The sequence below is a fragment of the Natator depressus genome, chromosome 9 (genome assembly GCF_965152275.1).
Source record: "Natator depressus isolate rNatDep1 chromosome 9, rNatDep2.hap1, whole genome shotgun sequence".
In the NCBI taxonomy this organism is placed as follows: domain Eukaryota; kingdom Metazoa; phylum Chordata; order Testudines; family Cheloniidae; genus Natator; species Natator depressus.
The window spans coordinates 62834248-62978426 of NC_134242.1; the positions used below are offsets into that span (position 1 = coordinate 62834248).

A 144179-nucleotide genomic window follows, 5' to 3' on the forward strand; every position below is an offset into this window, starting at 1 on the left:
TGCGGCTGTGAACAGCCCTGTGAAGGGGAAATGTGGAACAGAGACTTGCCCATGCCGTCAGACCCTGGGCTGGGCTGGGCTGGGAGTCAGGCTATGGGGTTCCTGGGGCCTAGCCAGGAATAGTAGCCAAGGGCCAGATCCTGCACTCTTACTCCAGCAAAATTCCCCTGGCAGGCAATGGGGGTCTGTATCTGAGCAAGCCCTGTGCGATTAAAGCCCGGATCTCTTGTAGTCAGCTGGATCTCCAGGGTTCAGTGCTTCTTACATATACTGAAAACAAGCCTTCCTGTTTGCCTGCTTGCTGGCATTATTCCCGGGCTGTTTTGGCCAAGCAGGAGGCTCAGCACCACTCATAATGGAGGCCAGACTGAATGAAGGAGCCAATGTTCCCAGCATGTTTCAGCCCCGAGACCTTCTCTGGAGTGTGAAGAGCCCTTTTTACCCCCCACTCCCTGCAGCTTTGATCTGCATTATTTACTCTTTCTGACATTACCTTCCTGGAGGCCCCACTAGCTCATCGCAGGCTGCTGTGAATATAACAACCATGTACACAGCCACTTAATATAAGGACATTCCATCTTGGAGCTCCTGTGAGACCAGCTGCGCTTCTGTGGTTTATGATGGGTAGCCAAATATCACGCTTCACAGCATAAGGTGATCGTGGAAAGAGTCAGCGATAGCTGCCTTGCTACTGACCAGCCTTGCAAAATTGGCCAGGTGTGTTACTATTATTTATTGTTTGTGTTATGGTAGCACACTGAAGTCCCATCTGAGATTAGGGCCCCATTGGGCCAGGGGCTGCACTAAGATGTAAGACTCTCCTCCTTGCAAGCTAAACAAAGGAAGCGTTATCGGCACTTAACAGAGGGGGGAGTGATTCACTGAGAAATGAAGTGATGTGGTGAGGGTCACCCAGTGAATCGGTGGCAGAGCCAGGAATTAAGCCCAGAACTCCTGAGGCCTACACCAGTGTCCTAGCCACACGACCAACTTTCCTTTCCCCATACAAGCTGTGTTATGGCCTTTTCACCTTTGGCTCAGAGAACGAACTACTCCCAGAGACAGGATGTGATGACTGCTCTTGAATAATCCTCTCAGTGTCTCTCAGTGAAAGATCTCAGTGAAAGATCTCAAAGCGCTTTGAAAGGTGAACACGTATTATCCCCATTTAAGAGATGGGGCCACTGAGCACAGAGTGAAATGGCTTGCCCAAGGTCTCACGGTGAATCAGTGGCAAAGCTGGGATCAGCCCACAGGTCTCCTGATGCCTGCACGAAGCAGCACTATCTCCCTGTATGGCAACAGAACAGCATTGGCAATAGCGTAGAAGTCAGTTATTATTTATTATTATTATTATCCTAGCGCCTAGGACCCCCTGCCATGGACAGGACCCCACTGTGCTAGGCACTGGACAAACAGAGAACAAAAGATGATCCCTGCCCCAGAGAGTTTACAATCTAAGGGTACATCTGTGCGTCGAACTGGAGGTGTAATTCTCAGCTCCAAGAGACATACCTGTGCTAGCTCTGATTGAGCTCGTGTGTTAAAAATAGAAGCGTAGCCATGGTGGCATGAGCAGTGGGAGAGGCTAACCACCCCGAGTACATACCTTGGGTCTTGGACGGGATTGTACTCAGAGCAGCTAGCCCCAGCTGCTTGCACCGCAGCGGCTACGCCTGTAGTTTTAACACACTGGGAAACAGCTCAAAGTGGAGACAGACCTTAATTATAAGAAAAGAGACCACAGACACATGCAGAAAAACAGCCGGGGGAGAGAGGTGTATAGGGAAACAATGAGACAGCATTGGTCAGCGTGCAAGGCAGTGGTCTCAGCACACCAGCTGTCTAACCGTGGTCAAGTTTTTGTTAGCATCCTGGCAAAGGAGAGTTTTAAGGAGGGATGTGATATGATGCCCAGTTGCCTGGTCTGCTCTGGGATGCACAGGGCAAAAAGCTGGGTTTCAGAATGTCCTTTAGAGTGAAGGATCCCAATTCTGCAAGAGAAGCCCACTGCGCTCAGTGTGAATCCCATGAATGAGCACTTGTGAGTTGAGGCCCTGGCTATTTTGTGATGGGCCGACACTAGACCTGGACATAACCCAGGAGCAAGGCTGTGCACAAAGAGCTTCGCCCTATGGGCGGGGGGGTGGGGAGGGCAGTGAGTGATTATGCTTTCTAGTGCATTAGCACCCACAATGCACTGGGTGCGCAGCGTTGCTGGCATTTGCTTCTGGCACATTTTTGCTAGCAACAGCCTCGCTCCCCAGCTTTTAACAAAACGTTGCACGTGGGTTTACACTACACTGTGACTAATGAGTGACGACCTTGTCATGTCTCGTTAGGTGAAAGAGGAGAGCGAGAGCTTTACACAAGTTAATGAATTCCGGTTTTCTCCTTCCCAAAAGCTTCCGTTTGGGAACTCGGTGACGCACAAATAGGCATTTCCCTTTGATTTCTGGATACAGCCTTTGTCAGCCTGGCAACTGAACTTTTTTTGCTTTTGCTTTTCCCGTTAAGAAAGGCTCAAGAAGCAGCTGTTAACCCTTGCCCTGCCGGGAAGGAGGAGGCCCTACTCCACTCCTTGCACTAAATCGGGGGGAGCTAGGACCCTGAGTGAGTCCTCTGAGCATCTCTCTTCCTCTTCCCTGCCAGTCTCCCTCTCACTCGCTCTGCTCCTCTCCTGCCAAGGAGCAGGATAAGAAATGCCCAACTTTGACCCTTCTTTCCAAAAGGATCGGAAAGGAAGGATTAAAAGCCGGAGGGAGGGTGGGCGAGTTTGGGAGGGCTGGGGAGAGAAGCACAGAAGGAAGAAATAGAGAGAGAGAGATGGGCAGAGAAAAGGAGGGGGACAGAGAGAAGAGGATTTCAGTATTCTAGGCTGCAATAGCAACCGGTGGGGCTTGTGCTGTGCGCACACACACAGCTCTCACTGCACCTGTCTGCTGGGCACAGACACAGCTGGTGAGCTGGGAGAAGAGGGGAAACCCTTCTATAAAGAGATTGGGCATTGGGAATTCAACAGTAAAGCCACAGAGACAGTGCCCACACAGGCAGGAATGGAAGAAAAGCCCCTAAACTTGCTGGAGGGCAAGGAGACACAAAGGCACCAGGCTTGGCTTTCCTCCTCCTTCTGAACTTGGATTTTCCTGGGTGGGTTTCCCCTGCCACCGCCACCTTTAGTTTTTTGTTTGGTTGCTACAAGTGTTTTCTTTCCTGGTCCCCAGAGACTCCAGCTGCAGCACACCTGGACTGAGCTGGCCATCCCTTGGGGCAGACTGGGGAAGGAGAGAGGGGAGCCCCTGGGCCCCCCGTAAACTGGATAGGAAGGAATCTGTCAAACTGTAGCCACGCCAGCCCGAGCTGCCTCTCTTTATGTGGACACTGCGCTTCCCTGGGATCGCCTGGTTCGTGCGTTTAAGATGTCTGGGAAAGTTTTCCTGATGTACCTGACAATCTATCCCGCCCTACAGATAAGGTGAGAACTCTGCTTTCTGCTAATGTACCTACCCCAACCCCAAAGAGATTCTGGGATTGACAGCAGCCCCCTCACCCTGTCCCTAGCATCCACTCGCCTGCCTCCTCCTAATGAGCCCGGCTGTATTTTGTAGGCTCTGTTGCTTGTCTGGTCCAAGCTCGGACCCTTCTGCCTTCATTTCGCATGCCAGGTGGGGTTGGAGTCATGGAAAGGAAAGAAGCCTTATGGGACCTTTGGGGCTGAGCCACCAGTTCTGCTCCCTGCAAGGAAGGGACTAAAAGCATATTAAGCATAGTACAAAGAGGCAGATAGGTGCTTGGAGTGATGAGCAATTAACTAGGGATGCTCCCTTCCCCTATACATCTGGCACGGGAGTCAGGACCCCTGTGTTCTCTTTGTGCCCTGTCACCTGCTGGGTGACCTTGGATAAGTCCCTTCTTTTCTCAGCACCTCACCGCTCTCCCCTGTAGAATGGGGCATGACAGCTCGCAGAGACGCTGCCTGTCTTTATTAACAGCTGTTCTCCACTTCGGGAGGCTCAGGTGAAAGGCGCCAAGTATTGTTTTTGCATGAGGAATAGTGTGTCTCCCTTGCTCGGTTCAAGAGTCAGATGAGAGGGCCTGGAAGTGCAGTGGGGAGGGAGGAGATGGTCCCGGAGGTGGCTCTGTCAGACAATGGTTAACACGAATCTCCACATGGTGGGCTTTCTCATCTGTTTTCTGGCATTGGCTTCCAGCCGGGGTGGAAATTGCCTCTCTGGCCAGACGTGGCGTTTCAGGCTCCCCCCGTTCCCCGCAACCCCATTTGCTGTGCCCACTCTGCCCATCTGCCATTACCATTCCCTCAGCACCATGCCATGTGTGCCTCCGTGAACTTGCCACTGCTCCAGGCAAGCAGAGAACTCCCACCCTGGCTCCATCAGCATCCTCTCAATCCCCTGCAGCTAGTACGCTGCCGAAAGGGATGATTTCTGAAGAAAAGACCATTGCCTTGGTCCCATATTCAATGCAGAGGATTGGGAGTCAGGAGATCTGGGCTAGGGCAACAAAATGGCAGATGAAATTCAATGCTGATGAATGCAAAGTAGTGCACATTGGAAAACATAATCCCAACTACACTTACAAAATGATAGGGTCTCAATTAGCAGTTACCACTTAAGAAAGAGATCTTGGAGTCAGGGTGGATAGTTCTCTGAAAACATCTGCTCAGTGCAGTACCAGTTGAAAAAGCTAACAGAATATTAGGAACCGTGAGGAAAGAGATAGAAAATAAGACAGAAAATATCATGATGCTTTTATATAAATCTGTGGAATGCCCACACTTTGAATACTACATGCAGTTCTAGTCACCCCATCTCCAGAACCATATATTAGAATTGGAAAAGTTACAGAGAAGGGCAAGAAAAATTCTTAGGGGTCTGGAACAGCTTCCGCACAAAGAGAGATTTAAAAGACTGGGACTGTTCAGCTTAGAAAACTGACAACTGAGGGGGATCTGATCGAGGTCTATAAAACCATGACTGGTGCAGAGAAGGGAATAAGAAACTGTTGTTTACCCCTTCACACAATACAAGAACCAGGGGTCACCCAATGAAATTTAATGGGCAGCAGATTTAAAACACACAAAGGGAAGTACTTCTTCACCCAACGCACAGTCAACCTGTGGAACTCATTGCCAGGGGATGTTGTGAAGGCCAGAAGTATAACTGGGTTCAAAAATGAATTAGGTAAGTTCATGGAGGATAGGCCTATCAATGGCTATTAGTCAAGATGGTCAGAGACACAACCCCATAATCTGGGTGTCCCTAAACCTCTGACCGCCAGAAGGTGGGCGACAGGGGATGGATCACTCTGTAAATTGCCCTGATCTGTTCCTTCCCTCTGAAGCATCTGGCACTGGCCTCTGTTCTGTCAGAAGACAGGGTGCTGAGCTATATAGACCATGGGTCTGACCCAGTGTGACCATTCTTATGCTCCGTTCCCAGGTCAACTGACTCACTATGTGACCCTTGGACAAGTCACTTCTCTTTGTGCATCAGTTTCCACACCTGTGAAATGGGGATAATAATGATACTTTCACCCCACGCTACAGCGCCTTGAGAGCCTTAGGCAAAAGATACTGCAGTGCACAAGCACAGAGCAGACACACATTTCCTAACGGTGTCAGTATTGTTACATTTTCCTTTTTGTCTTAATTTCCTCTTTCTCTCTCTTCTGGTTTGTTTTGGAACCCAGCTGATGCTTCTAGCTACTGGGCAGGCTCCTCAGTTGGTGTAAATCCCTTTGACTTCAAACGACTCTTTCCATGCAGAGAGAGAAAAACGTTTGCCTTAGGTTCTTTTTGCACCTTTGTAACTCAAATCTCCTGCAGATGTGTCTCATCTCTGGCTGTGAGTGCCATCCGTTCCCACTGACTGCAATGGGAAGGAGGGGACGCTCAGTGTCTTGTAGGACCCAGCCACTAATGCACATGGGTCAAGGAGGCTGTGCATTTCTGCCTGCCCCTTTTCAGCAGATCAGGGTCTACTTCCAGGAGAGCACGGTTTGCCAGTGTGGCTGGAGGGAGCGCATGTATCCAGCATGCAAGATGGCCAGCCATGATCAGAAAGGACCCAGGGCATCCCAGGATGGGCACCCCATTGTTGCAGAACAGAGCCAGGAAGGAGGGTGGGAGCGTTCATCTCTGACAAACTCTACAGGTTGGCAGGTCCCTGTTGTTTCCTGGGCCCTTGATGCCCATTTCAATGGGACGCTCCAGTGGTATTGTGTGGGGAAATTAGGACTCTGTCCCACAGCCAACAGCTTGTAAAGCTTTTCTGTAGACAGCGCTGAAAGCCCCAAGCAAGGGTGTTCACGTTTTTACTATTCCTAACCCTGCTGGTGAGCTTAACGGCCGGATCGGGAAAAGAACATGTTGTCAGCAGATCATTACCCCCTCGGGCTCAGGGGAAGAGGGATTTTACTGGCTGACGCTAATTGGCAGAATAAGCCAACGTAAAGCCGATCAAATCCCATTACAAATGCAGTCTGGGGTGGGGAGCATGAATCTTGATACCAGTATGCTGGTGTGCCAATCCTCCGGACCGCCAAGGCTGGGAACATGAACATTTGCACTAGTGTGTGGATCTTCATGAACCCCAGTGCAATTGTACTAATGTGCAGATCCTAGTGAATTCTGAGGCTGGGAGCATGAAAGCTCTAAGCTAAGCATGGAGCTTGTGGGGTGGGAGAGGATGGCTGCTGGGGGGGAGTGTGGGAGGGGATTGAGTGTCACCAGATTCCCAGCCCATATTCGCTGGATTTTCACAGCTACGGCTTGTGATGAGTGGCTCTGTCACACTTAGCGCCCGTGGCTCAATCCAAGTGGGGTTCAGCCTGGATGTGACGAGTTGCTGGAGCTCAAACTGATTCATGCCATTTCTCCGCCCAGCATGAGCTGCAATGACAAGTCTCCTGGCACCAGCTGGATCCTGTGTTCAGCTAACTCTGCACGCCCCAGACCACCCACCCAGCAAAGGGGTGGAGGCGTCTTACGTGTCATCATTTCCTAGGGCAGATCCCCAGCAGTGTGAATGGGCACAGCTCCTGCCACTGAAGGCCACGCAGCTACGCCACATGACACCAGCTGAGGACCTGTTTAGTTTAGTGCGGCAGAGGATTGACCTCTGGGACAATGGGGCCCTGCAGCTGGGCCTTAGGCACTGAAGACAATAAATGTGCAGTGGGCTGAGTCACAGATTCTGCTTTGGGATGCTGCAGGTTGGAGCCCATCCCAAGCCAGATCAGAACCTGAACTTACCCAAAGTGCTAAGCTGTGTGAATCCAGGGGTCTGCGTTGGGCCCATCTTTAGGGGAGATCCATGTCGGTAGCAGTTAAGGAGCTTCTGCTTCTCCTGAAGGGCTGGTTAGGTTGTGTGGTATCTGAGATGCCCACCCATGATGCCACCTCAGAGAATGTGCCCCTAGGTGAGGTCCCCTTCTCTGAGGGATTCCCCACTGCCTGCACGTCAGAGCCCACGCAGATACATTCAAGACCCTGCTCTGCCTGCCCCTTTAATTTGGGGGCGAGGCATGTAGTTGTGGCAGGGGTTTCTAGATCCCCACCAAAGGGCAGCCCACACCTGGGGTAACATCATGCAGAGGGTTCTTTATCAGGTCCTGATTCAAGGTGTCCCCTCTGGGTTGGGCTCACCCTGGCCAGACTGCTTATTTCCTCCTCTCTGCCCATATCTGAATGTACAGAGACTTTTATCCCACCTAGCACAGATACTCAGTGGCACTGTTACATGTGGCAGGAAGGAGAGCTCGGTGCATGATATTTTCATTACACAGGAAGCCCCCCACAAGCAGATCCCTCAAGAGGTAAATATGCAACAGTATGGGATAATAATCACCCATGGACACCTAGGGTATGTCCACATTGCAGAGTAAGCCCAGGGTATGAACTCAGTCTCAAGCCTCACCCCCTTTAGTCTACACCCAAATCACACTAACCTGGGACTCTGACCTAGGATCCTACAGGGGTGGCGGATCCAAGCCTAAGTCAAGCCGGGAACCATGGTGCAAGCCCTATTGCTAGACACAGCCCCACTGGACTTGTGCTCTGGGAGCCTGCCAAAAGTATTCCACAATCCCATGGGCTGACTTCCTTTCTCCTCTGGACAGTTCAGTTTTCCCACACTGCACCATGAACAAAGGACCAGAGTGGCTACATTTGGGGAGGGCGCTAGGAAGTCTGGGGTATGGGTGATTGGATTCAGGCCCACATGATGCAGTGTAGACCCAGGGTTCAACAATTCCTAATCTAGGGTTACAAATAAGTGTAGACTCTCAAGCCCCAGGATAACAAACCTAGAATCTGCTACTTGACTTCTACTAACCCTGGGCTTACACTTAGAGAGAGCTGAGTGAATCACAGCCTTTTCTGTTTATTTCATTGGATTTTGGAGCAAACAAAACACTCCATGCAACCCGAAAAACAATATTTTTGTTTTTGTGTTTTCATTTTGTTTCATTTGTGGGTGGTTTATTTTAACCCATTCATTTGCTTGCTTGCTCATTTAAATGACTCTAACTAAATTTCTAAATGAAAAGTAGAAACAAAACATTTTGACTTTTGGGTGGGAAAAATCTTTGGTTTTTTGGCCGAAACTATTTGCTGAATTTGACCCAGATTCACAACCCAAAACTGCGTTTTGCGGTGAATAAACAGTTTGTCTAAAAAAAGTTTGCCCAGCTGTGCACCTGTAATTTAGGTTTGAAAGTAAAAACTACTGGCCATAAAAGCATGTGAAAGGGACTGGCCAGCTCAGGGGGTTGAGTCTTATACCTTCCCGTTGACAGCTTAAATCCAGTGACAGTTGTTCGGTACGATGTATCTACAGCACCAGGCTGCTTCCCGGAGGACAGGTGTCCACATCACAAAAATATCCTCATTTGTATCTGATGCTAAATTCTAATTGCAGCAGCACTGATTGGCCAATGAGTACAGAATTATCCCAGGGTTGGGGCACACTGGCTGTCAGGGTGCGGAGAAGCTTGCTCTGTCACTTCCCACGATAAAAACAATACAGAGCGCATATCTGGTGCTATGAATTCATAGATCTCAAGACACTTCATAAAGATGTGGAAGTAACATCGTCCATCTTTTGCGAGTGGGGAAACTGAGGCACGGGGGGAGTGGTTAAATGACTGTGGCAGTGATAGAATGGAGATCTCCTGACTCCCAGTCACCTCTTTGCTGGACTGCACCACATGGCATAACTGCTAGGGCTAGAATTTTTGGAGAGGCGCAGCTCCTCTAATTGAGGCCAGATTTGAAGAAGAGAGCAGTTCATTGTAAGCTAAGCCCTTGAAAATCTGGCCCTGAGCTCTTTGGGTTAGCTGGCCCCACAGGCTGAAATAGAGGCTCTTATTGTTCGGCAGCTATCAGTCCCCTTTCATGTGCCTGTCGTCTTCCACACAGCAAGTGGCTGCTTGAGAAAAGCAACACTCGGGATCACAGACACAAAGTAAATAACACTGTGTTCTCGTGCAATAATGTCACACGTTGCCCAAGAAGGGGATGTCTGACTTCATCCGTAAACAAGAGTGCATCTGATCGCTATCACACATGCCGCATGGGCCCGGTCGCAGGGCAGGAAGCGATTGTGTCACTCACAGCGTTTGCCATACCGGGGGGTTTCCTCGCCAGGTGTCTGACAGCCCCGCTGCCCACCCAGCTCCTCGCTGAGCTCTGACTGCTTCACTCTGCTCACCTGCTTCTCAGCTGCGTTGCTATGCTGAGAGGTGAGTGGTTTGACATTTCGATGAGCTGATGTGAGGAGCAGGGATCCAGCTTCCCCCTGCATCTGCAGGAGACATATGGGGGCTGGATTGTACCTGTCAGAAGTTGCCAGTCAGAATTGCTTGGGCACAAGGAGACACATCCTCCAATCTTGGGAACAGCCACGGCATGTGCTTGATTGCTAAATATTTGCTATGTGACATTTCCATTGGCAGCTGTGCGTGTGGCTTGGTGCACAGACGTGGCCTTCTATCTCCCTGTTTGCTCTGTCTTTGCAGTAGCTGCTGGGCATCAGTTAGTACATCTTCCCAGCCTGACATGGTAGGATTTGGGATGGCGGAGCTTGGAAACAGGGAGCTGAGAAAGGGTGTCATTAGAGCCACACCCTTTCCTAACCCAAACATGCACACAAACGCCCTCCTTCCAGATATTTTTGTCACAACCTGGCAATGGTGCGTAGCAACAGAAAAGGACCATTTCACCTGGAACTGAACTAAATCCTTCCCATGGATCTAATAACAAGATGCTTTACCTCTTAACAGGGGATAAGGCCAGGTCTGTACTAGAAAAGGGTTGCTGGAATAGCTATGCTGGAAAACCTTAGTGCAGATGCAGTTTATACCAGCAAAAATGTGCTTTCTCTGGTGTAGCTTATAGCAAACCAGGGAGCAAAATAAGTACTGGCAAAAGCTCTTTTACACTGGTATAACTGGGCCTGCTCTAGGGCTTTTGCCAATATGGAAATGCCACACACAAAACCGTCCAAATCACACAAGAAACCCCACTCTCCTAATTGACGTTACTGTGCCAGCCTGAGAGTAGAGTAACCCACCCTGACATAGCATATAGGAGCTCTGGTGGCAGCATCTGGTATAGAGTTTGGTGGATCTGCTACTGCCTTGCCGTTGTGGGACTTCGATCTTTAGATCAGGTGTAGCAGTGTGTCATCTTTCAAGTTAGAGGTCCTGGGGTCAATCCCTGCATGTGACCTGTTCAGGGATCCCTTACAAGAGGGTCTAAAGAACATTAAGTTGAGGTCTAGATGTAACCCAGGGTTACTCTGTTTTTTGCTGGTCTAATTCCTCTATTGCAGGGCTTGTTGTGAACCACCACCACACAAAGGATAGGTGGCAGTAGCTGGAGAGGCATAATGCCAAGGTTGCCTACTCTCTATTGAGTTATTCTACCCTGAGCTGGGCCAGGCTAGTGGAAGGAAGTGTGTAATTTACTCCAGCCTGTGCCTGTGGGGCTGCCTCTAGCCCAAGACCTTTAGTTCCAACTAAATAGGTAGGTGGCTCATTGCCAGCAGGTGATCCCTTCTTTCCCACTGCAACAATCTCCACTCTTTGCTTCTTCCTATCAGGCATGTTAAAAAGGCAAACAGCAGCATAATATACAACCTAGTCCAATCACTGCCTCCGCTTGGATAGGAAAGTGAATCCCAGCAAACTTGCAGACAACTCCTTTCCCATAATCAAAAGGGATAATAAGCAGTCAGACAGGAAGCGATGACACAATGTGTAAATACCTAAAACACAGAGGCAGGCAGACAGCTAAATGGGTCTGATCCTCTGATAACAGAAACACCTCCACCTCTGAGTACACGGGAAAGGCAGAGAGTTTCAGACAGGTCATGGAACAAGTTTTATATGGGTTTTAACACTAGGAACCCCTGATTAATTAACTGCAACTTTGGAAAAGAATAGTGTTTCCATTCAAGCCTTCTGCCAGCCTTTGCCTCCTTGCGTATTAAAAGGAGGTCTGCATTCCCAGGGCCTGCTTCCATATCAGCGTTGCAGGACTGTCGCTGGGATATATCAGCACAATGGCAGCTCCTGTGGAGAAGCCCTGTCCAGCACTGGAGAGAATGACACTGACATGTACAGCTAGGAGACATTCTTAAAAGTCATAGCAAATGTAGATGTGGAATTGCTTTGTAGTAATCGATTGGTACTGCGAGGTATTGATGGAATGAATAGTGTGGCCAGTTATTTGTTTATTGTCGTAGTTCTTCAGCAGGGAGTTGAGGATTTGGGGGTTATTGGAACTTCCTGGATGACTGTATTGATCTGACTTAGTAGGGAGCTGTGGGGAAAGGAAACAGGAAAGCAACCCAGGAGCTCTAGATAAAGGCAGCCTAGCACCCACTTGAAAAGAGAGTGGGGCAAACTGTTAGCTTCAAGGAAGAGGCAAGCTTGTCTTGCCAGGCCTGGAAGTGAACACTTTTCAAGGGGACTCTCTCTAGAAATGGTTGGTGAGTTAAGGGACCAGACTATGACAGCCAGTCTTGGAGATTATGGGGGGATCTCTGGGAATCTGAGACCTGCCAGGATCCCCGTGTGAAAGATGATTAGATACCTGGTACGCTAGACATGCATATAGTCTGCTTTATTCCCTTAAGACCTGTTGTCTCTTAAATGCTTTTGTTCTGAGTAAATAAGGCTTGGCTTTGAGAAGGCTGTCTGGTCAGTGTAATCACCACTGTCAGTGCTCTTGTGGGGAACAGAGCCTGTATCAGTCCTGCTAAGGTAATCTCAGCTAGTACTAGGGGATGCCATCCAGGGCCTGCCCTGACAGCGGGTGAATCGTGTGGTTCCATTTGGGGCCAGGGGATGGCTTAAAGCCTGAGCTCTGGTTATGGAGGGACTTGATGAGACAGGAGGGGTCTGAGGTGCAGTTCTCCTTGTGGCTAGGACACCATGTTCTTACTGAGGGCAGGACTGTGCTTTGCTAGGCACAGGCCGGTTGTAGGGATACAAATGTGCAACATGGCTCCAGAGGGAGCTCCAGGAGGGTGCAGGGAGCTTCCCCTCCATGGATAGCCAGCTCCCCTGAGTGGTTCAAAGGAAGGAATGGAGCCCTCCTGACCCTAGTAGCAAGGAAAGCTCCAGGCTCTCTCTCCTTGAGCACCTTGTAAATGCCTCAAGCTGACCTTGGAGTGAGGAAAAGAAAAAGGGCAATGGTAGGAAATCCAGCTCCCCTTCCCACTCCAGTTTGATCTACCCATTGCCCCAGGACATAGTGACAATGCTGGGCAAGTGTCTGAGGTAGACCTGGAGAACCTTAGACACAGAGAAACTCCCAAGGGTGGTGTATTCCTCTGAGGCGTAGTACTGCTCTATCCCTGTGATGGTGGGTAGCCTTGGTGCCATGGGGGCAACTCGCTCATTCTTTGCCTGTTTACTCCAGGACAGAAAGCATGGAGGAGTATGACTACGATTACCTCAGCATCAATAAAACCTGGGTCCTGACCCCCAAGGCACAGGAGACGGATGCCACACAAATCCTCAACTCACTGCTGAAGAACTACGACAACAAACTGAGGCCCGACATCGGCAGTAAGTGCCCCCCTCCGAGCCTTAGCCTTTGCTGGGTCTCCAGGCCCGTTGGTGTGTGGGGCGGGAGTACATTTTTAATGGTCGCTTCCAGGAAATTCTTGGTTTGTTCCAGACCTTGTGAGTTTCTTCGCAGCAGTGCCCTGTCAGCACCAACTAGGGGGAATCCAGTGCTGTGAGCTTCCTCCCAGTGGTGCCCTGTTAGCACCAGCTAGGGGGGAATCCAGTGCTGTGATCTTCCTCCCAGTGGTGCCCTGTCAGCACCAGGTAGGGGGGGAATCCAGTGCTGTGAGCTTCTTCCCAGCAGTGTCCACTAGTACCTGCAAAGGGGACTCCAGCCATGTGAGTTCTTCCCTGCAGTCCCCATTCCGTAACAGAAATAGCCTCAAGCTATTGTTCTAGAACCCCCGATCTATGCGCCCACATTCCAGGTCTAGAGCTGATAGTTCTCTTGGTGTCTCCAAGCCCTCAATTCAGGGGCTTTCATCTTGTGCCTGCCTGTTCCCCCCTTACTCCCATGTTCCTCCCTGTACACCCCTGCCCCTGGCTCACCCACGTCCTTTTCACTCTCTTTCCAGTCAAGCCCACATTCATCGATGTGGATATCTATGTGAACAGCATCGGGCCGGTCTCGGTCATCCAGATGGTGAGTGTTAAAGGCTACTAGGGCGAAGGGAGATTGTAGGGAGTGAGAACAGGGAATTTGGGCTCTTGACTGAGCCTCCCACCCCTGAAATGCCTCCAAGTCATTCCCATCCCTGTGTCATCTGTCATGGCTAAGGTGGCACGTCTACAGAGGGATCCAGATTTCCTTCTCCTTTCCTGGGGGAGAGGTGCCAGGAGCCCTGGGAGAGCACAGCTGATTGCTGCTGGAGACAGACAAGGCTGGGGCTTGGAAATCTTTGCCTGTCGGGTTCTGGTTTTGCAGGCCAAAAAGAAGGCTAGTTTGGATCCAGGTGTGATGGGGTGTGATGGGGAGTTCACCCTCCCCTCACACATACACACACCAGCCCTGAAGGGGTTAAGGTGGCTCAGATGAGGATCAATTAACCTTATAAACTGTACCTGGAGGAGAAGCAGGGCTGCTAAGGTCTAAGGGATGATGAAGCCCAGCTGGGCAGGAGCAGGCTGGGCTTGTATAATGCCAGAAAGTTGAGAGCAGAGAGGGGTTGCAGGGAAAGTGCTGGCAGTCACTCTCTGGGCACAGAGTGGTGGGTAGAAGGAGATCCAGCAGGGACCACAAGCCCTGGAATCCTGACCCTGATGGAAGGCGTTTACCCAGAGGAGTTGTGGGGAAGAAAGCCTGTGCAAGGAAGAAGCCCAAAGAATGAGCAGTGAGGGTTGAGATTGTACAGACTTTGGCTGCCACTGATAGAGTCCCTGGGCTGGAACCTGGAGTAGCAGGTGGGCCCAGGTTCCCGTACCAGCCACTGGGGAAGTGGGACAGACTGGGACTTGGCATGGAGGACTGCCTGAGATGGTACATGGACAGATTGTCTGGTGGGATTGTCTGGCAACCCTGGAAGGAGAAAATGATACAGTGACCTGGCCAGAGGGCTGAGTCAAGAAGAGAGAGCACCCCAAGATCTGGAGAGTGAGAGGGACCGTGGGGTGAGTGAGTGATGGAAGGGGGGGGTCTAGACTGAACAAGAGCTGATCCCCAGACCCAGGGGTGAGTGAACCCCATTACTCCAGGTCCCCCTTCTCCAAATGCCCCAGATACCTGCGCTTTGGATAAATGATCCTGCACCACCAAGTGACAGAGGATGTTCTGACAGTGATTAATGCTGTTGTCTTGCCGGTCTTTGATGCATGAACAGGCATCTTTGGGTGACCACTTCCCCCAGCCTGGCGGGAAGGAAGGAGATTGCTCTCATTCTCAGGCAACCTTCATACTAGTGAACTGCACTGGTGCTCCTGGGATGACAGTGTGTCACGATGAGATGTTAGGCTGTGTGAGAGAGCAGTGTAATTCACTGGGAGATAGGAATATACCCACTGGGGATAGTTGCTATGGTAATGGAATCATAGTGTGAAACATGGGTGCATGAGCTTGTAGGTTGCCATGTATGAGTTCTGGATGGATCAGTCTGAGCAGCCATAATTAATGTTAATATTTTAATTGCAGTAGTATGTACAGGCCCCACACAAGAACCAGGACCCCATTGCACTAGGCCCTGTAAAAACACACAACAGAAAGAGCGTCTCTGCCCCAGCGGGTTAACTCTAGGTGATTGGAAAATGCCAATTTATTTTTTTGGAGAAATTTTTAAAAAGTTCCTTTTCCCCAAAAAACTTTTCATGAAATCCATTCATGTGTTCAGTAAAGAAACAAACTGAAAGGTTTTGAAGATAGTTATCAGTAAAATTTGGGCCGGGGAAGGGAGGGAGTTTCCTGGAAACCAAAAATAGATTTTATTTTATTTTTTTGGCCAAAAAACAAATTGAAGCTGAAAGTTTGTAGTGGAAACGTTTCAGTTTCCTTTTTTTTTTTCCATTGGAAAAATGGACAATTTCCGCCAAAACAAAGATGTTCTGCAAATGGGCTCATTTTGGTTGAGCCACCATTTTGTGGCTGTGAGGTGAAGGTTGTGGGGTTTTTTTGTTTTTTTTAAGTTTTGATGAAAACTTTTGAACTATCTCTAAATCTAAGCCATAAGGTGTAGCAGTGTTTGCCCCTGGGAAGTATATACTGCAGATGGCAGCATGCAAGCTAGCCAGATGGGGACCTGGCTGTGCACTGCTTGAATAATGAAGATATTATCAGGAGGCTTAGGGAATGACTCCCTCGTCTTTATATTCAGAGGGCCTCTTCCATTGCTTCCCCTTGCCCAGTGCTTTTCAGGGAGGTGGCTCAAGGCAGGTGAAAGTTACACACCTAAGTAATGAGAACACCCCTCTCCCAAGAAGGAGAAGGGGCGGGGTGCAGCAGGGTGGCTGCCATGTTGAATTTCTTAGCTGCATTCCAGGTAGCCCCGTGGGTAAGGCAGACAACCAAGCCAGCACTGTCCAGCGCTGCTAGCTGCACTATACATGCTGGAATGTAGGCATCAGTTGAGAGGGACTTAGAGGGATGCAAGAGATATGAGGTGGGATGAGACCATATGATTGCTCCATACTGCTGCCACTATCTCAGGTGTGAGACAGAGTCTGCTGCTCACCGCATGCAGCCATCAGATCTTAATGTACTGTTCAGAGCCAGTGTGAGGACATGGTAAGGTCTGAGAAAATCAGCAAATAAAAATCCCTGATCTTAAAAATTACCAGGACCGGTCACTCTGATTCTCTGTATTCTGCCCATTCCTGCTCCATGTCCATTCCTCCTGTCTGTTCCCTGTCTGGTTCTGTGTATCCCACCTGTTACAGGAGAGCTCTCTGCCTGTATATACATGTAATAGTTAGTTAACAGATAAGTGCCAGTAGATGACACTCAAGAACAGGTAGAGTTTGTAGGACTAATAACATCCTTTGTGCACTGCAGATGCCTTTGTCAGCGCAGTACTTTACATCAGTTCTTAACATGCTGTGAGCAGTGGGATTTGTGAGCTCTTAATGCTGCCCATGTTTCCATGAGTTCCATTATATTTCCCTTAACAAAGCAGACTACATGCTGTCTGTCTAAATGGCTTTCATTTTACCAAGGAGAAAACAACAACAAGACAGACCCAAAGTAAAGTCTCCATAGGAGAGCATAGCGTGTGCATCTCCTATGTAGGCAGCAGCGACTCGTGGAACAAAATGAGTCCTCAGAAATGTAAAGGTGAGGGACACCTAAAACAAAAGGCCTCAGAGTGAAGCTACAGACAGCTGTACAGCTGCTACAGCTCCATTACCATGTGTCACCTCCGCCTCCTCCATCTCACTGTGTCCCAACAACTCTCCCTCTGTTTCATCTGCTAATTCTTTTAAGGCAGAAAGTTCCTTGGAGCTCCTGGGCAGCCCCTTCATGCCAGAGCATGGTTTGTTGTGAAGGTGTTCTCTAGCTGATGTGGCTTCCTTCCACCCTCAGTGCCTTGTTTGGAGTGAGGGAGAGGCAGTTGCAGAGGCCTAGAGCTTGTGTCTTTATTCACAAAAGCTGCACATTAATTTGCTCTCTGCACACCACTTTCTGCTGCAATCACAATGTTCAGATCCTGGATTTTGTGTATTGTGTGCAGTTCTGGTCTCCCATGTGGAAGAAAGATGAATGCAAACCGGAACAGGTGCAGAGAAGGGCTACTAGGATGATCAAAGGAATGGAGAATCCACCTTATGAGAGGAGACACAAGCAGCTTGGCTTGTTTAGCCTAGCCAAGCGAAGGCTGAGGGGAGATATGATTGCTCTCAATAAATACAGCAGAGGGATAAATACCAGGGAGGAAAGAGGAGTTATTTACATCGACTGCCAATGCTGGCACATGAACAAATGCATATAAACTGGCCAGCAACAAGTTTAGGCTTGAAATTAGATGATGTCTAACCCTCAGAGGAGTGAAGTTCTGGAACAAGCTTCCAAGGGGAGCAGTGGGGGCAAAAAAACCTAACTGGCTTCAAGACTGAGCTTGATAAATGTATGGATGGTATGGTATGAGGAAACTGTCTACAATGGTGTGTGGCCCATCGGTGACTGCTAGTACAAATATCCCCAATGCCCACAGATGGCACACTAGAAGGGGAGGGCTCTGAGTTACTACAGAGAATTCTTTCCCAGGTATCTGCCTGGTGGGTCTTGCACATATGCTCAGGATCTAACTGATCACCATATCTGGGGTTGGGAAGGAATTTTCCCCCAGGTCCAATCAGCAGAGACCCTGGGGGGTTTTCGCCTTCCTCTGCAGCCTGGGGCACAGGTCACTTGCAGGTTTAAACTACTGTAAATCATGGATTCTCTGTAATTTAGTCTTTAAATCATGATTTGAGGACTTCAGTAACTCAGCTAGAGATTAGGGGTCTATGATAGGAGTGGGTGGGTGAGGTTCTGTGGCCTGCAATGTGCAGGGGGTCAGACTATCTGATCAGGATGGTCTCTTCTAGCCTTACAGTCTATGAGTAACGCTCGGGGAATATCCTTCCAGATTCCTGGACAGGCTTTGGTAACAATCAAAGGAGATTGTTCCCATCCCATATCTTACACTCAGCCCAGCAAATGCTGAGGGAACTTGGGGAGTTCATGCCGAGTAGACATGGGGCCAGATACTCAGGTAATGTAAAGGAGCATGCCTCCACTGAGGTCATTGTTGATTTACACCATTTGAGGACCTGGCCTGTGATCCACAGAGCTGATCACTATATGCACCAATAGCATTGACATGTGAGAGTGATCCATTTCTGTCTGACCTCCACTTACAAAAATCCCCTTCTCCTGCAAAGCTCTACCCTTTCCCCAAGCAAGGAAACGTAAGTCAGAAGATGGGAGATGCAACCAGGAGTTTAGAGCATGAGCTCGGGGGCGGGGGGGAGGTGTTTTTAAGTATTAGTGCAAGTTTTTAATCCTTTTCTAAATTGGGATCCAGGAATGTGCAGAGTCTCTGGTGCAGGCACTGTGCACTCAGTGTGCATAAGGAGCATTAAGGCATGGCTGGCTCTGGGAAATAACCCACATCTGCAGGGCTCCAGCAGAGAAGTTGCTTTTGCTGGGCCGATTCACACAGCTGCAGCCTCTGACAAGCAGAACTTTCTGTGCACTAAATAATCACTGTAGCTAGGACTTCCATTCGGATGAACCATTCAGGACGAAGCAGCGGGGCCTGGGAAGCGTGATGCCGCCGGCTCCGCAAGACAGCTGTGTGTCAGAGTCACAGCTGGCCCCGTTGGATTTTTTTATAGTACATGCACATGCTGCTAACATGGCTTCTGGTCACAGGGAAGGAGGAGGAGCTGGGAATCCAACTTAGATCTGCCAAGAGTTTCAAAAGTGAGCCTAATATTGTTGGCTGAGAATGCTCCCACTTCCTGACATCTCAGGCTGGAACCCCCACAACTGTGGCCCCCAAGAACTCGAATCACTTTTGAAAAGCTCCGAGACTGCAGGGTAGGTTTGCAAAGGCAAATGTGGCAGGTAGGTGCCTAACTCTCACTGACCTCCAATAGGAGTCAGGTGCCAAAGTGCCACTTGTGCCATTGCAACTCTACCCGTGTGTCAGAGGAGCAGTAGCTCCTTCTTAGGAGTGATGAAAGGAAGTGAGACAGAACTTGTCCTGGCCTAAGGAGACTGCTTTGACTCTGTATGGTTCTTAGCTCTCCAGACTCCAGCAGATGCAGACTGCTTTTCACTAGGACTTTCTGTTGGTACTGTCTTCAGTGGCATTGGCAGAAATACACCACCCAAGCCTCTGAACATATGATCCAAATTCTTCTGCCGTCTGGTTTTAATAGAAACCATTCACATCTGATCTTTTACCTTTTCTGTGCTGCTGCTTTTTAACCAAGGAGCCTCTTCACCACTTCTCCCCCAAACTCTGAGCTCTTCCTGGTTGCCTGATCGCTCTCTGATGTTTTCCCATATGCAAAGAACAAACCATGTACTGTCAGTCTAGATGACCTGCATTTCAAAGTAAGGAAATCAACAACTAGACAAAGAACAAGAGTATGCCTGCGAGAGCATAGTGTGTGAGACTCACTTTGTGACCTTCTGCATTTGAGCTGGAAAACAGCTCTGCTAGCAGCAGACACTCCTCTAAATGTAAAGGTGCAGTACACAGGGACCAAAATGCTAACATCTTTCAGTTACATCACTATTTATAGCACCTTGGCTAAGCGTGTCAGTACCCCTTCTAAGTAGTTGGGCCACATGGAAAATAAGAGCCTACTACTGCTACTGGCTGATGGAGCTATTCCTTTAGCTCAAGTAGTAGTGGTCTGTGCTTTTGGTGCTGTAGCTTACAGGTTCAGTCTCTCACCGTTCTGTAATAGTTAACTACCTAGCCCAATGGGATCCTGATCCATGAGTAGGGTGCTATGGAAATGCAAATTAATTATAATATCCCCTTCATCCATCAATGTGGCACTATTTTATCAGTGGTGGGAGCTGTCATCTTATTCATCTCTGGTTCAACCTTCAAATGATAAATCACATCAGGGCAGAAAACTTATTTTGTTCCTTAAAAATGAAAAGGGGATTTGAAAGGCCCTGCTTTAGGTGTGAATTTAGGATCCTTCTCATCAATCATCCAGTGTGAACAGTGTTATTAATCAGGAGCTAGCTGAAGGCAGACAGGCTGAAAAAATGCAAACAAGCTTTACAGTATCCTGTACAGACTGAAAGGACCATCTATCTCATCTCTGTGTGTTGATTATTGGCTCATACTTAGAGTTATTTATTAACAATGGACAAACCTCTCAATCCCTGTACAAAAGAAAGAAGGATCTCTCTGAAATTTCACACACTACACATCAACCCAGGGGAGAGCTTTTCTGCTGAGCTGGCAAAAATCAGAAAAGGTATGGTAAAGATTTGGGGGCTGATCTTTTCCACTCCTGCCTTTCAGCTGGTAGAGTCACTTTCCCCTGTGTAAAGCAGATGTAAAACACTCTCAAGTCAGCATGGGACAGCATGGTGTAGCACACGGCGTGCTGGAGTGAGAGTCAGGATGCCTGGGATCTAACTCCGCCGCTGACCTGCTGGGTGACCGTGGCAAATCACTTCCCCACCTTCTGTATGCAGATTGTAAGCTCCCCGCGGCCAGCAGCGTCTCTGACAGTGTCTGTGCAGGACTAGCACAATGGGGTCTTGACATCAACTGGGGCTTCTAGCCACTGCTGAAGCATCAATAAGCACTGGTAGCATGTTGCATCACTTTGAACAGGCATGGCCCCAGGGGGAAGGCAGTGGAGAATCTTGCCCATGGGTGTGTTCTGAAAATGGCCCTTGCCCTTTTCTTGGCTCATCTTGTTTCCAAACCCCAAACACCCCATTCTGGAGTCTGGCTGAGCTGGGTTTGGCTCAGGATCTGAGTGGGGAAGGTTTCTGTGGGAGCTAAGGGGCACAGTCAGGGTTGGGTGGGCAGTGTAAATCAGGTGGGGGTGACGATGAATGAGGAAGTAGTGTATGGCAGTTGGGAACCAGTAGATCCCTTCCCTGTTCATTTCCAGATGGTCATCTTGTGGCTTGGATGTCAGCTGGACTCCACTGAAAACACTTTCATCCTTAACTCTTCTTTAGCGAAGGGCTTTGTTAGGTATCTTTAGGAGTCATTATTACAGCACATTTCTTTGCAAGGGGTGGCTTCAGGGCCTGGGACTCAGTGGGGTTGCTGATTTGATTGGTTTAATTCTGGGTCTTCCCCACGATCCACCAGGTGTGTGAGATTAAACTCCCTTCCTAGGACAGGCACAGATTACATAGGGAAGGAATGAGGGGTCTCGCACCCGCTCAGGAACATGGGGGAAGAGTCTGCAATGTACTTGCCCAGCAGAAATGAGCTATTGTTTAAGCTGTGTTGTTTGGTATGTCCTTTCTCTGGGGCATGCTGTTGATTTGATCTGACCTACACTTAAAGCCCCTGGGTGCACTGACTAACCAGTGCGATGAAATACAGCCTTACAGCAGGGCAAGATACCCCATGGGGTCATTTTCACCCCATAGGGTCATTTCAAACATTTCATTTGTTTGAACATCACCAGGGAGCCATCAGTGCAGGTGAGATCACAGGCAGGCTGAAGATAGAGTGGAAATGGCTGATAGTGAGCTCCCTGAGGGAATGGCCAGGATGGGCATGGCAGACTGAATAAGAATATGTGCTAAATCCCAATCAGATTGACTCCCATTGAATTCTATGGACCCAGTGTGTGGGCCCTAGGGAGGAAAGGGCAGAGGGAAACGGGTAAGGAGCAAAGACAATGAAGCCCCCAGTGATGATGAAGATGGAGGAGAGGCCAATCAAGGAGAGGCAGTCAGAGAACTTGGAGATGAAAGAGGGGTCTGACCTGGGAGCTGGAGGTAAGCTGGTAAGGAGAAGTTCGAGGAGAGAGGCTTGAAGGAAGAGAAGGGCCTTGTCACAATGTGACTGGTCCCTTTAAGAGGAAGGAGGCAAGTGCAGCTGTGCCTGGTCAGCTGTCTCCCAGCTTGCCCTAGAAGACAGGAGGGTGCCAGGGAAAGGTGCCTGGAAACAGGTGAAAGGCAGAAGGAGCCCCGGGAGTTGCCAAGGAAAGGAGCTGTTGGAAGATTGAAGGTGAGCTGTCACGGTGAGCTGCTGGGGGGTGAGTTTGGGGGAAAGCTGTTGGGAGGACTGGTTAGAGCTAGGGAGCCCTGCTGAGTGGCAGGGAGGCTTGTGCAGAGGCCCCTAGGAATGCAAAGAAGAACCAGTGTGGTCAGCGTAAGCTGGGCCCAGAAGCAAGGTGTTGACTCGGAAGAGAGGTCCCCAGGAGCAGGGTGAGACTCAGATGAGGAGGCCTGGGCAGTGAAACACTGGGGGGAGCCTCTTGCAGGAGACCTGATGTGGGGATATAGGAGAAGGTTCCTGGGAGAGAAGCAGGCCTGGGAGCTCTCAGGCAGATGGCCAGGGGAGTGGGGCTAAAGGAACTGGGACCACATGCTTAATGACTTTTGAGTGGGTGACCTGGGAATGGGATTGAAGAGCTGCTGCCTTGTCACCTTGTTCTCCTTTGGGGGTATGGGAGAACTTCTTTTTACCATTAGGGATCTGTGGACTGTGGCTTTTTATATGAATAAAAGGGTTGAAATTGCTGTTGACACTAGGTCTTTGCAATAGGACTTTGGAGGGGGAAACTGAGGCAGGTCACGCCTGAGCTGCCAAGCTCGGCTGCAGGAGTGCACCCATGTCAGGGTCACCCTGTAACATTTGGCCCCAGAAGTGGGAGTCCAAGACCCCTCCCATCCAGGAGGGAGGACAGGCAGAGGATGAGGCCACCCTCACCACCAGGGGTACATTTAGAGGACAGGCCTGGACGAGAGAGTGGAGACGCTGACGCTACTGTTAGGAGTTCAGGTAACATTGACAAAGCTGAGTCTCCGAGCTAACCACACAGCTAGGCCAGGGTTTCTAAAGGGCCCAAAGGAAGCTGTACACCTAGCTCGCATCATCTCTCAGTGGGATTTGGGCACCTGACTCACCTCAGAAATCCCAGCCTCCAACTGCATCTGGTGGGGCAAGTGTAAAAACGTCCTGATTCATTATTCAAGGGCACAGCTCTGCCACAGACACTTACAGAGGCTGTGCGCTGAGATGCTTGGACGGGGGCCAGGAACATGGCTGGCCAAATGAGCTGTCACAAACAATGCTGCTATTTTCAAAGCCGGCTAGGGGATTTGGATGCCCAGTTAGAGTCCCATTAATCTTGATGGCATTTGGGTGCCCAATTCCCCTTGGCAGCAGCTTTGCAAATCTCAGTATTATCTCTTTGGTCTCATTGTGAATCATTTGCAAAACTATAGTTGCTCTCTTCGATGGTGTTTGTGAGAACAGGCATTTGGGGGTGGCAGGGGGAGGAGGCTGTGGCCATGCGGGGAGGGGTGATGCTTTCTGTTGGAGACCTGAGGGACCAGGAAGTTCTGCTTTTTAATTAATTTTTGCTGATGGTGGCTGTTTGCTGGAGGGATTTATAGCTCTTTTGTTGTGCGATGGGTTTATCACTATAGATTACAGTGTTAACTGGTGTCAAGGGCACTTAGAGTCTTCCTTCCGGGGTGTTTAAAGCTAAAGAAATAACTCGGTAAAAATAAGAGTTCACTAAATAATGTGAGTGAACAAATTTCAGCCCCTGGGGAGTCTGCGAACTGTCTATGAGAGTTGGCGTGGATGGGAGGGGAGCAGTACGTTTCCTACTGGCTTAGGAGGGGAGCACGAGATAGAGAGAACTTCCTGGGCCATGGAATGCTGTGTCCTCACAGAAGACTCTGGCTCCGACCTCTCCCCTCTCTGGATCCTTGAGATACAACACTTCATTCCCCTGCAAAGCAAAGCACAAAACGCAACCACACAAGCACAGAGACAATCACACAATTATTGAATAAACACGGCAATAATAAACTTAAGCACGGCACCTCCCTGAGTGCACAAAAGTGATGGTGCTCCTTGTTGTAAGCCCCAGGACATGAGTCAACACAGCAGTGACTCATTGGAGGCTGGTGGCTCTTCACCATGGTATTTGCAAGGACAATGGAAAAAGGGAATGGAACAAGCCAAAAACCCAAACAGGTGGCATTTGACCATATGCCCTGGAGAGCTGTGCTGGGCATGGTGGGATAGGCGCAATGCTCCACACCAGAGCTGGTTGAAACGCTGGAAACATTGCCATTCTGAGTAGGTAGCTTCTTGTACCCACTTTGCACTGGTGCAAATGATCACACAAGATGCACAAGGGAGAAGCAGGCCTGTGAAATTCATCTAGGGCCAAATCCGGCTCACGTAAGTGCCTGCGACTTCAATGGAAGTTGGACTGCTTCCTCATGCATTATTCATAGCAGATTATTCGTGCAGCTCTCTGCATAAATGGTTGGATAGACCCCCACAGCAGTTAAATCTCCGAACGTGTGCTTTTTATAATCCTTCCATATTTCTTTAGCAAATAGTAGTGCCTCTATTACATCTATAATGCTGCACCTACTTGCAGTAGTTACTATGCAGCATGCAAACTAAATTGACTATGAAGAACATATTTTCCAAGATTTGAACTGCTGCAGAATAGATCTGCATCTATGGCGCACTTGTTAAAACACCGAGAGGGGGGGAAAGGCTCATGTTTGTTCATGATCAGCTGATGCGTAATTAACTTACAAACGTTGTCTTGTAAAATATAAATTAAATCCTCATTGGACACACTTTATCATTTAAAGTATAAGTGCCGCTTGAGTGAAGAAAACTCCCCACCAACTGCTTTCATATATATCTCAAGTAGTCAGGGAAGGAGAGTTTCAGAGTTAAAACTGACAAAAGGGACTGCTACGAAGGAAGGTCTGGTTCCACAAAGCTGACTTGAGAGGGGTCCCTTGTTCCGATCTCCAGGTGAAAAGAGAGATGGAAACAAACTCTTGGGTTATTTAGTCTGTCATTTCTGTATCGGAGCAATAGCTCGCTTTGAAGACAGTGAGTGTAGTGGTTAGAGCAGGGGTGGGCAAACTTTTTAGCCCGAGGGCCAGATCTGGGAATAGAAATGGTACGGCGGGCCATGAATGCTCATGAAATTGGGGTTTGGGCGCAGGAGGGGGTGAGGGCGCTGGCTGGGGGTGCTGGGGCTGGGGTGGGGCTCGAGATGAGAGGTTTCGGGTGCAGAAGTGTGCTCCAGGCTGGGATCAAGGGGTTTGGAGGGCAGGAGGGTAATCAGGGCTGGGGCAGGGGGTTGGGGCGTGGGGAGAAGCTCAGGGGTGCAGGGTCCCAGCGGCGCTTACCTCAAGCAGCTCCTGGAAGCAGCAGCATGTTCCTTCTCCAGTTCCTACGCGGAAGCGCAGCCAGGCAGCTCTGCATGCTGCCCCGTCTGCAGGCACAGCCCCTGAAGCTCCCATTGGAGCGCCGGAGGGGGCCATTGGAGCATGTGGGAGCCAGAGCAGGGCCATGCCGCAGCTTCTGGGAGCCGCGTGGTGCAGTCCTCGACCCTGCTCCCCGGCTGGAGCGCTGGAGCGGGGCAAACCCCGGACCCCAGCAGGAGCTCGCAGGCCAGCTTAAAATGGCCCGTGGCCGTAGTTTGCCCACCCCTGGGTTAGAGCATGAAATGGGACTCAGGCTTCCTCCTGGGTTCTAGCCAGGGCGTTGCCACTAAATCAATGTGTGCAAATCACAGGTCAGTTGCTTTATGACTCTTTTTCCTCTCCTGTTTAAAAAAAACTGCCAGGCTAAAAGGAATATTTACATCGTGACTGTACTAGCTTGACTGCCCTGGAGTAAGTAGGGAGGAAACTAGACTGCAGTCCTGAAATGGGTGTAATACACCTTTTGGGGGGGGTGGGTTTTAAGGTGCTCAGATACTGTGGTGCTGAGCACAATATAATTCTATAGATAGTGATAGTTTTTCCCCAATAATATTAAAATCCTACATTTACATTATGCTTCTCTTCCTGAAAGATCTCAGAGTGCTTCACAAACAAACAATCTAGACAGGAATCACTTAGCTCAGCACTCATCTGTTCAAATATTCCACTTCTGGGGTGGAAAATGATGTCTGTGTAACAGCACACAGCAACATTATAGAACTGCATAGTTCCGAAAGGTCCAGATTCTCATCCCGGACACACCAACGTAACGCCATTGATTTCAGAGCCATTGCTCTGGATTCATGCCAGTGTAACTGGGTCAGTATCTGACCGAAAATGAAGAAGAATGCGGTCTGCATTTGAAGTAGATGTACTGAGTACTATCCAGTCTGAAAATGTGTACTGCTTATTTGGAGCTCCATTCACTTCAGAGAGCTTTGGATTAAGCCCTTGGCTTCTAAGCATGGCTCATCATTCTATCCTGGTTCGTTGTTAGAGCTGCTTGAATCTTCAAAAATGTTTGCAGCTATTCGTTCAGGTTTTCAAACCGCCCTTTGCTTCAACCCCTTATTAATGGATATTCAGGAATGTTCACGTGAACCCGTTCTTGTTCACACAAATGTTTGGGGAATGGCTGTTCTTCATACCAGCCCTGGTATCTCCGTACACAGAGAAGAGTGCCCAGGATACAGTTGTTCTCGAAAAAACAAAACAACAAAAGCACCACAATGCTTGATCAATCCGGGACCAGGAACAATATCATGTGCCTGAGATGACCAATCACATACCATGACAAACAAATGTCCAGTTGAACAGTTACTGACCATGGCACATAAAACACATTCACAGAAATCAGGATCAGCCCCCCAAGAGGAAAAGGGCTGATTTATTCACAATGGATAATTCAGCCCGCTCCATTTATTAGCAGAACATACACTAATCCCCCTCCAGCTATCTCCTTTCAGTGACATCCATGTCGGTAACTTATTTATAAGCAGTTTATTGTGTAGAAAACATACGGAGTCAGTTAGCAATGGAAGAAAAGTTGGGTTTTTGTCACTTTAAGAAGAGAGCTCAATAAAAAATGAAAATCTGATCTGTTGCCTCCTGGGGAAAGTGCTTGCTTTGGGATGTATTTCTGGAGAACAAAGCCCCGAGGTTAATGAACATCTGTGCTCCCCAATCAAATGCTGAAACAGGAAAGTTGGTTGTACTCAATCAAGAGTCTTAAATCCACCACTGGAATTTCAATGCAGGGAGGCAGGTGACTTTACTTGTGTAACAAGTAACTAAGACAAGGGCCTCAGGACTTTGAGCAACATAGAAGACAACATTCATAATTAAGTGACCATCTCTGGTAAATTCCAGATGTTCCTCCTGGCAAGAACATCTCTACTCTGAATTCATTTCATGGCAGCACTGGGAGAAAGCATGTATCCTTTAGCTGATCTTGCTGTTAATTTTTTTTCTGTCTGGCCAAGCTATTTTTAACACTTGCTCTGAAATCAATAGGGACCTTCCATGAAGGACATTGACTGAAGGCTTTTCCTGTCATTTCACACTCGCTCCTGGCCTGGTCTGCAAGTGACTGCATAATTCTCGATTCTCCATCCTTCACTCAACCAGCAAGGATACCCACCCATGTTCTTAACACCTTCCCTGCTGCTGCCGATTAAGCAAAATCACACAGTCATGCATCTTCAACTTTCCATTTCTTTCATTAGAACATACACTAATGACACAGTCTTAAAAGTTCACCCATTGGTTAATGCTCTGCCTGCAACTACATAGCAGCTACATCTGTCTCTCTCCTTCCAGAGGCCTAAGATGGCATGTAATTGTCTATCTGTAATTAAGTCATAACACTGTTTTGCTGTGGCAGCAGGGCCTTCTCTAACACACCTATGCCAACAGGTTGGTCAGTCCTCCTTCCTCCCGGCACTATGTAAGGGAGGATATTGCTCCACAGTCTGCTGGTGCTACTGTTTCTGAATGTCCTCCAGGAGCACTATCCTCTGCTGAGACACTGAGAGAGAGCTGCCCAAATTTACCCCTAGCGCACAGACACAGACATGTTTGGGAGCATGGTAAGTGTGGACTCACACACGTAGGTGACACAAAGCTGTATTGTGAACAAAGTCACAGCATGGACACAACCATGTTCATTCTAAATGGAACAGATAAGGGAGTCTCAACCTGGTTACCAAAATACCATGGTATGTAGAGTGTATATGGGCCATTAATGGCTGCTTCAAGTAATCCAGGTCTGATTCCTGATTCTGGTCCATTCATCCCCGAGAAACCATGACTTGATTCGTCCAAATACCGGGAAAAGAACCACAGTGGCAATTTTGAAAGAAATGGCCTTTGAGAAGCACCAATAGTTGCCACATGAAGAATGGAGATATTTTCAGAGTGGGGTTAATTTATCTGAGTTGATAGCTTCTGATCTTTTCTGGGGAGAGTTATGTGTATAAGAGCTCAGCTCTTTGGAGCTAAGATCAAGCGTAGTATCGGTTCTTATCAGTTTAATCTCTTTTGATGAACACTTACAACACCTGCTCTGAAGATGGATTCTCCTGCTGCCGTTTCTGAAAAAAATCGATGCTGCTCTGAAGATCTGCTGCTGCCACTTTGGAAGAAGATCCTCTCTCTGCTCCTGAGACATCCCCAGCTGCACCGTGTACTCCACGGAAGGTCTCTCGAACAGTGACTACAAAGAAGATCCTAGGTGCCTCCAGGACATTACAGATCAGCAGCACAAAGGGGAAGAACGGTGCCTCCTCGAAGGACCCTCTCCAAGATGCTGCTCCAGAAAGATCCTGCATCCAGAGGCTGGCCTGTCGGGACATCACAACCAGAAGGGACATCCCCCCCGCTTCCCAACAGCATCAGCCACCGAGGGACAGCCCCCCGCCCCGCTTTCCAGCAGCTGCCAACGGAGAGCCCCCCCCGCTCTCCAGCAGCACCAACCGCCAATGGAGAGCCCCCCCTACCCCCACCCCCCCCGCTCTCCAGCTACAAATTGCCTGAGGCGACCTCTTCCCACCCCCGCAGCTGCCCAGGTCCCTGACGCTGGTGGTACTCTCACTGCTCTACACACCATCAAGGGAGGAATCTCCACAGCATCTCTCCAGAGACCACCCAGAGGGTCACCAGCACCTCTCCGGATGCCTGCCCAGCCTCAGAAACCACCCAGAGGGACCCCAGGATCTTGCTGGATGCCCGCCCAGCCGGACCTCTCGACCCCACCCGCCCACACCAGGAAGAACCAGCCAGCAATACCACCGATGCTGCTGGAACCCCTCGCCCCCCCCCCCGCTGCAAGGTAATGAGGACACCATGTACCTGCAGTACCCCCTCGCTGCGGACATGTTCATCTGCCCCGTCTGCTCTCCACCCCGAAGCTTCCACCTCCTCGGTGGCGTCACCAGGCACCTGACGAGATGCCACAACAAGCGGGTTGCCTTCAGCTGTGCCCTCTGCAGCCTGCCCTTCGAGACGCAGAAGCAACGCAAGACGCACCAAGTTGCCTGCAGGAAACGCCCCAAGGGAACAACACAGTCTCCTGCCCCGGCTCCCAGCCCTCCTGCTGCGCGCCGGCCCACTGCTCCTGAGCCTCAACAAAGAAAACCGACTTTGCAAGCTGCCGTCAAGAAGCCTGCCCCCATCGCCAGGCCAGCGGAACGGGATGCTGCGATCGAGAAGGTACCTGCTTCCTTGGGGAACATCACCCAGGTCCTCGCCAGCAGGAGGCCCGTCTCACCCCTGCATGTCGCCAAACAGATCTCTATGCTGAGATGACTCAGTGCTACCTCACCACCTGTCCAGTACGTCCCCGTCCCCAGAAGGATCAGCGCCCCACCGCGCATAGCTGCTCAAGATCCTGTAGCCGGAAGAGCCAGCGCCACCCCCCGGACCTCCCTGTGAACTCCAACCACCGGAGGAGCCAAACCTAGGCCTCAAACCACCCTATGAGCTCCAGAAGCCAGAGGAGCCAGTGCCAAGCCCCAGACTCCCCTACCAGCTCCAACCGTCGGAGGAGCCAGCGCCACGCCCCAGATCACCCTACAAACTCCAGATGTCACTGGAGGAACCAGCCCCAGCCACACCAAAGCACCAGGCCTTAATCGCCAGATGGACCAGCATGGCCCCCAAGTCCATTCTGCGGGACACTGCCTACGGGAGATCTCATGCTCCAGCAGCAACCGCCCAGGCAGCAGCCACTCATAGAAGGACCGGCAGTGTCCCAGCAACCCCCGAGCCGGACCGTGTCTCTCCGACCACTAGCAATGCCAGCATCCTGCCAGAGATCCTGCCCCAGCACCCAACCGAAGGGAATCCTGACTCACAAGATAGACGGCAGGTTGACCACGCAGCAGGCTCAAAGCCTGCACCAGATGAGGTCGAGGGTCCTGAGGGCCAGTGGCCGATGGTGAGGGCTGCCACTCCATGGCAGACCGCCTGGACCAAGGAGCTACAAGCAGCAGCTTCCTTTGACGACTTCGACCTCCTCGTAGACAGGCTCACCCGAGAACTGTCTGTGGAAATCGCTCCCAGGAGGAGTTCGAACCAGGAGAATGCCCCTTCTGCCCACAGAACGCCTGCTCCGAACCACACCACCACTACCAGGGGAGCCAGAAGTAGAGACGCCAGCCGCCGCGATGATCCAGCAGCGGCTTCAAGGATCCAAAAGCTGTACCGGGCGAACCGCTCCAAGGCCATGAGAGAGATCCTAGACGGGCCCTCACCCTACTGCATGATCCCATCTGAGCATCTCTACAGCTACTTCAAGGTTGTATTCGACCACACAGCCTGGAATAACGCGCAGCACCCAGAGTGCCTCCGCTCCCTGCCCCGTGTCGACGAAGCAGGTGTCCTGGAGACTGACTATACGCCCAAGGAAGTGATGGCCAGACTCTCAAAAACAAAAAACACAGCGCCTGGGAAAGACAGCATCCCCTACAGCCTCCTGAAAAAGCGAGATCCTGGCTGCCTGGTCCTTGCCACGCTCTTCAACCAATGCAAGCGATTCTGCCGGACTCCCAGCTCCTGGAAGCAGGCCATGACGATGCTGGTGTACAAGAAGGGCGAGGGGGATGACCCCAGCAACTGGAGGCCCATCTTCCTCTGCTCCATGATGTACAAGCTCTATGCCAGCTGCCTGGCGTCGAGGATCACAGAGTGGTCGGTGAGCGGGGGAACCATCAGCTCCATCCAGAAAGGCTTCATGTCCTGTGAGGGCTGCTACAAACACAACTTCGTCCTCCAAACCACCATCGAAATGGCCAGAAGGGGGCGGAGGCAGTGCGCGGTAGCGTGGCTTGACCTGGCTAACGCCTTTGGGTCCATGCCCCACCACCACATCTTTGCTACGCTCCAGGAGTTTGGGATGCCAGAGAACTTCCTTCGTGTGATCCGAGAGGTGTACGAGGGAGGCAGCACCACCATTCACTCGGTTGAAGGGGAGACCGCCGAGATCCCGATCCAGAGCGGAGGTAAGCAGGGCTGTCCCCTCAGCCCCATCATCTTTAACCTCGCCATGGAGCCATTGCTGCGAGCGATCTCCAATGGCACAGATGGATTCAACCTCCACGGTGAGAAGGCGAGCGTCCTGGCTTATGCGGACGACCTGGTCCTGACCGTGGATGACCCGGAGATCCTCCAAGGTATGCTAGATGCCACCAGTCGAGCTGCTGACTGGATGGGGCTCCACTTCAATGCAAAGAAGTGCTCAACTCTCCACATCGACAGCAGCAAAAGGGACTTGGTGCAGACGACAGGGTTCCAGATCCAGGGCGAGCCCATCATCCCCCTGGCAGAGGGGCAGGCGTACCAGCACCTTGGCATGCCAACGGGTTTCCATGTTCGGCAGACATCCAGGGACACCATCCAGGAGATCTTGCAGGATGCCACCAAGATCGACGCCTCTCTGCTAGCACAGTGGCAGAAGATAAATGCCCTGAACACCTTCCTGATCCCCCGCATCTCATTCGTCCTAAGGGGATCCGCCGTGGCGAAGGTACCCCTCAACAAGGCAAACAAGATCGTCTGGCAGCTGGTGAAGAAGTGGCTGTTCCTTCCACAGAGAGCCATGAACGAGCTGGTCTACATCGCCCACAGGCATGGCAGTGCCAATGTCCCCCGCATGGGCGACCTGTGTGACATCGCGGTGATCACCCACACCTTCCGCCTGCTGACGTGTCCCGACGCCATGGTAAGGAACATCGCGGCAAACACCTTCCATGACGCGACAAAGAAGCGGATCGGCAGAGCCCCCTCCAACCAAGACATCGCCACCTTCCTGAGCGGTTCCCTGGATGGTGAATTCGGACGGGACGGGCGCGACATCGCTTCACTGTGGTCCCGCACTCGCAATGCCACGCATCGCCTGGAGAAGCGCATCGGCTGCCACTGGGAGTGGTGCAAGGAGCGCCAGGAGCTGGGAGTCCTGGTGCCACAGATCAGGTCCGACGACAACACCATCATCACCCCGAGCGCCAGGGGCATGCTGGAGAGGACCCTGAAGGCAGCCATCTACTCACTGTACATGGAAACCCTGAAGCGTAAACCGGACCAGGGTAAAGCCTTCGAACTGACCAGCAAGTAGGACACCAACAACCACTTCCTCGCCGGGGGCAGCTTCACCCATTTTGCCGACTGGCGGTTCATCCACCGTGCCCGGCTCAACTGCGTTCCGCTCAACGGAGCCATCCGCCACGGGAACCGAGACAAGCGTTGCAGGAAGTGCGGCTACTCCAACGAGACCCTGCCCCATGTCCTGTGCAGCTGCAAGCCCTGCTCCAGAGGCTGGCAGCTGCGCCACAATGCCATCCAGAACCACCTGGTGAAAGCCATCGCACCGCGCCTGGGGGAGGTCACCATGAACTGCGCCATCCCCAGTACCGACAGCCAGTTGCGACCTGATGTGGTAGTCACCGACGAGGCCCAGAAAAAGATCATCCTCGTCGACATCACGGTCTCCTTTGAGAACAGGACTCCGGGCTTCTGCGAAGCCCGAGCTCGTCAGCTGGAAAAATACGCCCCCCTGGCCGACACCCTGAGAACGAAGGGCTACGAGGTGCAGATGGATGCCCTGATCATTGGAGCCCTGGGCGCTTGGGACCCCTGCAACGAGCGCGTGCTGAGGACCTGTGGGATCGGTCGACACTACGCACGGCTCATGCGGCGCCTCATGGTCTCGGCCACCATCCGATGGTCCAGGGACATCTACATCGAACACATCACCAGCCACCAACAGTACCAGGAGGTGTGAGCTGGAACGACATCGTGCATCATCTATGAGAAAGGGACTGAGAGACTTTTTCCATTGAACCTTATGAACTGGAACCATAAACTCACTGAACATTAAATCTCACCAAATGAGGGTAAATCCATCCTCATCATCGTATCCACTCATTATACTCCACACCTGAACATAGCCATTACATGAACAACATACCCCCATATCTCAGTGTCTGTACTTTGATCCGTTAACCTTTTGCCCCCAATTGGGGATATTGCAGATTATGTACTCCTTACACCACCCGTTCCTAAACTGAACTTCGCACCCCTTGATAATCTGTACCTTATTCCCTGATTAACCAGAAATTTCTATGCTTAAACTCTGTACCATTTTCTTTTTATTTTAACATCATCTTAATAAAATTATTAAATCTCCTAATGCTGGTCAGAACCCAGAATTTCCATTCCCTGGAAAATTACAGTTCGAATTTCTTTTCATGCTGAATCAGAAAAAAAACTTGACATTTCAAAACTTCCTGTGAAATGAAAATTCCCAAAAATTTCAATTTGAGACAATCAAAACATTTTGTTTCCATAATGTGGAGTAGTTTGGTTTCAATGTCATAATTTCATTTAGACTTTACGTTATATTTAGTATTTTATATTAATGTCAAAATGAAATTAATCAAAATGAGAGTCAAATCAAAACATTTTTGTCTTATGAAAATGAAATGGGAAAGTTGAAATGATTCTTTTCAACTTTTTCCCAGAGGAAGTGTTGTCTAAATCACTTTCCCACAAAACATTTTGATTTCAACAAAACTTAATTTTTTGGCAGACTGTTCCATTTAATATTTTTGGACCAGCTCTAATATCTCCATTAAAGTTTATTGGTTAAAATTGCATGATCTATCAGCCAAAATTTGTACGTTTATAACTATTAATTGAAGAACATTACCTGGAATTCAATGGCTATGGGTGGTAACTGGCAGGCCTGGCTTGGGTCCCATTGGTGGGGCAGTGTGCAGGATGTTCAGGTTGCATATGCAAGGAGAGTGAATTCCCCTGAGTGTAAAAGAATGACAGCCCCCTTCCTGAAAGGAATGAATGGAAGCAGAGAAACATCTGTGGCAGAATCCTCTTCTTGCCCCACTTAGCACGCATGAGCAGTTCAGTAACTGGACAGAGCAATGGAGATCTGAAATGGAATTTGCATCCTGTCAAAACTGTGTCAGTCCCACCTGCTGAACGATGCATTAATCAGACTCTAGAATGCCTTCTGGGTGAGCCTACAAGGGTCTGGCATTTAATCACCAAAGACATAAATTACACATGAACAGCAGTGGCTTGGTGACACAGCCAGTCTGAGAGCCAGCAATGCTCCCGTGCTGGCCACATCAAAGAATCTCTCTACCTCCTTTTATCTGCCACTCTTAACTCTCCCCTGCACGCACACCTTCCCCGCATCTCCCAGCCATTGTTAATTGCTTTTTCTCCCCTCCTGATTTGTACACATTTGGATTAGTGCTCACAGGAGAGGTTTATTGCATTTGCTAGTTCCAGACCTGGCTATGGCACAGGCTGTGCAAACTTCCCTTGCACTTTCTGCCAAAGCACCTCCGTTCCGATCTGCAGCAGCCCCAGCTATCTGGGCCACCACGCAGACGAGGAAACCCATGCTCGGTCTGCAGAACATCCTGTGAATCCCTCCCAGCAGCTCAGCCCATGCTCTCACGCCACCCCTGCAAAACGCTTTGCAACCTCTGCACAAGTGTCATCCAAATCCCAACCAGGCCTGACCAGAGTAATCTGAACCCAGCTCTACAGATGGTCGGCCACTCTAACTTCTAGATAAACATTGTCTGCACTCTCCCTTGCCTGGCACCATGCTGGATGCAGAAGCTACAGAGTGAAACAAACTGCTGATGCATTTAATCTGCAGGGAAGATTGTGCCATGGGGCGTGCAGGCATTTCATAGTTGGTTGGGCCCTGTGTCCTCAATACAGACTGCCTGAAGGAAAATGAATTGTACCGGAGATTTCTGCTGGCAGATGCACCATTGGTGTTGCAATGTGGGCAGAGAGATGGCACCGATGGGAGGCTGGCATGTTCAACATGCACCACAGCGTGGCCAACCTGGGTTTTGTTCACGACTCTGGAGATTGCTGGCATCAAGGCGGCAGGTGGCTTCTCTCAAGTAAGCATTGCTCCTACGTGCCACAGAAAGGCTTTGCTAAGTAAGTAGGGGGCTGTGGAGTGAGTGAATGTCTCCTTGATTGTTCTTTGACCTGTGTCAAGGCTGATTCCCCACTCTGGCACTTCGAGTGCAGAAGGTGGGGGCCCGCAAGGATTCTAAAAATTAATACTGGCTACTGCAGGCTTGTATTAAACTCCCAAGGTTACAGCTTCTCTCTGACCTTGGGTTGGTAGATGCTGCCACCACCCAATTGCAAACCCCTTGGAACCCACGAAGGCGCACTTGGGTATTCCTCTCTGTGGGGCACCCTCAAGCCCTTTTACCCTCCGTCCGGGGAAGAGCTGAGAAAGAAAACAAAGGAAATCAGCTGTTGCCCACAGCTAATTAAACAACATGCACAAACCTCTTGGGGACACAGAAATCCAATCCTGTTCTTAAAAAAAGAATACATTTGGAACTTAGGCTTTTTGCTAGATCTGAAAAGAAACAATTACAAAAATTAAGCATCGAGATAGCTCTCTTGAGGTTCAGCTTAAAGGTTGCAAGCAAAACAAAAGCACCTGGGGTTAGCACAGAGGAGTCCACAAGCCTTACAAAATAAAAGAAATAAAACTAATCACATCTTTCTAGAGATTTCTGATCTACTTACATATCTGGGTTTCAGATCAGGAGGTTCGAGGTATGAACTGATGCTTTTCCCTATCTGGTTTAAAGCTGCTTACAGCATTGCTGCTCTGTGTCTCCTCTCTCCGGAGAACAACAACAAAAGACAAAGGGAAAGTTTTCTTTTTTCTCCATTTTAAAAAGTTCTAGCCCTCCCATTGGCTCTTTTGGTCAGGTGCTCACTCCTTTCCTTTTACCTATGGGTTTGTTAACCCTTTACAGGTAAAGCAAGTAGAGAACAGCACCAAGAGGGATTTTGTAGCTAACGGGCTGGCTGGGTGTCCACAAAAGGGAGCTCCTCCCCCCACCCCACATTTATCACAACCTGCAATTGGCTGGATGTGCTTTAATTGTTTGCCTGACCAGTTCCCTCGAATAAGGGAATTGCTGCCAGAGCAAGGATGGGGATTTACCTGCAAAGACGCCTGCTGGATTTGTGAATGAATTTGATGCTTGTGAATGTGGGGCTGTGTTTGTGCTGCCTGATAACAGCAGAGAATGGGCCAGGGCTGTGCGCTTCAGTCCAACACTCCCACACTCTTGCACTGCTACCCTCCACCAGCTCTGGCAATGCATCTGGACTCCCCCTGGTATTCCAGACCTGGGCCCCCCTCAGATCTCCCAGTGCTCCTCCATCCTGACCTGAAACAACCTGAGCTATTTCATGATCCAGTCCTGCAAAGTGCGTGCCTATCTGTCACTGCGGCCGGAATTCAGCCCCTCCCTTCTACCTGCTTTCACGGTGGTATAGAGACAAAAATGTGTGTGTTGGAGGAGGAAACAAGAACTAGGAGCCTAAACCTGAGGGATTTAGCTGTAGAAATGCAATAAGTGGCCCAGGTAGCACCAAATACCAGCATGAAATCAGGTGAACCCAAGCTACCTAGGCAGCCCTGATATGTCCCCAGAAAATCCAGAAACCTGATCCACTAGGTACATGGGGAAACTAGCAGGTCAGGTATTACACACTCAAAGTAATTCCCTGGCAGTGTTGTCTGGGCTTGCACCTATTGTTGTGGCCTCGGTAGCCATCCCAACTGCCAAACATAATGGGGAGGACCTGCAAGGACAATCAGGAGTAGACAGGCTTCTTTGTTCTTCTCTGCTACAGAGAGCCAGGACTCTGTGCTGCAAGTTCTTCAGCACTCCTTGTCCTCTGCCTAGGGGTTCTTGGGCTTATCACCATTGGCTCCCTGGAGAGGAGAGGATTTGGAGGAATGTTATCACTGGTTTCCTTGGACTGGCAGCCAAGGGTGGACTGGTGAGCCTGCCAAGAGCCTCCAGCCCTGCTCCGTGTGGTGGATCTGTGGTTTTGCACTCAGTGCACCTTGTGCAAAGCCGCAGATCCTTCACACAAAGTAGAGACTCAAACTGTTCGCAGGGCTACAATCAGCCTAGCTTATTAATGCACCACCGGCCGCCAATCTGAGCAGCCCCATGATAACACAGGAACTTTATTGGCAGTAATCAGCTGACAGCCCTGCGGCTGCTCCTGGGGCTCATTTCTCACAGTCCAGAGTTCTAGCACCATTGCTGTGTGTGATGGGGGCACATAGAGACCCTGCCGGAGATTGGCCAGGGAAAGAGCTAGAGGTAGGACAACATAGTTAACTGCCCTGAGTGCACTGATTTTCAGCACGGCAGCGCTTGACCCACTGTTGCGTATGTCTCAGCTCCTGACTGCCATGGAGATGGTCTGTGGGGAGCAGGGGGGCTGAGTCTGCAGGGACAGTCTTGGAGAGGAAGGAGCTTGAGGCAGAGGCCTGGAGCCGAGAGGAGAACTGGGGAAGCCTCCTCTTCCTCTTTGGAACTTGGCTCTGTTTGGATTCTGGCTGTTGGCTCAGGCCCATTTCTTACTGTGTGGGCAAACCAGGGAATTAAAATTTCAGTGGAATTTGAGCCCCTAAAGCAATGAGGCTCCTTTGAAACTCCCAGCCTACACTCTTGGCACAGCTCCATGTATACTATGCAGCCCTTACAACAAAGCAGTTAGGAAAGGAAGACTTGGGCAAACAGCTGAGATTCTGGGGAATAAATGGTCCGGGGAGAGAGGGATGTCACTTCCTAGGTAGATCTCTTCCATTGCTTTTGTCTATGAAAGGAGCATAAATGTGACTTGTACTTCCGTTTTGTCGCCACATTACAGGTTGCTTTGAGCTCAGCAAAGAAACTGACTGGTCAGGGCTAAGCCTGAGCCTGTCCCTAGAGGGAGGCTGCAGTGAAAGGGTAGGGATCCCCACAGTTCCTTTTCTGTACTCTGGTCTCTTTCTCCCAGTTGCCTGTTCCGGGTTTATCCTGCTCCCTGAAGCCCCATTAAGAGGACAGATCTGAATTAACAGAGGCAGAAAAAGAGGGGAAGCGAGGGACTGGGGATGAGAAGAGAGAAGCGGAGGGAGAAAAGAAGAGATGAGCAAGCGGAGCTGGTGGGGGAGGAAGTGAGAGAATGAAACCGCTTTCATGTGGAGCGTCACTGTAGCAGATTGCTCCCCACTCCTCTCTGGGCTAGGAGATAGCTGTGTCAGGAGTGTGTATTTCTGCAGCATGCTCCCTTTTGTGAGATGAACTTTCTCTGCATTGATTTTTCCCAGAGAGCCAGAAAGGGGTGGGATAAACCACAAACACTGAAGTTCCTCTGGGCCTGGGAATCTCAGCACTATGGACAGCGGCTTGTAAACATGATCATGAGCAGAGCATCCCTGAAGCTCAATGAGCCTGAATCTTGTGGGCGACGGAGCGGGGAGGGACGTTTGTATGGGCATGGGTCCCAGTGCCTTCTGCACTGCTCCTTCCGGTCTCTAGTGTGGCTTTTTAGACCTGGATTGAACCAAAACTCATGGACCTGGTTTCCTGCCAATCTTTGCTTTTGCATGCCCCTCCCCACCTGTGGGGTCTCCCTGTCCCTCTGTGCTTGGCTTGAGTCTCATGCCTCCAGTCTTCCCCCTGCTGTGAGAACATTGTATTTCAATAGCCCCACTTTGTGGCCCATCAGCGCCACCCTTTGCTTGACTACTGTTCCTGTTGAATTGTTACTGCCCACTCTTCTCTTCCCTGGGGGCTCAGCATGCCACCTCCCCAACCTGGGAACATGCTCCTGGATCTACCTTGGGGCCCTCTGTTTCCATTTCACTCTTTCACTGCGGCCACCACCATGGTGGAGTCACTCTATCCCCCTCCCCATCCCCTCAGAACAAGGGGCCTGCTATAGCAGCAGTCACATCTGAGCGCCACCTCGAGGCGAGACCTGGCATCGCTGCAGCCAAGCAGGACTGGGAGTGTGACGTTGTGACCCAGTGACTCCAGCATCTGATTAGAATCTCGATGAGACAGCCAGGCTGGAGTTTTCAGGAGGGCTCGGCGCCCATAGCTTGGATCTGTTTCCTCTTTGTACAGTGGCTCGAACCAGAACCTCCACTCTCAACACCCCCAAAACTTTGGTGATGTTCAGCTCCAGGTCTTGACTTTGCATCACAGGCCCATCACTCCTGGTTATTATTTATTGATCAAAGGGAAGGGAAGCACTAAAGCTGAGTTGTTTGTCGGGGGAGGAAAGATACCCAGAGGGTTTGTACTGCAGCGATCATCTCTGTAGTTGGCTCCTCAGCACAGCACAGAGACGCTCCCCACAGACTCAAACTCCAGAATTTTTAAAAGGCCAAGCTGTAGTGAAAAACCTGATGGGTAAACACAGGCAAATTGCCCTAAAAGTCACAACACTGGATTGTTTTTTCATCAACTGAATAGTGACGGCCTTTGATTTCAGTGTCATTTTGAGCTGCATTCTTTTCTCAACAGTCTTATGCCTCCACCTGAGGGATTGGACATAGGGCCCTTCCCCTGTGAATTCAGGATAATCATGATAGCGAACACCTAACCTTCCTGCCCCCGCACGGGAGAGGGAACAAGCCGTAGGAGCTGGAGTGCTCAGACGTGCTGCTTTTAATAATAGGGCCAAGAACACTGATGCTTGGAGAGGTTTTCAGACCAGAACCAGAAGCCAGGCGGATGCTTAAAAATAGGATGGACAAAGGGAAATGAAGGACATGGAGAAACTGAGGTGGAGGCATGATAGGTTCAGAGAAGCATGGCAAGAAACTGGCCAGGTGCATGGAAACCCACGTGCCCTTATGTCCGCTGTAGTGGACAAGCGGTCTAACCGAGTCTCCTGTTTCCAACAGTGCATAGAGCTGGATGCTTCTGAAATAGTCCTATGACCTCCAGTGTTACAGTAAGTACTACATAGGGGATGTTTCTGCCTGACCTCACCTGCTGAGCAGCATATACCCTGAAACTTGCTAATTGGTAGCCCTTGAATTTTTTTATCCTGGTGAGTGTCACTGCAGATGCTAGTCTTATTTATAGAAGCTGCAGCTCCTTGCTTGAGTCTCATTGGGCTGTCCTGTAGGAGCAGTCCTGACAGGTTAATTGCACACTGTGTGAAAAGGTATTTCCTTTCATCCCTTCTGATTTCATTGAGTGCCCCCTTTTTGGTGTTAATAATAAAATAAACAAGAGCACCTGCCTGGTCTGCTCTATGCTACTCGTGATTCTCTCCTCATTATTGCCCATGATATTCCCCTCTCACCACTCCCCCTCCCCCAGACCTTGTGAGCTGTCATTCTAACCCTGACATCCAAACTGGCCCATCCAGGAGCTCACACAATGCAACACTTTTGGTATCTTTGGTTTGGCTTTGCTAATGGTTTGAGTGCTTTCTGGAGGTCAGCCTCGCTGGAGGATGTCCTTGTTTGCTTACACATGGCTTTACACCCTGCACTGGGGGAAGAAAACAGCTAATGAGACTGAAAGGAGGCTGTTTCTCTCCTGCAGTGCCTTGCATAAGATTTCACCGAGATGGTCTGACTCCACCACGTTAATTATGCCATCTCATCTGCTTTTAACATCCCGTGTCCACGCCTGTGCCTTTTTAATAATAATCTCGTCAGTGAGCATGCGGACAGACTGTGCTTTTACTAGCCAGAGTCTGGCTGATGTCATGTCTCAACTCAAGAATTTTCCTGATTCCCCTTGGGAGATGGCTGCTAATCGGAAGCTAAAATATACACTTCTGGGTCATGTGCTCTGGAGCCAAGGGTGAGTGAATTGGCATACCAGGCTTCACTGCCGTGCAGAGACAGCAACCTGCCAAGGTAATAACATCCTGCCTTAGGGTTCCAAGAGGAAATGACATCACTAGAGGCCAGGAAATTGCATCATGAGGAATGGCTCAGTGTAAAGATATATGGGGAAGCCTCAGAGCAGTGGAAATGTCTGATTACTCTGACTGGACAATGACCGCGATGAGCAGATCTTGGCGTTTGCCAAAAGGGAAACATCACAAAGCCAAGGGGAGAGGATGAGAAGGCAGCAGGAGATCAAAGCACTGTAGTCATTAGCCAGTTAATCCCCCAAACATCCACGTGAGCCTCTGTCTCTGATTGGGGAAATGAGAGGTTAAATGATTTGCTCTAGGTCAGTGGTTTTCAAACTTATTTCATCACGCTCCTGTCAGGCAGTAACTGCAGACTATTGAACACCCTCCATTCTCCCAAGGAGTGACTGCAGACTACTTCCCCTGCAGCCCCTTTCTGCTGCCAATTTCCTGGCTTTATACCAGCCCCACCTGTTCCTTCATAGCTGGGCTCTAAACTTCAATCAGCCTTTCAGTCCCAGGCTCTCCCTCAGGGGCAGACTATCAAGTTAACTGACCTCACTTCACCTGGTCTGCCTTGAGTGGGAGTGGACACCTCATCACAGGGCCCCCTTGTGCCAGGTGCTGTACAAACACATAGTGAGAGATCACCCCCCCGCCCCAAAGAGCTTACAGTCTTAATACACACAATGGACAAAGAAGGGGTGGGGAAATAGCAGCAGAGAGCAGTAAAGTGGCTTGCCCAAGGTCACAGAGTAGGTCAGTGGCTGAGCTAGGATTAGAACCCAGCTCACCTCGCTCCCAGTCCACTGCCGCAGTGTGAAGTGGGAAATGCGTGTTGTCTGGACTTCACAGCCTTTCCATTCAACTTCGTCTGATTATTCATAGCAGCATTAACATGTTCAGTATGTTTCATTTGCAGAAAATAATGGCATTCTCCAATGGCCGCAATAATAATTCCAAATCTCCAAGGATGTTAACTAAAGACTATTCAATAAAGTAGATCAAGGGTCTGCTTTATATTGACTCTGAGCTCAAGTCCCATTAAGGGTGCACTTTTATTTGAACTATTTACTTTTCCCCAACAATACAATTTATAGATTGAATTAATTCTTACCACCATTCTAGAGCAAGCAAAGGGGCAATAAAAAGAAAGCCGATCCTAAGTATTTAACTGGTAAACAAGAAATTAGAAAAAGAATAGTCCAGTCATGCTCCAAAGCCCCCTGAGGTCAGTGGAAAGATTCCCACTGATGTCCAGGGATTCTGGTTGAGGTCCGTGAAGACGTGGGGACACATCCTCAGCCACTGTAAATTGTCATAGCCCCATTGAAGTCAACAGAGCTATGACAGTTGACACCAGTGGAGGATGTGCCCCATAGAGTGTGATTTTTCCACAACTCCCAGCATTGATGTCAATGAGTGTGTCTACACAGGGATAAAAGGCCTGCAGCATGGACACAGCTGGCCCGGGTTCCTAGGGCTCAAGCTAAGGGACTAATAATTGCTGTGTAGCCATTCTTACAGGGTCCCAGATCTCAGGCTCCAGCCTAAGCCCAGACATCTCCACAGCAATTTTCCAGCCTCTGAGCCCAAGTCTGCTGACCCAGGCCAGCAGTGGGGTTTTTTTACTCCCTGTGTAGACGTACCTAATTTGTCTTCAACAGGATCAGAATCAGGCCAATGCTGAGTGGTTTGGAAAAAAAAACCCATAAAGGGGTCAGATGCATAGCTGGTGTAAATCAGCAGAGTTCCACTGAATTAAAAGCCAGCCACAGCAGAAAAGGGATGATCGCTGGAGACTTGTCACAATAGGAGAACAAGGGTTAGATTGGTTCCCTGACCCAGTGCCAGTTCAGAGCCCCGTGGGCAATGCTAGCCCTTGTTTAACTGGACCGTGTGCACAGCTAACTACCCCTTTTCTACAGGCAGTTTGAGTTGCTCCCTAAGGATACGTGCTGTTTTTTAATGTGTGAGTGAATTTATGGGCTGCTGAAAGTCAGAGATGAATCCCACTGACTTGACCCAGACATAGTGCAGACTGGAGCTGCATAAACTTCCCCCATGGACAGCTGTGCCAATGCAGATCTGTATTGACCGGCAGCACATCTGGCTACTCCAGTCCTGGAATCTCTGCCAGTTCACCTCCATCTTGGCCTGCTACTTCCCCCTTTTATTCCAGCTCTGCACAGGAAAACCCTAGCATGGCTAATGTGGTTGTGAAGAAGAAACAAGTGGAGCAACAGCTTATGCATTTAATAGACCTCAAGTGTGCTGCTGATTTTAAAGTGTTTGCTGAAGTGTCATGCCAGTGCCCATGGTTGGAGGTATGGCATGCATCAGGTTTGAAGATTTCAAACAAGGTCATTCATTTTATTTTAGTCCAAAAAGCATCTTTAGTGCTTATTGCTACTTAATAAGTAGGTTATGATTGCCTCATACTCCCCTATCAGGATCAGGGCCCCCTTGTACTGGGTCTGGACAGCATACTTCCCTGGAGAACTTACAGTGTAGAGAATTGTACAATGCAACTTTATGTTCTAATAAAAGTACTTAACTACATAGTGCTTTAAAGCACTCTTGGAAGATTAACTAACTAATCCTCAGCACAGCCCTGGGGAGTGGGGAAGCATTTCTGCTGAAAGAACTTGACACAAAGGGAGGATTCCTGACTTTCCAAGGGCTACACAGCAATGCAGAACTGAATTCAGAGAGGCATCCAAGGCCCTGTCTACATGGTAAAGTTGCAGCAGTTTAACTTAAATTGGTTTTAAACCCATTTAGTTAAAACAGTGTAAATCCCTGGGTGGATGCTCTTATTCCAGTTTATTTTGACTCAGCTTAAATATGTTCCCAATCAATTTAAAATAATCTGAAATAACCCATTTTAAATCAAATTAAGAATGTCTACACGGGTTTGCACTGGTTTAACTAAATGGGTTAAAACACTGATTTAACATCTCTGCTTTGGAAGTGAATTAAGCTAAATCAAATTAAGGTCACTTTAATTCTGAAGGAGAGTGTCTACACAATGGTTTAATATAGTTTAACTAATCCACTTTCAATTTCAATAGTTAATTTGGATGAATTTTCTTGAGTGTCCCCATGTAGGTAAGCCCGAAATTAAGATGGTGCAACTTTCCCATGTCGACAAGGCCTAAGTGAGTTGAGGAGAATCAAAACAGCTGTAATCCATCATTTCTTCTGGCCAGGTCATCACACCTACTCGGCTGCTCTTAGACTCCTATAGGCTCATACCTGCTAATTGATATGTAATTCATGCCCCACCTATGTATTGCCCTGAACCCAGCCCAGAGTCTAACGCAGTCTGAGCCTGTGTAATGGACATATCCAGGGCCAGCAGAGAGGCATAGCATGAAAAGCAACTACGGGAAAGTCCACACTAGAGTGCTCCATCAGCGCAGCTGCACCGATGCAGCTGTGCCGCTGTAGCGCATCTGGTGAAGATACGCTATGCTGACAGGAGAGCGCTTTCCTGGCAGCATAATTACAGAAGCAGAAGCTATGTTGGCAGGAGAGCATCTCCTGGCAACACAGCGCGGGTGTGGACAGCGCTTAGGTCGCTGTAACTTGCATCACTCATGGGGGATGGTCTTTTTTACACCGCTGAGTGACGTAAGTTACATCGACTTAAGCAGTAGTGTAGACCTTCCCTAGGAGAAGGTGTCAGTAGATTACATTACAGTAGAATAACTTCTACCCTACTTTACTTACAGCTTCTTCTAGCTCCTTAACGTAGAGTCCTGCACGCACCTGGGCAGTGCGTATAAGTAGGTCTAAGGTAAGAGCACTTAACAGTGTGAGTTTAAGCTAGTAGAAGGAGGGTGGAGGTGGTCTGAACTTGGCCTCCAGTCTGTAAATTACAACATTTTAGACTCCTCTACATTCGCAAGGTCAGATTTCAAAGTGATCGCAAGAAAAGATGTAAGGTAGGGTATGAGTCTTAGCAGAGTAATTTACAAAAGAACCAGGAGAAGGTGTAAATTACACCAGTTTAGAATTCTTTAGAGTCTCCTCTGAATCTGGCCCCCATTGTCACAGCTGGGATTAAAATTCCTGGCTCCCAGTCCCGCACTCAACCCCCCTGCTGCCTGCCTTGCATATAGTACCCTTCAGAAATAGATTCCCTAATGCTCTGCAGACATTAGCAGCGGGAGAGCTGAGGGTGGCAGCGGATGAGAGGGAAAAGAGGTTGGCAGTCAGTGAGGAGCAAAGATGGAGGGAGGTTTCTGCAGAGGAGAAGGCTCTCTCTCCTACAGCAGGGGTGGGGAGTTGTGAACAGGGACAGGAAATAGGCAAAGTAATGGAAGATGTATTATTTTCACCTTCAGATAACTAGCTGAATGAATTGCTTTTGGAATTATCTATCTACATATACACATTCACTTCTGGGCTGAGACTGTGCATATGAAATTTTGGCTGACAGGGTAATTTGGGGGAAAAGAAGTCATTTTCGAAGGAAAATGCCACCTCCACTAGAAGTACAACACTGCCAGCCTGAGTCTCTAATGTACGCCAAGGCTGCTTGAGGACAACCTTTTCTCTCCCCCTCTGCGTTTCCTGCTTGTTATGTGTTTCAGAGAGATGCTCCATAGCGTTGGGTAATGTGTATAGTTTTGCTTGAGCAGTGGATACAGACCACACCATATGGATCTCAGATGACATGATAATAATTCCGAATGCAGCTTAGCAGCCTGAAATAAAATTGGTCACTGAGCTCAATTACCATTTCATGCATATGCAACGAGGAGACATGTTCTGTGCAGCACAAAGGAAACTGTAGATTGAAGGCCGTCCGCCCACATGTTAATTGCATCACTTAACACTGTGTAGGCAGCCCTGATCCCCTCCCTTCTCGAATTCTCCTCTTCCCAAATATCCTGCCTCAGCTGCACGAGTAAAACCGGCATGGGCAGCCTTCTGGGAGCAGGCCTCCGCTAGTGTCGACACAAGAAAAGAATAATGAATGGCAGATGAAATGGAGCAGAGTGGCATAAAATCAGCTCCCGGTGATGGGATTGATTGAGTGTAGATGGCAGAGCGATGGGGAAGCGCTGAATGGCCAAATCAGATCTGAGTCCACAGGACTCCCAAATAAAGAATGTCACATCGCCCCATCTGGGCTTTGGATAACTACACGTTGTCACAGCTGGAGTTTTGGTGGCCTTCAGGCAGCCAGTCTTTGCAGTGACTGGTGGTTCTCGTTAATAGTCTCTGGCTGTTCCTTTTGCACCTGGTGTCATACTGGAGCATGTATATGTATGTTGCACCAAATATTGCCCAGATGGCTGGATTGATACTTAGCTCTTAGAAGATGTTCCACTTCTTTAGCATCTTTCATCAAGTGATCCAAAAACATATTTCACACCATCAGTTAATCCTCACAATGGCCTCTGCAATATTGTCAAAGGAATGTTTTGCAATAATCATTTTCCAGGTGGGGAAACTGAGGCACGGAGAAGTCTTGCTCAAAGTCACAGAGTGACCCAGTGGCAGACAAGGAATCTGGAAATCCTGGCTCCTGGATCATGGCAGGAGAGACCCCTTAAGTAAATTGTATACGACCGGAATTCAGAGCGCAGATTTGTGCTGTGTCAGGCAGCACCTGAATTTAAGATGGCTACAATACCACATTGTACTGCAAGAGGGGTACAACTAGGGCTTGAAATCTAGGTGATCTAGATGATTTCATGAGCTTTCCATCATGCAAGATGGCAAAAATCCCACAGGCAGATTCTGCAAAAAATATATTTGCAAGCAATTTTTCCAGTAAAATCCACACCTTTGCTTTGCTAGTATTTGTGAGGCTTTCCAGGAACAGTTGTGCATGGGGAAAGGGAAATTTTTATGAATAATTGCGTGACTAGATCGTTTTACGAGTATTCACATCATTCACCAGCACCTTGAAAGTTTCTTGGGGGACTGGGAGTCAGCCGCTGCGGAAGCACAAGATCATGTGACTTAGATGACCAAACACGCAGCGCAAATAGGACGTTATGAATAGCAATAGTCACAGAAAGAAAAGGAGGACTTGTGGCACCCTTAGAGACTAACCAATTTATTTGAGCATGAGCTTTCGTGAGCTACAGCTCACAGTGAGCTGTAGCTCACGAAAGCTCATGCTCAAATAAATTGGTTAGTCTCTAAGGTGCCACAAGTACTCCTTTTCTTTTTGCGAATACAGACTAACACGGCTGTTACTCTGAAAATAGTCACAGAGTGCAGTGGGTCAGGTGTCACCTGCAGGCTAAAATGTGTTTGCATAAATCATGCTTTGGCTAATTTTAAATAACAAACCCATTCATAAATATCAACATCTACCCATAGAGCATTCACCAAGAGACAAAAGGGACAAACTCAGCCAGTAATTTCTTCCCTGCAAATTGTTCACCCAGCTTTGCTCACAATATCAGCTGCAATTAGATGCAAAGCTGCAGTTCCCAGGAAGGTTCTACACTCACAGTCTGAATTCTTCCCATGCCATCAGCGTGCATTTAGGGCATAAATGAGGCTGTCGTCCCTGTCTGTCATGATGTTTGCTGGAATGGCAAATGGAATGGTTTTGTTTCCATAACTGTTTTACAAAGATCCATTGTTGGCTGTAGTTCAACCCCCAACTTGGAGGGTCAGTGGCCTGCTTTTCATCTGGCTCCTACCCTTTGACACGTCTGTCTCAGGTGACCCTCCCAAGTTAAAACTCCACCCGCACTGGCATAGCATTGCACCGCGTCCAGGTACAGACCCCAGGGAAGGGCTCACAAAAGGAGGCCAGATTTTCAGAAAAGCTCAACATCTTTCACGCTGCGCTCTTTTAAAAATCTGCCAGTGTCACAAGGGGATCTGCAGGGCACTGGCCACTTCTAAAAATCTGGCTCTGATTTTGGGTACTTAGAAAATCTGGCCCTGAACGCTTCGGAAAACCTTGCCACCCGTGCAGCTTGAGCCCAGACGTGAGTGCTGAACCCTAGCCTAAACCTGATCCAGATCAGCAGCCTCCTCCGCCCATCTCTCATTGAGACCAGGTTCCCAGGAGCCAGCACACACGATGAATCTACCGTCCCTCAGCATTGCTGTTCTGCCATGATCTCATTCTCACGCACAGGGCACATTCAACACCAAGGACATTCATCGCTGGTCAGTTGACAGCAGAAGGACAACATTTCAAAGCGGGGAAGATGAAGCAGGGTGTCTAGCACTCCGCTCCCCTCCCTACGTGGGGAGGACACATTTTTCAAGGCCATGTTTCTATTTTAATAGCCAATTTTCGGAAGTTGGTTCTAAACCAGTGGCAAGGGCAGCAGGGGGAGGACATGATGCAGTCATGAAAACTTGCACTGAGATAAATCAAGAGAGGGAGGGAGAGAGGTGGCAGAGTCAGACATTGTTCATCACTGTTCAGGAAGGAGGAGAGCCGGACACTGCCTGAGTGCATCAAGGATTTTACTGGAGTGGAGGAGATCAGGAAGGAACGGGATAGTAGTGAGTAGAGGCTATTGCAATCTCATGGCTAGTGTGAAATGAGTTTGGTGGTCTCAGCCCAGTTCATAGTGGACATAAGTCCCCATCTCAGACAGGCATATTCCCGGCTGTCACTAGGCTTGACTGGGCCCTGGGCTCCAGAGGTCTACAGGCATACTGATGGGCGAAGTATGTCCCACCCTTGTTCCAGGAAGAGCCAGCATTTAGTCTCCAGAGCTAGCAAACCCTTTCACGTGCATTGAGTTTGCTTCAATGGAATGGGAATGTAGACTAGACCCAAAGCACCTCACAGGTGTGAACGGTCAGCCTGGCTCCTGCCAGCTGGGCCTGAGGGGCATTCTCTTTTGGCTCATCTGCTAGAATAGCTGCCTGTGAGCCATGAGGTTTCTGGTTCCTATCCCACTGGAGGGAGCATGCGGCTAGGATAACACACACCAGTGAACTGAAGCACTACGCTGGTCAAGATGAAGTAACTCCCTCATTTCACTACTGTGAGGCAGCAATCCAGGTCATGCACTGACCCCGAATAAACTGCCTTTCTAGCAGGTTTCCAGTTCCCAAGCACTCAAGAGGTCCCTCCATGGGAAGCTGCTCAGTCACCCTGGCTGATAAAATTCAGGAGCATGGATAGTCTTGTCACTAAGGCACTGGCCTGGCACTCAGAGCAGAGCTGGCCGCAGAACAGAAATTCCCTTTCTAAACGTTTCATCCAGAGAACGTCAACCGGGGATCTGTCACCAATGTCGGAACTTTTTCCCCTTTTGTTCTCAAAATCAGAATTTGGCAGAATCAACCTGATTGTGTGATGCCTTTTGATTTTGACAGAACTGCATTTTCTGATGGAAAACTGTTCCATCGAAGCTTTTTCCACAGACTATTCATGTGACCCTCGGCCAGTCAGTTAATCGCTCCGTGCTTCAGTGTCCCAGCTGTAAAATGGAGATAATAATGTATCCCTGCTCCCACTCGTTGTCCGTCTTGTCCATTTAGAATGTAAACACTTCATGGTAGGGGCTGTCTCTTACTAAGCGTATATTTTAGAGGGCTTTCCCTTTACCCTCTCCCCGGTTCTTGTCACGCAGACAGAAAGCAGACGACCAGAAGTCCGAAGTGCAGGCAATGCAATGTTTATTGGGGTTCGTTCCAAGCAAGCATATTCATAGCTCTACATGCCAGCAGAGTCTGTTTCCCAGTGTTCTGTTCCAAGCTCTGACGCCGCATAGCGTTTACCCCTATGTCCCCCTTCCCAGCTCTGATGCCCGCAGAGCCTTGCCTGTGTCCCCATTCCCTATTTCCCCCCTTCTCCTCCTTAGCAGGCCCAAATATACCTGCAATGCATGCCTACAGTCCCACCCCTTTTGTACCCCATGGGAGGGGTAAGGAGTGAGGTTGTGCTACAGTCAGAGTCAGGCATTTCTTTGGTCTTTTAGTGTTTTATATCTTCTCCCCAATCCTCCCTTGCCCCTCCCAACTGGTTGCTTGACCTTGCCTTGAGATAGGGGTTGAGGCAATCCTACCGAGTAACACTTTAACCGCTCTTATCTGTTCCATTTGTACTAACAAATCCATCTGACTAGGCAGAAGCGACTTACACGGTCTTTGTCCTTTGTTGACACATATTATAAGATATAAGAGTATCAAAAAGTCAAACCCAAAATTCTGTCTCAGGCTGACAAACAAACCTATCTACTAATAGTATGCACAATGCCTATACTACTGTACCCACATACTCTGTCTCCATGGCATCTCAACTGGTGCTGGTAGGTGCTAGGTGTAATAAATAACAGTAGCATGAGCAACCTGCCCATCTTCCCCTGCTCAGTCCACCCAGATGCCTTTTTCACCTTCTGTTTCCCAGGAGTTCTGGGTGTGAATCTGACTCAGCGGCCCCAAGACCCTGCACTCTGGGCTTTGGGAGCAGAGCGCTGTGTGTCTGTTCCAGGCTAGATAATTCCTCATAATAGGACATGCTGTCTTGTCTCTTTTGGCAGGAATATACCATTGATATCTTCTTTGCTCAGACCTGGTATGACCGGCGCCTTCGCTTTAACAGTACCCTCAAAGCCCTCACTCTGAACACTAACATGGTGAGCCGCATCTGGATCCCAGATACCTTTTTCAGGAACTCCAAGCGGGCCGACTCGCACTGGATAACCACGCCCAACCAGCTGCTCAGGATCTGGAATGATGGCAAGGTGCTCTACACGCTCCGGTACGTCTCGGGCATCAGCCACAAACGCAAAGCAACTAAATAACCCCTGCAGCTTTGTGCTGCTGTGCTGGAGCACAGAGATGATGATGCAGTCAAGTCACAGTGCAAGATGTTCCCAGGTGCTGTGCTACCATACAGAAAAGATGATGCAATGGTATCTCAGTGCTGGGGGTCACTGGGGGCTGTGCTGTGATCTAGCAGAGGGGATGCAGTGGTGTCTCACTGCTGGGGGTCACTGGGGGCTGTGCTGTGATCTAGCAGAGGGGATGCAGTGGTATCTCAGTGCTGGGGGTTCCTGGTGCTAGTGGAGGTTACACAGATAGACAGAGAGATCAAAGAATGTTACCATCCCAAATCAGGATGAAAAGTCAAAATCATAGACATTTTTGTGAACCAAAAATCCGTTAAAAAAATCAGTTTGACTCTTTTTTGAAATATTTTATTTCAATTTTGACCCTTTTTTTTTTAACCTTAATTAGCTTAAATTTCTGCATGAGCAGTCATTTTGAACTGGAATTTTTTGTTTCAAAAATGTCAAAATGAAACATTTCAACAATTTCTCAAAAAAAAAAAATCCAAAACCTTTTTGAGTAAAAAAGTGTGGTGAACCTGACCCTTTCTTATGGGACCCTTTCTGTTTTGACAACTCAGCATTTTTTGACAACTGCTTTGCCAGAAAATCCCCACGTGGGTTTATTACACAGCTGTGTCTGAGGTCAGACTAAGCTGCATTGAGGCTGAGTCTTTTGTCTCACTTCCAGGCTGACCATAGAGGCGGAATGTCTACTCCAGCTGCAGAATTTCCCAATGGACACGCACTCCTGCCCACTGGTTTTCTCCAGTTGTGAGTATCAGTGCCTTAAATACGGTTTAAGGAAGAAATTCAACAGGGCCAAACCCTTGTACCAGGGAGAACAGACTCTGTTAGGTGGGTGTTAATTCAGACCCCATGTTCCTGTACCGCTGGGCTTCTCCCAAACAGCACCAGCAACAGACCTCAACCATGTCCTGGGGCCTCCTCCTGTTCCTGGGACAAGATTCTGTGCTGCATTAAATTTCTGCTCAGTGCAATAGAGGGGGACAGGGGAAATGGGGATATTGGTTATTCTCCCTGATTATCTGTCCAGCCTTGGGGCAGGTCAGAATAGCCTGGAGGTCATTTTAACTTACACCAGTTGGCAGTGGTCCCCATGGGATCATCTACCAGTTGAAGGTAGCTGGAGCACAGTGCACACCAGCCAGGAGCTGTGGGGAGGATGGTGTAGGGGCCATCTATGATGACCCAATGGGGATTACCCCAAGCCAAGGGCAATAAAATATATCCCATGCCCTTTGGCCACCAGAGTGGCACAAAGGGACATAGCAGGGCAGAGATTCTGGAGTTCATGCTCCAGGAGTCTCAGAACCTGGGTCTACAGACATGGGGTTGCTGGGCTCATGCGACAGCATTAAAAATAGCCACGTAGCTATTCTGGCTCGGGCTGGAACTCGGGCTGTGACTCCCTGGGCTTCAGCTGGACCAAGAACGTCTGCATGGCTATTTGCAGCACTGTAGAGCAAGCCAAGTCTGTTGTCCCAAGCTCTGAGGCTAGCCGCCACAGGGTGTTTTTTTTTTCCTGTGTAGATGTACCCTATGGGGATGTCTACATTTACTCTAAGCCTGGCTCTGTGGGACCCTGGTTAGTGGACCCAGTGTTTCCAATCCTGTGCCTTAGCATCCTCACTGCATTATAAAACTGGGTTTATAATTGCTGGCCCAGGCCTCACAGCCATGCCAACAGGTCCATACTGCACTATGCCGAGCTTCTGACTCATGTCTGTGGCTTGAGCTGCGTCCACACTTGGCTTGGACCCAGGTCACAGCGGGACTTGGGCTCTGACCCATCCCCCTATCAGGGCCCGAGGACTGGGTCCTGTGTGCTTGCTGGCCTGACCCTGCGTCAGACTGATTTGTGTGTGGACAGAAGCATGGCTTGCGCTCAAACCTGAGTCAGAGCCCAGGCTCAGCATGTAATGTAGACATACCCCATGCTTGGAGTGGGCAGCGCTGATGGTGCCTGCTATCTACTGGGCTCCACCAGTAACTTAGCTTGGAGCATGTCATCCCATTTCATGTCTTCGCAAGAGCATCAGGAGATGGCAAAGCAGATGTGAGCTTCATAACCTCCAGCAGCTCCCTCCCCACCTCCCTGCCCCATCACCCTGCCACTGACAAGATTCAGACCGAACGGCTGTGAGCTGCTTATGAGGAAAACAAAATGCGGAGGAGATACGGTCCCCTCATCCCCTCCCACCTCTTGCCCCTCCCTCATTCTTTGCTAATTAACAGTACATTCCATGCATGCTCGACAATTAATTAGAAACACAGTTTAGTTATGCTGTCAGGCTCTCCCTGTCTCCCCTCCCCCAAGGAACTATCATAGAGGCGTCAAGATCCCTGCTTCAAAACAAGTTTGACATTTCATTTTACAAATGAAGCCAGGAAGCAGCCACTGCTGCAAGGTGCAGCTGCTGGGGAACCGGAGATATGCTCAGGCTGCGAGGTGGGTGGAGAGGCAAGGAGAAGCACCAGAGCAGAGCTTTGGCCTGGGTGCAGCCATTGCTGTAGCTGCACCGATACTAGCCCTAGTGTAGCCAGGCAAAGCCGCTACTTGCCCTGGGGCAAGCACCATCGGTGCTAATAGCAGCTTCGGCTGCCTACGCTGGGATTGCAGCAGTACCGGTCACTGGCCACTGATGGCTGAAATTGGGGCTCGCCCAGTGTAGACACGGCCTTAGGGCGTTTTGTTCACTAGCAAAATATCTCCATGTGGCGCCGGTGAAGTTCTACCGTTACCCGTTTCCCAGCGGGCTGCAGACACCCCAGGAGCGGCTCTGTATGGGCAGCTAAGCTCCCCTTTAAAAGCAACCTGATTTGATGAGGTGGGGTTTGAGCTTCCCCAGTCCCACCTGGGAAATCCCATGCAATAGCACAGCATTACTTCTGGGGCACGTCCCAAGCTCCTTGAGGGAGCGGGGAGGGGGCTGCAAGTGGCACCGATGAGGAATGAGGGGAATGGAATGAGGTCACCCCGCTGCTCCCACTGTCAGTATTTTGAGTCACCTATAACAAAGGGGCTGGTTGTAGGGCCGGGTGATCCCCTTTGGGTACAGGATGGAATCCAGGAGGCAGCCCTCCGGATAGATTATTATTGGATGTAAGCAGAGGAACCCATCTCACGCTTTGGGGTCACATCGGCCTTTGGTTCCCGTTCAGCTCGGACTGAACCAGCAGCCTATAGGTCTTACGGTAAATACAACGCTTCTCCTGCACCACTGCTCTGGCCTCTGAGGGGTATTGTCTGTCAGGGGCTCTCCAGGGACTGTTTGCTGAAAGGCAATGGAAGAGAGAGCGCATACGAGCCCCAGGGACATGTGCAGGGCGAGCACTGAACTCCAGTGTGGCATGGAGCCAAGAGACAGAAGAGCTTTGATAGCAGTCCCTTAAGCCAGCCGCTGGTCGTTAATTACAGCCCAACCTCTCTCTCTGATCCAGCTAACTGGCTGCTGAGGTGCTGCTCATTAGGGGAGTCTGTCTGATGCTGTTGCCTACCATCTGCGATGCTGAAGCCATACCTGGCCCAAAGCAGCCGCAGCCCCCCTCAGATCACACAGGAATGGCTGATCCGGGGGCAGCAAGCAGTGAACCTGAAGACTGAGCCCATGCCCTAGGCTGCCCAGGAAAGAAGGGCAAAGGGGAGCCCCATGCCCTCCAGCCCAGTATGCAGCTTCTCAGCACATCTCCCAAGGGTTTGAGTGGCAGTTACTTTCTTAACTGAGTTTAAATATGAATGAAAGTGATTGATAATTCCTCTGGCCTAGAGCCCTGAGCGAGTGTCTCCCAGGCAGGGCTGCCATTGCGCCCCATTGCTGACATGCCCTACCCCCTTCCTTCCCATCTTAGACCAGCTTAGCTCTGCTGGTGCGCCTCTGTGCCCCCTGTTAGTCCCTGCCTGTTCCTTCACACCAGTTCTTCAAACACCTCACTCCAGACCCAACACACCTGCTGTTCCACCCAGTCCTTCCTGTGCATCTCGACCCTGATCTGCAGCACCCCATTATTCCAATCCAGGGGCCACCCCCACCGCTGACCTATAGCATCTAATCCACTTCTAGTACTTATCTGTTTTCAGCCACAGAGCTCAGCATGCTTTATGGAAGAGGTCAGTAATATTATCCCCATTCTACAGATGGGGAAACGGAGGCACAGAGAGAGGAACTGACTCACCTACGGTTAACCAGTAAAGCGGTGGCAGTGCTAGGAATTGAATGCAGGTCTCCTGAGTTGTAGTCCAGTGCCCTATCCCCACACTGCCTCCCCGCACTAAATTTTTCATTCCGATCCTGCAGCCCCCCCCTGCTATGCCATAGCCATGATCTCCCATGCAGCAGCACCAGTGCACCACAATCCCGACCAGCAAACCCACTGTTCTCCCAATTGTGGGCATCCACACCAGGTAACTGCACTGGAGTCAGGGCTTGGATCCCACCCCTTAGTGCTGGATTTGACCCCTTACTCCTTTTGGCCTACTGGGACACAGACCAAGGTGAGCCAATTTACAACACAGAGAGGGAACCCCCTGCTCTCGTGAGCTACCTGCTCTACAGTCTCCTCTCACAGAGAATGGTAGTCGCTTGCCACGTCAGCCTGCAGGGATCAGACATGGGGGGGGCGGGTGAGGGACAAAGCTGTCAGAATAGCTCAGTAGAAGTTTGCAATGTACAAATGGGAGTTGATGGGGGGCTGAAATAACCACAGCAGAGAAGAGTGAGCCAACGCACAAGCGTTAAACTAGAAACAACAGTCGTAGTCATGGGAAGGGCTAAAACCAGGTGGTCTGTAGCGTGGCCAGGGTGGATGGAGGACTGTTGGCTCAGACACCTGGATCGAGGGATGGGGAGGCGGCAGTGTTAAAGGACTGGAACTACAAAAGACAGGGATCTTTGGACATGTTAATGGGCTCTTAGATCCTCAGTAGCAGTAGAGCAACCTAGCTCTCTTGACTTCTGAGGAGCCACACTGATGTACACTGGCTCAGGGCCCAAGCCCATGCTTCTCTGTCATCTGTGTATTACTGCTTGCCTGTCTTGCTTCTCTAGGCTATAAGTTCTTTGGGGACCATAGTTTGGTTTTGGAAGGTGCCTATGAGTTAAGTGCCCAACACCCTTTGGAAGCTAGGCCCTGCCTTATGCCTGAGGTCAGACTCATTAATCATAATGGCCTTTGAATCAATGAGAATCCTAGCCCAGCTCTTCTTGTGTGTTTGCAAAGTGTCTAGAACAACAGGGTCCCAATCATGAGCAGGGCCTTTAGGCACGACCACACTAGAAATACGAAATAGCAACAATAATATATCACAGCGGTCCAAATTGTCTCCAGAGCAGATGGCATCAAAGAGACATGCAAGGTTCTTATTTCTGCACAAGGTGTCATGGCAATTCACCCATTGTCCTTGTGTCCTTGTCCCGTCCCCAGATGGCTACCCGCGAGAGGAGATTATCTACCGCTGGAGGCGTTACTCCATTGAAGTCTCAGACCAGCGCACCTGGAGACTTTATCAGTTTGACTTCACAGGCCTGAGGAATACATCAGAAGTTCTCAGGACAGGGGCTGGTAAGGCATCTTGGCCCGATAGAAACACTGCTGTGTTACAAGGGGGCTCTCCCCAGTTTCAGAGAGCATGTGCACATAGTAGGAGAGGGCAGAGTGCTTAGGGCAGAGGGGATTGGTGGGAAGCACCAGGAAGCCATAAAGCCAAAGATAGAGTCATTAAAAGAAGGATCCAGCTACAGGCAACCTGTAGGGAGATATGCTCGCTGTAGCCCATGGAGAAGGGCAGCAGACACAGCATGTAGCTAGGCACAGTATGGGGTAGGACAGAGGCACAGGATATCCCCCCACAGCCTGAGGATGGGACAGAGCAGAGAAAGGACCTAGCTAGTGACAGCAAGGGTCAGGAAGGAAGGGGAATGGGGATAAAGAGTGTGGTTGGGGACAGCATGAGGGCCAGGCAGAATGGGAGTCAATGGCTGAGACGTGGAGGAGTAAATGAGACGTAGGGCCTTGTCTCAGGACAGCTCCCATGTCTGCGCCATTGCAGAATGTAAATGTCCTGGCTGAAGCCATAGCTGTAATATGCTGCTAGCCCATCTTCAGGAGTCTCCAGGTCAGGCCAGCTGATGGAATGTTACGCAGACATTGCTGTTAGTTGTGGCTGCAGCTGGGGGACATAGTCAGTCTGAACTCAGGGTCCATTGAACGGCCACCCTGCCACGTGCTAGCTGTCCTGGATGCACGTGAGCTGTGTTGTAATGGAGCTAAGCAAACCCTCGGAGGTGAAGACAACAGTGGTGTCTAACGGCAGGAGTAAGTGGAGGGATGTCAGGACTCCTTGGTTTTACTCCTTGCCCTGCTATGAATTTGCTGTGTGACTTTGGGCAAGTCATCGAAGCCTTCTGGCCCACTGCGTACCTCTCTGTAAACTGAGGGTGCAAATAGGTGTGAGGGTGACTGAACTAACATTTGCATTGTGCTATGACAGCCTCTCTTGAAAGATGCTGCTGAAGTGCAAAGATCTGTAAATTAATGTCTCAGGAAGGACAACAGGACAGGGGAGAATGACAGGAGGGGAGTGAAAACTTATAACTCCACACGGGCAAGCTCAGTCACAACACATCCCTTTGGCTAGCAGAGCTGGGCCTGATGCACGACAGCCCATGTTCCCATGTGCAGCCTCTCACTGCAGAAACCTGCATGAATGTAAACCAGCCTTGCAATGCCAATATCACCAGGGAATGGAGAATCTTCAGTCCCCAGCCCTTCCCCGTCAGCAGTGGTTTTACTGATATCATCAGGGAACCCTGCCCCACCCCCAATCATCAGCTTCACTGAGCTCACCAGGGAACCTGAAATCCTCTATCACCCCCAGTCTCTAGCTCTACCAAGCTGGGCTGCCTCCATTTGGCTTCAGGAGTGTGATCTCGTTTATCATCAACACTTGTCTCCATTGCCCTAGGAGCAGCAGGTTTCAGCACCACCGCTGGCTCCTCTCTGGGACTGGAGAAGGCTTGTACCTGGAGGGATGAGGCCAGTGGCTGAGATGCCGGCCTGGCCAGAGAACACAACTACACATAGAAAAGGTTGAGCGGAGAGGGGTGCGTCCGTGACAGGCAAATATTAGCTGTGTGAAGAAAATGCTGCCACCCTGGGACTTGTGGAATAGGCAGCAGAGTGGGAGCAGGGTGAACTTGTAAATTAGGGGGGCTTTCCGTGAAGGAGGTGTGAATTCCACAGCTATGCAGCAGAAGGTAGCGGCAGAGGCCTCGCATTCAGGAGAGCCCAGCTGAGCACCATCACTGAGGAGCTCCTGCCCCCCCGGAGAAGAGGGGGGATGTGATGTGATAGGGAGGGGCTCAGCTGACTCCCCAGTATGCGCTGTGTTGCACACAGTTGCTGTAGGATCGCTGGCATGATGTGACAGGGAGGGGAGGCCTGGGAGAGGGACAGCATGGAGATCAAATCCCCCCCGCCCTTGCGCCAGAAGGGGGCAGGGCCTTGCTGATGAAAGGAATACAACCCTGCAAAGGGGAGCAGTGGGAGTGGGGTTGAGCCACACAAGACAGCAAGCCCTCAGGCTTGGACCCTAAGAACTGAGGCTCAGCCATATAGAGGAAACCCAGGTCTGTATAAGCATGGGGAGCGAACACACTTGTTTACTCTAGGAGGGAGCAGTGGAAATGGAGCATTTCAAACTCCAGGATGGTAACGGCACCCATGAGAGCCAGGATTAAACAGTGCATTGAGAGAAAATTGCCTTCTCCCCCGAGGAGCAAAGGGTTTCTCCAGGATCAGCCCTTTGGGGAAGCAGGAGCAAAGAATCCATTGCAGGGAAATATGGACAGGGCACTGCCAAATCTCTCATCCTTACAGATGTGAAACCTGCCCCCTGGGTGAGCTGATTCTGCACCGTGGTAAGGGAAACGGACCCATCAAAACAAACCGCTTTTCCCGTCTCCTTTCCTGGCAAAAGCAGCTGGCCGGGGAACCATGCACATATGTTAAACCATCAAAAAGCGCAGATTTATGCCAACACCTGGTTTAAAAAGTTCAGATGCCAAGTTAGCAGCTTGGCAGCGAGGGCAAAGGGATTAAAGCAGGAGGAAAGAGGCTGAGAGGTAGAGACAGACAGACAAAGGCCGCAGCAGCCCGTTCAATGAGAACAGAGTCCGGGGCCCCCAGGCAGGTGCTGCATGCACAGGTCAGTCGGACCAGCTCCATTCCAGCAATGGGCCATGTGTGTCCCACAGTGGCACTGATAAACACATGTGGGGTGGATCTGAGAATCGCAGCGAACAGGCTTCTGGCTACAGAAATAGCAAGGATACTGGCCAGCTGGTAAATCACATCGGACAGAGGAAACCAAGCCCTAAATTACATGGGTTGCACTCTCTTGCCAGAAGATGTTGTGAAGGCCAAAGGTATAACTGGGTTCAAAAAACAACTAGACAAGTCCATGGAGGATAAGGCCATCAGTGGCTACTAGCCAGGATGGGCAGGGATGCAACCCCATACTCGGGGCAATGCTCTCACTGCCTGAAGCTGGGAGGGGACGATGGGGTGGATCTCTCTCTGTGCACGCCCCCCGAAGCTCTGGTACTTGACGCTGTTGGAAACAGGCTACTGGGCTAGATGGGCCATTGGCTGACCCAGCATGGCAGCTTTTATTTTCTTAGCCACCTTCCTCCTCAGCTCAAAAGTCTTGAATCCTAGCTTATTCCGCTCACCCCCAGGACCCCTCTCCGCCCTATGCTGGGAGGGGCTGGCTCTGTCCCTTGCATCCCCAGAGCCCCTCTCTGCCCTACACTGGGAGGGACTCACTCTGCCCCTCTTGCTCCTTCTGCCCCTTACTGGAAGGGGCTGGCTTTGCCCCCCCCCATGTCCCCACAGCCTCCTCTGTCCCTCATTGAGAGCCAGCCCCTCTCTCTGTGTGGGGCAGAGGGGGTTTTGGAGGGTGAGGGGCTGGCTCTGCCCCCTCATCCCCAGAGCCATTATCTGCTCTATACAGGGAGGGGCTGGCTCTGCCCCTCTCACACTGCAGCCCCCTCTGCCCCACATGAGGAGTGGCTGGCTTTGCCCCTCTCATCCCCCACAACCCCCTCTGCCCCACACTAGAAAGGGCTGGCTCTGTCTTCTCATTCCCCAGAGACCCCCTCTACCCCCCCCACAGGGAAGGGGGGGGCTCTGATTTGCTGCACCAAGCCATCACAGTGCTTTCTGCTCAGCGTACTTGCAGGTGACCCCCCTGCCCCAGAATGGCTCTGCACATCCACCTTGAATGCATTGTTAACAGGCTAAAGCCGTGCCCCATTATAATCCATTGCAGTCAAAGGAAGATTTGCCTGGTTAAAGAGTGCGTAAAGGGGCAAGGAAGATTTGGCTCCATAGCACTGTGAATGTGCATGAGTCTTTCGGAGTAAAACACCGTCCTGCCCAGAACTGTTTCTGGTTTAAGGGACAGGAGACCAGCCATCCCAGGCCAAGACATGGGGCCAAAGCTCAGGAAAGGGAAGACATGAACCTGGCTGCTGGGCAGGCTCCCTGGGAGAAGCAGATTTTCAGGAGAGATTTGAAGGACAAGAAACTCTTCAGCAGCAGAGCTAGGAATCAGTGATCAGTGTGCTGGTGGGTGGACCAGTATGTAATGATGTCTGCAAATTAGTTGCTGCTTTATGTGTGTGACAAAAGGGGCTAGTATCTGTCAGTAAGCAATATTGACTAAGGAGTAAAATGACGGGCTGACAGTTATAAGCCGTACTTCTAATGGCAAAGAGATGTTGAATGGATCCCACCTCTCCCATTGTCACTGCAGCCCTGGCTAGGTGTAGCTTCTCCTTGCTTCCTAGACTTCACTATGGTGAGTTGCCTAGGGCTGTGTTTGGATGCACACACACACACACACACACACACAAGGGTGTAGTGTCAAAGCAAAGGAGGAGAGGCAAGTAGATGGTGGTGCTGGGATCCTCTCAGCCTCTTTTGATAAGGTAGAAATTTTGCATGTAGACGTTCATAGCTGGTCATGGTGGTGAGAGAGTGAGTTGTGCCTTAAATGACACCAATCAGCCTCAGTCTTTGAGGGCCTGGCTCTTTCGCACAGCAGTCAATGGCGCCTTCAGGCCCTCTATTTGTTCATGTTTAAATGGTCAACTATAGAGGCAAGCCACAAACTTGCCATGTGAATTCCAAGGTCTCGTGGGCCTCCAAGCTCAATGTCATGTAGCAAGAAAAAGGCAATGATGTTCTTCATGAAGGGGAGTTTGTTCCCCAAAGGGTAGTGAGGAAGCATGGCCTGGTGATTAAGGCTCTAGCCTGTGATCCAGGGAAAACTGGGTTCTACTCCCTGGTCTGCTGCAGACTTTATGCATGTCCTTGGGCAAGTCACTTTGTGTCTCCAGTTGCCCAATGAGGGTAGTGTTTTTCTACCTTACCAGGGTGTTGTGTAGCTCAATACATTAAAGCTTGTGAGGGGCTCAGACAGTAGGGTCCTGGGGGCTGTGTAAGTATGATAGATAACAGGAATAAAAGGGTGATTAACCATCTCCACCTCCTACTATGCTGATTTGTCTGCCTCTTTATGGCCTTTTTCTAGGGGACTATATGGTCATGACGGTTTCCTTTGATCTGAGCAGGCGGATGGGCTATTTTGCCATTCAGACCTATATCCCCTGCATCCTGACTGTAGTTTTGTCCTGGGTTTCCTTCTGGATCAAGAGAGACTCCACACCGGCCAGGACTTCTCTGGGTAAGGCAGACTGTACTGTACCTCCGGCACCTGTTGTCTCAGCAGAGGTGTGTGCAGCTAGCCGGCAAGGGCCATTTTCCAAAATGTCTAAGTGACTCAGCAGGGCTAGTGAAAATTCACGGGACTTAGACTGTTGGGGCATGTGGGTGCAGATCCTCAATGGTATTTAGGCATCTAACTTCCACAGATTTCAACGGGTGCTTAAGTACCTTTGAGGCTCTGGGACTTAGGTACTTTTGAAAATGTTACCCAGCATCCTAGATGCTAGGTCACCTCGTCTGTAATGTTCCATCCTTGACATAGGCCCGAGAGCAAGCGAGAGCTGAGACTGCAGTTCTGGCTAGCGGAGAATCTGCAGTGCATCATGGGTCTCTGCACATTAGCCTGAGAGAAACCCTGGCACTTGTTCTCCTCCAAGCCAGTGACAATGACAGACCGACAGACACACATAGACACAGAGAAGTGTTAGATCACTTTAGCAGGATGTGCCTGTTGCACCACTCCGCCAGCCATGGCTCACCTGCCACATGGGTGAGTTATGTATCTAACAGCGACTTCCTGAGAGAAGAGTGCTATCGGGGGGAAGATCTCTTTGGTGTACTTGGTAGAGCTCCTACTTTTTATCCAGTGGGGTGTCAGTCTGACAACCGGCTCTGGTAAGGGTTTGAGGCTCAGATGCATGCAGGTGTGTGCACACACGAGTGCAAGGCAAGCGGAGAGGTGAGGACCTTGCTCATTGTCTAGGTTTGCTAACCATCTCTGGCAGAGATTGGGTACAAAGCATATTTTTACTGTTTGGTTAGGATCAAGAGTAATCTCCATTTATTGTCCCATGATGTCTCCACTATATAGGGATGGTGTCCCTAGCCTCTGTTTGCCAGAAGCTGGAATGCGTGACAGGGACTGGATCACTTGATGATTACCTGTTCTGTTCATTCCCTCTGGGGTACCTGGCATTGGCCACTGTTGGCAGACAGGATACTGGGCTAGATGGACCTTTGGTCTGACCCAGTATGGTCATTCTTATGTTCGTGTATATGGGGAGGCAGGGGGTACCACTAGCAGGAGATACCTTTTAGAGATCTAACAGGTCTTCACCACCTCTAGTTCTTCTGATCCCATTTCCAGGCTCTTAACTCTATTTGCATTCTGCAGTATGAGGTGCATCTTGTATTCTCTTCCCCTCCCCACTCTCACTTTCTTTCACCTGGATTGTTGATAACAGCATCAGGCCTGTGAGATCTCCTCTGACACTGGAGAGACCATCATCATTGCACAGGGCTAGTTGGATGCTCTCACAATCTCTGCAATGCCACCCCCACCCCATAAAAAAAAGCAGGGAGCAGGGTGGAGAATTTAATGTTGGTTTCAATAGAGGTAGAGATCAATTGCATTCTAAGCATCTGAAGGAATAAATGTCAACAAACAGGGCATTCGGCAGGGCTGGAAAAAGCACTGTTGCAGAAAAATATGTTCCAAAGGCAGATTTCCACAACTGGATTTACCCAGGAGGGGGCTCTCCCTGTGGGATGCTGAGCCTCAGGATGTCAAGAGTAACGTATTCTCTCTATAGCCCTGTTGTATTTCATAAAAATAATCCCAAATCTATTTAAAGACAGAGTCAGCCTACATTAGAGACCCTTATGTTACTTTCAGTAGTATTTGAAAAATCTGCTAAGTCATATCCCAGATGCTAATGCAAACACAATAGGAAAATATATTAGGTTGAAATCTACCCCCACTTATATCCTGTGCAACCTCAGCAGGTTGGAAGGGATAGAAGGAAGGATAACTTTGGCTTAGCAATGGAGAAGCAGGAGTATGGAGAGTGCCCGCTCCAGAACCCTCTGTACCATGCAGCACTCTGGCTGAGTTCACATTATTGACCGCGGGAGCTATTTTCAGAGACTGCAACCTCCACATTTGCTTCCTGTGAATGGGCTACAGGATCCCACGTATGAGATATCTGAGCATTTGATCCAACCCCCATTAAAGTCAAAGGAAAGACCTCCATTCACTCACTGGGCTTTGGATTGGGCTCTAACTGCACAGGCCAAATTCATTGTGGGTGTCACTTCATTGATGTCAATGGAGTTACAGGAGTTTGGCCCTTGGTGGACCATAGCTTAACTCGCTCCTACTAGAAATGCACCATTGTTTTCTCCAGGAATTTTACATTCATCACAGGTTTATCCAAGAATCTCACACTTGGTCATCCACAGTTCAGAGCCTGTAGTCTACCAGCCCAGACCCATTTTGGGCACTAAGGTGTAACCCATCAGCTAGAAAAATTTCATTGCTACATGTTAGGCACATATTATGGATGTAGATGCTGGAAGTGGTGCAGCTTTTCTGTGTCACAAAATGTTTAAATGTTATCAGGCATCTAATCCAAAGAAATCAAACTCACAAAAAGGGCCATAACTCATAGAAACAGTCTAATTTCGGCCAAAATTGGCAGAAACTTTCTAAATACAATTCATAATGTAATTATATACTCAAAGTAATACTGTTTTGGGACATATTTAGCCCACGTGATATATTTTATGCATTTTTCTGTACTACTTTGCCTTCAGTTAAAGCAAAAATCTGGAATCACATGATAGTCTGAGCTTGTTTGTACCACGTAATACATCAAAACATTTGTCATCATCTGTAGAATGGACTGAGTTGAGAAAAGTTTTTCTGTCTGCTATTTTTATGAAGTTATGCAAATAATAAGGCCCCCTACCCCCTAATTACAAAACATATATTTTTGATGTTATCTGCTTGGCTGGAGACGTAAGTCTAAAGCAAACTTAGTACAACTGTAATTATCTTCTTACCATCACTGAATACAATGACAATCTATGTAACTACTTATATAACAGTAATGATTCTTAGTAGAACGGCTGGAGACTGTCTTGTATGAATATATCATGTGAATAACGAAGTATAATCATGCACTCTTATGTAACCTCTCCATATAACTATAAACTACTGAATGTCTCATCGACACCCCTTTGAGCTATATTAACTCATAAAATAGCCACAGTAATTTGGAGATAGTTGAAACACTTCTATTCTCCCCTCAGAACCTTTCTGATGTGTTTGATACTCTGTTGCTCCACTCGTCACTGTCACAGCTGCATGCATCACATAACACCGTATCTTCCCTGTGGTATTTGCATCTCCTTGTTGCACAGATACTCTCACAGCCACAATGCACAAAGGTGAGGATGGCTTCCGGAGCAGGTGGCAGCACCGCCATTTTAGGAACAAGATGTCCCATGCTATCACCCATCTGTTGTTGACAGGGGACCTTTGAAGATACTGAACTGTTGCATGATTCCATATGTAGGGCTGACAGTTTGCGCATTTCAGATGCTGCCTGAAGGAGGCCATTGTTGGAGGCAGTTTCTCCCTTGTTTTGTTCTTCTTAGCAAACAACATGTCGCACATATTATCCAGAGATGTACTGTGGTAAAAAAACAATCGAGATGCCAGTGAGACACAGGCTACTGACTCTGGGAAAGCTGCAGCTGGGTTGGACTGCAGTTACCTACCTTCAGCTCTTGCTCGTGATACTGAGCAAGGACTACTTAATTCAGCGACTGCTACATTCTTCATTAGCTGTCTGGGTAGGTCAGGGCTGCCCATGCCGTGAATTCAAAGGCATGGCCCTACTTTGTAAACCCATCAGCAGGCGGAGACATAGCTACCTTCTACATTGTTGTATCATCTTTCCCATGTGACCATGTCTGAGTGTTTCTTCTCTTTGCTCTCAAAAGTGTTCACGCTGCCGGTAATGGGAGCAGGCTTATAAATGGCAGCATGCAGTTAGGTTACTGACACACCACCGCTGATATTTCATGCTTGTTCTTGGGATGGGAAAGGAAGATTTTTGCACAAAGCTGGAGGGGAAATGAGCAGTATTCACATAGAACGCATCTCACTAGCCTTCCCCTGAGCTGACCAACACACAGCTCCAAAACCCAATCATCCAAACTCTATTACATTTTTAGTTTGGTTTTACAAAGTGATGCTGCTGTGAGCAAAACCTGGAATGCCAACAGGCGCAAGAGACACCCAAAGGCTGCGGTAGCATTTCTGTTCAAAAGTACATTTTCAAAGTGCTCTAAAGTTCATAGACCAGTCAGATTGGTGTGGAAATTTGCAAGCTAGGAGAAGGTGTTGGGTACCATTTGGGGTCACGGTCATGGGGTTCCTGAGATTCAGCTCCCTTCCTTTTCCGGCAAATGAGCTCTGTTTAATTTTAAAATGTTCTAAAATGCAAATGCAGAGCCAAACTGGCTTGAGAGCTGGCATGCCTGATGAAGACCCCGAATAACATCTGGGATACAAGTTTGGGGATCTTGGATGACTAGAGCCTCCCCTTACCTCTGACCTGTTTTTACAATGGGGCAAACTACCCTGGGCATGCCAGCAGAGTTTTCGGTAGCAGTACAGACCTTGCTGAAGCAGCAGCCCTGCAGTGCTGAGCTGGGGAGTGAACTGAGAAGGAGTGTGCTCTGTACATGCCACAGGCCCACACCAAAGTCAGAGGAATCTAAGAATGTTCAGTCCACACAATAGGCACACAAAGCCAGATCCACAAAGGGACTTGGGCACCTAAGTCCCATTTTAGGCACCTCCGTGAGCCACAAAATCCCCCCTCAGCTGCCACCCAACCCCATAGGTTCCTAACTCACTTGGCACCTAAGTTTTTGCTCTAAAAGTTCCCTTGGTGCCTCTGAGCACATGTACCACTACCTCAGTCTCGGCACCAGAGGCCTAATCTCACGCCGAAGCACCAGCACAACTCTCCAATCGGGGCAAATAGGCGTTGCCCTGCCTCACTTCCTTGTGGGTCTTGATCTGGTTGGTAGGCACGCTGCAAGCTGCCTAACTCCACACATGGCAGCTGGGGAAGCAGACAGCCTCCCCGAACCCAAAGCTCCAGGTAACTTTACTCTCCGTGAGGTGGTATCAGGACAGACCAAGGGAGATGCAGTGCTTCTGCCTGCTATATGGCTGACACAAACAAATCAAAACCACGTGCTTTCACTTAAAGCCAGCACTCTCCCTAGAATGCCTTTACTTGAAGTCACTGCTTTGTTTAGTCTTAAGCACATACAAACACAATAGGTTACAGAGCACCCTGAACTGATAATTACCTGCTAGGAGTTTGGAGTGGTATTCAGGTGGCTGCAGATCTCAACGTGTCCACGAAGCGATCCACTTGGCCCAGACCCACAATTCCCCTCTTATACTCAAAAAGTTACAGAGACATATCAATAAAAAAAGGGGGTTATATTGCTGACCAAACAAAATCAGTCACTGGGCCAAAAGCAGGTGTTACAAAAACATATCACTAAAAAAAATAATTGTTAATCAAGCAATTTCCAAGCAGTTAATCTGGCAGCTATATTTCCCAATAACAACAGTCCTGAAATATAGCCAGACTTCCTGTTTTTCACAGATGCATACCCCAGCATATCAGAGAGGTGTAGAGTCAAGCCCACTTCATGTGATAGCTGTCATTCCCCCCACTCCCGGCTTGCCTTAGTTATGCTAAGTTCCTGCAAAAGCCTAATAAATGGCTAAATGCAACAAGCAGAATCATTGATAGTCCATCCCAATAATTGGCAATGTCTGGACACCTGGCTGGATGCTAAAATGTCCCGGTACACCTCCAGACCAAACATAAGTGACAAACCCAGTTAAGGCTACTGAAGAATCACTGGTGGGAGCAGAAGGCTGCAGAACTGCAGGAAGCAGCCAACAAGTATGATTCTACGTAAGTCTCCATGTTGTGTATGGCCTACTCTCCAGTGGCACAGCCCCATCCTTATAGCAGATGATAACCAGCTGCTCACAAAGATAAGATTCTCTCTCACTGGGCGGAGTACTTTGATAGTGTCCTGAGCCGTCATTCATTGAAGTCATTGACTCACTCCCACAGCATCCTGTCCTGGAGGAGTTGTCTATGGATCCTTCTTTAGATGAAGTTACTAAGGCCATCAAGCAGCTGTCCACCAGCAAATCTCCAACTTGGTATTCCACCTGAAGCATACAAATGTGGAGGTGCCCACCTGATCAGGAAACTCACCATCCCTTCCAAGATTGTATGGGAGCAAGGCACTGTGCCCCAGGAATATCAGGATGCTTTCATAATCCATTTATAGAAAAGGAAGAGAAGCATCTCTAGCTGTGACAACGATCGTGGAATCTTATTGCTGTCTATAGCAGGGAAGATCTTGCACCGGTTGTCCTCAACAGATTCGTCTCCCACCTAGTGAACTCAGTGTATCCAGAGTCACAGTGTGGCTTTTTTGCTAGCTGTGGAACCATGGACATGATTTTTGCATCCCAACAAGTACACAAGAAGGCTGGTGAACAGAACAAGGACTTGTACATGGTGTTTGTTGACCTAACCGAAGCCTTCGACACAGTGAATTGCAAGGGCTTATGTAAACTCCTTCATAAATTTGGTTGCCCAGAGAAGATGATTGATGTCATCCGCTCATTTCATGATGGCATGATGGCCAGGGTGATGGGGAGTGTGATGACTCATCAGAAGCCTTCCCTATCAATGGCACCAAACAAGGATGCGTAATGGCTCCAGTCCTCTTTGCCATTGTCTTCTCAGCCAAGCTCTTGTTCGCATTACAGGACTTCAATAGAGGCGCACATATCCAGTTTAGCTGAGATGGGAGCGTCTAGTCAATCGACAGTGACTTAGGGCTCACACCAAGGTAATTGAACAGCTATTGAGAGAACTCCTGTTTGCTGATGATTGTGCCCTCATTGCATATGCACTCAAGGACATTCAGCTTATTGTGGACCGCTTTGCCTATGGCTCAAAATGCTTCGGTTTCACAATCAGCCTGAAAAAGATGAAGGGCGTGTACCAGCCAGCACCAGACCACCAGCATCGTGAGCACCATGATCCCAACAACACAACTGACAACACATCCTTCAGCTCAGTCACAAAATTCTGCTACCTGGGTAGCACACTTTCCAGCAAGGCCACGCTTGGCATCTGGCAGACTCATCCACAGGCTCTGGAGGGAGCGTGGAGTCTGCCTCAGAACCAAGATAAAAATTCACCACACTGTTGCACTCACCTTACACCTGTATGGCTGTGAGACATGGATGGTCTACCAGTGCCACATCAAACAGCTGGAGAGTTTCCACCTTCGCTTCCTAAGCTCCAGCTGCTATATCAAGTGGCAGGACAGGATCCCCAACACTGAAGTCCTTGAGAGGTGCCAGATCCCTGGAATCAAGAACATGCTCATCAGGGCTCAACTTTGCTGGGCGGGACATGTGATCTGCATGGAGGTTTTCCTTACACTGAATAGCTGACTGAGCTTGGGAACATGCTCTAAGGGTCAACCCATCCTCAAATAGAAAGACACCTTGAAGGCCAACCTCAAAGCATGCAAGGTAGATATTAGAACCTGGGAACTCTTGCACTGGACAGACCCAGATGGAGAGGTCTGTGCCATGAGGAGTGGCATGTGAGGTCTCTGTAGGAGAAGATAGCACATCATAAGGCCAACAGCTCAAACCCTCCCCCCAACAATGACTGCATTTGCAACCACAATTTGCAAATTCATGATTGAACTCACTTCCCATGTGAGAAGCCCTAAAAACAAATAAACCCAGAACTCAAGTCAACACTAGCTGAACCCTCATCCATCGAAGCAATGGGAGATTCCAGGAGGACCTAATGATTTTAAATTATGACTTTTTATGAGATCAGAGAGGTCTACCTCACCGCTTCATTGCCTACTAGTCACAAACTGCTTTTCTTGTGTGCCATTCTCTCTTGCCATACGCAAACTTTCTGCAGTTTCAGATGGGGTCACAGGAAATGTTGCAATGTTCACAAGTAACCGTCTGGTGTATGGGCTTGTTCCAGGTTCAATGCTAAAAGGATTTGTCATTCTTTCAGTCACAACTTTTAATAACATCTTGGACAGCAATTTCATCAGCCGTCGTGCTTTTTGATAGCTTCTTTGTGGAGATCTGTTGCTGAAGGCTGAATTCCACACATTTGTCATAGCTGTTACAGCTGCCTTAAAATGTGCAGTCAGCTAATATTTGGTCAGAGCCTCACCTTTTGTGCAAAGAGGCTGATTATTCCCACAGTCCTTCTTGAGAGGTTGCCTGATGGCCAAGTCATGCCATACACCCCTGAAGGGTCTGGCAGTCCAGTATACTGCTCCCTATGAAATAGAGCATGATATATTTCTGTCTTCTGCGACATTTACATAATCCCATCTAGCATGACCACACTAGAAGTCAACTGGAATCATTTCTGCAAATGTCTCAAGCTCCATGGACTTGTTATCATCTCTCTTGCTACAATGTAATCCATCAGTAGTTGGGAGAAATCTGTTACATAGTTTTCCCAGAACAGAAATGTATCTGAACAGATTTTAGCTTGGGTAACACAAGTGTCCATGAGCTGGTGGAGTGATTGGGTGCTGCTTTTGAAGACTGCCAGGGCATTCTGTGTTTCCACTCTCTTTTCTCTGTGTTCCATCTCCCCATCTTCACATGCTTCAATGCATGTTTGAGCTTTCTCCAAGATGCATCTCTTCTCGTCATCTGGGAGAACATCATTGCTCATGGAATCGCCAAGTGCCATCCATTTCAAGCGATTCATTGCCTCATTCATAAGTTTGTGGATTCTAACACCACAGTTATATCCTTTCCCTCATAGAGCATGGCTGATGATGGAAGCACCATAGATTTTGGCTTCCACAAGGATGTCTTCAAACCCACTTTCCTGCATCACACTGCCCATCTATCACCCATGAAATTCATTGCATGATGTATGACTCCCATCTCAAGGTGAAGAGTGTCAAATTTGTTTTGATTCCTCCATTTAATCAACTGTGCTTTGCAGTAGATTGCATCATCATACATTACATAGGTCCAGTGTTGGCCCAGAGAGTGGAACATGACCTGAAAATATTTCATATTGCAATACGCTCTATTAACGTCAGTTGCCAGTGCAGTAATCATTGGAAATTAACCAATACTCATAAAACATAAAGTAGCAGACAGAAAAACTTTTTCTCAGATCACTCCATTCTACAGATAATGACAAATATTTTAATGTATTACATGGTACAAATGAGCTCTGACTATCGTGTGACTACAGACTTTTGCTTTGACCGAAGGCAAAAAAATGTGGGAAAATGCATAAAATACATCGTCGGGGTTAAATATTTCCCAAACTTTCCAAAACAGTACTATTTTGAGTACATAGTCACATTGGAAATTGTATTTAGAAGGTTGCTGACAATTTTGGTTAAAATTATACTGTGTTACTTCGAGTTATGGCCCTTTTTGTGATTTTATGATTTTTTCAGATTGGATGCCCGATAGTGTTTAAACATTACATGGTATAGAAAAACTGCACCACTTCCAGAATCTATATCTACCCTGGTGATAACTATCAGATATGTGCCTACCATGTGATAGCAATTCAATTTTTCCAGCTGATGTGTCATCTTAACTCATTAAAAAGACCCCTTTATAAATCTGACCGGTAGACTACTGGTTACCTATTGTTCCCCCCTCATTAGCACAGCTCCCCCTTGGGTTCTGGTCTTGGGAGCTTTGCAGCCATGTCTACGTCATGGAATTAAACAGAGCCAAATTCTCCACTCAGTTACAGACTGACTTTGCTGGATTTGTGCTGGTGACTTGGTATCACACACATAGATCAGTTCTACCTTCATTGAGTATTGCCACTGACCTCAACAGGAGCAGGGCTGGGCTCAGACACGACACAGACCATACAGGGGACACTCGGAGGCATTTTCTGTGGCCAATGCTTTAGAATTGTTGAAAACATTACAAAGTCCCTGGCATTGGGAAGTACATTGGACTATACCATACAAATCAGGTGGCAGTGAGACAGCCTCACGAGGGTTCACTTGTGTGACCCACCCGCTAGTGTAGGATATCCACTTGGGGCTGGACGTTGTGATTCCCCTCTCGAGGAGACATACTCACACTAGCTTGATGACACCTAGCGCCCTAAAATAGTAGTGGAGTCGCGGTAGCAAAGACAGTGGCTCGGGCTAGCCACTTGAGTATGTACACACAGGGTCTGGATAGGTTTGTACCAGGGTAGTTAGCCCTTCCCGCCGCTCCCTGTGCTACCGCAGTTACTCTGCTATTTTTAGCATGCTAGCTTGATGAGAGCTGGTGCAGGTATGTCTCCTCTAGCTGGGAACCACCCCACACACACACACCCCCGCCAGCTCCAAGTGTAGATGTACCCTTCAAGTCACAGATACGCAGTGATAGAAGCCAAGGCTATGATTCCATAGGGAGGCTCTGCTAACATCCCAGACAATGAAAAGCCAAGACATCAGAACCCCAAAGATGGATTCTCCTTGGGTTACCTTGTCACCTGTGTGTTACCAGTTTTCATGCACAATCTAAAAGCAGACTCTTTGACTTGTGTCTCTTTGAAACATTTGCTGTTTACAGTCCACCTTCTTATACAAACCCTGCCACACTGCCTGTGGTGATATTATTTGTAATGATTTAGATAGTCCTGTAGGTGGGTATGGCACTTTACAGACAAAAAATTAGACAAGGTCTTTGCCCAGAGAAATTTATAATCTAATTTGCATGGATAACCTAATGAGTAAAGGCCTGGCGAGCATGTGGGGGACTGAAGAGGGTTGGGGGGATGTCACAGTGAGGGGAGAGAGTAGGACAAGAATTACCATATGGCTTTTGTATGCTGTCCCCTGTTCCCTGGGACTTTCCAGAACACTCCCAGACAGGACAGTGTGTGTAAATGCATGCCTATAGCTCACACAGCTGGAAACTGCTACCGCTCTTCCTAGCACAGACCAAGAGCATGTAGGAAAGGAGCACAACCTGCCATAGAACTCTTTCCCCCACAGTTAGAGCACTCTCCAAATGGTGGGTTCTAGATTTAGAACAGAACTGGATATTTTTGCGCCTTGAGCTCCATTTGTCTCTGGTGAAACGAGTTCTGGGCAGCCGCATGATTTGCAAAGATGTTATTCTTTGTACGGCATTACAGGCAAATCAACAAGACAGAACCCTGGGCTTGGGAACTTTTGCACATAACTCTGCAAGGGATAGAGGTAGGGCATTGTGGAAAGGATAACAAGAGCTGCTTTTGTCGCTTGTGTGTCTTGTTCATGCTTGTGTGTGCGCTTTGAAAAGGAGCCACTGGTGTGGGGTGGTCTTGGGTGAGCCACTTAGAGTGTGAGCCTGAGAGTTGTGGAGCACTGCAGCTCCTATTTGAGGCTCAGCACTTTGGAAAATATGGCCCTAGGTGTCTCAAGCCAGAGGCACCCCAAATCAGTCAACCCTCTTAGAAATCTTGGCCCTAGCTTTTAATGACAGAAATTTGGAATGTCGTTAAGTCCCTGGATCAGGTTGGCCCCATCTCTTACACCTTCCTTCTACGTATAAACTGAGCATGTTTGTCATGGGAATCCCAATAGGCACAGAACCCTACAGAGCGTTTTTGCAGCATCCCTTTTCAGAATAGAATTACACTTCAGGTGAACACACTCCCCTGCCCAGCTCTTCAACTATCCCCACAACAGAACTGTTATACAGTAATAGAAGAGCTCGCTCACCTCCTCGCCGGCCAGTCAGGATGTCCTGGCTCCCTTTGGAGAGTCAGGGAAAGAGGAGAGCTGGAGCCACTGGGGAATCCTGTGCTGATGGCATAGGGAGGAAGGGGATGACCGGTAATGTTATACGTAAGCAACTGGCTCCTCTCCTTGGCTTTGCTACTTCTGACAGTGCTCTGTGCCCTTGTAGGCATCACCACAGTGCTCACCATGACCACCTTGAGTACCATCTCCCGCAAGCACCTCCCGAGGGTCTCCTACATCACTGCCATGGATCTCTTTGTCTCAGTGTGCTTCATCTTCGTCTTTGCCGCTCTCATGGAATACGCCACACTCAACTACCTGGTGGGAAACAAGAAACCACCGGAGAACAACAGCAAGAAACCCAGACTGGTAGGCAGGGGCAAGGTAGAGGGAGGGGATGGGGAGCTAGCTCTGCTATATCCCAAAGCCACCGCAGTGTGGTAGTGCTTAGGAATGTTACCATCCCGTCTGCACAGGGAACCGCTGTGCTCTTTGGCTCCTGGTCAGTAACATATTGTATTCACAAGGCAGAATGGTGCAAAGCCTGTTCTCATGCTATGTTGTTATGGGGTGCCACTCCAGAGAGTGCTGAAGGGAGAGACACACAGCAATAGACTGGGAGGGAGTGAGGCTCCGGAGACCAGGCAAGGCAGAGGGACATGCAGTAACACCCCAAAGGGGTCTGATGTTGCCAGAAGCCAACCTTAGAGACTGTAGGCATCAGAGGGGCTGGCGGACCCCTGGAGGGGGGGATGCTTGAAGAGGCAGAACTCTAGGAACAAGGGGTGTCTGGGGGCATGGCAGTGCCCTTCAGAGTACATAAGGAGAGTTGTTGAGTATGGACATATTACATCTAGCCATTGTACTCATGCCTTTCAGTGGGCTTTGCTTAAGTTCACAGTGGGTGCCATCAACACACCAACCAGTCCTGCATATCTGACCTTAAACAGGGCTTTACCCCCAAGTTCCTAGGTAGCATGAGGCTGAAAACCTGAATTCTGGATCTCTCCTGCAAGCCCCCGCCTTGCTCTGATGGAGAGGAGCTATGCTGCTGAGTTGAAGACATACTTCCTCTCCAAGAGTGAGCTGTTATAATCACTGCACTGCCCACGCTTTCCTCCCGTGGTGAATGTGAAAACACGATGGCAATCAGAGAACATGTCTGGGCAGCATCCTGCACTCCTAGACCGCATCCGGGCTCAGTGGGAATGTGACAGGCTGAGAAAACCATTTGTTGTGTGGGGCATGAAATGTCAGAAACAGCACTGGAGGATTAGCACTCTCAGGTCTTCTCTGCTCAGACCTGTGCCCAGGATATGCCAGGGAACTGAATTACAGTCAGACAGGAAGATGGAAAAATAGAGCTCTCTAGTATCCCTGTGCACTGAGTACATCCAGGAGATGAAAGGAGACTGACTGGGTCTGTTGTCTGGGCGAATGAAGGTTCATCTTTACTTTAACTCTAACCCATTCTCCTCCTTGTTCTAGCCACCTGCCAATGCCCACATGATGCCCTCCTTCACCACCATCAACATCAACAACCTCATGCACTGGCCTCCTGAGGTTGAGGAGGAGGAGGAGGAGCCAGGCACCCCTTGCCTAGAAGGGAAGGAATGTGAGAGGTTTTTTTGCTGCATTGAGGACTGTCAGACAGGGACGTGGCGGGAAGGCCGCATCCGCATTCACATCTCCCGCCTGGACTCCTACTCCCGGGTTTTCTTCCCCACAGCCTTCCTGCTCTTCAACATCGTGTACTGGATTGCCTATCTCTATCTCTAGCTGTTCCCCAACCTGTGCTGAAATAAACCAGAGGCCAACAAGATTTGCAAAAAAGGAAAAAGGGAAACAGTGTGGCTTCTCATTTTAGTCATTCATTGTTTTGACATTTGCCCAACCTTAACCCTTTCCTGCCCTTCTGAGTAGAACCAGTTGGGGAAAAAATTCATGGCCAAACTCTTTGATAAAAAACAGGTTGCCAACACATGGGAAATTTTCTTGTGAAAATTTCTGGTTTTCTGCAAAAATACAAATCTGAATGCTTTCTCCATTTCCAATGAAACCCCCATAATTCCACAGAAAGTGCTTACAAAGGTGATTTTTTTTTCATTTTGGCAGGAAATCAAATAAATTTCTCGACCAACTCTACTCCTGAGTCAGCTTCTGTTGATATAGACCTTGGTGTAGGGCCATGGAAAAGTCCACAAAGACTGGAGGTGGAGGAAGAGAAACTGGCTACATCCTCCCCTCCATCAGGAACCAGTGTTGTCCAAAATGTGGATGGTACTTGCCAGAAAGGGTGCATGGCCATAGACTGGGGATGAACCAGTGCATTCCCCAGCAGCCTCTACCAGCAGGGCTGCTATGGGACTCTCACCGTAGCCCACAGCTGTCCCCTGCTGTAGCAGGTGGCACCAAGACACAGCAGCAGGGACTTTCCCTGACACTGGTCAGTCTATGAAGCTATGCATTTGTAAAGTTTTAAATAAGTCTGTGAGGATCCATCTACTCTACAACTACAACCCTATAAAGGACCCAGTTACATCATGGTTGTATTCTGTAGTATAGATGTATATTGCTTTCAGTTACAACACTGAATACAGTGTTGTAACTGAAATCAATATATTTGAAAAGGTAGAAAAACATCCAAAATATTTATATTAAATTTAAATTGGTATTCTGTTATTGTTTAGCAGTGAGATTAAAACTGTGATTAATTGCAACTGCTTATCTAATATAATTAATTTGTTTTGTGTTAATCACTTGCGTTAATTGTGATTAGGTGAGAGCCCTACCCCTAACACTGTTTTATTTGTAGTGTAGACAGGGTCTGATTTTTTTTAGTTCTGCTTCAGGGGAACAAAATGTGATCCCAGTTCTACTGCCCTCCATCAGTGGGTACTATCTGACTCCACAAATCATCCTATTGGAACCAGCGGGGCTTCTCATGGACTGAGGTATTACTCAACCTGAGTAAGGGTGACAGAATCAGGCCCTGCTGAATTTAAAATAACAAAAATGCAAGGTCCTTTTGGGGGCCCTTGCAGCTCAAACAGATCTATTTTTAAATCTTTAGGATTCAGAAAGAAAATTTAAACTGGAAGATTTAGGAGAAAGCCATGGCTCCACCTACTCTCTGACACTCCCCACCCCTTTTCTGATGAGTGGCTCCCGGAAAGGGGCGGAGCAACTAAATAACATCTGCAAGTGCTAGGTCTGCTATGTTGAGTAGCCCTTAGGCAGGTCAAGCATGGGGAGGTAGGTGTTTCCTTGCTGACATACTATCACAGAACTTGTGTGGCCATATAACTTGGGGAGGGAAGCAATTTTTCCTTGGTGAGGGTTGGGGAAATATGCCATTCAGTGCTAAGCAGAAAGAGTCTGCATCTGTAGCAGAAAAACATGGAGCCGGATCCTCCACTGGAGTTAATTGTTGCTGCCCCATTTATACCAGCTGAGCACCCGTCCCACAATGCTGTTTCCTGAAAGTGATTTCCCATTCATATTTACTTACTGTGTAAATTAAAAAGAAATCTTTTATAAAGAGCATGTTTTAGAAATAACTGTCACTTTAAAGGCTTGTCCCAAGAAGAGAGACAACACCTGCAGGGAGTGTAGCTGGGAATGGCTGATTTACTGGACAGCTAATAGGGCCACGAGGGATATGTATTCTTAGAGAGCAAATTTGATCTGGTTTAAAGATGGATTTTGACACTGTTGAATGTGATCTGAATAATGATGTGTCATGTTTAATTAATTCATAAATATACCCTTACCTTGCTTCCAGGGGGACTCAAAGAGAGCCTAATTAAGGCTACAATAGTACAACACTTGGCTAAGTATAACCTAATAGGGTCAAACCTGCACAGCTTCTGGAAGGGAAAATTATGCCTGTCTAACCTGTTAGAGTTCTTTGAAATGCTGAATAAATCAGGAGATAAAGGTTTCCCAGCAGACATAATTTACTCTGATTTTTCCAATGGCTTTTGAGAAGATGGAGCAGAATTATTGAGGATGGTACAAGGGGGTTCTAATTAGAAGAAATTAATGTAGGAAAAGGAAGTCTAAGAAAAGGATAAAAATAGCTTCCTGACAAAGAAGTCTATTGGGCTGTGTCTCCTGAGCGAATGGGGGTGAAGTCTCACTTGACATAGTAAAACCAGCAGTGTAGTCGAGGGTAAACTTGGGTAACCCACATTTGCCCGATCTCATTTGGGGAATATGGAGTTTAAGTTAGGTTAGTTCACCCACTTCTTTTTTTACCACTACACCACTGAATAAAACGCGATTGGACGTGGCAACATAATATACTGTATGAATCAACCAGTAGAAACTATGGGCAGGTTTAAACATGATGGAAGACAAAGGTAATGTACAACAGCAAAGACAGTGAAAACTCCTCAGATACAGCCCTGCCTTCGGACCATACGCACTCTTCTAAGGAAACCGAGTTAGGAGGTTGTCAGGAAAAACATGATTATCCAGTAAGGAGCAGCACTTAGCAAGATAGATGGTTGGGTATATTATAAAAGAGAATAGAATTCCCCCACCCATGACCACAACCACCACACACACACACACCCCTCTCCCCCTCTGCTAATATAACAATGGGCAAAGTCAGTGCTGAGTGAGTAGGCACAGGTGTCATGGGAATTTTATCCATTTACACTTGGGTCCATGATGGTATATACTGATCTGGGGGCTGAGGATGTTAGGGAGATTCCCAAACCTGAGCCATCTTTTGTAGGTGACAAATCTGAGGAATTGTCACAGATTGAAGTGTCACTAGAGGAGGTTTTGGAATTAATTGAGAAACTTAACAGTAACAAGTCACCGGGACCAGATGGCATTCACCCAAGAGTTCTGAAAGAACTCAAATGTGAAATTGCGGAACTATTAACTATGGTTTATAACCTGTCCTTTAAAACAGCTACTGTACCCAGTGACTGGAAGATAGCTAACGTAAAGCCATATTTAAGAAGGGCTCTAGAGGTGATCCTGGCAATTACAGACCGATAAGTCTAACGTCAGTACCGGGCAAATTAGTTGAAACAATAGTAAAGAATAAAATTGTCAGACACATAGAAGAACATAAATTGTTGCCCAAAAGTCAGCATGGTTTCTGTAAAGGGAGATCATGTCTTACTAATGTATTAGAGTTCTTTGAGGGGGTCAACAAACATGTGGACAAGGGGGATCCAGTGGACATAGTGTACTTAGATTTCCAGAAAGCCTTTGACAAGGTCCCACACCAAAGGCTCTTACATAAATTAAGTTGTCATGGGATAAGAGGAAAGATCCTTTCATGGATTGAGAACGGGTTAAAAGACAGGGAACAAAGAGTAGGAATAAATGGTAAATTTCCAGAAAGGAGAGGGGTAACTACAGTAGTGTTGTTCCCCAAGGGTCAGTCCTAGGACCAATCCTCTTCAACTTATTCATAGATGATCTGGAGAAAGGGGTAAACAGTGAGGTGGCAAAGTTTCCAGATGATACTAAACTGCTCAAGATAGTTAAGACCAAAGCAGACTGTGAAGAACTTCAAAAAGATCTCACAAAACTAAGTGATTGGGCAACAAAATGGCAAATGAAATTTAATGTGGATAAATATAAAGTAATGCACATTGGAAAAAATAACCCCAATTACACATACAATATGATGGGGGCTAATTTAGCTACAACTAATCAGGAGAAAGATCTTGGAGTCATTGTGGATAGTTCTCTGAAGACATCTACGCAGTGTGCAGCAGCAGTCAAAAAAGCAAACGGGATGTTAGGAATCATTAAAAAAGGGATAGAGAATAAGACAGAGAATATCTTATTGCCCTTATATAAATCCATGGTACGCTCACATCTTGAATACTGCATACAGATGTGGTCCCCTCATCTCAAAAAAGATATACTAGCATTAGAAAAGGTTCAGAAAAGAGCAACTAAAATGATTAGGGGTTTGGAACGGGTCCCATATGAGGCGAGATTAAAGGGGCTAGGACTTTTCAGCTTGGAAAAGAGGAGACTATGGGGGGATATGATAGAGGTATATAAAATCATGAATGGTGTGGAGAAAGTGAATAAGGAAAAGTTATTTACTTGTTCCCATAATATAAGAACTAGGGGCCACCAAATGAAATTAATGGGCAGCAGGTTTAAAACAAATAAAAGGTAGTTCTTCTTCTCTCAGTGCACAGTCAACCTGCGGAACTCCTTGCCTGAGGAGGTTGTGAAGGCTAGGACTATAAAAGGGTTTAAAAGACAACTGGATGAATTCATGGAGGTTAAGTCCATTAATGGTCTATTAGCTGACCAAACACACACCAGACTAATGGTGCCCCTAGCCTGTTTGTCAGAGGGTGGAGATGGATGGCCGGAGAGAGATCACTTGATCGTTACCTGTTAGGTTCACTCCCTCTGGGGTACCTGGCATTGGCCACTGTCAGTAGACAAGATGCTGGGCTGGATGGACCTTTGGTCTGACCCAGTATGGCCTTTCTTATGTTCTTATGATCCTACAATGTGCCCAGAACCCTAAATTCCCATTCAGATCAATGAGAATGGGAGTTATGCTGCATCTCAAAAAAGCTGCTCCCTCAGCACTCGGTAGTATCCAGCCCTTGGAGAACTACATTCAATTTGGGGCCAACTCAACTTGAGGATTATTATATTACACAGGAGGAGGAGAGAGGTCTAGGGAAGGGAAAGGATGGTTAGCGCTTGGGCTGGGTAGGATTTGGATTTTATGAGATACTGTAAAAAAAGAGTAATCCGGCCTGGAAAGATGGAGCGTTAAGAGGGGGAAATGGAATTACAAGGACTGAAGCACAAGAAATCAAAATCAAGCGGATTTCTAAGGGTAGGAGATGGAGTTTCCTCTAGCTTTCATACAATGTGTCCAGCCCAATTATTACAATAAATAAACAAATGTATTCATTAATTAGCATTTTACATTTCTCCAGCACTTTTTATCCATAAATTTCAAAATACTTTGCAAGGATGGGTAAGGATCATTCTACCATTTTAAGATCAGGAAAACTTGAGGCACAGGTATTTTTAAAAAAAAAATGACTTCCCTTGGGCCACAAAGCAAGTCCGCGGCAGAGCTAGGCGTAGAACACTCCTCTCCCTAGAATTCCCTTTCTTTCCCAGATTAAAGTAAAAACGGCAGCCTTACTTATGAATTCGTTGGTTTATATCACAACCAACAAGGTACAGTGGTCTGGTTTTTGTTTTAAAATGGGATGGCTGCTGACTTTTTATGTCCTTGTATGTTGTCCATACAAGGTGAACTGAGATGCTGACCAAACACACACCAGACTAATGACTGTACTGAAGCCATGACATCAGCATTCGTGTTCTGTACATTTTGTTTGAAAAAGTTTCATTTGTCACTTCACTGCCTCCCATTCCTGTCAACTCCCCCCACAAATATGCTCTATAATGGAACAGTTTGAGACTGTAAGCTCTTCAGGGCAGGGACTGACTCTTATATGTGTTTGTACAGCCCCTAGCACACTGAGGCTGTGATCTCAGTTGGGGCACTTGGGTGTTAACTGTAAATGTAAATAATAAACAGTATTAATAGCAGTCTGCATCCATGAAAGCTGTTCCCAGTCCTGCTACTGTGGATGGAAGGAAATGTTCAGCCACTAAGGGGATCTGAATACAGCACAAATGAAACCCCTTCCTCTGCAGTGTGGGGCACTGGTCACTTGCTGGAGGATTCTCTGCACCTTGAAGTCTTTAAACCTCAATTTGAGGACTTCAGTAGCTCAGACATAGGTTAAGGGTTTATTACAGGAGTGAGTGGGTGAGATTTTGTGGCCCGCATTGTGCAGGAGGTCAGACTAGACTATCATAATGGTCCCTTCTGACCTTAAAGTCTATGATTCTATGAGTGCTATCTTGTCCTATTTTTACCACATGGATAAGCCAAATTTTATTACTAGAGTAGGACAAAGTTTTGCATATGAATTTTTTCCATTGGAAAAGGTGGTGTCTTCAGAATTGAAATTTTCCCATGGGAACATGTAAGTTTTGACTAAATTGTTTGATTTTCCAAGCAAAGCGAAAAATGTTTCAAATCAACATTTTTTGTTTCAAAATGTTGCTTTGAAATAAAAGAAAAAAAATACAGTTTCAACATGTTGCATTTGTTTCATTTTGAACCCAAAATAATGAAAATCTTCCATGTGGACATTTCCGAGTCCCAACTTCTCAGAATTTTTTCATTTCGTGAACATTTGATGTTTTGTTCCGATCTAGAATGCAAAGCAACTTTGACGTGTCAAAATTTTCCCCACAAGGAAAATTCCATTTCTCAAACAGCTGTATGAAAAGTGTCATATCAGGAGCTGTGCTTGGTAACTTCTAGAACAGCTGGAGCCTACAGGAACGTTCCCAAAAACCACTGTTCACTACATTTAGATTGACCGCTGCTGAGCATACAGCACAGAACACTAATTGTTCTTATAATTCATCACTTCATAAGAGAGGAGTTCTCCAATCTCCCACTTGGTCTCCCAACTGCTCACCATCCGTCCCAGCCTCCCAGTCCCGCACCTTGTATGACACCCTTCCCCCTCCACTATCAGCCCCTCATTCTTATACACACTTTTCTTTCTGTATCAACTTTTCACCTCCGTAAACAACGCCCCAGTCTCCTACCTTCACTACAGCATCGCTAGAGATGGCCACGTTGTCCAGTTAGTCTGCATCATTGTCATGCAGGAGAATCATTTGTGTTCCTTACCTAGGGGATCTTCAATTCACAGACAAAAAAAAGGCAAGGTTAAAATAAAGTTTAAAAAAACCACCCAAATTTTAAGTAGACCCTAAACCTAAGGGATAAAACACTGATGTAAGACTAGTGGGTATGTTTTACCCCACAGCCTTGGGAGCGTCAGCTGACCAGCCATAGAGTGGCACCATTACCCAGCTTTGTGTTGACCGTTCTCAGTCCATCACAGTGTGTAAAATGACCTGCTGGATCTCCAATAAAATGTGGACATGCAGCTTTTGCTGTGTGATCCTTGGCCTCAAGAACGTAGCGGCCTGTGTTCCAAAACAGAGCAGACGCCTATGAACGTGGAAAGAAAACCTCTCCCTCCATGTCTCTTTCATCGTATTCACGCATGGGTTTTCTCACAGGCCTTGCTCAGCCTGGATGAAGCCTAGAGAAAAGCTGGCAAAGTTCCCAGTGAGAAGACTGGCAGGCAGTGACCCAAGGGGCACCAAAGTCAGTTGCTCACACTGGCCTGCAGGGGAGAAAGGAGTAGAGAGAGGGGAAATGTGCTGCTGTAATTAGCGACGCTGCTTGAGGTTTGCCATTCCAGGTGTTGTTTATTCAATATCGCAAAGGCATGTCAAGGGGATGACCAAGGAAAGAGAAAGTGGAGGCTGCTCTGATCACATGCTGCAATCAACTAGGCCTTGACCGGTCTTTCATTTTTTTCCCTCTTTAGTCATTTTTTTCCCTGGGTTTCTCCCTCCCCCTTGTTCAGGCTGCTGGGGGTTTTCTGAAATGTCACCATGGATTTCAGTTTCCTCTGGGACAACCATAGGAAAAGCCTGCTTCCAAATGGTCAAGATCTGGAACAGCACGGCACTGGGGCCCTCATGGTCACCATGGAAACCAGTAGGCCTTCAAAGTAGCAGGGTTTGAGCTATAAAGGCTTTGGGATTTTAAAGGGATTTTTTTTTTTTTTTGGCCTTTCAAGAGCTGTGGGCGGAGATATTATTTTTCATCTGAAGTGCAGTTCCACTGAAGCAAGTGACTCGGTAATAATGATGACATTGTGGAATTCCAGACTGACGCCCAATGATTCCCAATCAAATTTGCTCAGTGAAAATACAACTTTCCTAAATACCCTCCATGCAAAATCAGGCCTGGACCTTAGAGTCAAGCTGGGTTCTTTCTGCATCACCAGCAAGGAAATTTCCAGAATTTATTTAACAGGTCTGTTGATGATGCAGAAGCTGAAAGAGACTCTGGCTCATTCTGCCTTCGCTGTGCTGGCTCTGCCAGGCTAACAAGATGGAACGTACTCCTAATCAATAAATGCCAGCACACATAACTCTGGAAACATACGGGGGGCAGGCCTGCTGAGTAAGAAGGGGATGTTTTTACAGTCACTTTTCAGAGTAGAACCACACTTCAAGGATATTTGTTACCCAAGCATCAGAGGAACTACTGCAGGTGACCTTGAAGCGACTGGGCTGGGATCCTGAAGTGATATAAAATCCGATGCTCATGGTCTCTGTTCCAGGAGGTTTGCTCCTCAGTTTTGCATTTGTTTGGTGGGCACCTTTCACCATGGAGAATGCCACTGCGTTTCACAAATCATAGCAAAACACCGAGATCCTCACTACCATGTTATTTCTGCTCTATTCAGGTTTTTATACCATGCCTATGTCACCTGTGGCCCTCTTGAGGGCAACTCACTCAGGTCTGAGGCATCCGGCTATCCCTTTTCTCAGGGTGGGATCCCGCAATCCACTCCCTGCAGTCCAGGAACTTCGGCTGCAGATTCCTGCAATCCACTGTGATTATCTCAGGTGGCCTGACATCAGTTCAGCACCTCCAGCCCTGTTCTCTCAGGAGCAATGAGAGGGCTAACCAGTGACCAGTCAGCCTGCACAAAGCAAAGTACTGTATATTCAGAACAAAAGGATTACAGAGAAAACATATCATAAAACAATGAATAGCCTATACACCCGGCTGGCTTACCAGGTGCTACCCATCTTCCACATGGAAACCCTGGTAGGATTTTAAGTACTTCAGGCCCTCCTCAGAACCTGCCTCTCTTGGTCCTAGTCTCATGCCCATGCTTGGATTGAGGGTGAATAACCCTTCTCCCAGATCAGGGCTGTCTCTTCATGCCATTTTCTGTTTTTGTTTGTCAGGCCTCTGAAACCAGGTCGAATCACTGTATCCTAGTTCCCTGGGGGAAGAGAGGTGAAATTTCCACAGACCACTTACCTGCATTAGGTATTTGCATTAATTGCCCTCCAGCAACTTTGGTTCCTACAGGAAACATTTTTTAGCTCACCCTTTGAGTCGAGAATACAGACTAATGCCCATAAAGATATGTTGATGCAATAGTATTTGAATATTCCATGTGTCCACAGCATCTGTCACATCTCACTATAATAGTCTTTGAATATTCCCTGCTTCCAAAGCATGGCATTTATCTCAGCCTGTTACCACCTCAGCCCACTAATCCATCTCTAAAGGACTTATTCAAACATTTCAGACCCTCAATAACTTCAGAGAGATGCTCTTTATACAATCAATCCAACGAAATGCTTTCTTCTTGCTGCCTAAATAATCAATTTCTCCTTCTATACTTCAATGGCTTGAAATCTAGAGTTGACAACTCTCAATCATCAATCTGTGACAGGTATAAAGTTCAACATCTAACAACCCCAGATATCTAAAACCAGGAGGTGTAAAACCAGGAGGAGAAATTTTCTACTAGCTTTAAATTATACCAGCAGAGAGTTTTGCACAGGGACTTTATACTGTTGGAAAGAGAAGAGCTCCCAATGGCACACAGTTCTTGCTTCTAGTTCTGAGAGATCCCAAGATATCAGATGTTAAAATCATGACACTATGAATGGAAAAAGCTATGTGGAGTCATTTTTACAAGTTTCCAAAATGTATTCATTATGATCTCTTTCTCTCCCTCTGAGCCTTACACAGCTAGATTTACCACCCTAAGGGAATCTGGCTCTGCAAAGAAAGGGATAAAAAAATTTATTGGTACTATTTTTTTGTAACACTCTCTAAAACATTCTGTAAAACATGTAGTATACAGACTTACCCACTCATAACAGGGGGCAGGGATAGCTCTAGTGGTTTGAGCATTTGGCCTGCTAAACCCAGGGTTGTGAGTTCAATCCTTAAGAGGGCCATTTAGGGATCAGGGACAAAAAATGGGGATTGGTCCTGCTTTGAGCAGGGGGTTGGACTAGATGACCTCCTGAGGTCCCTTCCAACCCTGATATTCTATGATAAGTCAGGCAGCCATTCCAGACTTGTGCCAGTAAAACCTTTCTATGATACCAGGCCATCAGCTATCTTTCTTGGTCTCTTCATCAACAGAGAGATGAGTGATAAATTAATTGGATGTAGAGAGGATATAATCAATTGGCCGCAGAAATGGAGTACCTCTGGGATGAACTGCATCAATTGTTAAATTATGCACAGCACCACCTCCTGGCACTTGAGGTCAGGATGTAGAAAATGTCATATGCCTCTGGAATGGTCAGAGAAGTAAACATTGATAGGACAGAATGGTCCAAATTGAAACTTGGTGAGGAAACCAGGAATAACACCTCTCTTGCCATGGGAAGTTTCATGACCATGAGTGGTCAGGACCTCAGTTTCAGGTGCTATTCAAACGACAATGGGCCCAATTCTCACTTACTAGGGGTATGCCTACACTACGAAATTAGGTCGAATTTATAGAAGTCGGTTTTGTAGAAAGCATTTTTATACAGTTGATTGTGTGTGTGTCCCCACACAAATGCTCTAAGTGCATGTAGTCGGTGGAGTGTGTCCACAGTACCGAGGCAACCGTCGACTTCGGAGCGTTGCATTGTGGGTGGCTATCCTACAGTTCCCGCAGTCTCTGCCACCCATTTGAATTCTGGGTAGAAATCCCAGTGCCTGATGGGGCTAAAACATTGTCGTGTGTGGTTATGGGTACATATCGTCAGGCCCGCCTTCCCTCCCTCCTGCCGTGAAAGCAAGGGTAGACAATCGTTTTGCGCCTTTTTTCTTGAGTTACCTGTGCAAAACCATACCACGGCAAGCATGGAGCCCGCTCAGCTAACCGTCACCATACGTCTCCTGGGTGCTGGCAGACGTGGTACTGCATGGCTACACAGCAGCAGTTTATTGCCTTTTGGCAGCAGACAGTCCAGTATGACTGGTAGCCATCGTCAAAGTAGTCCTGGGTGCTCTTTTAACCGGGCGCCTGGGCAAACATGGGAGTGACTCAGCCAGGTCATTTCCCTTGTTTCGTCTCATGGCGATTCAGTCCTACCGGCAGTGCACTGTCTTTTAATCTGCAGCCAGCAGAAGACAATGGCCAGTAGTCATACTGCACCGTCTTCTGCCGAGCACCCAGGAGATGACGATGGCTAGCAGTCGTACTGCACAGTCTGCTGCCAGCAAGATCTATAAAGATAGATGAAGTGGCTCAAAACAAGAAATAGACCAGATTTGTTTTGTATTCATTTTCTCCTCCCTCTGTGAAATCAACGGCCTGCTAAACCCAACTTTGAGCTCTATCCTTGAGGTTTTGAGTTCTATCCTTGAGGGGGCCATTCAGTTTCTCACAAAGCCACCCCCTTTGTTGATTTTAATTCCCTGTAAGCCAACCCTGTAAGCCATATCATCAGTCGCCCCTCCCTCCATCAGGGCAACGGCAGACAATCGTTCCGCGCCTTTTTTCTGTGCAGATGCCATACCACATCAAGCATGGAGCCCGCTGAGATCACTTTGGCAATTAGGAGCACATTAAACACAACGCGCATTATCCAGCAGTATATGCAACACCAGAACCTGGCAAAGCAAAACCGGGCGAGTAGGCGACGTCAGCACGGTGATGAGAGTGATGAGGACATGGACACAGACTTCTCTCAAAGCACGGGCCCTGGCAATGTGGGCATCATGGTGCTAATGGGGCAGTCTCATGCGGTGGAATGCCGATTCTGGGCCCGGGAAACAAGCACAGACTGGTGGGACCGCATAGTGTTGCAGATCTGGGATGATTCCCAGTGGCTGCGAAACTTTCGCATGTGTAATGGCACTTTCATGGAACTTTGTGACTTGCTTTCCCCTGCCCTGAGGCGCAAGAATACCAAGATGAGAGCAGCCCTCACAGTTGAGAAGCGAGTGGCAATAGCCCTGTGGAAGCTTGCAACGCAAGACAGCTACCAGTCAGTTGAGAATCGATTTGGAGTGGGCAAATCTACTGTGGGGGCTGCTGTGATGCAAGTAGCCAACGCAATCAAAGATCTGCTGATATCAAGGGTAGTGACCCTGGGAAATGTGCAGGTCATAGTGGATGGCTTTGCTGCAATGGGATTCCCTAACTGTGGTGGGGCCATAGACGGAACCCATATCCCTATCTTGGCACCGGAGCACCAAGCCGGCGAGTACATGAACCACAAGGGGTACTTTTCAGTAGTGCTGCAAGCACTGGCGGACCACAAGGGACGTTTCACCAACATCAACATGGGATGGCCGGGAAAGGTACATGACGCTCGCATCTTCAGGAACTCTGGTCCGTTTCAAAAGCTGCAGGAAGGGACTTTATTCCCAGACCAGAAAATAACCGTTGGGGATGTTGAAATGCCTATAGTTATCCTTGGGGACCCAGCCGACCCCTTAATGCCATGGATCATGAAGCCATACACAGGCAGCCTGGACAGTAGTCAGGAGCTGTTCAACTACAGGCTGAGCAAGTGCAGAATGGTGGTAGAATGTGCATTTGGACGTTTAAAGGTGCGCTGGTGCAGTTTACTGAGTCGGTTAGACCTCAGCGAAACAAATATTCCCACTTTTATTACTGCTTGCTGTGTGCTCCACAATATCTGTGAGCGTAAGGAGGAGATGTTTATGGCGGGGTGGGAGGTTGAGGCAAATCGCCTGGCCGCTGGTTATGCGCAGCCCGACACCAGGGCGATTAGAAGAGCACAGGAGGGCGCGGTGCGCATCAGAGAAGCTTTGAAGGCCAGTTTCATGACTGGCCAGGCTACGGTGTGAAAGTTCTGTTTGTTTCTCCTTGATGAAGCCCCCCGCCCCTTGGTACACTCTATTTCCCTGTAACCTAACCACCCTCCCCTCCTCCCTTCGATCACCACTTGCAGAGGCAATAAAGTCATTGTTGCTTCACATTCATGCATTCTTTATTAATTCATCACACAAATAGGGGGATAACTGCCAAGGTAGCCTGGGAGGGGTGGTGGAAGAGAGAAGCACCTGGAGGGGTGGTGGAGGAGGGAAGGACAAGGACACACAGCACTTTAAAAGTTTAAAACTTTAAAACTTATTGAATGCCAGCCTTCTGTTGCTTGGGCAATCTTCTGGGGTGGAGTGGCTGGTTGGCCGGAGGCCCCCCCCACCGCTTCCTTGGGCGTCTGGGTGAGGAGGCTATGGAACTTGGGGAGGAGGGCGGTTGGTTACACAGGGGCTGTAGCGGCAGTCTGTGCTCCTGCTGCCTTTTCTGCAGCTCAACCATATGCTGGAGCATACGAGTTTGATCCTCCAGCAGCCTCAGCATTGAATCCTGCCTCCTCTCATCACGCTGCCGCCACCTTTCAGCTTCAGCCCTCTCTTCAGCCCGCCACTTACTCTCTTCAGCCCGCCACCTCTCCCCCCGGTCATTTTGTGCTTTCCTGCACTCTGACATTGTCTGCCTCCACGCATTTGTCTGTGCTATGTCAGTGTGGGAGGACAGCATGAGCTCAGTGAACATTTCATCGCGAGTGCGTTTTTTTCGCCTTCTAATCTTCGCTAGCCTCTGGGAAGGAGAAGATCCTGTGATCCTTGAAACACATGCAGCTGGTGGAGAAAAAAAAGGGACAGTGGTATTTAAAAAGACATATTTTATAGAACAATGGGTACACTCTTTCACGGTAAACCTTGCTGTTAACATTACATAGATAGCACATGTGCTTTCGTTCCAAGGTCACATTTTGCCTCCTAGCCTCTCCACCCTCCATCCTCCCCGTGGCTAACAGCAGGGAACATTTCTGTTCAGCCACAGGCAAACAGCCCAGCAGGAACGGGCACCTCTGAGTGTCCCCTGAAGAAAAGCACCCTATTTCAACCAGGTGACCATGAATGATATCTCACTCTCCTGAGGATAACACAGAGAGATAAAGAACAGATGTTGTTTGAACGCCAGCAAACATACACTGCAATGCTTTGTTGTACAATGATTCCCGAGTACGTGCTACTGGCCTGCAGTGGTAAAGCGTCCTACCATGGAGGACGCAATAAGGCTGCCCTCCCCAGAAACCTTTTGCAAAGGCTTTGGGAGTACATCCAGGAGAGCCGCGAATGCCAGGGCAAATTAATCCTTTCACATGCTTGCTTTTAAACCATGTATAGTACTTTAAAAGGTACACTCACCAGAGGTCCCTTCTCCACCGGGCGGGTCCGGGAGGCAGCCTTGGGTGGGTTCGGGGGGTACTGGCTCCAGGTCCAGGGTGAGAAACAGTTCCTGGCTGTCGGGAAAACCGGTTTCTCTGCTTGCTTGCTGTGAGCTATCTACAACCTCCTCCTCATCATCATCCTCTTCCTCATCCCCAAAACCTGCTTCCGTGTTGCCTCCATCTCCATTGAAAGAGTCAAACAACACGGCTGGGGTAGTGGTGGCTGAACCCCCTAAAATGGCATGCAGGTCATCATAGAAGCGGCATGTTTGGGGCTCTGACCCAAAGCCGCCGTTCGCCTCTCTGGTTTTCTGGTCGGCTTGCCTCAGCTCCTTAAGTTTCACGCGGCACTGCTTCGGGTCCCTGTTATGGCCTCTGTCCTTCATGCCTTGGGAGATTTTGACAAATGTTTTGGCATTTCGAAAACTGGAACGTAGTTCTGATAGCACGGATTCCTCTCCCCATACAGCGATCAGATCCCGTACCTCCCGCTCGGTCCATGCTGGAGCTCTTTTGCGATTCTGGGACTCCATCATGGTCACCTCTGCTGATGAGCTCTGCATGGTCACCTGCAGCTTGCCACGCTGGCCAAACAGGAAATTGAAATTCAAAAGTTCGCGGGCCTTTTCCTGTCTACCTGGCCAGTGCATCTGAGTTGAGAGTGCTGTCCAGAGTGGTCACAATGGAGCACTCTGGGGTAGCTCCCGGAGGCCAATACCGTCTAATTGCGTCCACAGTACCCCAAATTCGACCCGTCAAGTCCGATTTCAGTGCTAATCCCCTTGTTGGGGGTGGAGTAAGGAAATCGATTTTAAGAGCCCTTTAAGTCGAAAAAAAGGGACGTGTGGACGGATGCAGTGTTACCGTTCATTGTGTGGACGGATGCAGGGTTAAATCGATTTAACACTGCTAAATTCGACCTCAATTCCTAGTGTAGACCAGGGCTAGGCAGAGAAGCCCCAGGGCTGCTCTAATTGATGCTTATGGCCTCCTGTGACCTCCAAGAAGCAGATAACCATCTCAGCACAGTGCACTCCAGCCATGCCTCAATATACAGGTGATATACCTGAGATTCAATCACTACACCAGGGGCTGGGAGGAGGATGGACATAGAGCCCTGGCAACAACTCTACACCTCTGTGTATTCTCTGTGTTTCTACTCACTTTAAGGCTCTTTGTGGTGCCAAAGCAGCATAATAAGGTCTTGGAAAAACTGAAAATCAGGCCCAGTAACTCCAGCAGCACAGTACGCCGCAGCACCAGGCTGAGCCATTTTTTCTTTTCTGACTCAGAGAAGGGTACCCTGGCTGAAACACCAGCACCTAGGCTCCATTGCCCAGTACTGAGCAAGTCCCTCGGGTGTCAGCGCATCTCCCAAAGTCACAGTCCTAGCCAAGGCAGCGCTGATGAGTAGGGGATCACAGATAGATGCAAACTTCCAGAGTGTGGGACTTTTCCAAGTTGCCATTCAAATACCCAGCCAAGAGGTCTAAAGAAATTTTCAAACCCCATCTGGTTCAGAAATCATCCTGCTCACATATCGCAGAGCTCTAACCCCCATGTTTCTCTAACCTCCATGTCTTTCTCTCTTAGTGACCCTGGGAAGGAAGTGGGGTCTCCCTTTCTTTTTTTCCAAACATGAAGTCACCACACCAAGGGTGGGACATCATCCTAATTTCTACAGCAAATGTCAGAGATACGCAAACAGGCTCTCAGCACAGCAGTAAGCATGGAACAGAGATCCTGGGCCAAATTCTGGCCACTCGTTTTACGGCTTAAAAGGGAACTGAGTTCTTTAGAAAATCTGGCCACTAATACCGTCCATGCAGCTGAAGGGCAAAAGTCCTCACCTTGAGAGAAGAAGAGACCTGGTCAGGTGAGCAGTCAGAAGAAGAGCTACTAAAACAAACAAAAATCCACAAAACTAAGTGTAAGCCCACATACATTTTTTGCAGTTTTTTATTCTCCCCTTCACCTCCCTTTTTTTCCCAATAGAAAATCTCATTTTTTCCACTTTTTTCCCTTCTAGGAATGAACGGGGCAGGCATAAAACCAGGAGAAAAAGTGGGATTTCCCCACTGAAACAAAATGAAACAGTTCAACATTTGGGGGAAATTTTCAACATTTTTTTGTTTCCAAATGCTCATCTAAAACTAAATATGTTGATGAAAAATGATAGAACCACAAAGCATTGGACAGCTCCAGCCAGGAGATAGGAGACCTGGAACTGAGCAGATGGAGCTGGGATTCCAATCTGGATTGGAGAATTGGTGTTAGTGTGCTTGGCTGGTTGACAGCAGATTCTGAACACTGTGAAATACAAGGCACAGAGCAGTTGGAATAATAACCCTTCTCCTATTGCCATGATCTCACTGCTACTAGTCTTGTTCCCACTTATCAGAATCCTGAGGTGGAATATAGTGTCCCATGCTGTATCAGTAACAGAGCAATCCAGGTTTAGCTACACCCTCTGGCTGCGCAGGTAGGCCAGGGAGGGATGACAGCATGTGCAGAGATAGTGGGCCATCTCCAATCCATCACCTAGCTGATTTCTGGCTCATCTGTTACGGGTCCCGGCAATGTTTTCTGCCACCACCTCTTCCAAATGACTGAGATGAAACTCAGTGATTCCCCTCCATTTATTGTGCTTTTCTCGGTGTTTTTGTCACCATGGGGTAAACAGCTGACTCTAAGTCAGAGCCAACTCGGCACACAGAGGGAGGGTTGCAGTGTATCCACTCTGACTGGATGCAATGTACTGGCTCCTTTATGTATGTGCTGCTCCCCTCTGCTGGGAGGAATATGTCAGACCCGATCCACAGCCACACAGCTAGGATCCAGATCCGAATCCAGATTTCAAACCCATGAAGTTCATGGCTGGTAGAGCCTAGGATTTGGGTTCTGCCCAACATAAAGAATGGAGGCCTTTACACTATCCAAAACTGGATCCAGGTTCCGATTTCAAATAGGGTCTGATCTAGGGCTGGTTCAGGCCCATTCCCAGTTTCATCCACTTAAAATTGCCTCATCATCTAGTGGCCAATGGCCTGAAACAGGATGCAGACTCTGATGTTATTATTAATTTGTGTTAATTACATTATTATTAATAATAATAATAATAATAATAATAATAATAATAATAATAACCCCTTCCAGGAAAAACATCCCTGTTCAAGAAAGCACTTAAGCATTTGCTTAACTTGAAGCCCTAATAAAGCTGGGGACTTGGTTAACTGTTTTTAGATCAGACCAATCAACAAACTGTACGCAGACCTTTCCCTCACAGAAATGCATCCACTTCTGGGATGGAAAGCAGCAGCCAAACACTGCTCAGCAGTCTAAGACAGAAAGAGAAGGAAACAGTCTCTACAAGAAGCTGCAGGAAGAATTTCCAGAGCCAGAAAGTAACTGTCCCGATTGGAACAGGTTCAGGTGCTAGGTCTAACAGTCCTACTCCTGCAAAAGAAAAAAAAAAACGCTAAGCATTTTCTAAAATAAAATTTAAATGTTTTCTTATTTTAACAAGGGAGGAGAGCAGCAGTTGCATCACCAGTGTATTATAACTGTAGCATCTATCAGCACCAAGATCGGTGTCCCGTTGTGCTAGGAACACCTAATGAAACAAAAATTCTTGCCCCAAAATATTTACAGCCTAAGAATGTCTGAGAGAAAACAGGTGGATGCAGCAAAAAGACCGGGGAGCGCAAGGAAACAGTCAGACTGTTATGATTAGCATAATATTGGCACAGCTAAGTACACATACATTCAACTTAAAGGAAAACAGCACTAGGCGTGCACAGCAGAGAACACAATATCAATTACTTTGCCAAAGCCTCATACTCCCAAATAACAAGGCCGTATAATATTGATTTCTTTCTACTTTACCATGTAGGTGAAATCTTGGACTTGATCCTCTTTGCACTTCCGGCAGCCTGAGAGGAGAATCAAGCCTTTTATCTTTACTAGCTGGACATGGTCACTAAGGGTATGTATACACTGCAATTAAAAACCCATGGCTGGCCCATGCCAGCTGACTCAGGCTCGGGTTATGAGGCTATTTAACTGCAGTGTAGCTATCCAGACTCTGTCTGGAGCCCAGACTCTAGGACCCTGCAAGGTGGGAGGGTCCCAGAGCTCAGGCTGCAGCCCCAGCCAGAAGATCTACACCACAATTAAACAGGCCCTAGAGCTCAACAGGGGCCAGACACGGGCATTTAATTGCACTGTAGACAATACCCCTAAGGATATGTCAGCGCTGCAGGCTGGGGAGGGAAGTGATTGCAGCACATATAGACACTTACAACTCATAGTTTTGATCTACATAGCTCAGATACCACAGCAGTATGGGCTTCATCACAGGCTCTACAAGGCTGCTTGGGATGCTGGGTATTTACCCAAGAGGGTAGTTCGTGCTGTCATGGCATCATTGCTATGGGTACCTGAGCTAGCTAGATTAAAGCCAGCTTGGGGGTGTCTCCATCTGCTGCAGTCACATCTCTGACTGCAGCATAGACGTATCCGAAAGGCCTGCATCACAAAGAACCGCACTGATTTCTTTGGCTAATGGCCGAGTTTGAAAGAATTAATTACTTTGCCCTTAAAATAAGTTTTCCTTGATCCTTGTTAATATTCACAACAGAATCCAAAGATACTGGGATGCTGGAGGAAAACTAAGTTCAGTATCCTACGTGGCCTTTGGAAAGCCAGGCATTTCTAAAGCATTTAGGAACTGAATTTATAGTCCGCATCCCTGGGGTCTGCACACTAAGAAGAATGTAGCTAGTGACAAGAGTCCCATGTTTAGCCTCAGCTCATCCAGGTCCTAACATGCTTTGATCAGTGAGTATAGAGGATGCCTTCTGTCTCCAAGGGGACCTTAGAAATTGGCTTAGACACAATGGTGTTTAAACGCAGTCTCTAAACTCAGCCCCCAGAGCTGTGCAGATGAGGGTCCGTGCTCCTGTCTACGCTGGCAGAGAACGTTCGCAGGTCACAGCAGATATGGCTATAACCTCGGTCTCAGCTCTGCTTATTGATTCCTCCAGCTAGCATGTGTGCTTAGACAATCCTCAGCACATGAATCAAAGCCCAGCAGGATGGATGGATTAATTTTAACCTCAGGTCCATAGCTGGTTTATTTATGTCCTTATAAATTTTATTCCACAATGTTTTGTCAAACATTGTAATTAAAGTCCCTGCTCTGTGAATTCTTTTGTTCATTCAGCTGATGCCAAGAGACCATGGTCCCATTATGCTTCCCCCCCACCCACCCCCTGGCACCCCCAAAAAGTACCACTGTGTTTTCAATGTCCACAACCTCTGTTTCACAGCTCCCTCCTTCCACCCCTCCATCATAGGGCATTGGTCTGCATGGATTCCAAGGAAGAGCTTACCCCCACACACATACCCCAGTACTGAGCTTGTGAGGCCTGATAGGATCACACTTCATATATGATCGCGATGGCTCCCCACTCTGTTAGCTAAAGCAGTAGACACATCTGATTTGGGAGCACATGGGTGTGAATTCTGTGCAAGGTCTGTAGAGAAAATTGGGGCCCTGGCACATCTGTAGCCTTGGCTTGTTATAATGGGTAAAAGAGACCCATCATTTTATTTAGTCTTGCTGTGGGGCGTGAGGAGATCCCCTGCTAACATGACCAAGGACTTCTATTTGCATTTGTAACAATAAAATGGTTTCCCAGAAGAGCAAAGAAACTAGACATTTCCAGTAAGATACAAACCCCTAAAGCTGTTTAAAAGTTTCCCTGTGCATCTTCCCGATGTCCCCAGCCTGCAAAGGCAGATAAAGCGCTTAGAACTCCAGTCACAGCACTCTGGAAAAGGAATTCCGAGCCCTCGGCATGTCGTTAGAGTCGGCCTCCCTCTGTTCTGAGGCTCATTAAATCCAGCCTGCCATCAGCTTGCAAACTGGAAAGCTCTATTAAGAGATGTGCAGTAACCCAGGCAAGAGTGAGAATGTCTAACTCCCCCCCGCCCCACACAACTCCTCACCAAACCCTTTTTCACCCACTGGCAAGCTCTTGCACAAATAGCATTCTCCTGCTGATCTGATGGGCTCTTCTCCAGTGGAGGACACCGAGACGTGTCTGAAACACTGAGCTAATAGCAACACAGGGTGTTGTACATGACGTTTTCCAAAGGCCAGAGCAGCGGGGTGAGACAATGGTGGTGAATAGGGCACGATGAGTTTCACTCTCAGAGCTCAAGGAGACCAACAAGCACTCCAGCAATCTTCCCAAGGGAAATGAGCCAGGTTCTGCGAGACCCATAGGGAGCAGATGTTTATACAGCTGAGGTTATGGGAAGGCAGAGGAAGAACGTACCAAGTGTAGATGGTAAAAGTGGCTGCTGAACTAAAATTAAGTACAGAGAAAAATCTGTCTGGCCAATCCAGCTCTGGGTCTGTTAAAGTGGTGGGGGAGGGCAGAGCTGGGAAAAGCCAAAGCTGCAGTTGAGATCCTACCATCTCAAAATGTATCAGCACTGAAGCAATCCCTCCAGGGGACAGATTCTGGAGCAAATTCAAACCTGTGCTTAAAAAGCCACAGTTGTTGCAGGTTGCTTAAAGTAGACTCTGTTAGGATAAACCACAGAGGCCCATTTTCAGGGATCTAGAGCATCTATTGAGCATGCCCCACCTTATGTGTCCTAATCTCCAGCCTTTTCAGCAGATGCTGAGAGCTGTGGTCTCAGTGGGGTGCATCTCCTCTTACAGAGAGATGGTGGTAAGCCTAGAGCAAATTGTTCCACAGGCTATCAGACTGAGAGCCTGTAGACCCCATTGGAGAGGTCTGGCAAGTACACGGGAATGTGAGAGGTTCACAAGATATTTGCAGGGTCTTGATCATTTCACCCTTCTGACAGATCACCAGCCATTCTGTAATGACAGTAAAGTCCCAGGGAAAGAGACATTTACAGGCTAGAGATTGCTCATGCCTTTGATTAAATTAAATCCTATTATGGAATAGGCAGCAGGGAAGTCTCTACCAGTGGCTGACCTCTTAGCAAGGAGCCCGGCACTGCAGGTTTTGGTGACATAGAAAGTCACCTATGTCAGCTAAGGGGCACTTTCTTATAAACCTTAATCTCCCTACAGCTCTATTCCCCCACCTTTTGGCTCTTTATCCTGTGAACTCGTTGGGGTGGTTACTGTCTCTTGCTAGTGCCTGGCCTACACCTAAAATTTAGGCCAACCTAGCTACATCACTCAGGGGTGTGAAAATGTTCATGCTGTGAGCACCATGGTTAATTAGATCTAATCCCCAGTGTGGAGGCAGCTAGGTTGACTGAAGGATTTTTCCATCAGCCTAACTACCACCTTTCAGAGAGGTATGAAGCGTCTACACTACTGCAGCTGTGCCACTCTTGCAGTGGTAGTTAGACATATCCTAAGTGTTTGTACAGCACCTAGGCCAATGAGACCCTGACCTTGGTTGGGACCACTAGGTACTACTGGAATACAGCCAGAATTCCCCTGGCATGTCTTAGCACCAGAGGGGTTACACACCAATGGCTGCTCAGCCCCTCCTTCTCTCACCCCATTGACTCTGCTGCATGGTGGAGAGGGATTGTTATATTTTACAAATTATTTTAGTCATTGCTCTAGATTGTAATCTAAGCGCATGCAACAGCTCAGGGAGAATCAGAAGAGGATTAGACATTTGTATGAATAAGAATAGCTTCTGAGGTTAGTCTAGCTGGGATGAAATATAATAAGGATCTCAATCCTCATGCTTCAGGGCATAAACTGATCCCTAAAGAGGTGCCAGGAAGAAATTACTCTTCCTGGCATTGTATTCTACAGCCAGGTGCATGGTGGGGGGTTTAAAGATAAAGTACTCCTTATCTGCTAATATTGGAGACAGGAACCTGAACTGGATGGGCCATTGGCCTGCTCTGGTGCTGTGTGGGGCTGTAGGCTAGGAATTTTTAAAAGAGGTCAAGGGAGTTAAGTACACACACTTAACTCCCTTGGGTTCCTTTGCAAATCCCAGCTGTAATTGCTATGGGCCTGATCCAAAATCCATTAAGGTCAGTGGCTGTCTTTCCATTTAGTTCAATGGGCTCTGGACCATACCCTATAATGTTTTGCTTTTTAAACTGTCAGCCCCGTTTATGCAGACCCTGAGCTTCTACCCCCGCCCCATGCAACTGGAGCTCTGTCGCCATATTAATGACTCTAGCCCCAGCTGATTACTAAACTGGCCTTGGGCTGCTGATCTCTTTGGACCATTAAACCCAACCCCAGCCAGCAGGCTATTAATCCCCAGGGCAGCAATCCCAGGCAAGGTCATTGTTATCACCATCAATCCTTTTAGATTCTCCATCAGCAGCAAAAAGGGGAGGAAACCATTTGCATTTGTCACACAGCACCATCTGTTCCCTGATGTTAAAAAACGGCTACCGAATTCTATAGCAACTGCCCTCAATGCTCGAGCTTAGCATTTCTGTCAAGCCCAGGCTATCACCGTGCTGCATGGATGATCCACGAAGATCATGCTACTATTGCCTGAGATAGATCTAGAGTATTCACAACGCCGATAGCTGTTGCTGGGATATACATCCTTTGGCTAGGAATGGAATTTATTGTAACAGATGATTAAGGTGATGATACCTGGGTTGGCAGTTTCAAACACAAATGCGGCAAAGGAACAGAATTACCCTAACACCTCTAAAAGTGGCTCCTCTGAGAATCTTGAGCTAGCCACCTAATTTCCTCCTTTTCTTGTCCTCATCCGAATACTCTTTATTTATCCATTGGTAATCAAAAACCTGGGATCAGCCTGAATGAAGCCAGTGGAAATTGACGTTTCTCATAGCCTGGCCTTCGCCTAACATTAACTCAACCCTCACCCTACATTATTAGACATTTCAATTCTTTTTCGAGCTATTTTTAAACTCGTGTCATCTCCAACTCTTTAGTGTCAGACACTGAATATGAACATCAGGGGCAGAGCTCAGGGCTATGTCAAACCCCAAGCCCGGTAATATTCAAAGCTTATTCTGAGTTTGAACAGAGGCCCCAAGCCAGCGGAATCCTGAGGAAATCCGTTTCCAGCCCAACTGACTTCTCATTAAAAATGCACAGGGAAACATTTTTGCTGCCTCTGACTAGTCACAAACTTTGCTTTCCAGAGTTTCATGGTCTAATTTGGTTTGGTAGCAAAACTTAAAGTGCTATTTAGGCATATTAGAAAGGAAAATCAATTGAATCTTCTCCTTTGTAACCTGGGTTCATATGACACCAACACAGTTGGTACATCTACACTGCAAAAAACCAAAAAGCTAGATCCATGGCAGCGAGTGACAGATCCTTGGTCAACTGACTCAGACTTGGTGGGGGCTAAAAACAGCAATGGAAACATTTCCCTCAGGCTGGAGCCCAGACTCTGAGACCCACACACCTCTCCCCTGCCAGGTTGCAAAGCCCTGAGCAAGAACATTTACTCTGCTGCCCCAAAGCACAAGCCCCACACGCCCAAGTCAGCTGACCCAAGATCTGCGACTCGCTGCCACCGTGTATGGTGGGGTTTTTCTTTTTTCAGCATAGACATATGCTTAGTGCCCCTTCCTGGGCGTTCTAGAGCAGCTAATGACTCCGGTGGGAGTGGAGAGTGCTTGTTGCCTCTAAGGATCAGGCTATTCAAGTGAAACCCCAGGCGTGCAAAACCATGCCAACTGAAAGGAAAAAAACTGAGTTGAAATCCATCATGTGACCCCAGCTTCACACAACTCTAATCAGCACCCTTGCACATTGCTGTGCAGCTAGCAGCCAGCCAGAAAAGTGGACTCCTTTTAGCAAGAGAAGAGAGGATGGATTCCCTACTCTCCCACAGTTAGTGTGGGACCCTGAGACAGTCATTTAATCTGTGTGTCTCGGTTTCCCCAACTGGTGATGGCACTAATACTTTGTTTACATTATAGGCTCTTTGGGGCTAGAAGTGTCTCCTATTACATGTCCATACAGTAACTAGCGTATCGGGGCCCTGAGCTAAGGTGAGGCCCCCAGGGGTTATTGGACTATGCCTACAGCTGCAACGCTCAGAGCTGAAAAAGTTAACAGGAACCGGGTTTTGCATGGATTTCTGGTTTCAATAAAGCCTCGGCTCCAGCAGGACACACAGCTCTCAGGCAGCACTGGTGTGCTCCAAGGCTACAACAGCCACTCGCAAAAAATAACCCCTCTAGCCCCAACACTCCCATCTTGCTTTCAAGTTATTTATATCGAGCGCAGAGACGGGCTCTTCTGCTCAAGTCTTCCCGGGATTGCATAAACCTTTACTCACCCCAGCTGCCGGGGAGCCTTGTTTGTTGGTGGGCGTTTTAAATAGCTGCTGTAGTGTTATAATGAGCTGTGGACTGAGTAGTCTCCAAGGGAAGTGGTGGAAGCCCCATGCTGCTCGAGTCATTTAATATACAGCCAAAGCAAACACTGCAGGGTATTCTGTAGGGAGCTTTCCTTGGGGGAGGGAGTAGTTATAGCTGCCCAAGAGGCTGTTTCTGCCCTTCTCCAGTCTATAACATTAATTATAGTTATTAATTATTTAGGAGGCTATAATAATAATGATTCCTAAATAGTAATTGAATGCCTATATATAGCCCCAACAGATCCCACAGTGCTGCACAAATTCTCCCTGGTGGCCTCATCCCCTCTCAGTCTCAGCACATTGTTGTGCCTTTTGCAAACCCAGCCCCAGATGTGGGGGTGATACCATGGCAGTGTCCCGCACCTGCAGCAATGGGCAGGGGTATGTCCCGTGCAGAGCTCAGAGAGTCTGGCACGCCTCCAGCAGCACTTGCAGGGAGTCCAGGCAGCTGAGACTCTTATGGCATTTTGGAGGTGCACCATTCACTCCCCAAAGCAGCCTACATGGAACTAGGAGGGATGAGCACAGGTTGCAGGAGGAAAGAGTTTGGAGGAGGCACCAGGAAGTCAGTCTGTGTGCACATGGCTGGAATTCTGGCTGCAGTGGCAGCACCTCTGTAAATAGTTCTCTTAATAAAGAGCCAGTTTAGTTTTAGAGACACTCCCCACAGTGCCAGCCAGAGCTTGAGGCGAGGAGGGCTGCCATGCACCTGCCCCAGCCAGCTGCAGCCTCACTGGGGCTCATGGAGCTGTGCTGAGTGTTGTGCTTCCCATGGACTTTGCACCAAAAAGTTCACACAAAGGGATTGCAGGGCCAACCAGGGTCTGATCTTTAACTTTCATAAATGGCTATCCTGATTATGCACATCCCATGTAGTGGATTTGCCCAAATTTATCCACTCTATTCCTCAACTCTCAGTCACTGCAACACACCCATTCCCCCACCCCATCAAGTCTCAAACAACCCACCACAATCAGCGATTGCAGAGGAAACCATCAATTCACCAGCTGAAATTTTCCAAATCAACTCTAAAAATCCCATGCTCACTAGCTCGACTTATAGCTGCCCATCGAGGGATGAGCTGATATACAGGTCAGGCAAAGTCACCCAGCTCTGTGCCACTTCACAGGGGCGTGTATAATGGGGGACGTGTCAGAGATTAGACAGCACAGCAGAGAGACAAAGGCAAGAGAACAGGGAATGGATGTAAGAGGAATATAAAAAGCCAGCTGAATAATTAAAGAGAGGAGACGTTCCTAGATGAGAACAAAATGAAAGAGTTGTGTGATTTGAACAGAAGTGGCCTTTTCGCTTCATTACAAGGAGCTGGTGTCCTTATTTGGTTATTAATATTTCCAGCTGAATTAGCCTGAGGTTAAAAATGATTCAAAGGAATAAACTGAGCCAAAAATGCATTGTAAAGTCTTTATATATATTTATTCCTTGGGAATTAAAACTGAAAGGGTCAAGTGCCGTGGGATACCCCCTCAGGAATAGTCCTGCGCCAGCCAGGGGAGATGCACAAGGTGCCCTGAATTAGGGCTTTTCCACCAGCAACAGCTGCACTTTTGTGTGAAGTGAGTTTGACATATTCATGGCTGCTTTACAGTGTTACCTTCCAGAAAGGGAACGTGTCATCATTAACACGAGCTGTGAACGCACTCTGGCAGGCTCGGGCACCAGCGGCTGGGAGCTCTTGAACACAGAAGCCAAATCTTGCCCTGCCTCAGCCCCACTGGGCATAGTGGAGTCATTTGCGGTGTACATCATGGCAGGAATTAGCCTTTGTCATGCAGGCTTGCTTTAAGAGGTGGACCACTTGGAACAATTTATTCTCCTCCTTTGTTCCCTCATGAGACCCGTGTCAGTGTCCTGCAGCGGGGGAAATGGACTCCAGGTCTCTGATCAGTGGTTGTCACTGGGCTGCACTCTAGGGCCACTCAGAACATCCGGCAGGAAGTCCTTGTGAGCACTAATTTATCAGTACAGAGCCTATGACACATGTTTATGACATAAGAGCAGTTCTGCTTCTACCCAGTAGATGGCAGTGGCAGGCACACACACCCCTCCAACGAGCTTCTGGTAGAGACGGGCACAAGACATCTTATTACGTCCTGAATTACAAACATCCCAAACATGCCTCTGGACTCAAGTGAGGTTGATGACTCCGATAACAGATATAAGGACTAGTCACCAATTTGGAGCTAGGTTTAGATTTAAAACTGCTCAAAGCCTGAAGTATGTTGGTTGGAGGGGCTGGTTGGTTGGGGCCCCTTTCTAGTTTCTGGCTGAGCTAGGAAGTGCTGAAACCTCATGAGAAAGCCAGTTCTCGGTTTATTCCCAGCCCAGTTTTGCAGACTCAAAGGAGCTAAGCATCCAACTTACTGAGCATTCCTCTGTATCCCTGATCTAAATTCTTTTCCTTATAGCTTCTCTTTTTGCTCCAGCAACCAAGAGTACAAAAACCCTCCCAAGCAAAAGAGAAAAGAAAGATGAAAGCCGACGCACATCAATAAAGGATGAAGGTGCTGGATGGGGCCTGTGATCAGGTATACATGACCGTATTGTTACAGTATTGATTGTCCAACACATGCCTTAGCGGTACCAAAGTGCCACCCATACACGTAGGGACTTCTGAAATTTTAATACGAAAAATCCTATCAAAAGGATATTTTAAGCCTTTGAAGTCATCATGAAATGAACGAGCAGCTGGTGCACCAGTCATTGCTGAATCACAGCCCCATCCTCTCTCTAGAGTGCTTGGCACCATAGTATCGCAGCACATCACAAAAACATTAGTGGATTTATACTCACCACCAGAGCTGGGCAGAAGGATTTCTTCAGAAACATGGTGGCTGCAGCTAGTCTTCCCACAGAAAAGAATTATTTCAAAACGACCCTTTGATCTAGAAAAGAAGATAAAAATGTTTCAATTAGTACTAAGTAGCAGCTGCCCTTAATGATAAGATAAAACAAGAGAGTATTTCAACTATGTCGTATGACATAGTAGTAATGCACATGTTGTGTAAAAAGACAAAGACAAAAATCAAAATAAGTTTTTGGAATTCCAAAATGGAAGTCTCCCAAAACTGAAGTTTTCCAGGCTGCAGGAACTTCTGAAGATATTTGTTATTCTAATTTGGACTGTAACCAAATTTCAAATTCTCCAGCAAAGTGGAAATCCTGAGTTTTAACCAGCAGTAGTCTCTCAAACCACCCTGGGTGCTGGATTAGCATTATAATTCCTATTCAGCATGTAGGGAAATGAAGACACAGATTAAAGTACAGGCTTTACGTCACACAGGAATGGAGTTGAGATCTCCTAAGTGATAGATCAGTGCTTTAACCACAAGACCATCCTCCCACGCCCCCTTAGCAGCCTCTCCTCACAAACACACATGGGATTTTGTGATGAGATTACTGGTTCTGTGGATGAAGGGAAAGCAGTGGATGTATTGTTTCTTGACTTTAGCAAAGCTTTTGACACGGTCTCCCACAGTATTCTTGTCAGCAAGTTAAAGAAGTATGGGCTGGATGAATGCACTATAAGGTGGGTAGAAAGCTGGCTAGATTGTCGGGCTCAACGGGTAGTGATAAATGGCTCCATGTCTAGTTGGCAGCCGGTGTCAAGTGGAGTGCCCCAGGGGTCGGTCCTGGGGCCGGTTTTGTTCAATATCTTCATAAATGATCTGGAGGATGGTGTGGATTGCACTCTCAGCAAATTTGCAGATGATACTAAACTGGGAGGAGTGGTAGATACGCTGGAGGGGAGGGATAGGATACAGAAGGACCTAGACAAATTGGAGGATTGGGCCAAAAGAAATCTGATGAGGTTCAATAAGGATAAGTGCAGGGTCCTGCACTTAGGATGGAAGAATCCAATGCACCGCTACAGACTAGGGACCGAATGGCTAGGCAGCAGTTCTGCGGAAAAGGACCTAGGGGTGATAGTGGACGAGAAGCTGGATATGAGTCAATAGTGTGCCCTTGTTGCCAAGAAGGCCAATGGCATTTTGGGATGTATAAGTAGGGGCATAGCCAGCAGATCGAGGGATGTGATCGTTCCCCTCTATTCGACACTGGTGAGGCCTCATCTGGAGTACTGTGTCCAGTTTTGGGCCCCACACTACAAGAAGGATGTGGATAAATTGGAGAGAGTCCAGCGAAGGGCAACAAAAATGATTAGGGGTCTAGAGCACATGACTTATGAGGAGAGGCTGAGGGAGCTGGGATTGTTTAGTCTGCAGAAGAGAAGAATGAGGGGGGATTTGATAGCTGCTTTCAACTACCTGAAAGGGGGTTCCAAAGAGGATGGCTCTAGACTGTTCTCAATGGTAGCAGATGACAGAACGAGGAGTAATGGTCTCAAGTTGCAATGGGGGAGGTTTAGATTGGATATTAGGAAAAACTTTTTCACTAAGAGGGTGGTGAAACACTGGAATGCGTTACCTAGGGAGGTGGTAGAATCTCCTTCCTTAGAGGTTTTTAAGGTCAGGCTTGACAAAGCCCTGGCTGGGATGATTTAACTGGGAATTGGTCCTGCTTCGAGCAGGGGGTTGGACTAGATGACCTTCTGGGGTCCCTTCCAACCCTGATATTCTATGATTCTATGATTCTATGATTCCTCTCTGTGGTACCATTTGACCTCCATTACCACAATATCTGAGTGCCTCACACTCTGACACTTATCCTCACAACACCTCTACAAGGCAGGAATTACAGATGGGGAGCAGGGAAACTGAGGCACAGAGATACTTCATGACTTAACCAAGACCATACAGGGCATCTGTGGCAGAGCAGGGTCAGTTCCTAGAGCCAGCGGCTGGATTTCTGGTGCCTTAGACAGAATCAACAGATTTTACTTTGTACTAAGAACAGCCCCGGTTTTCCTTTTTGTGGTGGGAGTTGTGGAGAAAGGCTGTGTTAAGGGTTAAAAGTTGGAAAACTGAGTCTTAAGTCTACCCAGTTCTGGCTTAATCAATTTTCACCTTTATTTATACCGTTTCAGACATAGTTGTCGGACATAAATGTAGCCGACAAGACAGACTTGGTAAATGGACCCAAGTTACTGCATTCTGGGGTATCAAGAAGTTCTTCCTCCTTCCATGAGAGCTGCTGCCATCTCTGATCTCCTGGTCTGGTTCCCGTTCTTCAGTTTCTGGTCTGGTGTTTCCTCAGTTGGGGCCCACGTCCACTGAGATCTTTTATACAGCTCTACATTACAGATTAAGTAACCTTTATCCAATCACTTTTTAGAGCATCAACCCTTTGGATTTCAGATAACCCAAATATTAAGCCTGAGCAAGTTTCAGTTACCCAATTTCTGTATTTTTCGTGCTGGGTTTTCAATTTCTGGGGCATATTGATTTTGTTTCACCCAGTCCTAGACCTTCCCAAGAAAAGGAGGGTTTTATCTTCCATTACACGTTTGTGTATCTTCTACTTACACCTTCCAACATGTGTTGCTGACAGAATAAAGGTAACAACATTTAAAGCAGATTAGCATTTCTGTGTAAAAGAATGGGCAAAGCCACACTTATGCCAGCACGTGTTACCTCATTTGTATTCATTCACTCTACATAATTACAAATCATTAAAGATACAGCGATCACAGCTCTGAATCTTACCTTTATCAAGTCTTCATTTTATAATGCAATGTTATGAGTCAGTGTATCTAATTCTGTGCTACCCTTAGTCTATTAAAAATGGGAGAGGGAGTTACGGAAAAACTTGATGATTCTTTAAATGTCTACACTTCTTATCTTAATTAAAGATGGATTTTTTCTTCAAAGTCCACTTTTCTTTGTGAATCATTGCATGAACTTCATCAGAAATTCTCCTGTTTAATGCATCTTAAGGGGTGTCTCAGTTTTAGAGACCTGATATTTAGTTTCTTTCAATGGTACCTCAAGTTACACACACACACCCCCAACACTCTTAGAAATATAATGTTTTTCAAGGGTATCACTTATTTTACATGATGGAGAAAAATTGTATACTCCCATGCTTGTTTCTTTTTTTTCTTTCTTTAGCCAGTCCTTTAACACAAGTGGCTCTCAACCTTTCAAGGCTGCTGTACCCCTTTTTGGAGTCTGATTTGTCTTGTGTACCCCCAGGTTTCACCTCACTTTTTTTACTTCACTACTTGTAACAAAATCAGACATCAAAATACAAAAGTGTCACGGCACACTTTTACTGAAAAATTGCTCACTTTCTCATTTTTACCATAGACTTGTTAAATAAAACAATTGGAATATAAATATTGTACTTACATTTCAGTGCATAGTATATAGAGCAGTATAAACAAGTCATTGTCTGTGTGAAATTTTAGTGTGTACTGGCTTCGCTAGTGCCTTTTATGTAGCCTGTTGTAAAACTAGACAAACCTCTACATGACTTGATGTACCCCCTGGAAATCCTCTGCATCCCCCCAGGGGTACGTGTACCCCTGTTTGAGAACCACTGCTTTAACATACAATGTGTTATAGAATAAAGCATAAGCATTACTAAAATCAACACTTGTATCCATAACAATATCTTAGAACTAACTGATAGCTGGATATTTCCCAGTTGTATTGATTTGATTTGATTATGTCATAGAATCATAGGGTTAGAAGGGACCACAGAGGTCGTCTGGTCTAACTGCATTTAATTTTCTTGCATGTGAATTAAATTATTTGGATTTCATTTGAGCAAAGACTAAGTGTAGTTTCAATTTAGCAATAGGTATTGTCAAGTTAATGAGTAATTGTATAGTCTTAGAATCAAAGCTTGGTTAACCTTTTATCACTACTTGTTTAACACATTTGTGCTTAGGTATAATTTAACCGCTCCAATGAGCTTCAAATTTAGGAATAAAAACACAGATTGAACTAGTTAATTGGGCACACTTTCCCTTCATAATTGTATTTAACTATTGTGACTGCTCCATCTCCCAGGTACATGTTTGATGTCCATTCCTGGTAGTGGGCAGTTGAGATGAGCTCTTTCTTGGGTTTCCATCTCGTTACTGTGACTTATACCACAGCTGGGTGGCATAGCCCCTAGCGAATCACATCAGCAGATCCCTTTGGCTTGCACCTTTGTGCAGCAGTCTAGCGGGTGGGATTGTCACCATCCCTGAGAGCGTTTCACCAGTATCTGAGATAGCTACACATATTCCTTACAAATGGAGTTTGATGGCACTTATTTACATGCTATTGTCTCATTTGCATCCTTCCGCGCAATGGTTGGCAGAGAAAGTGAGAAATAAACTTACAAGTCTTCTGCACAGTAATGAAGAGGTGACAATATTATCACAGCTAGATTTCAGAGATCAGACTCTGAGACTGGTGTTCAATTCCTATCCCAATCCAGTAAATATTTATTGGTAATGAGGTTAGGCATTTTCTCTATTTGGATATTGAAGGCTTTTTGAATGTGTATATTACCCACTGCTTGTGTGACCGTGGTCGCTGCAGGGCCTACACTGAGAATGCTCAGTCAGGGCAAACTGCAAAGAATAGGGCAGACAATTCCCAAGAGTGGTGGTTTATTCTATAATTAGATTTCACCAAGCCAGTAACCAAACTGCTTCTGTAATACCTTACTGGTTACCAAGAAGCTAAAATACAGCTCCCTTTAACCAATCCAGCCTTTGGCTCCCATCCAGATAGCCAAGACTAATGTAGTGAGGGTTACTGAAAACCTTATTCACCATATATAAAGTTCTACTAATCCCAAGAGTTAGGACATATTACCCATCAGTTCAATTAATATTTCAGATCTCAAATACACGCTTGCAGCCAATTCTTGTTAACTAATCTAAGATTTATTAATAAAAAAGAAAGAATGGTTGAAAGATCATTATACATACAGATATGAATAAAGTCCTTAGGTCAGTTTCATAGCAGAGATGGTAAGGCTGCTGATTTGCAGAAATCCTTCTGGAATTAATTAAAAAATTATAGTCCAGTAGGCAGTCCACGTGTAGAGTTTGTTCAAATTCTTCCATAAGAATTGCAGGGCTAATCCAGAATAGACCTGGAGACCTCAGTCTTGCAACTCGAAGTTTAAGCAGATCTGAGATAGTAAGGATCAGGCCCGAAAGATCCTTTACAGCTGAAGTTCAGTTGATAAGCCATTTGGCAGCAAATGATCACAGCAGGCATTCCTTGGAAGAAGAATAGGTGATGTACACTGTTGCTTTGAAGTAAATCTATTTCCTAGACATACACTGATAACTAGTTGCCTTCATTAGCATAAGGCAATTAACCACTCAAAACAGTTCATAGGTACATTACTACAAACTTCAAAGAGAAATAAAGACAATAATATTATTATACCACAAGTTCCATCTAAATGTTAATATCCCTTTTTGATCTCTGAATTAAAAGATACGGTAATGAAACGTTAGAGACAGGAACAGAAGTTTAGCATCTACAAGCTAATTATATCACATTGTTAAACTTCTAACAAGATATAGGTAAACACAGACAAATACAAATAGTATCTACTTTGGATTCTCTAATAATACAGGCCTGAATCTCAAGAACTCCAGTCTATTTAACACAATACTCTTCTAATATGTCCTTAAAATTTGCTTTTAATTCAACCAGCCTGCTGGTTGCTTAACCCTCGCTGGCTCAGCATCACAGCGTGATTTCCAACTTCATCCTTATTTTTAACTAATGAACCCTGTCCTGTGTTTCCTTTTTCATTGCAATTACTTGATCTCCTATTTGCCACTTTTGCACCATTGTTGTGGCATCAAAGCATCAAACAATCTGTCTCACACCCATGTTTTTGTCTGGTCCTCAGATTAACGTAATTGTTTTTAGCTGTAGCAACCACTGATCAATTACAACAGTGTGTTGTACCAAGCCTGGCACAGCACAAAAGCAGGTGTTCAAGCAACACCATGTTACAGCCTGTCATGATTTCAAAGGGAGCCGTCCCTGTTTTATTTGGAGTCCCTTGAAGAACCATCACTACTCAGGGCAATTTAATGCTCCAATCTTTTTATTTTCTCTAAGGCATTTTAGTAATCATAACCTTTAAGATTTTATTACTTCTTTCTGCCAGATCTGATGACTATGGATAAGCGATACGATATTTCTGCCGCAGTCCAGCATTATCTTACCAGTAAAATGTGTTCACTGATCTAAAGCAGTTATCCGTGGAAGACCCCATCTGGTAAAGATCTGCTCAAATAGAACCTTAGCAGTAACAACTGCCTTGTTTTTTCTTACAAGAATTGCTTCTACTCATTTGGAGAAAGCATCCACAATGAGCAAGGCCTATAGATTTCCTCAGGCTGTTTTTGGCAATGGTCCAATACAATCAATTTGGAGTCAAATCCATGTACCTTCAATTTGTTGGTGTTTCAGTTTTGCTTTTCTCTGGACAGTTTCAGAATGTATTCATGCATATGCTAGACAACTTTCTACATATTGCCTGACATCCTGATTTATCCTTACCAATCTGCTGTATTCTTGACAGTGTATTTTTAAAAACTTGGTGCCCCTTTAATGGGTAAATCATAGACACATGTAAATAAAGTTAGATTTACATTGTTGAGGTATAATCCAAACCCACTGATCACTGGCTTTGGCTACAGTGGTGGGGCAGTGCCCCAGCCCCATGCCAGATTGGACTATAACAGGCCAGAGTGGCTTGGCAAGGTGGCAGCCAATCAGGGAGGGCCTGTTAGAGAGCCAATCAGGGCCAGTATTACAGCCAGCCAATCAGGGCTAGGCTAGGCCTTATTTAAAGGCTGCCAAGAAGGGTGCAGGCAGTCTCTCCCAGGCCTTCAGAGGGTGAAGATCTGTCTCCTGGGCGATGCGACGCACCTGCTGGGCTGCGGGCCCTGAGAAAAAGGGCCTAGCCAGTGCAAAGGGGCTGAACGGGAAATGGCCCAGGGAGAGAGACGGACAAAGGGAGAGAAGGAGGGCAGGCAGGAAGGCTGCTGCCAAAGGGTCCCTGGGTTGGGACCCAGAGTAGAGGGTGGGCCTGGGTCCCCCCCTTGCACTTCCACCTGGCTGTTAGGAGTGGCCATCACCCAAAAGGGTTAGACTTTAGGGGTGTGGTTGGCCATTGTGGCTGGGGTGAAGAGAAGGACTGCTGAAAAGACCAAACACCTGGAAGAGGGGTAGACCGGAGCAGTGGGTACCGCTGGAGGGCAGTGTCCTGAAGAGGATGCTGCAAGCTGGGAGCAATGTGGGTTGAGATGCCAATCTAGGGTGAGAGATGGATGGGATACCACCAGCAGAGGGTGCTCCACAGGAACTGAGCTAATTCCCAGAGCGAACAGCAGGAGGCATTGTGGTGGTGAGTCCCAACCCCATCACAGCTACCCAGATTGTTTCTCCACCAGGGGGTTATATAATCTTGAAGTAGGGTGACCAGATGTCCTGACTTTATAGGGACAGTCCTGATTTGGGGGCCTTTTTCTTATATAGGCTCCTATTACCCCCCACCCCCACCCCCTGTCCTGATTTTTCACATTTGCAGTCTGGTCACCCTATCTGGAAGGGAACTCTGTTCTATTCTATTGACTCTCCATCTGGGCTCAATTTAGCTATGGCAGGATCTTGATTTTGCAAGCTGACCCAATCCATATTCTCCCACTGAGATGTAAGAACCGCAATGGGAATCTCAGACTGGCAGTTTCCACAGCAGAGCACCCACAGCTACTGTTTTGGCTGCCATATCAGCCTCGGTTCTAGCCTGCTCAGTGAATGATATGCACACCCATTGTGACTCCCAAATGACTAATAGGCAATCAGAAAAAATCTCCAGCACTTGCACTACTGCTGCCAGTTCAGCAAACTGGGCTGAGTTGGTTTCCACCCTGTGTTGTTCCAAGTTGGCACTCAATAGCAAACCCCACTTTGGGACTGAACTCCTGAGATGCTGAACCATCTATGAAAACATTAGTGCCTGGCTGTGTTTGTGTGCTGCCAGGCCATAGCTCTAAATGGAGATGTGCAAAGGATAAAGGACATTCACATGAGTCTCCCTTAATAGGTCATGTGCCAATAGCAAGGCTCCAGATGTTTGGTTTGCTATAACATCTCTATCTTGTAACAACAGCGCCCAATGGGTTAATCTTGCATTTGATACTTTTCCTTCCTTTACTTGACTTGATAACAGGAATTGTATTGCAAAGTGCAGAATGTTGATTATCAAAATCTCACAACATAAGTTGGTGTTTAGCAGCTCCAAACATAGCCAGCATAAGTTTCTCATGCCAAAAATGCCGCCCCCTCCTCCCCCTCCGCCCCGGAGTTAATACCTGAGATGCTTAAACAACTGGCCTGAGTTTTGAATTTCTGGGCTGATCCGAGGTAGCTGCTAGTACTTTGTGTCACAGCTAATTCCAAATAGTTAAGCTGTGAATAATCAGGTTGACCCAACACCGGAATTGAGGCTAATGTCTGTGGGTTTTAGCCCACGAAAGCTTATGCCCTGTGTTAGTCTCTAAGGTGCCACAAGTACACCTCGTTTTTTTTGCTGATACAGACTAACACGGCTCCCACTCTGAAACCTGTTTCAATTTAGTGACTGCTTTAGTCAATTGTGAGTTCCATTTTCAACTGCTACCTTTTTGAGTAAAGTATATAAAGGAGCAGCTTTTCCTGCATAAACTCCTGAGAAAAATTGCTGTTCCTAGAAATTGGACTGTCTGTTTTAGTACTGGTTAAGTTTATAATTTAACATGCATTTTAGATAACTCTAATATATTCTCCAGTAACAAAACCATTTTGCAAAATATTAATGTCATGCTTTCCCCTTAAATATTTTAAATTATTATTGTGGCTTTTCAGATTTTTGCTACCCCTTAGTTGGCAAGTTATGCCAAAAGTATATAAACTCCAACTCTATTTGGTCGGAGAGATTACTCATCCATGTTTTCTCCTGGAGAAGGATTCCTACAGTTTAAAGCACTTAAAAATGAAAGGTACTTACAATACATAAAATAAAATGACCTTGTCTTATAACAACCTAAATAAGAAAACTTCAGGCCTTTGTTAGCTTTAACTAAAAGTGTGAGATCACAAAAAGATTAGTTATGAGCAAAATTAATTTGTTGCAACAAGAAACCCAAAATAAAGTTTTTAAAAATAAAGGTCACATGGCAGAACATAAAACATGTAAACAATTTAACACACCAAACCGAGTGAGAAATATAGAAAAGGTTATTGGGGTTAGTTGTGGGGGCAGGACATAAAAACCAACTGTAACAAACAGTTGATTCCAAGAAAGAAAGAAACAGTTAATAACAGCACTTTGGCTGAAATTCATCCAGTATCCTTTTTCTTGGACTAAAAAAAAACTATTAAACAAATGGTTAAGAACAGCTTATATACATACACTTTACCTAAAAATATAAAGAATTTTATGTTTGACTTTTTTCTTTTCTATGTGCAACAATAGGATGGCTGCTTGCCATACGGCTTTCACTGTTCCCTGTTGGCTTTTAACCTAGAACCAAAGATAATCAGATCAGCTTACTTTACTTTCACGATTACATATTGTGGTTTTTTTAAGTCAAAGAATTTAACTTTGACTGTTAAGACAAGCTGATTTTTAGTGAATTTCTTTTAAATGCCAAATCATTTTACACATACCTTCCCCTCTTTGACACTGCTGGAGTTTTTCCTTTATATTTTGCAGATTGAATGAAACTGCAGTGTGAATATGAGTAATTTAAGTGTGTTTAACAGTGCCACTGCCCTATTTCAAGTGTAGACAAGCTCTTAGCCACTGGCCACATCCTTTCTTTTCGGCACTTCTAACTGTTTGCAGGATTCTTTAACTCCTTTCAATGTGTCCCACAGACATAACACCACTAAATATACTTCTTCCATACATGCTCCTTTTTCTTGGGAGTTTTTATATTTCTTATTCATAGAATCATAGAACTGGAAGGGACCTTGAGAGGTCATCTAATCCAGTCCCCTGCACTCATGGCAAGACTAAGTATTATCTAGACCATTCCTGAAAGGTGTTTGTCCAACCTGCTCTGAAAAACCTCCAATGATGGCGATTTCACAACCTTCCTAGGCAATTTATTCCAGTGCTTAACCACCTTGCCAGTTAGGAAGTTTTTCCTAATGTCCAACCTAAACCTCCCTTGCTGCGATTTAAGCCCATTGCTTTTGTCCTATCTTCAGAGGTTAAGAACAATCATTTTTCTCCCTCCTCCTTGTAACAACCTTTTATGTACTTGAAAACTGTTATGTCCCAGTATTCTCTTTTCCAGGCTAAACAAACCCAGTTTTTTCAATCTTCCCTCACAGGTCATGTGTTCTAGACCTTTCATCATTTTTGTTGCTCTTCTCTGGACTTTCTCCAATTTGTCCACATCTTTCCTGAAATGTGGTGCCCAGAACTGGACACAATACTCTAGTTGAGGCCTAATCAGCGCAGAGTAGAATGGATGTATTCATAGAATCATAGAATATCAGGGTTGGAAGGGACCTCAGGAAGTCATCTAGTCTAACCCCCTGCTCAAACCAGGAACAATCCCCAATTAAATCATCCCAGCCAGGGCTTTGTCAAGCCTGACCTTAAAAATATCTAAGGAAGGAGATTCCACCACCTCCCGAGGTAACGCATTCCAGTGTTTCACCACCCTCCTAGTGAAAAAGTTTTTCCTAATATCCAACCTAAATCTCCCCCACTGCAACTTGAGACCATTACTCCTTGTTCTGTCATCTGCTACCACTGAGAACAGTCTAGAGCCATCCTCTTTGGAACCGCCTTTCAGGTAGTTGAAAGCAGCTATCAAATCCCCCCTCATTCTTCTCTTCTAAAGACTAAACATCTCCAGTTCCCTCAGCCTCTCCTCATAACTCATGTGTTCCAGTCCCCTAATCATTTTTGTTGCCCTCCGCTGGACTCTTTCCAATTTTTCCACATCCTTCTTGTAGTTTGGGGCCCAAAACTGGACACAGTACTCCAGATGAGGCCTCACCAGTGTCGAATAGAGGGGAACGATCACATCCCTTGATCTGCTGGCAATGCCCCTACTTATACATCCTAAAATGCCATTGGCCTTCTTGGCAACAAGGGCACACTGTTGACTCATATCTAGCTTCTCATCCACTGTAACCCCTAGGTCCTTTTCTGCAGAACTGCTGCCGAGCCATTCGGTCCCTAGTCTGTAGCAGTGCATGGGATTCTTCCGTCCTAAGTGCAGGACTCTGCACTTGTCCTTGTTGAACCTCATCAAATTTCTTTTGGCCCAATCCTCCAATTTGTCTAGGTCCCTCTGTATCCTATCCCTACCCTCCAGCGTATCTACCTCTCCTCCCAGTTTAGTGTCATCTGCAAACTTGCTGAGGGTGCAATCCACACCATCCTCCAGATCATTTATGAAGATATTGAACAAAACCGGCCCCAGGACCGACCCTTGGGGCACTCCACTTGATACTGGCTGCCAACTAGACATGGAGCCATTGATCACTACCCGTTGAGCCCGACAATCTAGCCAGCTTTCTATCCACCTTATAGTCCATTCATCCAGCCCAAACTTCTTTAACTTGCTGGCAAGAATACTGTGGGAGACAGTGTCAAAAGCTTTGCTAAAGTCAAGGAACAACACGTCCACTGCTTTCCCTTCATCCACAGAACCAGTTATCTCATCATAGAAGGCAATTAGATTAGTCAGGCATGACTTGCCCTTGGTGAATCCATGCTGACTGTTCCTGATCACTTTTCTCTCTAAGTGCTTCAGAATTGATTGCTTGAGGACCTGCTCCATGATTTTTCCAGGGACTGAGGTGAGGCTGACTGGCCTGTAGTTCCCAGGAACCTCCTTCTTCCCTTTTTTACAGATGGGCACTACATCTATATTACTTCTCACATCTTGCTTACAACACTACTGTTAATACATCCCAGAATTATGTTTGCTTTTTTTTTTTTTTTTGCAACAGTGTTACACTGTTGACTTCCATTTAGCTTGTGGTCCACTGTGACCCCCCAGGTCCCTTTCTCCAATACTCCTTCCTAGGCAGTCATTTCCCATTTTGTATGTGTGCAACTGATGGTTCCTTCCTAAGTGGAGTACTTTGCATTTGTCCTTATTGAATCACAGAATCTCAGAGTTGGAAGGGACCTCAGGAGGTCATCTAGTCCAACCCCCTCCTCAAAGCAGGACCAATCCCCAATTTTTGCCCCAGATCCCTAAATGGCCCCCTCAAGGATTGAACTCACAACCTTGGGTTTAGCAGGCCAATGCTCAAACCACTGAGCTATCGCTCCCCCCCCCTTTGCATTTGTTCTTATTGAATTTCATCCTATTTACTTCAGACCATTTCTCCAGTTTGTCCAGATCATTTTGAATTTTAATCCTATTCTCCAAAGCACTTGTAGCCTCTCCCATCTTGGTATCGTCCACAAACTTTATAAGTGTACTCTATGCCATTATCTAAATCATTGATGAAGATATTGAACAGAACCAGACCCAGAACTGATCCCTGCAGGACCCCACTCGTTATGTCTTTCCAGCATGACTGTGAACCACTGATAACTACTCTCTGGGAATGGTTTTCCAACCAGTTTTGCACCGACCTTGTAGTAGCTCCATCTAGGTTGCATTTTCCTAGTTTGTTTATGAGGTCATGTGAGACAGTATCAAAAGCTTTGCTAAAGTCAAGATATACCACGTCTACCACTCCCCCCCCCCCCATCCACACAGCCTTTGACAGGGTAACAAGCCATCAGGTTGGTTTGACATGATTTGTTCTTGACAAATCCATGCTGACTGTTACTTATCATCTTATTATCTTTAGATGTTTGCAAATTGATTGCTTAATTATTTGCTCCATTATCTTTCCGGATACAGAAATTAAGCTGACTAGTCTGTAATTCCCTGGGTTGTCCTTATTTCCCTTTTTACAGATGGGCACTATATTTGCCCTTTTCCAGTCATCTGGAATCTCTCCAGTCTTCCATGACTTTTCAAAAATAATTGCTAATGACTCATATCTCCTCAGTCAGCTCCTTGAGTAGTCTAGGATGCATTTAATCAGGCCCTGGTGACTTGAAGACATCCAATTTTCTAAGTAATTTTTAACTCATTTCCCTATTTTAGCCTCTTCTGATCCTATCTCATTTTCACTGGTATTCACTATGTTAGACATCCAATCCAATTCACTTCTTGGTGAAAACTTAAACAAAAGTCATTAAGCATCTCTGCCATTTTCACATTTTCTGTTATTGTTTTTAGCCCTTCATTGAGCAATGGTCCTACCCTGTCATAGAATCATAGAATATCAGGGTTGGAAGGGACCTCAGGAGGTCCTCTAGTCCAACACCCTGCTCAAAGCAGGACCAATCCCCAGGTAAATCATCCTTGGTCTTCCCTTTTGCTTCTAATGTGTTTGTAGAATGTTTTCTTGTTACCCTTTATGTCTCTAGCTAGTTTGATCTCGTTTTGTGCCTTGGCCTTTCTAATTTTGTCCCTACATGCTTGTGTTTGTTTCGATTCATCCTTTGTAATTGACCTAGTTTCCACTTTTTGTAGGACTTCTTTTTTTATTATTATTATTAAGATCATTGAAGATCTCCTGGTTGAACCAGGGTGGTCTCTTGTCATACTTCCTATCTTTCCTACGCAGTGGGATAGTTCACTCTTGTGCCCTTAATAATGTCTCTTTGAAAACTGCCAACTATCTTCAATTGTTTTTCCCCTTAGACTTGCTTCCCATGGGATCTTCCCTACCAACTCCCTGAGTTTGCTAAAGTCTGCCTTCTTGAAATCCATTGTCTTTATTGTGCTGTTCTCCTTCCTACCATTCCTTAGAATCGTGAACTATCATTTCATGATCACTTTCACCCAAGCTGCCTTCCGCTTTCAAATAATTCTCAAGTTCTTCCCTATTTGTCAAAATCAAATCTAGAACAGCCTCTCCCCTAGTAGCTTTCTTCACCTTCTGAAATAAAATTGTCTTCAATACATTCCAAGAACTTGTTGGATAATCTGTGCCCTGCTGCGTTGTTTTCCCAACAGATGTCTGAGTAGTTGAAGTCCCCCATCACCACTAAGTCCTGGGCTTTGAATGATTTTGTTAGTAGTTTAAAAAAAGCCTCATCCACCTCTTCTTCTTCCTGGTTTGGTGGTCTGTGGTAGACCCCTACCATGACATCACCCTTGTTTTTTACCCCTTTTATCCTTACCCAGAGACTTTCAACAAGTCTGTCTCCTATTTCCATCTCAACCTCAGTCCAAGTGTATATATATTTTTATTATATAAGGCAACACCTCTTCCCTTTTTTCCCCTGCCTGTCCTTCCTGAGCAAGCTGTGCCCTTCTATACCAATATTCCACTCATGCATATTATCCCTCCAGGTCTCTAGGATGCCAACTATGTCATAGTTGTGTTAATTTACTAGCATTTTGAGTTCTTTCTGCTTATTCCCCATACTTCTCGCATTAGTATACAGACATGTAAGATACTGATTTGAATCCCGCCCCCCCCCACAGTTCTGTCTTGTGTCTCCTTTATCCCTGCTATAACAGCCCATGCTCCCCCCAAATTCCAACATTATTCACAACATTACTCTTTTTCACTGTGTTGCTAGGTTCTTTCTTGGCTAAAAACTTTTTGTTAAATTAAATTCCCCTCCATGGGAGATTATATTAACATACTCCTCCGTTATTATTGAGAACTTACTTTTGGTCTGGGTGTTTGACAAGAGCACGACTGGAGGCCAGAGGTACTGCTCCCTGCAATCTCCCAAGCCTTGTTAAATACCCAGTATCTCTAGGTCACAATCCCTAAGACCCAGAAGTGACAATAAGACGTCTTGGACTCAGGCCGATCCAGGGTCACCAATGTTAAGGGTTAAAGTTGGGAAACAAAGTCAACCCAATTTAGGCTGAACCAATAGGGTGCTGGTATATAAGGCAGAGAATCACACAGCAGGATTTTAGAGGTCAGAATTTTCCTAAAGAGAGGCCCAGGTTACCTGCCATGTCATCACTGAGCCACCATCTTTCCTTGCAGAGCAGGCCTTGAAATAGAAGAGGTGGAGGAGGCAGCATGAGGAGATGATGGCTTCAATTCTGGGAAATGGGGAGCCAGGTTGTGGGGGGCAGAGCCCCAAGGAGAAGCTGCTGCTCCCATCCCAGGGGTTCTCCCCCACAACTTGCATTGGAGAGACCAGGACCCCACTCCTCCTAGAGAAACCAGGAGAGACTGTGAATTTTCAGTGGCATCTATGGCCAAGAGATGGGCCTAGGCTCCCTGGTTCCCCCTCCCACCCCTCCACTAGTGCACCCCTGTTAGAAGTCAGTCCTGTTCCTAGCCTGCCCCTCCTGCTAGGAGAAGACAGGAGAAGGATGAGGGGAAGAGATGGATCACAGAAAGTGAATGGAGGAGTGAATCTCACAGATCTGAACTCTCCTGGACTGTAATGTCCTACTACCTTGAAGGCAAACAGGAATATTCTCCTTACCTATCAGGTATAGCTCCACCTTGCTGCTAGAACATCCTTTTTATAGGGTCATCACTGTCACATTGGATGATACTCATCCAGATTGTTGTTCAGTGCAATTAGTAGAGGGTTGCTCCAGGGACATCACATGGCAGTCAAGTGAGGTCACAGGGGTAGGAAGGGAAAATTGCCAAGTATCATGTGACCTCCCTTCAAGTGACATTTCATGAGGCTGTGTTCAGTCTTGCTATTTCACTAAATTTTCTTTCGAAGCACCATCTCAGAGGCTGGTTCCACCAACAAAAATGACTCTCTAAAAATGGCATCTTATTCAAGATGTGCATATTCAGAGTCAGATCTGCTGACTTGAATAACAAGTGGGTTTTTTTTCTATTTCTTCTGTTAGACAACATCACAGCTGTGACAAAGGGAAGTGAAGCCTATCCAGACTCAAGCATCATCCCCAGTGCTATTAACTACTTAGCTACTAAGCTAAGTTTGGCTCTTAGTCTATCAGAAAACAACAATGATGCACAGGTGTAACAAAGGCAAAATGCACCAGAAAAGAATCTTCTTTTCTGGTAGTGATTCACAAGCCACAAAGATCACTTTGACTTTCAGATCCCAGGGTGAACATGCAGGGCTGGCAGTTAAGGGAAAGGTGGGCAAATCTGATCTGCAATCACTGAGATCAATATAGGAGCTCCCTGTGTACTTTGTAGAAAGTCATTTTTCAGAGCAAAACTGCTCCTCAAACAACATGTACTGCATGTAGAGCACAAATACCCTGTGCAGTGACCACATGCCCCAGCTCTCTTGGAATGCCTGAGTTTTGCATGAGGGTTAGGCACGTAGATTAGAGACACCTCTGTTTAGCTTTCTGTATACTCTGTGTAAGCATAGGAGCTGGCTGAATTATTTTAAAATCAAAAAGCTTTGAGGAAAGTGGCTTTTCAAAAGAATACTAAAAGTTTGTGAACATATTCAGCTTGTTTGAACATTTGATTTTTCATAGACATGTAAGCAGGGTCTGAATGAGCTCTCCGCTGACATCTAGTGATAAACTGGGGAGAAGGTTTCAGAGAAGCAGCCGTGTTAGTCTGTATTCGCAAAAAGAAAAGGAGTACTTGTGGCACCTTAGAGACTAACCAATTTATTTGAGCATAAGCTTTCCACTGTATTTTCCACTGAATGCATCCGATGAAGTGAGCTGTAGCTCACGAATGCTTATGCTCAAATAAATTGGTTAGTCTCTGAGGTGCCACACGTACTCCTTTTCTTTTTGCAAACTGGGGAGAAGACTTCAGGAACTGACCTTTTTTTGCATAGACACACCCACTCTGCTGAGGTGCACAGCATGATGGAGCTGCTTTGCCCAAATGATCACTTTTGGCAGGTGCTGGGGTGCAAGTCACTTTGTTATTGGGTGCAGGGGTAATAAAGTGCTGTTTACCTTGTTGTGTGAATCAAGAGGAGCAGAATTGTGCTTAGCATGCTCTAATTCAGGGGTTTACCCTTAACTGACTGTACTCGCTAAGCAGAGGGTAGGGGTGCCAAAGCCCAGTGGAGATGAGAGGGGGTGTGGACAGGTGTTTGTGTACTGGGTTGGGCACCACCTAAGGGTCCCAGACACCATTTGACCCTTCCTCTCTCCACTGTGTAATGACAGCGCTGATTAAGACTCAGATGAGCATCTTTTGTGTGGTGGATCAATAGAGCTGAAATCACTGATAACCAGGTCTAAGCATTAGACCTGCTATGGGACAGTGTCTCTGGAAAAAAAGACTGCCCCGACTGCACTAGCAGTGAGGCTCCCCTGTTAAGAGCTGAAATTACTGAGCGCTGAAATCACTGAGAGTTGTGTTATGTGGTAGGACTTCAAGACATCCCAGAGGTTGCAGTGGAGTGAGTGGCTGGCCGACAGGGTCAGTAGCCCACTAACAGGGTGAGCAAGGTGCCTTCCCCCACACCTGGGGTGGGAGGCGAACTCACACAAATACACCTTCGAACTCTGGGTCTTCACTGTCCAAGAATACCTGAGTGGGGTGCAGTGGAGGAAGAGGGGAGGGGTATGTTAAAGGAACTTTTGTTTGTTGGACTTTCTCACTGCAAGGTGAGAACCTGAGGCAAAGGACACCGCTCAAAGTACTCTGAGTTAGGTGTTTTGCTCCTGGTCTTATGCTTATGAATCCTGCTTGCGGCATTTTCCCAAGTTAATGCTGGGTTACTGGGTGGGGGCTCAAGCTGGTTCTGCGTTGTATTGTTAAAAAGGAAGCCCCATATATTGAACCCATCCCTTATTGCCACTCATTGCACCTGGCAGAAGGGGTACAGAAGTGAAACAAAATATGTGTTTCAATTTAAAGTGAAAAATTGGGTTCTCAGTTTTTGGGAGCTCCTTTTCCCAGGGTGGGAAAAGAGGGAAAGGAGATTAAAGAGTTAAAAGCCCACTTTCTCCAAGCACCACATCTCTCTTAGAATAAGTGCCACTCTCTCAGTCTGGAGTCTTCTCCCTTAGAGTCTCTTCTGAGAGATCATCCAGGCACCCAACTTTCAAGACCTTTAAGGTCCACTTAAGGCCCACATGGTCACTCTCACTGGGGCAAGGTCACCTTACAACAGGCCTCACCTGGCTCTATTACACCACCCTGTGTGTGACACTTGTGCTGAGAGTTGTCCTTCATATTTAAATTTACAGCTCATTTCAGAGCTCCTCCCAGGAGCAAATTTGGCCAGGGGGGTGAAGTGACACAGAAGAAGTCAGGGCTATGTTGCTGTTTGTAGCAATTCTTACAGCTCTTGTTACTCACACATCAGGAGCCTACACTTGCACAACACACCCACCATCTTCTTCACCCTGTGATAGAATCAGTAACATTATCGCTTCTGACAATTATATTGGACATACATACATAGATAGTGTGCTGGAGGGGGGACAAAAAGGCAACAGAGAAGCCCAATTTGCAACTATGGCCCCCTAAATACTAAGTCTAGACCCTCTAGCTGGGCTCAGAACAGCATGCAGGCCTGGAAGGAAGGGCCCTAACATTGCTTTGAACATGCACCTGGAGGACTTAGGCAGTGTTCAGAGCTTCACTTTTGAAATCAGGGCTTGATAATGCTAAAGCTGGGGATAGGGTCTAACAGGTGCTAAGAGCCACTGAACCCTGTAGGAGCGCCAGGCAATTTTGCACATGCTCTTCCTCCTGATTCAGCCACTGCTATACCTTTGTCCCCCCGTCATTCTCAGAAGGATCAGTGACTTGGGGTGCCAGTGTAGCTAATCCTGAGCAGAGAATTAGGCTCGTTACCCTGTCAGAAAGCGTCATTTATGCCTCTATTTTATACCTGACAATAATGATCTCATGAACCATGCTGCAATATCTAAGTGACTTCAGTTACTGCACATCTCCTTAACATCCTGGTGTTTAATTTTGGGCCACCAAGCAGCCACAGGGAACGTGAGAGACCTGGCTGGGTTGGGGATGTGCCCACAGAAGGTCTCTAGTTTATGGGATTTTCCACAATATCAAATGGTTTCAGAATCCCTGCTGCCAGTCATTGGTCAGCGATATCCTTCCCTGTTCAGAGGAGACACCGACGCCCCCTGCTGGGGACTGTGGCTGTGCCTGCCCAATCCTCAAATGTTTCCAAATGTCGCAGCTAGGTGGCAACAGCAAGGCTGTGCATTTCCAAGCTGATAAGGGGATTTCGCCACATGCTTCTAGGGCTTAATTTGATGTGCCAGGGCTCAGGCAATTTTTAAAATTTCATAACTGACGCAGGAGGCCCAGAGGTGCCAGGGCTATGAACTGCCAGCTTAGAGGTGCTGGGGATCAGCCCTGGCACAAATTAAGCTCTGTTTGCCTCCCATTAATGTCAATGACAATTGAGTGGCAACATCCCCTTGTCGTCTTTGAAAGCCTCAGCCAAGACATTTCCAGCAAAGCTGAAGCTCTGGATCACAGTCATTGTTACTAAAAACTATAAAACCAAAATGAATTCATTGGTCGCTGGAGACAGACAAGGAACAAACTAACCAGGCTTTGAACAAACGCTGAGTGATACTCCCTTTAATACAGCAACAGAGCAGTCATTAGGGGACCATGTCACTGCTAATAGCATTCTGTTTCCATGGCAGCCAGATGAACCATGTGGCCATGAGAAGCTGTGATCCTGAGCGCTCCTGAAGAAAGGAGCTTGATGATATAGGGAGCTGGGGGAGGACTTTTGAACAACTTTAATTCAAACTCAGGATTGTCCTTTTCCACATTCTCTTTAATCTGTTTACAGCTACCTCCACATTGGTGCCATCAAACTGGGCAGAAACAAACCCCAGGGATCACTTCCCTTGCAGGAGCCTCCAGCGCTAAGACTATAGGGCAGAGTCAGCCGTTTTCAGCCAAGCCCCTCAGACCTCTGATAGCATGGGATCAAAAGCCAAACCTGCCCTGGCTCAGACTTTGCAAGATGTCTCAGTCCCTTAAAGATAACCTGCAGAAGCCGTCAACATCTTACAACTCTGCCAGCTTTGCGCATTGCTTATTACTAATGAAAAGGTCATGATCGGTCATTCCCAAGGTATATTCCTTGGACTCGCAGAGCCTGTGACCAGCTGGACTGCAGGACATAACAGCATTGGGTACAGACAGTTACTACCTAATCTCCTATGGTAGTTATTGGTATCGTGCCTAGGAGCCGTAGTCATGAACCAGGGCCCCATTACGCTAGGCACTGCACTGTCCCTGCCCTGCCCTGTAACTTTGTGAGGTGAAACCCTGTGATGTATGGCACTCGTGTTCTGAATCCTGTTCCACAGAAGCTATTTAAACCCCCAGTACAAAATCCTGGCTAAACATAAGCATTAGTCATCCATCTTTTCCATGGAGAATGAATAGCTGTTTTCTAGGACTGGTTCCAGAAGGGAATTCACAAGCACAGGAATCTGCTTTCAAGTGAAAAGACTAGACCAAAACAACTGACCAAAACAACTACCCCTTCCCACAAAAATCAGATCAAGGATTTCCTACTAAAAGCAAAGGGCCTGGTTCCTCATTGCCTGGCACGTTGCACAGTCAGTTACACCAATGCAAAATTTGAAACATATCAAATCAAACTGGCAATGTAACCTACTGCTCAGTGTGTTGCAGATTTCCCTCTCTGCCTGATCCAAAGGATCTGAGTTTGTTACAGCCACAGGTAGATTAACTTGGCTTCTGGAGATTCCAAGTTCAATCCCTGGTGTTTTGGCCACAATGGTGGTGTTTGATATCACACTGCACTGGTGTAAATAACTCTACAAGGGGCAGGGTAACAAAGAATCAGGTTCTCACTATGAGGCTGAAGGGGATGGATTTGCAAGGCACACAAGAGAATTGAGTGCCTAACCACCCTTTGTATCTTTGAAAAAAATCTTCCCATAAGAGCCAGAGGTCAGCACAGGAAGTGTGTGTTGGATAAGATTCATAGAATATCAGAGTTGGAAGGGACCTCAGGAGGTCATCTAGTCCAAACCCCTGCTCAAAGCAGGACCAATCCCCAATTTTTGCCCCAGATCCCTAAATGGCCCCCTCAAGGATTGAACTCACAGCCCTGGGTTTAGCAGGCCAATGCTCAAACCACTGAGCTATCCCTCCCCCCTAAAATGTACACCTGTTCCACTAACAGTCAACGGGGTTTGGGCTCCTGAGTCACCTAAGTGTTTTTTTGAAAAAATGTTACTCTTCATTTTATCAAACTCTTGGGGCCAAGACTTTATCTAACCCTAGAACAGCAATATCCTAAAGCCAGAGCAGGGAAGTGGTTCTGTTGCACTCCAAGCTCTGTCTCCGAGCACTGCTCTGAGCAATCAGACTGCAGCACCTGTAAAGAAATGCAGAAATGCCTTGGGGTATTTGTCCTTCCCTTTTTGTAGTTTCAGGTCCCCTCTTGAAAAACATTTCCAGCTGGGCACCAGGAGACTAAGTCTATGTGGTAGGATGTTTCCTGCTGCTTTTTTTCTCACCTGTTTGAGCTTCCTTTGTTTCCCTTTCTGCTTGACTCAGTTTACTGATTAAATGCAGATTAAGCAGTGCACACATTATTTTGTTTAGGACAGACCTGTTCTGCCAATCTTAGTTTGAGCAGGGCTGTGGAGTCTGGAACATGTTAACATCATACGATCTTGTAACTTCATATACAATGTTGTCACACATTTTATCAGGCCAATACTGACCAGCAAATCATGAATTTTCAAATGATACCTTACAAGGCATACTTTGTACAAAGTGCAATAGTGTGTTAAGGTGTGAATACAGAGGTATATCCTATCACAGTTGATATCCTGTAAGAACCCATATGCTAAATCATGGGGGATTTTTGCTTTCAAAACTTGGTACCTGTTTTTCAGAGCGCCAGCCAAGGCCTCTACACCACTTGCACCCTGTTTGGATGGCTTAAGTGAACTTTCATTGGTGCATAGACTCTCTGCACAGGGCTAAATCTTGTCAGTGCATTGTTGGCTGAGCAGCTGTTTTGAGTTCCAGGGGGTCAGTCACGAAAGGCTGGGATCTGCTCCCCAGTCCGTCTCAACCCATGCTCCACCCAACAGGCCAGGGCTCTATTTGTGCAATGGCCTAGATCTTGTTTGTTAACTATACCCTGCCATAAAGGTGCCTGACAGAGGGGCCCTGTAAGTGGCATGGTAGCAGATGCTAACAGTGCCATTGGGGCAGGTCACCCGTGGAGCTCAGTGGCTGGAGCTGTTGGCTGGTGCTGAGTTTACATTATCAGTTGGCGCCTTTTCACTGCGGGCTCGGCAAGAACTCGGCTCTTCTGAATTAGCTTCATTTTTTCCTCCCTGATTAATCCTTCAGCATTTTCTAGGCCAACTGTCCTCCTTTGTTATCCTCATCCCTCCTGTTTATCCTCTCCGCCCCCACCTCCCTTCCCACTCTTTCTTTCCACTGCTCTCCTCCCTCGGGTCGCCTGCCTGCTGCCCAGCTCTCTTGCCCCCAGCGAAAACCAGCCATGGGACGTGACAGGCCCTGCCACAGACGCAGCAGCCTTGACAACCCAGGCTGACTCAGCCAAGCAGTTCGTTCCAATTCCTGTCCCAGTATGTGAGGAAATTCAAGGGGCACTGGCACCAAACGAGTAACATCAGCTCAAACGGCGGCTTCCCCTGTGCGCTGTGAGGGGCCGGAAGCTCTGCCCCACCCTGCCTTCTGCTTCCCAAATCACTCAGTCTCTGTGAGGGTCACCCGTAAACTACGACCTCTCACAAAGCCCCTTCCCTCTTGTATTATGGTGGCACCCGAGGTCCCCAGCTGAGATCAGCCCTGGCTGTGCGAGGTATGAGCCATATACTCTCAGCCCCAACGAGCTTAGCCTAAATAGGCAAGACAAAAGTCCTTGACAGCAGAGGGCCTGAGGTGCAGGTAGACTTGGAGAGGTGCCGACTACCCTCTGCTCCAACTGAAGTGGCAGATGCTCAGCAGCTGTGAAAATCAGGCTGGTAAATGACTTGCCTAAGGTCACGCAGGAAGTCAGTGGCAGTTAGGAACAGAACCCAATCCCAGGCCTTAACCACAAAACTGTCCTTCTGCTTGCTGTGGGCTCTGGGCTGAAATTGTTGGGAGGGGGAAATACCTTCTGTAGGTCTCCAACAACCCCAAATGCAGCACCAATGCGGGACCGATTCCCAGGCTGTTAGGGTGTTCTATTATTTACTCGTGTCGCAGTAGCACTGAGGAACTGCAGTCATGGACCAGGACCCCACTGTGTTCGGGGCTGCACAAATACGCACCGTCAGTGACCCATTGCTTTGGAGAAGGTTACCGTGCAGATTGTTTTCCTTAGGAGAATGAGAATGAAAGCGAGGCGAATGAACTCTTTCCTGTTTCCACTCTTTCTGGCCTTGTCAGAGTGCTCAAGACAAAGTTCTGGAGGAAGAGAAGAGCGGTAAAATACTCTCTTAACTTCTGGGAGCGAGAGGTAGACAGCAAAGCCTTCGATGCGGTGTTCTGCACAGTGATGTGTCCCGCTCCACGCACCTTTATGACCCAGCACAGCCAGAGCTATAGAGGCAGCAGTGCCTGTGGTGGGCTGTACATCGCTTTACTGAAACAGATTGGGCACAAAGGACCGTGCAAGCAACGGGTCTCTGCACCTGGAGTCTCAAAGCAGCAGATAAGGTTTAAGCAGCATGAGTCCCATTAAAGTCAATGGGCACTGAGTAGCTAAGGCCCGGCATGACACTTTGAAAATGTAGGGCATAGATTCCAGGCTCTTGTCTTAGAATGGGAGGGAGGGTAGTATGGAGCCTGTGGAGCAATTGGCAGTATAAACTCTCATGTTCTGGAGGGAAGGGGCCATCAGAAAGCTGCTATCATGTGTTATATCCTAGGTACACAACCCTGCAGGGGATGGAGGCTGGCAAACCAAATAGAAGGGCAATACGTTGACCCCATACAAGGGTTTTCAGGACAACTAGAGGTATAAAACATGCAACACCATGACTACGCCACACAGGAGGAAACAGAGGAACGAGCTGTAGGAGCTGTTGTGTCCTCAGTCACAGGGAACTCCTTAGACTGAATCACTGAGATTCCACAGCGAGGTAGAAACTCAATGGACCCCGTCTGCACTGCATGGGTATTCCTACCACACGGACTAAACTCTCAAGTCCTGACCCAGCATGCACTGTGCTCAGTGTGAAACCTGCGGGGCGGTGGGCGGCTGATCTCTTCTCTTATAAAGTAACTTTTATTCATGTTGATGCTATGGTAAATAGAACACCATTGAGGCAAAGGAGATTTCTCCTCTCTCTGTCTCTCTCTCTCTGCACAACCCCTTTGCTGCATCTGGAGCAACAAAGGAAGCTTTCGCTGGACTCTGGAAGAACAGGTCCTGACCTACACGCTTAGGTCAGTAAGAATGCTGGAAATATGTGGTGAGAAACTTTGCTTGAATCTGATATAATCTCTTTTTTAATCATTTTTGTATTCACTTTAAATCTGTTAGTACACTTGTTTTATCTACTCCATTGTGTTTAAATTGAAGTGTCACCCCAATTAGTTTGCTAGACAAGTTGTGTGCATATTTTAAAGAAATAACAGACTTCATATAACTTGTACAGTCCGGGAGAGGGCTGGGCACTACAGAACACACATTTCGGGGGAGGAAATCTGAGACTGGGGGTGTGTTGGTTTATAGCATTATAATCAAGGCTGGTGAGAGCCAGAGTGTAAACCAAGTGTGGCTGGCAGGCTGCCATTACACACAGACACTCACAGTGTGGTTAGCATGCTGGAAGGCTGTTTGTGAGCAGTCCAGGTCAGCTGAGCAGTCCAGGTGAGCTCATTCAGCAAGGCATTGTAAGGCACCCTGGATTTCAAGGCAGGGGTGACCCAGCTGCTCATTAGTCTGGATTGTACCCCCATCACTGTGTTATCTGAGCTCCTCCCAAGGTTATGGAGTGGACACATATGATACATTACTTTCTCTCCCCTGACTGCAGAGACAGGATTTTCTTGTGTAAACACAGTGTCAGTATCTAACCAAGCTTAGGTACATACCTGGCCCTCGCTACTGTCATAGCCAAGCACCTCACACCCCAAAGGCCATTTACCCTCATAACCCCACTGTGAGGTTGGGCATTTTATAGACGGGGAACTCAAGCACAGGGGCCCAGATCCCCAGCAGTGTTTAGGTTACTAACTTCCATTGAAGTCAATGGGAGTTAGGTGCCTAAATACCTTTGAGGATCCAGGCCTAAGAGACTTGCTCACGGTCTGGGGCAGAGCAGGGAACTGAACCTGACTCTCTCAAGTCCCAGCCAAGTACCCTGAACACTGGACCATCCTTCATCATTGTGAGACCTCTGTGACTGAGGCATGTCTGTGTTATTAGCCAGGCAGGTTACATGACTTGCCTGCGGTCCCACAGTGAATCAGAACTAGGAATGGAACCCACTTTCCATGTTGTTTCTTAGGGTACTGACAGCAGGCTTGTGGTTTCTGGGGTAACAGACAAAAGAGGCTGGATAACTAAGAGGGAAAAATGCTTCATTGAAGCTACTCTTCCCCTGGGCCCCCACCTCCCATACCCCCACCTCTTTACTTCTTTCTAGCACACACATGAACTTCCCTTCCAGCTCCTTCCCAAACACATGCATTCTCCCCTCCTCCAGCCCACACAGACACACTACAGGAGATTTGGACTCCAAGGAAGTGAAAGCAGCAGTTCAAAAGTCGATGCTAAGTGGCAGATGTGACACATCTGTCAATTCCTTGCCATGTCCTGTCCAGGGGAAAAAACTTAATTCAATAAGTCCAAGTATTATTGGAATCCACAGTACTAAATGCAAAGGTTATATATTGTTAAGGGCCTGGACTCCACTAACTCCCCTAGGGGGAGATGGGACTGAGCCATAGGAAGTGCTATGAACTTCAAAAGGACTATATGAACAGTGGGCCAGACAAGAATGGATTTGTGGACAAACAGTGTCAAGTGGTTTGCCTGGAGAATCTCCATGGAGAGGTGAATGCAAATTCCAACCTCTGGTTATGCAAAAACCCAGCCTTTTGAGAAGGGAAGGGGCTCACTGCCACCCGATTACCTGTTCCCGGAATCTGAAGATTGAAGGCCCCAGCTGTATAAAGGAAAGAACTAGTACCCCCATGAGTAGGTTTGAGCTAAAATCACTATGAACTTGTAACCACAGAAAAACCCCTTGGTGGAGTTTGAAGGACTGACTCCTACCAGAACCCTTGTTGGAATGGGGGTGATTTCTGGTAAGCTTACTAGCATATGTAGAGGTTTGTTTGTTGTTTTTAATGCTATCTCTAATGCTTTTGCCTTAAGAATAAATGTGCCTACGTATAAAGAGCTGTATGATAATTTGTAACTGCTGCAATTATACTATTCATAAGCCTTTGAAGAGAAAGCAAAGCACAGACGCTGGCCATTTTACACAGTCTGGCTTGCTGGGCATATCAGTATAGGAAGGAAACTGCAGCCTGGAAAAACCCTGCTCAGAAAGGAGAGAGACGTGGTTCTCGGCCCCAGGGCTGTGATGGCTAGGAACAGGGTGGGTGCCCTTGGTGAACCATGAGGGGGAAAGACAGGTACAGTTGCCTTGAACTCTGGCTGCAGATTCCCATTTAACCACCTAGCAAATGGTCAGTCTTTGAGAACATGCAGTGATCTAGGTATCATCAAGCCCTGATAGGTGCCTACAGAGCAGCCATTGACAACCCAAAGCCTCAGCTGATAATTCTTACTGGTCTTGCAAATTCACGAAAGTTACTTTTAAAAACTCACCTTTGCCCAAAAGCAGGCACTGCACGATCTCTCAGGGGTTCAGCTGCAGTGATTTCACTGGGATGAAAGGAGCCCAGCTGGCACAGATAGCTGGGGAGGCGGCTTGTAGTGGGAACAACCCCATTGCCTCCCACCACGTGGCATGAGAGGGAGGCGATTGTTAGAGTGGAGCTGCTGAACCAGTCCCTTCAGGGAAAGGCTTCAGTTAGGGGAAGCTGTAATTCACAGGTGAATTGAAATCACCCCATGGAACCAATTCTGGCTCAAGTACAAAAAGCATCCAATTTCTTGCTCCTTAATATCTCTAAGGAGTAATAATTCAGCCCTGTCTCCAAGCCAGCTGCGATGCCACATCAGGAAAGCTAGAAGCTCTAAAGCTGGAGCAGTTATCTTACACTGCATTGAAAGCAAGAGGCTCTGGGCTTCACACAGTGGGCTGGGGAGAGCAGATCAACTGGATAAATCTCAAACAAAAGACACAAGCCTTAATCTGCAGAATGCCCCGACAAGCCCCCTTTGCTTAGCTGGCCTATTTTGCTCTGCCTTAGTAGTCCAGGCAGTGGAAAAGGGACACAATGGGACTGATTCTCAGCCAGTGTAAGTCAGAAGAACATAGTTGCATGAAGGTTATGAGTGCGGATATACAGCACTCTGTGGATCAGAGCTGCTGTACATAAGACATAGCTACCGGACTGCTACTTACAAGGTGGCTTCCTCTCCAGCCCCTTTGTGATGGTTCTTCAGCCACTGGGCTGGTTTCCCAAGGACTGACCATTATGCCAGAGATGTTCAGGGCCCCCAATTCCCATTAATTGTAATTCATCAAATTCCTTAGGCAGTTTTGAACATCTCAGCCTACCTTGGGACCTCCTGCATAGCACAGGCCGCAGAATTTCACCCACTTACCCCTGGATTGAGCCCAGTAACTTGTGAGTGTTCAAAGCATCTTCCAGAAAAGGTGAAGACATCAAGACATAAGAGCAATGCGTCCAGTAGACCCTGGACTTAAAGAGCCACCAACTCATTTCACACAGGCCCCCAGGTGGCAATGACCATTCACTCTCTACTAAACTAGGCCAGCTGATGACTTAGAGGTAACAGGTTCTGGAATTTACCAGGAACTCCTCCCCTCCCCCAGCTTGCCATCTCCTCCAAGCCATCCAGTGTCCTCCCCCCGAAACATTTTCACTTTCAAAAGATTATGTACTGGATATCGTTTCTGGATTTCTCTGCTTTAGTAAAATTAAGAACACTTATTGAAGCCCAAGTAATTTGCATGTGTGTTAAAAGATGGCTATAAAATTTGCTATTCTCTTCAACAAAAAAAAGTGATGTTTATAAAAGGAAAGAGCAAGTAGAAGTGGGCCGAGTGAGACATCTCCCACTGTTCACCTGCACCACAACACACATTAACAGTGATCCTCAGCAACGCCCATTCCATCCCAGAGCCATCCCCCCTCCCAACTCTGTGAATGTCTGTCATACCTGACCCGCAGTCCACCTGTACCACTACTATTCCAGTCCTGCAGCCCCTAATCTACAGACCCTCAGTTTTGCTCCCACTCCTCTCCAAAGCAGCTCTGTCCATGCACTTGCATCATGACCACAACACACCCTGCTCCCACCCCACCCACAGCTCTGCCAATGCACCGTTAGCATTAGTACTGTTCGCATTGCCCTAGAAGCTAGAGGCCCCAATGGTGATTAGGGCCCCCACTGTGCTGTGGGATCTTCCAATACAGGAGACAGCCCCTGCCTTGAAGAGTTTGCCATCTAACGGACAAGACAAAGGGCAGGCGAAGAGTACTACTATTATCACCACTTACAGCTAGGGAACTAAAGGCACCAAGACGGCTAATAGGTCTATACCGGCTAAGATGGTCAGGGACAATCCCTTGCTCTGGGTGTCCCTAAGCCTCTGACTACCAGAAGCCAGGAGCAGACAACGGGGTGGATCCAGGGGCACCAGAAGGTGGGGGCAGGGGGCCTTGGCTCCATCACTTTTAGAAGTGGGGAGGGCCATGCCCTCCCACTTTTTAAACAGCCGAAAGGGCAAGCGACGGGGCGAGGTGGAGAGGAGTAAGCAGACGGGGTCTTGAGGGGAAGGGGCAGCAAGGGAGCAGGGCCTCGGTTTGGGTGCCATTGGCCCCACACACACACTTTTAGGGAGCTTCCACCGCTCCTGGGTGGATCACTCCATAATTGCCCTGTTCCGTACACTCCCCCTGAAGCTCTGGTATGGGATGCTGCTGGAGACAGGAGAGTGGGACAGATGGATCGTGGTCTGACCCTTAAGGCCACTTGTCTAGTCCCAAGACCACGGAGAGATTCTTTGGCAAAGCAGAGAACCGAGCCAAGATAGTCACATGCCTGAAGACTGTCCTTCCTTTCCTCTTGAGTCATAGGACCCCTGGCTCTTCTAGTCTACCTTCCCCATCCAGGTCTACCTTTTAGTCTCTATCCTGAACGTGGCACCCTCTGTTATTTCAGTCCTGGCCCTGTCCTCTGCAGACACCAACCAGCATGACGCCGTTCTGCCAGCTTGTGGGATGGTTTAATGTTGGGAACCCACCTATTTTACCTTGTGTTACCAAAATGAGATAGGAAGCACTCCATAGAGCCAGACAGCAACTACATCTACATGCCATTCCCAGCTCATAGACATACCTGTGCTAGCTCTCATCAGCCTAGCATGGTGAAAATAGTGCAGCCATGGTAGCAAGGGCAGGAGGGAGGGGTAGCTTGGGCTGGGATGCCTGAGTACATACTGATGGGGTTCAGATGGGTTTGTACTCGCAGCAGCTAGCCCACGCTGCCTCTCACCACTGCCACTGGGGCTACACTACTATTTAGTACACTAGCTTGATGAGCGCTAGCAAGACTGTGTACAGAAGCTGGGACTCATACCCCTAGCTCAGATGTAGCCTGAGCCATTACCACCCATGCTAAATCACTGACCCACTAGCAGGGTTGACTCTTAAGGGAATTTGCCCCATGTGAGTGTCTATACTATTATGTGCCACACTTTCACAAGGCTATGATAAATTTGATACAATATGTGAGGTATCATTTGATCAATTTGGGCTGAACATTATTGTCCTGGTAAAATATATGTATCAGTATTGTATGGAAAGTTACAAGATTCTAGTGCATAACATTGTTATAACACACTCCAAGGTTAAGAAAAGCAGGCCTGAACCAGCTTCAGAGACAAACACACACTGGCACCCCAGCCAGGTGTTAAAGGGTATCACTGGCTTAAACAGCCATTCTCCAACAACAGGAAGGTATGAATGAGAAATTTACATTTCATCACAGGGACCGTTCAAAGATCCACAAGAGACTACCTGCCACCTGCATCCCAGCTGCGGGTAATCCTCAGAGGGGAGAGTGGTATAAGAATGAGAGACAGTGGCCTCCAAATCCCTTCTTCCCGCCCCCATCCCATCCTACTCATGATGGCTACACCGCTCAAAAAGGCAAAGAACTGGGTGTACAGACTGCTGGAAACATATGGGGAGACAGAACCCTTTAGCTTTTAAGTTCACTTAGCTTGTTAAGTTAGGTATTAGCTTGCATTTTACTCTTCTTTCTTTTGTAACCAATCCTGACTCTTATGCATCATTACTTGTAATCACTTAAAATCTATCTTTCTGTAGTTAATAACCTATCTTATTGTTTTATCTTAAGCAGCATGTTTGGATTCAAGTGTGTGGGGAAACTTCATTTGGGATGACAAAGTTGGGGCATATCATTTGCCATTGCTGAAATCTTCTTAGCATACGCACAATGTGTCTCACCCAAGCAGCACATGACCAGGATTCATCACTGAATTTGGTCTGCTGGTTGGATCATTCTCTTCCCCGGGCCAGGCCCTGATAGGGAGCAGGACATGAATAGATGAAACTATGGATTTTATGAGCTTGCATTGTCCAGTGGGTGCTGAGCAGTACAAGACGCACAAGTCTGGGACTACAGAGCTTGCCGACGTTGCTCTGCAGGTTCATACATGAGTGGCTAGCTAGTAGCACTCAGTACTATGTAGCTAGGAGTGATTTTACATCCTAGAGGCTGTGTGTGAACGGGTCAGGAGTGGATGTTTTTACAGCAAAGTAGTATAAGCAGCACCCTAGGTGGGAAACCTGACGGGACACAGCTGCTCAACAGTCCAGACTGTACCCCGAGGAATGTCACACCCCACAGGATGTGCATCATGACATTTTGGCAGATTGCATCCAAATGTCACCACATCCCATACAATCAACCCTCATGGCAAGAGGTTTGGGACCAAATATGGGGCTGCAAGATCTTGCCGGGGAAAGTGGAATAAGCAGGAGAGGTAGCCACTCAGAGACCCTACATCCTGTACTATTCTATTTCCTGAGGATGCTGGCCACACTCTCTCCACCATCACAGGGTACAGTAATCCATGACTCATCATGTCATCAATCGGGGCTTGTTAATTGGCACCATCGGTGTCAATTTGCATAAAAACATTCTGCCCAATTGATCACTAAATTATTCATCCGGTGAATACATTGTAGGTTTTCCCCTGCAGCTGAAGATCTGCGCTGTGCTCTGACATACCATCCAGCTGGCTGCATAGCATGCCTCTAAACCACTAGCTTCAGTACTAGCTCTGGGGAGAGGAACTGCCCCCAGGAGACTGAGGGAAAGGCCCTTTGTCGTGGTAGAGGGTAACATCTCTGCAAGTGATCCGGGCCCACGTGTGCGCACCTCCATGCCAGCTTTCATCCGCATTCCAAGGAGATGGCCCTGAATGATGGTGCTTGAACACAACAGCAAGTGACAGGCTTTCTTCAGGAGGATTTTGTGCTTATCCAGCGAAGCTTTCATAATATTCCATTGATTTTAAATGGATGCAAGAGTCTCTGTGAAGCCCTACTGCTCTGGCTCGCCCTCCAAACACAGCCCTCCTAAGCTGGAGGCATGGGCAGGATCAGCCCCCCGCCGGAGCCCCAGGATCAGAATCCCAGGCGTAGGTGGGGTCTGACCCAAATCTTCTTATGAAGAGGGCTTGCCAGCTGCTTTTCAAATACAGTGCATGGTGAATTGTTTCTGGCCATGCACCGACTGTGGTGCCCACGCTGGAAAATATAATTCCCTTTCTTCTCCATTCTGTCAGCTCCATCACACTCAACCCCCTTGCAGGCACCCCTCCCTCCACCATATTTTAGCTCAAGCAGAAGGCAGCATGTCTCCCTTTTTGTTTGCTTCTCAGCAAAGTCAGCAGTAACACACACAACAGCATGTCAGTGAACTGCACCACCTGACAGGAGCCAATCTAAGTGGTGGGATTTGCATACACAATGGTGGCCCTAACATCTAAGCCACACCCTGTACCGTGAGGGAGCGAGGACGGGCAATGCAGTGGCAGGAGTGATTCTGGGCAGCACATATTGCCGTGGGAGCTCCATCACCTTGGAGCATCCCTGTGCTAGGACCAGAGCTGGTCCTACATGTTTCTATAGGGTGTACGAGAATTGCCCAGAGATGCCATCTCAGAGCTTATGACAATCCAACTCCTCCACCGCTACCCTTTCTGCCTCCAGCTCTCTGCACCACTCCTGCCTCCTCCAGACCCCAGAGCTGCAGAGACATCTCTGGCACCACCAGCAACAGGAACACATGGAGGAGAAAAGGTCACCAGTGTAGACAAGTTTCAGAGTAGCAGCCGTGTTAGTCTGTATCCTCAAAAAGAAAAGGAGGATTTGTGGCACCTTAGAGACTAACAAATTTATTAGAGCATAAGCTTTCGTGAGCTACAGCTCACTTCATCAGATGCATCCGATGAAGTGAGCTGTAGCTCACGAAAGCTTATGCTCAAATAAATGTGTTAGTCTCTAAGGTGCCACAAGTCCTCCTTTTCTTTTAGTGTAGACAAGTGGCAGGGGAAGGGAGAGGAGCGATGCTAGGCAGAGAAGGCCTGGAAATGGGAGGCTTTCAAGCAGGTACAATAAGACCATAAACCAGGGGTGGCCAAATTGCAGCTTGCAAGCCATATGCGGCTCTTTTAAGTTAGAGTGTGGCTTGCAGAGCCTTCCATCCCTTCCCCCCCCCATTCTCAACCTATCAGAGTTGGGGTGGGGACGCAGGGCTTCTGCCCTGCAGCAAGGTGGTGGGGCTAGGGGCTTCTGTCAGAGATGACTGGTGCCTGCTGAGAGTGGGGGGGCACAATTTAAACATTCCCCCCCCCCCAACAGCTTGAGTCACACCCTCCCCCTTACCATCAGAGGCCCCTCCCTGCAGCTCCCAGGTGTTAGCTCCACGGCAAACAGCTGGGAGCTGCAGGGAGGGGCTGCTGTTTTAGCACCACGGGGAGAGGCAACAGCAAAAGCAGCAGCTCTCCCTGCAACTCCCAGCTGTTTGCTGCTGCCTCTTCCCAGGGCTGCAGCTTCCAGCTTTCCAGCTTCAGCAACTGCCATGCAGGGAGGGGGCCCAACAGCACCATATGACCAAGCGGGGCCAGCAAACCCCCACACATTGCCTCTGGCTTCTGCCCAATGGGGAGGAATGTCTCAGGGCTTCAGCTGAAGCCCCAAGCCCAGCAGGTGCCTCCCACAGGGCTGAAGCTCTGAGCCCCCCACCCTGTGGGGCTGAAGCCCTGAGCCCTGGCTCTCAAAGTTACCCAGAAACTCCCAGGCACCGAGTGTTTGACATGCCCGTTTCTAGAAATGCTATCTTCTAAAACTTGGTCACCTGTGCCCTGCCTGGAACACCTGGACCCGAAACCTAGGCAACCACAAACAAGCAGGAATGGGACAAGGCAGGAGCTGGAGAGTGAAACACAAGTAGACAGCTTCCTTGGGCACAGCCCTGCCAAGTGAGTACCAGCAAGAGGGCTCATGTTGACAGGTGGTGCTCAGGGTCAGGTGCTGAGTGTCACAGGGGCCAAAAAAACAAGTGAGCCAAGCCCCCAGGACCAGGTCCTCAACGAGTGTGTGCGAGCAGTTTAATTGACAAGGGAGCTGCACCAGTTTACACCAGCTACAGATCTGGCTCCACCTAAATAAAACCCAAGGGAGAGATGGTTTGGGAGCCTGGGAGGTTACAGTGGCAGTTTGATGGCATGGCTCATGAGATGATTTACTGATTTTTGCTTTGGTGGCAAAAGTGTTTGGGTTGAACCAAATCTGAAATATTTCAGAACTTTCAGTGACTCAGGAATTCACTTTTGGGTCTCTTCCAGAACAAGGATTTGAACCTAGGTCTTCTATGTCCCATGGGAGTGCCCTTACCAGTGGGCTGGAAGGCCCAAACGGAGAGCAACTGCAGCACCACCACCTCATCTTGCCATTTTGTGAATGGCCAGAACTACTCATGTTAATTCATGGATAGTTTTGGTCAACCCAAAACTGCAGTTTTTCAATGTCTGAGAAGTTTTGCCCAAACTCTAGCTAGTGTGTTCTGTCCAGTACCCAACAGAGCAGATGTTCAGTGGGACAACAGAAGAACTCATGTCAGTGTCTCCCATCTGATGTGCCTCTGTCAGGGAGGTCACAAGGCCAGGGGTATCGTAGCCTGAATTCCAGGCCATGCTGAGCATCTTTCCATCAGCAGCATACAAAGCACCTGAGAGCACCTCTCCACAGCTGTTGTCTGCAGACTTCTTTTCAATCAGGGCACGCACCAATCTCCCGCCCTTTAATTACTGCCTCTCACATCCGTGCAGGCCTCCGATGGCTCCAGCCTGTCTTCCCCAGCCTTGTCACACTCCATTCTTCTGTCTTTCATGCCACGAGTGCTGGAGCATGAGAAGTAATCAGACCCACGCCGCCTTGTGCCTTTACCAGATGCAAAGGGAATTTTTTTTTAATAATTAATTTTCCATCTGGAGTTGAAATGATAAGCCTGCTAATCTCCTTCTGACATTCCTCTTGTCGGTGTGGCCTTCGACTGGCGGTGAGAACACACAGGATGTTTCTCACCAGAGCCAGCAGGGGATCTGGGTGCAAGGAGGTACCATGCTGCTGGGGGTTCGGTGCCAATGGAGGGCTTGGATGACTGACCCATGGCACCTGTTTATTGCCCAGCCTGGCTTTGTTGTTTCTGCTGCTTCTGCCTCAAGAGCCAGTCCCCTTGGCAGGATCAGTCCAGCTCTGCTGAATGAGGTTGAGATGAAATGGGGTAGTAGGAGCTGCTGAGGGCACTTTCCACCACCCAGGAGTGTATGGGCCACCATTCCCTAATGCCTGGACTGTGCAGCGGGGGAATCCAGGAAGGCCTAAGGAAGGGACCACATCCCCCAGGTCCAGTGGGATTACTCCATCCAGAGGGCTCCACAAGCTCCCAGGGTTGCAGCTCAGCCATTCCATGATAGGTGTTAGTCCCGACATGCTGGCCAAAGTTCCCTCTCCCTCCACCATTGTGTTATGGGTCAGTTAGCTGAGCCCCTCTGCCCCAGAGGTGGCTGCATTTCAGTGGTGTCGTGTATGTAATGCGAGAAACAGTGGGATGAAAGGTGCTATATACATGTAAAATACTATTGCTAGGACACCTTCTCTGCCTGTGCTCCTCTTCCTCTTGCCAATGCCATGCACTTGTCTAGTCAGTTTCTTCACAGATATTACACTCTTCTTTCTCTGGGGAAATCCACTAATCCCTCTTACAGCTGCTTCGAATGCAGAAGCCATTGTATGGGGCAGTGTTAAAGCAAGAATCCATATGCTCCAGCACCAGGGATGCTGAACCCCTCTCGCTGTGATTAGCATCTATATGATGAGCTTTTGTGACGACTGATGGCACAAATGCACCTGGGGAGCCAGGAGGGGCTGCAGAGTTTCACAGCAGATAAGCTCTAATGAGCAAAGAAATAACTTGTGCATGATGCAAGGGGAGATTTATAGCAGCCAGACAAACGCGTCTGGGTCTGCAGCTCTCTGAGGGAAACGTTTGAAAGGTGCAATCAAACCCGAGGAGTTAAACTGGCAGAGCTGCAGGATACAGGGGTCCAAGAATGGAATAGCAGGGGCTGCTGAAAAATAGGACAAAGATGCATTTGCGGAGCTAGAGGGTGGCCCAAACTGAAAGGCACGGCAGCTCAAGACCGATAGAGAATGTAGGTAAGACCAAAATAGCAGGGAATGGTGCAGAAAAGGACTGAGGTATCTGCAGAAGCCATGTAAAGGTGGAGGACTGGAACAGCAGGGGGGCTGATTTTATTAGCTACAGTTCTAGCCCCACACTAAATCCACAGCTAGCTGTGAAAACAACACGAATGCGTATTTTTGCAGAAATCAAACAAGTTACTTTAAATACATGTCAAGCAAACACTAAGCCAACTCAGTGCATTACATGCTTGCATAAACAGAACAGAGAAGCAGCACCTGGGACTTCTGAATTCATGCTCTGCAGCAGCAAATAGGTGGCAGCCTGTAGGTTTGTCCCATCCTGCCTAGCTACTATTTCTCAATCTGGCCACCCAGTGAAACTTCCTAGTGGGTATCTTTGCACCAACACTGAAAGGGAGGAGATACAACTGTAGGTGCCACTTTGTTAGCTCAGAAGGGGACATTTGCAGCGCCCTGCAGTGGCATTTTGTCTGGGGGGCGATGGCACATTGTCATCAGTGTTTCTCTCAGAGCGATTGTTACATTCGTCACTAATCAGACAGCACTGCAGCCTGACAAATACATCCTTCCTGTCAGGCTGTGCTTGTGCTCGCCTTGACTGGCAAGCAGGTGACTTGGGTTCAGTGCTGTCAACTCTTGTGATTTTAATGAAATATTTGGGATCTGTCTTAAAGCGCCAGCCCCTGGAGTCAAGTGAGTAGGAGAGAATCAAAGCGCTCATTTACAAAAAAAAAAAGATTTGAGGTCTCTTGGTTGCAGAGAAAAGCTTCAAAGCATGAGCCAATGGACCCTACAGGCTCAGAAAACAGAACAGAGAGCCCAAAAGTAGGCACTGACTTTGTTCTGTTTGTCTAATGTCCAGCTCAGCAGGTCCTGTTCCATAGGATAATACACATAGATAATTACATTATTTTTAGACTAAAAATAATCACGGGTGTCTTAATTTAACTCTGGGTTGTTGATCGCATATTCCCGTCTGCGACCAGAAATGAGGCACTAGCCTACCTTTGCCTCAGTTCCCCTTATAAAGTGGGAATAAGGGCACAGCAGTGGTGTGATGTTTAATCATTGTTTGCAAAGCCCTCACATACCATTGTGCCATAGGAGAGCCTATAAATAAATACAAATACTTATTCAATGTATGGTGTAAAGATGCTGGTAAGTGGACAGCAAACACCCCATGAACTCCAAGTCATCATGGTGCTGGAATGGAGAGAGTTGTTAATTATTAAGTTGCAAGGATGAAGCTTGCGTTTTTTACAAACACTGTGCCACACTAGGATAATACTTGGCACTTGGATCTACAGGGCAGCAAGGGCTGTATGCTCCAGCCAGCACTGGAATCCTGCAGGGAGCCAACTGCTGTATTATGGGGGCACATGTCATTCATTTGCATTCAGAGTGAAACCCAGGGAGGGGGAAGTAGCTCTCTTCCAGGGAAAGCAGAGTTTTGGGTAGACAGGTACTGAGGGAAGGAACCCAAGGGCCAAACACAAGACAAAGGTTTTGGCTAGTGGTTCACAGAGTGCTTTGGAATTACCTCTGTTAGTCAGGTTTCAGAGTAGCAGCCGTGTTAGTCTGTATCTGCAAAAAGAAAAGGAGGACTTGTGGCACCTTAGAGACTAACAAATTTATTTGAGCATAAGCTTTCGTGAGCTACAGCTCACTTCATCAGATGCATTCAGTGGAAAATACAGTGGGGAGATTTATATACACTGAGAACAAGAAACAATGGGTGTTACCATACACACTGTAACGAGAGGGATCAGGTAAGGTGAGCTATTACCAGCAGGAAAGCGGGGGGAGGGGGAGGAAACCTTTTGTAGTGATAATCAAGGTGGGCCATTTCCAGCAGTTGACAAGAACGACTGAGGAACAGTGGGGGGGGAGGGCGGGGGAAGAGGGAATAAACATGGGGAAATAGTTTTACTTTGTGTAATGACCCATCCACTCCCAGTCTTTATTCAAGCCTAAATTAATTGTATCCAGTTTGCAAATTAATTCCAATTCAGCAGTCTCTCGTTGGAGTCTGTTTTTGAAGTTTTTTTGTTGAAGAATTGCCACTTTTAGGTCTGTGATCGAGTGACCAAAGAGATTGAAGTGTTCTCCGACTGGTTTTTGAATGTTATAATTCTTGACATCTGATTTGTGTCCATTTATTCTTTTACGTAGAGACTGTCCAGTTTGGCCAATGTACATGGCAGAGGGGCATCGCTGGCACATGATGGCATAGATCACATTGGCAGATGTGCAGGTGAACGAGCCTCTGATAGTGTGGCTGATGTGATTAGGCCCTATGATGGTGTCCCCTGAATAGATATGTGGACACAGTTGGCAACGGGGTGATGGTCCACTGTATGAGGGCTTGTCTTGATGGCAAGTGACTGCACAGCAAGCTGGGCTGTAAATCTACAATACACTAGCATGCCATGCACTGACTGTCCACATGGACCCTATACTGCACACTAAGAGTTCCCTAGTGCGCATGGGAACTCAGTGCACAGCAATAGGATCCACGTGAACAGTTAGTGCATGGCATGCTAGTGTACTGTAGACTTACACCCAGCTTGCTGCACTAACTCACTATCTAACCAAGCCCTAACATTTGGGGGTTTGGAATTGGATGGGGGCTCCAGTATCTTCTGAGGAGCTTAGAGCACCCCAGGATGCCACCAGGGTATTTGTAAGCATCATTTCTATTTTTACATATGGGGAAACTGAGGCAGGGAGCTTAAGGCTAAGATGTTCAACCTGGAGTGTCTAAAGCTAGGCCTTTAAATCTGAGGGATAATGCTAAAGACAGTGCTGACCTGAGGTACTCCAGTTTCCAATCTGTAACCTAGGTGACATCCTGGGTCAACACATTGGGTCAGCAGCAGAAGCAGGCGTAGAATCTAAGTGTCATGAGTTCCAGTCACCTGCACAGGGTCATCTTCTCTCCCATAGTTGAGTACTATGGACTTTTCCAAATTAAATTTCAGCCTGAGGCAGGCACTCGTCATGGAAAATTTTAGCCCAAATGGTTAAAATTTGGCAAAGTTATAAGACCCTGTCTTCAGTTGTTTATAGTGGGAAGAGTCAGGCAACCTTAACAGAGCTACCAACCAGGCCTACTCTAAGTGTTGGGCAATCTTGACGATTAGTTGCATCACCAGCACTGTCTAGGTAGTCATTTCCTTGTAGCAGTAGTTCATAGCACTTCCATCCTTTACACAGATGCCCAGCCCAAGATTTTGGTGCAGGAGTTTCTCCAGAGTGGCACGAAAATATATGCATCCAATTTCATCAGAAGCCAGCCATTTTTACAAAATTTTGTCGACAAAGTTAATAAATGAAGCAAAACACTGGATCGGTGACTATTACGCTGGGTCAGGCCCCAACTCCGCAAAGTACTCAGACATCTTTCTCACTTTAAGCAAGTGAGTAGCCATGTGCTTCAAGCATGGCATGTGCATAAGTGTGGTTTGCCAGACTGGGGTCGTACAGTTCACTGAGGTCTGGAGAAAGCAGAGCTGTAATAGAAGGCTCCTTTGGGCAGAATAGGGAAAAGCCAAAATGATTGTGGTTTTCTTGCCTGTTAATTATTTCATCTTGAAATGCTCCTAAAACACTATTCACTTGTGTTTTACAAAGAACTAGTAGAGACATATTTCTTTACCAGCTAGTTACTAACTGGTAAGGTCCACAAATCTCTGGGGTCTGCAATAGCTCAGAATCACCAGAGTAAATCAAGAAGATTACCTCTTTTGAAGGTGGTTCATCTTGCATCAAGACCCAGGACCTAGTTGTGCTTTAGTCTTTCATGTGCTTGAGGGGATTCACCAAGCCTGCCTTGGTAATTGTGGCTTTAAAAGCCAAGCCCTTACAAGGAGCGGATTGAAGATTATTGCTCTGTTGAATAAGTTACTGCTGGGTTACCCCATTTCTGCTGAATTAATTTCTGCCTTCCAGCAATATTCGGGAGACATATGTTTGGGATTTCGCTAGCCCCAGGCCTGACCCTGCTCCCGCAGCTTTAGGGGGAAGCTATCTGTCCAAGAGGAGATGCAGCCTCCTAACGGTGAAATCCCTGTGCAAGCACAGGCTATCACAGTGGTAAGCGCTGAGCACACAAGTCCTATTTATTGTTTGGATTGCTGCGTAAAGTCAATAGAAGCTGTTCAGCACCTCTATAAATCAAACGCATTACACTCACCTTATCCTTACTGAGCACAAAGGGGTGCAGTCAGGCTCTATGCTCCATGTTCCCTTCTAGTTGTACCTCAGACCTCCACACCCCCCATCTGTTTTCCTTTGTTGTCCTACAGACTTTCATGGGTTCCTGAGGTCCAGAGCCCCTCTCACCTGAGGGAGTAGGCCTTTTGTTGTGGTGGGCTCACACCCAGCAGTCCAATAGGCTGTCAGGACTGGAGGACTGGAGTATGGGGATTGAGGCCCAGGCAGCAAAGATCCCCTCTTGCAGTATCTACTCTGAGTCTGGGTTGCGTCTTCAGCTCTTCACGGCTGTTCAGCCATAGCAGACTCAGCAGGTCTGACAAGCCTAGTCCGACAGCTGAAGAGGCCAGTGAAGCTTTTTAGGTGGAGGTAGGAGGGGATCCTGGGAAAGTGAAGAACCCTTTTCCTTGCTCCCCCTGCCGTGTCCTAAGGCTTCCAGGCCTCCTCCAAGGGGAGGTGGACAGAGGGTCTTCCTTGCCTGGGGCTGAGGGAGGAGAAGTAAGTGATGGGGAGGGGGAAACAATCCTTGCTGTGCTGTCCCCACAGCCCCCTGCAGGCCCCATTCCTTGCACTGCTCTTAAGTTCTCTCCTCAGGGAGGTGTGGCCCAGTGAGAGTCAGGGGCTATGGGGCTCATCCATCTTGCCTATCCCAAATGGCTTCATGCCGAATAAAACCTTCCCTTCACTCACGTCCTGCTGCTGCTCCCTGGCCTGGCTGGTAAAGCTCCTGCAAGTCAAAAATAGCACACCAGGGCCAAGATCTAGACCAACATTCTTAATTCAAGTAAAGGGTCAGATCCTTGGCTGGGATAACTCCCCAGTGAAGCCCCATGGAGCAATGCAGATTTACACCAGCTGAGGATCTGACCCAATAACTTTAGGTAGGGGGTTTTAATCAAGTACCTGTTGGTGCTGGACACAAAAGCCAAGTAACTGGCTTTCCTCCTTCAATCTTCCCTGTTTGCTACAGAGTCAGGAACCAAAAGTCAGCCTTCAGGAGATCTGGTGAACCCCGCCATTTCTAGGGAATCATAATTCAGGGGCCCCTCAACTGACTCACTTTAGATTAGGTATAAAAATGACTCTGGAGCCCGGCCCTAAGCTAGCAATTGAGGCTGATACG

The 144179-nt window shown here is 47.6% G+C and overlaps 1 protein-coding gene across 3 annotated transcripts; it reads left to right on the top strand.

Annotated features, from left to right (window-relative positions):
• The first annotated feature begins 2756 nt into the window (after positions 1 to 2756).
• On the top strand, positions 2757 to 76100 carry GABRE (gamma-aminobutyric acid type A receptor subunit epsilon). 3 transcript variants are annotated; one of them, XM_074964378.1, is made up of 10 exons: positions 2759 to 3150; positions 3225 to 3475; positions 12950 to 13098; positions 13674 to 13741; positions 50746 to 50966; positions 51728 to 51810; positions 56482 to 56619; positions 61655 to 61807; positions 73634 to 73836; positions 74956 to 76092. In XM_074964378.1, the coding sequence occupies exons 2-10, from the start codon at positions 3420 to 3422 to the stop codon at positions 75244 to 75246; spliced, it is 1362 nt and encodes a 453-aa protein (XP_074820479.1). In that variant the 5' UTR covers positions 2759 to 3150; positions 3225 to 3419; the 3' UTR covers positions 75247 to 76092. The 3 variants fall into 3 exon arrangements, with proteins under 3 accessions (XP_074820481.1, XP_074820479.1, XP_074820480.1); XM_074964379.1 differs by having other exon boundaries at positions 2759 to 2961; XM_074964380.1 differs by lacking the exon at positions 61655 to 61807 and having other exon boundaries at positions 2757 to 3475; positions 74956 to 76100.
• Positions 76101 to 144179: the final 68079 nt, after the last annotated feature.

Excerpts from the sequence above, each read along its gene's own strand:
- GABRE (XM_074964378.1), top strand. The coding sequence starts at position 3,420 with ATGTCTGGGAAAGTTTTCCTGATGTACCTGACAATCTATCCCGCCCTA. Across the intron at positions 3,476-12,949 it reads TATCCCGCCCTACAGATAAG|GACAGAAAGCATGGAGGAGT; the intron begins GTGAGAACTCTG and ends TGTTTACTCCAG. Across the intron at positions 13,742-50,745 it reads CGGTCTCGGTCATCCAGATG|GAATATACCATTGATATCTT; the intron begins GTGAGTGTTAAA and ends CTCTTTTGGCAG.